At 39.5% G+C, this 124,085-nt stretch overlaps 2 protein-coding genes across 2 annotated transcripts in view; both read left to right on the forward strand.

Annotated features, from left to right (window-relative positions):
• The first annotated feature begins 6,779 nt into the window (after nt 1-6,779).
• On the forward strand, nt 6,780-70,745 carry LOC126272288 (eukaryotic translation initiation factor 3 subunit J). The gene is made up of 7 exons (XM_049975048.1): nt 6,780-7,124; nt 7,200-7,291; nt 31,256-31,378; nt 44,653-44,800; nt 48,872-49,036; nt 56,615-56,748; nt 69,644-70,745. Exons 1-7 carry the CDS (start codon nt 7,109-7,111, stop codon nt 69,698-69,700), a joined length of 735 nt encoding a protein of 244 aa, XP_049831005.1. The 5' UTR covers nt 6,780-7,108; the 3' UTR covers nt 69,701-70,745.
• A 38,559-nt stretch (nt 70,746-109,304) lies between these two features.
• The window catches only part of LOC126272289 (cyclin-dependent kinases regulatory subunit), a 26,653-nt gene continuing 11,872 nt past the window's right edge, over nt 109,305-124,085 (forward strand). The window contains exon 1 of the mRNA XM_049975049.1: nt 109,305-109,661. Coding sequence (XP_049831006.1) covers nt 109,603-109,661 — 59 coding nt within the window. The 5' untranslated portion in view covers nt 109,305-109,602. The remainder of the gene's footprint in view (nt 109,662-124,085) is intronic.

The raw sequence follows: 124,085 nt of genomic DNA on the forward strand, positions 1-124,085 counted from the left end.
CATCCCTTATTCTTCTTCAGGATGATGTGGGCTGAAGTTGCCCAATTACTACTCAACACAAGGCAGATGACTTGTATGAGATTAAAGAGGAACTTCTGCTTTGCTACATTCAGAGTTGCTGGTGTTAAATGACAAGGTCCAAATGTGGTCAGTATACAGGGATTTTATGTTGACCACCATAAATAACTGTTTCTCAAGATGCAAATTTGAAAACGTTTCAAACAAATGTTCTTTAGCTGTCAAGGGGACATTAATTATCATGATTGCCTTCGTTGTAGCTTTGTTTTTTACAAAGATATGAACAGCAGTATGACTTTTTTAAACGGCACCCTGTATTTTTTAATTTGGTAATTCATTTCCTCCCCTGAAGACTTATTCAAAAATGTATCACAGTGCACCATTCACTGAAACACAACGGTATTAATTAAATAACCCAACACAGACTTTGAGCCTGGGGTCATAAACTCGTCCACTTACTGGAGTTGTCAGAAAACAAATGAAATCCCAGTAAAAACATAACACAAAATTGACTTTGTCTCACCTCTACCATTGCCCAGGAGTAGACATTCAAAGGTACTCAAAGTGGTGACCCTGGACATCAATACATTGGTGCGCTCGTTGAATGAAAGAATTATTTACTGCTTCCAGTGTTGCCTGCTGAGGAGAATCACAAGCAAGCACAATATGTTCCTGCACGTCCTCTGGAGTTGGAATATCGCGATAGACAACGTCTTCAATGCAGTCCAGAGGATTTAAATCAGGAGACCTAGCAGGCCGAATGACACTTCTTCCTCGACCAATCCATCTGGCAGGATACCTTTGGTTCAGAATATGATGTGCAGGCAAGGCATTACGAGCTGGACATCCATTATGTTGATATCACATAAGCATTCTGGTTCTTAGCGACACTTCATCCAGAAGAGGAAGAAGCATTCATCTGAGGAAGTTGGCATACGCTGTGCCGTTTAGACTACCATTGATGAAATGAGGGCCAATAATTGTAGTCTCAAGCATCCCACACCAGATTTTAACTCTCCATTGACACTGATGTTCCACCTGTCTAAGCCATCGTGGGTTGTTGCTGGACCAACAATGCTTGTTCCTTGCATTTACGTGTCCTTTGTTTGAGAGGGAACATGTATTGGTAAATAGAACATTTGAGGAGAAGTTCAGGTTGGCAAGGATTTGCTGCAGAGCCCATTGACAGAACTGCACACGATTCTGGCAGTCATTCCCTTGCAATTCTTGATGTAGGTGTACATGGTAAGTATGGAACCGGTGACGTGTAAGAATACGATGTACACTGGTTTTAGGAATGCCAGTCTTGTATTCAAGCTGTCGTGTGTTCACATGTGGATTCATAGCAACGAGAGCGAGAACAGTAACTTTGGCAGCTTCGTCTGTGCGAATTCTACAACGATTGTGTTGTTGTGGGTTGAAACTCCCCGTTTCGTGAAGCGTCGCAACAAAACGAGAAAACATCCGTCGGGATATCGCTCTCTGTACAATTCCGCTGCCTGCATAGCATTTCGCCTATCTTCAACAACAACAACAATAAAAGAAACGTTATGTCGATGCAGTTTGTAGGAAGGATAGCCTTTATTGTATGGCTACTCTACACAGCAGTATTTAAAAGGACTAAACTATTTTACTAAATGTACCTGCACATAAGAAAACAGTATTGCAGTTACTGTTCTGTTAACTTACATTCCCCACAGATGAGTAGCATTTCTACCTCCTTTTCATTGGTATATCTTCTACTCACACAACTCTTCAATTGTCGAAGGTTGACAGAATGACAAGTGTGCATTCTTCTTATGTTTACATTTGTTATCTGTCAACGTCAGATATGTTCTATTACCTGCACTGAGCACTTGGAACATCAACGTCAATGTTGTGTTATGTAGTGAATAATGTGTTGTTTCACTGAACGGCACACTGTGATACATTTATGAATAGGTCTTCAGGAGAGGAAATGAATTACCAAATAAAAAATACAGTGGCCATTTAAAAAAAGTCATACTGCTGTTCATATCTCCTTAAAAACTAAGCTACAACGAAAGCAATGATGCTGATTTATGTCCCCCTGATGGCTAAAGAACATTTGCTTGAAACATTTTGTAATTTGTATCTGTACAGACAGATATTTAGAGTGGTCATGATAAATGGGACACCCTGTATAATACAACTTCCAATGCTGAAACATTGCTAGTAGAGGTGTAGTTGCTGAGTGGTTTTGGGGAACTGCTTCAGTAGTTCTACAAATAGAGAATCACCTGCAGTTGTCCACACTGAATATCACCTCCACAGTGTTGACATCCATAACTAATTAAGATGGTAGCAGTTTCAAGGAGGCAATTATGACAGGTTGGGTAGGAATTGATAGAATGACAAAAAGTCTCCCACAAGAATAGGTTGAACCAAATCTGCCGCAATAAATTGCCACTCGAACTTTCGACAGAGGCCTTCATTCAGTATCAATCTGGCATGACCATATGTCAGAATTATGGAACTACTGGTGGCCAAAAGGCAGCAGCCATCACTATAATTACTATATAACTGGGCAGATGGATATACTGACATATCAGCACCTGAGTCCACTAAGAATTGGAGCTTTGTGTAATGTTCTCTGATGAATAGTCAATAGCTACCAAATGGGGAGCCAACCGCCATCATCACTGACTGTCAGATGCATTTGCCATATCACTTGGGAGACTGCATTTCCATGCCTCTGAACCGAACCACCTGTGGTACCAACAGACTCTCACAGTGGAAGGCAAGTGGCTGCGCTTCTTGATAATTGGTGACGATATGACTGGCGACTGGAACAATATCTCCGCAAGCAGCAGCTTATGCAATAAGATTGGCAAGTTGTGCCTTGCTTCAGGCTGTGGGCAAATAGCTGAAACACATCTGGATGGGTACATTTCCGCAGTGTCATCTGCTGTTAGTGCGAGCATGTCGAGATCACCAGTGTACAACATCAGTATCTTCTGTAGACTGGGTGGAAGGCGCAACCACCAGATATTCCGTAAGCTGTGCTCATCAACGGCGTTACTCGCATTAGTCCACAGGCGGCACAATAACTTCGGAGGAGTGTGATCGCCAAGACCCTCAGTACAGAGTAACTTCTCTAACCAATTTGTCTCAGACTGCTATAGGTGGATGATCAAGACATTCCTTATGGTGCTGTAACGATCAGTGCTTGACAGCGAAAATATAGCTGGGCTTTGTGTCGTCAGTACAGGAAGCACAGAATGACTCTCTAGTTGTGCAAACCACAAAACCAGTTTCTGTTGCGAGAGTGGTGGTGGCTTAGCCATAACACGGTTGTTAACTGCACTCGTAGGCAGGTCAGCATTTCGTGATGATGTTGCATCGCGAAGTTATGGTGGTGATATTCGCAGAAGACACTTGGTATGGTTGATGCAGATGTTTTGCATGTAGCGTGCAACATGGTATTGTATGGGCTATTGGTTAACATTGGATATCACATTGGGGTCACCATAATGTTGTGGGTTTAAACAGATTAAGTTTATTTTCAACATAAAACACCATAACTACATCTTGACTTTTTCAGTCCAAGCAAATTACATATAAACAACAACAGAACAAATCTCCTTCACATTACGTCTATGGTCACAGTTTTTTTGTCATCAGACCATCGGTTTTGGTCTATAATGATGATATTCAGATTTGTTTTACAAAAAGATGTTCTAATATAATGGACTACAGTAGTGCTGCTGACAAGATGACTCTTGCATATGCTGTTATTTATACACTCCTGGAAATTGAAATAAGAACACCGTGAATTCACTGTCCCAGGAAGGGGAAACTTTATTGACACATTCCTGGGGTCAGATACATCACATGATCACACTGACAGAACCACAGGCACATAGACACAGGCAACAGAGAATGCACAATGTCGGCACTAGTACAGTGTATATCTATCTTTCGCAGCAATGCAGGCTGCTATTCTCCCATGGAGACGATCGTAGAGATGCTGGATGTAGTCCTGTGGAACGGCTTGCCATGCCATTTCCACCTGGCGCCTCAGTTGGACCAGCGTTCGTGCTGGACATGCAGACCGCGTGAGACGACGCTTCATCCAGTCCCAAACATGCTCAATGGGGGACAGATCCGGAGATCTTGCTGGCCAGGGTAGTTGACTTACACCTTCTAGAGCACGTTGGGTGGCACGGGATACATGCGGACGTGCATTGTCCTGTTGGAACAGCAAGTTCCCTTGCCGGTCTAGGAATGGTAGAACGATGGGTTCGATGACGGTTTGGATGTACCGTGCACTATTCAGTGTCCCCTCGACGATCACCAGAGGTGTACGGCCAGTGTAGGAGATAGCTCCCCACACCATGATGCCGGGTGTTGGCCCTGTGTGCCTCGATCGTATGCAGTCCTGATTGTGGCGCTCACCTGCACGGCGCCAAACACGCATACGACCATCATTGGCACCAAGGCAGAAGCGACTCTCATCGCTGAAGACGACACGTCTCCATTGGTCCCTCCATTTACGCGACACCACTGGAGGCGGGCTGCACGATGTTGGGGCGTGAGCGGAAGACGGCCTAACGTTGTGCGGGACTGTAGCCCAGCTTCATGGAGACGGTTGCGAATGGTCCTCGCCGATACCCCAGGAGCAACAGTGTCCCTAATTTGCTGGGAAGTGGCGGTGCGGTCCCCTACGGCACTGTGTAGGATCCTACGGTCTTGGCGTGCATCCGTGAGTCGCTGCGGTCCGGTCCCAGGTCGACGGGCACGTGCACCTTCCGCCGACCACTGGCGACAACATCGATGTACTGTGGAGACCTCACGTCCCACGTGTTGAGCAATTCGGCGGTACGTCCACCCGGCCTCCCGCATGCCCACAATACGCCCTCGCTCAAAGTCCGTCAACTGCACATACGGTTCACGTCCACGCTGTCGCGGCATGCTACCAGTGTTAAAGACTGCGATGGAGCTCCGTATGCCACGGCAAACTGACTGACACTGACGGCGGCGGTGCACAAATACTGCGCAGCTAGCGCCATTCGACGGCCAACACCGCGGTTCCTGGTGTGTCCGCTGTGCTGTGCGTGTGATCATTGCTTGTACAGCCCTCTCGCAGTATCCGGAGCAAGTATGGTGGGTCTGACACACCGGTGTCAATGTGTTCTTTTTTCCATTTCCAGGAGTGTATATATTTGACCATGCTGGTGCTGATTTTTTGTTTAACATTTGACGATGCCACTATGACTACAGTATATTAGGACATGTTTTTACAAAACAGATCTTAAGATTGTCATTATAGACCGAAACCAGTAGTCTGAAGACAAATGATTTGTGACCATATACGTAAAGTAAAGGAAATTTATTCTATGTCTATAACAGGATGACTGTTTTATTCGCGACCATGTGTCAGCTTGTAGAACAACAAAATACTTCTGAAAAGCAAGTAATAAATGTATGTCAGAGTTCATATGATGTGAAGTGTACACTTTGTGTACTAGGTGGTTACAGGTTTTTGTAAATAAAATGATCGTCTAAATGTACAGTTCAGCAATACTTTTTAGAGACTTCATAGGTGACTACATGAGTACCTATAAATATTAAGTAAAATATACTGATATGTGTATTCCTGACAACGCAAGGGGAGTAAAGTAGTTTATTTCTGCATTAGTACTCCAAATTCAATGTTTAAAGATATCATAGCTGAATATACATGCAGTGGTAGGTGTAAAGTTCAATTAAAATTGTAACTGAAATTCTTATCCTGATTATGCAAAATGGAGAAAAAAACATTGCCTAAACATTTATAGTACTAGGGAAAAAATTAAGCAAAAACAAAGAAAAAGGTTTTATGTGATATTGCTAAAAATTTATGTTAGAAAGAATCCTTCTAGGTATGGATGCTAAACCGATAAATTTCATACAATTTAGCCTTGTGTCTCCCCGAAAACGTCACCTCAGTGGCGAAATTCTTATTATATCTTGCAGTGAAATGATTAAATAGGTTTGTTTTACGTATACTGTTAGGTACTACTGTTGACTCTTCGATTTTAGCTAAAACACGATCAAAGCGGTCGGCTGTTTTGCCGTGATGCATACTATGCTCGATGAACGACAACTGGCGTTAATTTGTTTTAACTGTCTGAGGTGAGTATTCATACACGAATACACGAAAGTATACCATTCCAAAGCACATACTCAGAACTGTCAATTCAAATGCTTCTCCGTCTGGAGTCTGCACCAATAATTTTCATGCAATATTGCTCTGTTCCTCATAAAAACTGTGACCTCGGTGCCGAAATTCTTAATATAAGTAGTATATCTGGAAGTGAGGTGTTACATAGGTCTTATTGTGTGTGTACTCAGAGTTACTACTGCTGACACTACGATCTAATCTGAAACAGGAATAAAACAATCGGCTGTTTTGCCACGATGTACATCTGGCTTGAAGAGTGAGAACTGGCGATAAAAAAAATATGTATCAACTGTCTGATTATCGATGTACGATCGAAAAGGCTTACTGTTTCATAGCACATACTCAGAACTGTCACTTCAACGCAGTAACAATATGAGGGTTCGTTTAACACAGGGCCCTTTTGGAGAAATCGACTTCGAGGACTCCCGAGCTAGCGATCTAGTATGCCCACTGGCTTCAACTTACGCCACTTCCATGGAGATTACCTCCATGGCCGCTTCCCCCGTATTCTATCCTCCTTGATGAGTACCTTCGCTTGCGATACAAATTCTGTGTTGTTATTGTTAATGAATATAACATCTTTGACCGTTGGTAGTCGTCGGGTATCTGTGGTCGCCGTTCTCGTTTGTCAACATCTATGATGTGTATGGTCTCTTCTGCTGGAATTGTCGATGAGAAGATGGCGGATGAAATGCGGTGTGATTGTATTGCTAGCATATGCAGTAGATATTGTTTGTTTATTGTGACGAGTATGCGCTGTTTTAAATAACTGTTAGCATAGAAGCTTTCTTAAGAGTAAGGAGCTCTTATTGTATTCGCTTGGAGGAAATATATAAATTATACGTCGGCATTGCCATCTAGAATTTCCTGGATAGTGAGCATTGAAAGTTCACGTGAATTCTCAACATGGATGAAGAGTGGGGTACGTAACATTAGCTGTCGCTGTGTCTTTACTTAAGGAAAGAATTTTTTTTGAAAGATTTTATTTAAATTCTAGAAGCCGAGAACTTCGATGTGAAACAGATTAGGCCGACGACAACTGTGAAACTCAATAAGTGGGAAGGCGAGGATGAAGATGAAGATGTGAAGGTGCGTAATTAATTCACAGTGTGGCTTTTCTTGTCGTTATGCTTCCACATCCAAGTACTTGTACTCGTCCATATGGTAGCGGAGATCTGAATATTTCGTGCGCGCTCAAGAAAATGAAATGTGCCAGCTGTGTGGTTGACCCAGTTGGCAGCGCCGCATACATCTTCGTTTATTTTTCGGTGTAGATTTTTGAGATATGTAATGATAAATTCCCAGAAGAATTACTGGAGTTTAGTTAACCAAGTTCGTGTTGGAGAAATCCTCCTGGCTGCCGGTTTTTGTTTCCTATTCCGTATATAGTGGTTAGATGCTTTCATTGTGATGGTCATAATGCAGAGTTTGTTCGTGAACTTAATTTGCTATTATCTCTATTGTATCCTGTTCAGTTGAGTGGGGAACCCAATATTTTCACATTGAGTTAGTGAGTGTAACCTTGGATAGACTTTTTGTAGCCATGTGCAAATGCACTTCTTCTATTCATGTGATTAGAAATTTTAGTTACCGTATTTCATCACAAATTGCACACCCACACACTTATAAATTCAGTCAGCTCATCCTTTGAAGGAATTAATAAAGAGTGGAAGGATTTGTGAATAATTTAGTCTGCCTTTTGTAGTGAACCTGTTTGCAGTAAACTTGAATGTCGTGTTTGTGCCCAACCTGTTTGCAGTAAACTTGAATGTCGTGTTTGTGCCCATTATATCTTGTAGCCTTTTTGTGGTGAGGAGATAAATATATTTTTTCCATTCGATAAACTGGTGCTATTGCATTACAGACAACCCATTAATTTACATCAATTTTGAGTGATATCAGTTTGTCACTTTTTATTCAACTAGTCTACTGTGTTTCCACAATTAATGCTGCTAATATCTCTCCGTCTAATATGTTTCAGCTTGTTTCTCACAGACATTTTCTGTATGCTCAATGTTTTCATACAACAGGATGACAAGAAGAGAGTTTAGTTTGTACCTGTTGGCACATATGTGCTTTTAGGGTTTCTGATTCCTTGTAAGTTCTGATCTTCTGATTTTACATTTTGTATGTTTCTTTTCCAGAATTTGTGAATGAAATATAGCCTACTTTCCCTAGATATGTTTCTGCCAACTTTGTGCACACAATTGCCACACATTCTTGTCCTCCCACAGTAGGGGAATAAAAGCATTTAGTAGTGTTTAGAATGCAATCGTATGTAGAAATTAATTTGCGATGTGAGTGTAAAATGACTCGTTCCACATCATTAAGGTCTATTGTGCAAAAGTATCCATGGAACATGAAACCAACCAACCTAATTGGTTTCTGCCTTTTTTTGGGTGGGAACTCCTCTAAAAAAATACAGCAACAGATGCGCTAAGATTGAAAATGAGAAACACTGTTTGCATGCTAGTGCCAGAAGATAGGAAATCATTAGTCCCACTTTTTCTTGGAACTGCCAGCAGTTGGGTTTGTTCTGGTATTTTGGAAGTAATAATGATGACATGGAAATGGGCATGAACTCAGTTCTTTCATTGTTGACATTTCTCTATGGAAAAAGAATGTGTAGCCCCCTTTAATAGGCCTGGAACTGATTTTGGGTGATGGTAGATTGCTTGCAACTTGGTGGATTCAGCGATGTGGAGTTGCTGAGTGGGGGCTGACCTTTGTTACCTATATATTAAGATCTAGCTGTCCGCAGCCCATGGTCTTGCGGTAGCATTCTCGCTTCCTGCGCACGGGGTCCCGGGTTTGATTCCCGGCGGGGTCAGGGATTTTCTCTGCCTCATGGTGACGGTTTGTTGTGTGTTCATCATCATCGGTGCACACAAGTCGCCGAAGTGGCGTCAACTAAAAAGAACTTGCTGCCGAACTTCCCCGCATGGGGCCTCCCGGCCAACAATGCCGTACAATCATTTCACTTCTTTCAAGATCTAGCTCAGCCAAAAGAGTGTGTAACTTCATTTTCAATATCATCCTGATGATGTTAGACTGTCAACTCTGCACTCATTATAAAAAACCTTTGGCTTCCTGGCATGAATTAGTTGCACTGAGATTAAACAGGCTTGTGGTCTGTTCTGTGACTTATACATCCCTAATTGTACTCTTGGGCAAATGTTACTATTCCCACAGTTATTGTGTAGAGTAGCAGTTGCTTATTAATCCAGCTGACAATGGGTTTGAGTGGTGTTTCTGTAAGTGACAGAACACACAACTTTCCAAATATGGTCCCAATTGTGGCAAGGGAAGAGATAAGTGTATAAAGGTTTAAAAAGGAAGGTGAACGAATACTTGACAGACTGCAAACACCGAGGAGGTATATTGCTCCAGAAAACATTTAGTGCAGTCTGCGCAGTCATTTAGTAAGCACACTAATAGTTTACCAAGTATTGGATGAGATTTGTGATTGGATTTAAGATGCCCTTGTGGATAGGATACAATGTATTATTAGCAGAAGAAAATCAATGTTTATGGTAATTTTGTGACCGTTACGGGCCTGCCACTGTGTTCAATTTATCAAGAGGACAACATTGGAGGCTTTATGAAGTTGCTCAGACAATTTTTACGTTTGTAATGCCACAGGAGTAGCGAAATGTAGGGTGACTTGTAGACTATTGCTGTTTGGACAGGGGGCAGCAGTTAACCTTGAGGCAGATAGATCCACTTGTGTTCGATTACACTATTGGCGGCAGATCACTGGGAAATAGTGACTACCAGATAATACGTGGAAATAACCACCTGGAATGACCACATAAACAAATAATGGGAAAAGCATATACCAGGCTGAAATTTATTGGCTGAATAATAAGAAAATGGATAAAGAGCAATATTAGATACTGGTTTTTGGCTTTGACCTGTGCCAAAGGAAATGAGACAAATGTCATAAACATATGGCAACTGTAATGTGCTATCAGTGGCAGTTTTTTCAGATGGGCTTAGATACAGATCTGGATGGGTGACCATCCGGGCCACCATGAGCTGTTGCCGTTTTTCGGGGTGCACACAACCTCGTGATGCCAACTGAGGAACTACTCGACCGCATAGTTGTGGCTCCTGTCAAAGAAAAACACTCGTAATGGCCGGGAGAGTGGTGCGCTGACTACACGCTGGGGATGACACGGCAGTCGGATGGTCCCTATGGGCTACTTGTAGTCTTAAGACAGAGTGCTTTAGGTACAGATCACTCTCTGACCACTAATGGGTTTTTTGCTGGCTGACAACCAGACTCAGAAAATGTGCACCAGTTGATATCACAGCAGCCATTAACATCATGTTATTTGTAAAAACCGGCGACAATTATTGAATATTCCTTTGACTTGCAAAACACATGGTCAATTGGCTCTTGAGCCTTGCTCATTAGTCTGGAACGCTTACCAACTTGGAAGTGATAAGAAAGATCCAATGAAGAGCGGTTTGTTTTGCCACGGGATTTGTTCATCTGTCAGATAACAGTAGATGTTCAATGGACAGCACTAAAAGACACAAGAGACATTGTATACATCATGGGGATGTTTACTGTTGAAATTTCAAGAGCATATGTCCCAGGAAGATTTAGTTAATATATCACTTTCCCCCCTGTGTGTTTCATGAATGGCCAGAGAAATTACAGCACATATATAGGTTTATTGTCGATCATCCTTCCACCCTACTATTCACAAATGAAATGGGGAAGGGGTGACAAGATTGTTGTACCAGAAGTTCCTTCCACAAGAAGCTGTAAGGTGTTTGTTGACTGTAAAAGAAAGGAAAAAAGTGTATCAGGGTCTGTGCTGTGAGTGTAGGGATGACCATTAGGTGTATAGTGAGGGATTTCTTCTCGAAGTATCATATAATGTACATTTTTGTCAGATTGTGATCAGTGCAGTAAATAAAGTCGGAGTTTACCGAGTATTGGATGAGATTTGTGATTGGATTCAGTGACCATATCATGGTAGAATGTCAACCTTACAGATGTTGCAAATGAAGTTGTGACCTGTGCCAGTTATTCTTTGAAATTTTGTTGGATGTAGCTATAAATATTATTCTCACAAAATATCTCTGATGTGTGACAATGTATCACCAAGATGTCATATATCTTCCCTGAGATGAATTTTTGGAATGATCTATAATGTGTGCAATGACTGCAGTATCCTCTGTTTAATTTGAGGTTTGAAGGCCCAACAAAAAGTTCAGATAATGAGATTTCAGTTCAGTGTCTGATATTAAAGCTAGAACCATGAAAAAGTTGAACTAAAATTCTAAGTTAAAGAATGGTAGTTCTATTTCAGTAACACAAGTGTTTCTGTACAAGTGGAAGTATAAAGTAACCATTCAAAATAAACTTCAATTTTTGTACTGGTCTAATTTTTTAAAAATCTATTTTGACATTTCAAACGGAAGGCACACACAAATTTCTATGAACACATTTTTCCATGCTGAAGAATTAGTACATCAGTGCTTGCATTTTCACCACAGATCTCAAAAATGGAGGTATGTCTCTTTTTTAAGGTAAGTTCAACACCTAGGTTAATAGTGAATGGCTCAGGCTTTTTGGAGCACATAACCCCCAGTGGGTATGTTTTTGTCTTCTGTGTTGACTAAGTCATTTCAGTATACATCCTGCAAGGAGTGGAAACTCATGTTTCTGGGTCTGCTTCCTCTCTCCTTATGGTGCTTTTTCAGGGATCTATTCTTTTCCACTTTAGAGCGGTGGATAGTGCGGGTGACAGAATAGACCCCCCCTCCCCCCCCCCCCCCCCCCCACACACACACATTCACACTTAGTAGCCCACTTCTTTTTTGCAAAGACAGAATGCTTCTTTGCGGTCATTTTCCAATGTGCTGTGGTAAGTTATGTATTTGCTTACAAAACAAAGGTGTGTCAAGAGGAGATGAATGATGAAACAATTCAAACAACAAAGTATTACATAGCTGCTGCAATCAGATATGGAGTTTCATGCGGTGTGAACTTGAATTATCAAGTTTACCAAAACACCCAAGATTTCTTTGGTTTATTAAGGATTTTTCAAATTACTTTGCAAGTAGTTTGATGTATCATGATTCAAATTGCCAACAGTCGACTGTACATGTGATCATAACTATACACTGAGAAATGAAAATGTATAGTGCCAAGCAAGAGGAGAAGTGGACCACAGTCAAGATTTGAACACAAATACTGGTTTTTGTTGATAGCAGGGAAGTGTTGGATACTACTTACCATTGGAAGATGTTGGTTAATATGAAAGAATTTCAGCACCCTATGTGTGACATTTTCATTTTGTATGAGATGGTCACCCTTTCACATCTGCATCCATTCTTTAGCAAACCACTATGTAGTGCATGACAGAGGATACTGTGTGTTGTACCACCCAGTCATTCCACATCAAGTGGACTAGGGGTTCCCACTAAACTGTTTTTGAATTTAATAAATTTTATTGAGGGTTCCACAATGTCTAGGATGAATATGTTCCAAGTTTCAGGTCAATGTCTCCTTTTTGATTCCATTTCTACAGCCTTTCATAGATTGTCAGGGTTAGCAGTGCCGACATGGGTGCTGAAGTACCAACTTTGGGTAAATTTTACGAAACATACTCCTAACTTTCAAGCCAACGCTTTTGTGTACTTAAACAATGTTTCGTGCTGAATAAGAATGTATTAATGATTAGATTTTTAAATACGTCTGTTGATAGCTACATTTCAGGAATTGCAGAAAATTTGTTGTGTTACTTGGAGAACCTGTCTTTAACCAGCTGTAAATCATATTTTCATGGACAGATTCAGTGAAGAATTGGTAATAAGATAAATGACCATGCTGTCATTTTGTGCTTTTTGTTCAGCAATGTCTGTTCTTCTCTATCAAAATATAATATGTGAAAATTGAAGAAAATGTTTTTGGTGCCAAATTTAGGATATTTTGGAGGATGATAACTCAACAGTAAGTTCCATAGTGTCTCTTTATCTTGCTGTATGTGGAAAGAATGCTGTTTGTTTCAGAAACTTTATGGTTTACTTTTATACTTGTGCCTACTTATGGATGAGCAACTTCGCTCAAATGTTGTTACTTCTCATTCATAGTCTATACTAGAATGTTATGTTTAGTAAACAGGAAGTAAAAATCAGTGAAAGCTGTTTTTATGTCAATATACATGTAAGTGTAGTTATGTACATGTCAAATTAAAGCAATAAGAAGCAGTAAAATAAATGAAAATCCATGTCTACCTTTGATGAAATCCCAGCCCCCAAGAAAATGAGTTTTTGTAAATCCTTCCTTTAAAGAGATTTTATACAACTTTATTTGACACATTGAAAACATTGTTAAAATACCACCTGAACATTTTCTCTGGGTGTTGATCTTATGATCAGTTCTCTCTCTCTCTCTCTCTCTCTCTCTCTCTCCCTCTCTCCCTCCCTACCCCTACCCCTACCCCTCCCTCCTCTTCATTTTATGAAAGGCTTTTAAAACTTAGATCTGGACCTGACTAAGAAGATACCCAGATAGGTTCATATCATAACACACTGCTGATAACAGAATTTCGGATTCTACAAAATACCTGCTGTAATCCATTTTGGAAAAAGTAAAAAATTGGAGAAGGGTTTACAGCCAATAGGCATTTCTCATGATAACAAATTAAAACTGTTGACTACTAAAGCTTTCAAATTGGCCAGAACCTACGTACCATTTGGAGATAAGAATTTGCTCACAAGCCATTCTAGCCGGGGTGAGCAAGAATAAATGTCTGTTAATTATACAGCTGTAGTTGATGCTTGTTACACAGTGAATACTTCAGTAGCAACTATTAGAGATGTATGGACAAATGGATGTTTGGGTATAGCCCTGAGTCGTGCACGGATAGCCGTATGGTAAGTGGAAAATATGGATTCGAGTCCCGTTTCAGCACAGATTTTCGTTGTCATCATTCTACAGCTGATGATTGTCCTTATTCTCAATTGCGAATTTATTTACTGTGTTTCATAATGGCTGTAGTCGCCTCAGTGCCTGTTGCTTTGGACATGCATGCCTGTCCAAAGGATCTTTGCACTGTCATATTGTCGTACCAATTTGCCTTTAACACTTCAACAGAATAGCAGAAGGGAATCCATTGGTTACCTAAGGCAAAAAGTTCAAGAAGCAGAAGTTTCCATCACCAGGGCTATAGCAGAAGCAGCAGCTGCTGCTTGTGTGAGCTCCACTAATTTTTTGAAGCAAATGATGAAGCAGTGCCAGAAATGTAGGGATATTGACATTTTAATTAATGAACTAAAAACTAAAGTGCATCATTCAGGTAATTCCAACAAAGTTCAAACATTAACCCTGGCTTGTAGCAGCTGAACTACCAAACAGCAAAAAAATTTAGCGTTTGAGTGAGAATGGTGAAGCAGGCAAGGAAAGTAAAGATGGAGACTAGCTTTGCAGTACCTGTAAAACAGGAGGGAAAAACACTCAAGATCAGACATAAAGTCTTTGGGTTCCTTGAAGAGGATTGCTTTTCTCAGCTGTGCTCAGGTAAAAATAATTATACAGCATTCAGAATCGATGCTGAAAAAGTTCAAAAGCAGAAATGCTTCAAACTTTGTAACTTGAAAGAGATGTTCATAGCTTATTGTGAGAAACGTTGCAGTGAATCGGACTTCCCAGAATCTTGTAAACTCAGGTCAAAGTGATGTATTAGTTATTGCTGTATGTGTAATGCATCAAAATGCCGAAATGATGTTGGCTGCAACATCTATCGAAGACGATGACTACAAGGAGCTAATCAAGAAAACTGTGTGCTATTTAGAATCAAAAGACTATATGCTGCATTGCAGTGAACAGTGTCCTGGAAAACCTGAGCTCGAATCTTGTTTTGATAGATGTTTTCAAAGAATATGATCCAAACAGAAATGACAGGGATGTGCTAGAGACGCGTCATGCAACTATAGATGAGGAACTTAGTTCTAAAAATTCATGGCCTGACGAGCCACCATTTTGTTTCAAAGCAACGCCCAAATCTAAAGCACTTGAAAGAAAATCTTGAAGGTATTGAAATGATAATTTTGATAGATCTTACTGAGAATTCTTCATTTGCCATGATAGGTGCTGTTCAAAAGTTTCATTGGGAGAACAGCGAAGCCACATTACATTCCTTTTCAGTTTATGTTGGTGGTAAAGTACAGAAATATCAGTTGTCTGTCTGTATTGGTAGTGACTGTCATGATACCATTGTAAATCTTTTGTTCATAATGAGACTGGTTAAACATTAGAAGGTAATGTTAGGAGCAACTAAACACATTTACTACTTTATTGATGGAGCTGCTACCTGGTACAGGAATTTTAGCAATTTATTTCTATATGAAAAGAACTTTGATATTTCTGCTGAGTGGAATTGTTTTGGAACCAGTCATGGAAAATCTCCTTGTGATGAAATTGGAGGAACAGCAAAAAGACTGGCAGCTCATGCTAGTTTGCAGAGGTCTTTAGATAGTAAAAAATTGACATCATGTGGTTATTTCAAGTTCTGCAGTGACAACATTTCAGGCATCATTATTTATTCTTCGCAGAAAGAAATTGAACAGAGTTTGATTGGGAAAGTTTGCTAAAGAGCACACAGTTGCTTGGAAAAGATAATAATCACAAATTCAGTCCCATTAGCTTAAAAAAGAGCAGCATAAGAAAAGTTTCAAGTGGTGTCTGTAAATTAATGACTGTAGAAGATCAAGAAATTACAGCAGTTTCAATTACAACTTTACAACTTTGGTGGTATGGTGCTTGTATGTATGACAGTGCAAGGTGGGTGGGAAATGTATGTGAAGTTTCATTAAAACAAAAAGATGCCTTGTTCATCTTTATGCCTGTCATGTTCCTGAATGTTCCTCCCACTGGTCATCTACTAAGGATACTTGCTGGATTGCAGAGCAACACACATTCAAAATCATAAAAGTACTCTCAAAATCTTCTGGGCAGCAGTACAATTTCTCAGGATATGAACAAGACAGTGTTGGTAATATAATCAGTCTGTAGTGGGAATGAATTATTCAAGTTGTATAGTGGGCTTAAAGTTCTAACTTTGATTTTCATTTGTTTTCTTACTGCTTATTGCTTGAAGTTCATTTGTACATAACTGACTGCTTTTGTTGACATAAAATCAGTTTTCACTTATTTTACTTCATGTCTACTCTCACATTCTAGTATGTACATTGTGTATGACAAGTAATAACATTGAGGACCTGTAAGCAGGCATAGGACTAAAACCATACAGCATCTGAAACCTAAGAAATAATCTTTTTAGATACAGCAAGATAAAAATACTGAACATATAGCTGAGATATAGTCCCAAAATTTGGCACCCGAAGAGAGTTCATAAATTTTGCGCATAGTAACTTTCAATAGAGGAGGACAAAGGCTAATGTGCAAAAAGCACAAATTGATAGAATGGCCATGTGTTACTTTTCCAATTTGTGGCTCAATCTGTATGTAAAATAAAAGATTTATGTCTGGTTAAAGATAGTCTCTCCAAGTAACACAGTTGTGTATTCTTGAAGTAATGCAGCTGTCACCAGATATGTTTAAAATCTAATCAGTAATATACTCTTATTCAGCACAAAGAGTTGTTTAAATATACAAAAGCTGTGATTTGTAAGTTAAGGGTACCTTTTATAAAACTTACTGAAATTGCTACTTTAGCACGTCTGGAGGTAGTGCAAACATGAGACCATTTCAGAGAGATTGTAGAAATGGAGTCAAAGGAGGTACAGATCTAAAACTTTGTGCATATCCCTTCAAGACTTTGTTAAACCTACTCAGTTAATTTCATTGGATTCAGAAATGGTCAAGTGGGAACTATGTCTGAAATTGGTCCACTTATTGCAGAATGACCCCCACAGCATGTGGGTTTGATCCTGTTGCATTTGTGTATGGAATGTGACAAACTGCTTAAATGTGTCTGTGTCCACTGTAATTAGACTAATCTTATCTTCATGGTCCCTATGGGAATGAAATAAAGAGGTTGAAGGCTATTCCTACATTCCTCACTTAGTTATGGTTCTTGCCACCTTGCAAGAGTCTTTCGTGAGATTTTACATCTACCTTTATGTCTGCTGCTTTGGATCTCTCAGCATTTCTGTGATACTCTCCTGTGGGACAAACAGACCTGTGGCCATCCTTACCATTCTTTGTGTATGTTCGATATCCCTTTTGTTGGCATGACTCCCACGCACTTTAATTATATTTCAGGATGGGTTACGTGAGTGTTTTGTAAGAAATATTTTTTACAGGTGTGATTTATCACCACATAAATTCCATATGCTTGAGCTGTTGGAGTAGCTGTTACGAAAGCAACAGTTATATGATGACTGAGCAGTGCATCTGGATTTTGATAAGATAACCTCTAATGTGATGTAAAAAATAATTTTATGTAACAGAAAAAGAGAGATGTTAATGTCCCTTCCATAGATTCTAAGTTATATGAGATTCAAGGAAAAGAAGGTTAATATCAAACTATTCAAAAATGTTTATACATTGTAGTCAACAAGATAGTTGTATGACACTTCATTCAAAGCCAGCGTAACTGCAGTGAAGACGTGCAAATGTTCGATTTATGTGATACTGAAGTTATTTTATGTTGTTAATAATATAGACAAGTGGGGGTGGGAGTTGGCCATCGAGAAAAACTTTAGGTTCTGTTAAATTGTGTTTTATTAGTAGCTAATCTGGTCTATGGTTGCTGGCAACACTTGGAAGTTTGTGTCCCTGAGTAACTTTACTAACTATGTATGCAGATATTGTTATTTTAGTATCGTTTCCGAGTACTAAGCTTTTGGTATGAAAAAGATAAATCCTGTTAAGGAATAAATATATTGACAGCATTCAGTAGTTTCTACTTCCAGTTCCTTTAACAGTTCTCTGCAGGCCACCCTTGAATTCAGATCAAAAGTAGTGTGACATGCTTTTGTACTCGGAAAACTTAAGCTTGGCTGAATTAGAAAGTCAAAGCTCAAACTCTATGCATCTTTCATGTATGAAAGCTGTCTGTGTGCTGTCTGTTGTATAAAGGAGCTTCTAAAATTTTCTTGCAGTCAAAGAATTATACATTTTTAATTCTTGCATCTTGTTTCTATTATTTCTTCGTATGCTCAACCAAATGTCATTACTCAGTAAACACTCTACTTCTTTACAAACATGTGAATCGCCATGATGTCACCAAAACAAAGGAAAGTTATACAACATAGCTCCTGATTCTTTCAATAACTTTAATTTTTGCAAGAAGGATTTTATAACGTCTCTGATAAATTGTACAACGTAATCACATATGTCAATATGATTTGATTTTTTTAATAAAAATTTTGAAAATGTAATTGTAAGGGATTATTGTGTAATTCATCTTAAAATAATGCACATGTTATTTTTGTAAGTCTGCTTCTTCAGTAATACAGTCATTATTGAACACCAGTTAAGTACAAATAACTTGCAGAATGTTATATATCATGATTCTTCTTGAAACGAAACAAAGTCTTCTGAAGGCCGATACCTCTTAGCCATTAAAGTACTTAAGAGATTCACTAAAAACTCAAATGTTAGTGCTGGGAAACCCTGTACATTTGTCCTAGTGAAAGCACTCGAGTACGGTCCACACTCGGTGTACGCAGATGCTGTCTGTTTCCTCGCAGAAGGAACAACATGCAGTTGGAGCATGGCGACAGTGACACATTGGGGTAATAGAAATTTCCATGTGAAAATCCAAACATCGATGGCAGGGAGTAGCCAAGTATCATAAAAGCTGTAAATAAGTCCACTGGAGAGCGTGTTGTACGCATCAGTGAGCTGAGACAAATGAGGCAGAGGCGATGTGTAGCAGCCCCTAAACTTGCAGCTGCTGCTGTTCACCCATGTGTCTTTGGCACTGGCAAATGTATCACTCTGCAATACATGTAGATGTCATTGGATGTACGTGTAATTATATTGATTGATCCATCAATATGTCCGACAGGATTACAAGAGTTTTCTAACAAATATACCTCACTTATTCACCTGCTACCAAGAAATGAACGGTGACAGAACTGATTTAGATTGATAAAACCACTCTTGTCTGAGTTATGCTAAACCTTTCGCTCTGATAATTGTAGATAAACTACTTGACCCCAATTATTGTAGTTCAAAATACCTCAGAGTTCTGCACAAAACACATTATAAATGGCAGTCTGTCAGCACACTAACACAATCACAGAACATTGTTTTTTATTACAAACATAATCATTAGTGATGAAATATTCTAACAGAGAAGAAAAAAGGCCTTTTTCAGAAGTCATTATATAAGAAATAATGTGTATTGGAAATTATAATAGTTTCATACAGAAATTTCCAGTGAGCTGTTCATATTGTGTTCATTTGGTTTGGCAGTCCATCACGTCTGTTTCAAGTTTGAACCATAGGTTTCACCTCTTTGCAGTCTCTTAAATTTCCAATTTCGCCAGATTACCTACAACAATTGAACATCACATTAGAACCAGTACCACTTACACAAACAAATGTTCCAGACCTCGGAGATGTGTGTGGTCTGCAGGCAAGAGTGAATAAATTAAAGAAAAAGTCTTAATATGTGAGAAAACAGAAACATTTGCGATAGTATTATCATGTAAAATGTAATTGTAATGTATCAGCACCTTTTCTCTAATGTGGACACTATTAGTTTCATGATATTTTTATGTCAGTTGCATTCAAATGCTACTTAAGTAACATTGCCATACATTTATGCTAAGCAAGCCGTTCACCAATTGTATAATTTGGTCAGTCATGGTTTCCATCATTGATTTGTTTCTTGCATACAAGCCATAGATATGTATAATTTGCTGAATCATGTGGTACAGTAAATAAAAACAGTCAGAATTAATCATTTTCATTGACACAATCTTAATGTTCACACAGTTGATGTTAAGAAGATGCAGGTCTGGGCTTGACATCCACACTTTAACTTACAATGAAATGTTACTGTTTTAAGCTGTTAACTGTGAAAATTGTTATGTTCCCTTTTTTATTCAGGAAGTTGGTATACACAGACATACCTTAAACTTATGTATACTACTACATTGCACATCTTTATTTTTTTAAATGGCATACATAGTTACGGATTTATTAGGCAAGGACTTTTGAAGTCTCTTGTCAATTTGTTGCATCGCTAATGCTGGTTACAGCAGATCTAACATAAGTTAACATCTATAGGCTCGCATAATCTTTATACCATTATTTGTACTTTATGTTCCAAAACTTATCTCTGTGTAACATCTTTACATCATCAACAGAACCTGTTATAATGTATGTAAAACTAATATCTATAAACAGGGTGTATACGACCCGGGAGATCCGGGATAGACCTGGGAATTTTTTCACCCGGGAGAAAATCGGGATAAACCCCGGAATTTTTCGGAATTCCAGGAATTTTTCATTGTTTTAGTTTTCAGTTAAATTTGTGATTTTGACGGGTAAGAACCAATACTCTAACAAAGGATATTACTGTATCCCGTTTCTGCAGTATAATACTGCAGCAACAAAACATGAAAGGAAGAAAAAAAAAAGAAAATAAAACTTAAATCCCAAAAGAATAAGCCATATACAACAATAAAACACAGTGCTCATACAAGCGTTTGCCAACTGCAAAGTGTGTCAAAGGGTTTGGGACGACTATGCAATGCTTCCTAACAACAAATTGTCTCCGATGAGCGTGACGTCACAACTGTTTACTTTAGATTTGTTTAAACAGTTGTGGGCCGGCCCTTGTGCATGTGCAGTTGTCACGTATGAGAAGTACCTTTCCCCGCTTCTCGCTACAGACATGTGGTTGGGCGCTACTATCTAATATTGCCGCAGTTCTGAAATATCGGAGATCCGGGGCTGATTCACAGAGCAGTAAGAGGTCTAGTGTGGAGTCTCCACGTGACCCGTGTTAATGTTTAGTGATTTTGCTGTTTCCTCTTCATTTATTGCTTTCACATTAAATGAAAACAAAACTGATATCTATTGCCGTGAGCTATCAAATGAATTAAAATACGTTCTCATACTTATGGAAGGTTAAAATATGTTATTAGTTTCAGGTTTTATCTCCACCTTTCTGACAGTCAGGTATTAATTGCCTTGCATAACAATGAAGTTATTTTTGTTGGTTTGCTAAAGAAATTTGGCTTTTACTAATCTTTTCCCCTGGGGCAGTCAATTTATTTGAAACGAAGTGTTTAAATCCATACTATGGGCTAGTTTCAACCGTTCGCTGCATTTCAAAAGTGCATGTTTTCATCTTCTAGCTCGTATGGCATTATGCCATAATACAGAACCAAACATCAGATAATACAGTACCGGTACTCAATAAAATTTACGTCTGAATCTGGACATACGAATGTGCACTTTAAGCCGAATTACGCATTGTAGTATGATTAACAAAATTCCGATGTTCTTGGAGTATCCTCTGATGTCTTGTTTCTTTTATGACACAGTGTCATGTTTTACACTTACGGACATATGGACTTTGTGCATCATCGTAGATGTGCAATCGCGGTGACACCTGTTTCTGGCAACTACTGAAACGAACCTATTTCTAACAGGTCACGGGAAAATATTTCGAATAGTTGTTTCAAAAGCGTTACTTTCAAAGTAAATTTCCTTTTATACAAGATGAATTATGTGCGAGAATGTACGATGAATTTCTTAAATCACAGAGTGTTTGACTCTCATTTAAAAATCAAGTCTTTGAGGACATACATTTAGAAAAATTTCGAGCTCAGATCATACATTTATGTCTTTATTAAAAATTTTAGTGACGCATTTGTGTGTTGTACCTTAAAGTGTAACACGCGCAAAAAAATCAACATTATATGTGAAAGCTTAGCTTCTCTTGCAGCTTACTAATCTCAGAGACCAATATTGTATGTGAAAGTTTTGCTATTCTTGTAGTTACGCTGTGTATGTTAATTTAAACCATTAAGTTTTCCTGTTTGTGTGTATGCGCTACTTAACACTGATATTGCTATTGGCTGACTACATCACGTATCCTACGCTAGAAGACCTGCTGTCATTCCCTGGCGAGATCATTTGACGAGCTAGGACTGGCTACAAAACACATTGCAATCTTGATTTCAATGCTTCGGAAAGTAACATGCGGCGTGTGGTGGAATTTAAATGTACACTTTCATAATATGCAGCATACATGGTTGCTGCACATGGAGGAACTTTCCAAAACATGTTTTTTTACTGTAACCATTCAAAGGATTGATAAGTTTTACAGTTCCAAGGAAAAGTATACTGTCACTTGACAGGGAAAAGGTGTATTTTCACCTGGGAGAAAGTGTTAATTTTAACCGGGAAAAGGCCGGGAATTTTTTTTTTTTTTTTTTCCTTGTCCGCGTATACACCCTGATAAACCACCATCATCATTACATTAAATCTCCATCTTTACATCTTCTTCATGTCTTCACTATTATTATTTTCATACATCATTATGGAGAGCAAATACTTACAAATCTCATAAAGCGTCGATTTCAGCATTACTCTTAATTTAATTATTACTTCATGAATTACTAACAATATCGACTTATTCAGTTAAGTATCTTTGAAGTTACAAATCAGAGCACACACTGCCACAGAGAGAAAACTCTTTGTGTAAATGTCTTTTTATTCTGAATCTGTATTTATGCTGACAAAACTTCACAACAATAATGTGAGGAGGAAAGGTTGAGGAGGTGGGCAGTTGTTAATAAGCAAACAAGACTCAGAATGTTGATAGCTTTTGAATATATTATTGGCCAATAGTAAAGTATCATCATTACTAGTTACAGTACATTGAATAGCGTGATCATTGTAATGGATGAGGAAAATAAAGCAGAAAGGTATAATTTCCGTAAATCAGTCAGAAAGCACAACAATAATAAAATGAACAATTCCTTAGAGATGTTCCAGCTATGTCTTCAGCACACATTTGAATTGAATAAACTGACCTTGACATGGGGTAAAATCTGAGCAAAATCTAGCTAAACACAAATGCTGTTCCAGTGGAAATATAAACAAGTAGGTTAACAATTATTATTATTACAATTATCAGAAATATATTAAACAGTATTTTTGTTTCAATAATGAGTAACTTTATCAGAGTTGAAGCTGTATGTTTTAAATAGTCATTACCATTTGTTAGTGCAGAATATTCCATCCAAATTGAAAAGCAAGTGGTTATTATGATAGCCAGATATTAGCATAAAAGAAATACAACAGCTGCAGTCAGAGTAACATAACAACTGTATTAATAAAATCAAACCTTAACAACTTTGTACTACATAATTTGTACAATTCAGATATTTTTCATCACATCCTAGAACAGTGAGTATAGCATTTATAGAAAAAAAAAGATAAGTGACAGATGATTACATAATCAAACAATGGAAACTCCAGGTAGGAATGTCAACAATGTAGGAAAATTGCTACTCACCAGCTCTCTGAGACTGCAGGTGTGTGTGTGTGTGTGTGTGTGTGTGTGTGTGTGTGTGTGTGCTGCTGAAAAAGACCTTAATGGCCAAAAGCTTTAACTGTGTGAATCTTTTTGTTGTGCTTGTTGCGACTCAGCATCTCTGCTGTATGGTGGGTGGCAACTTTCCTTCTCTGGTATTGCTACTCACCATATAGCGGAGGTACTGAGTTGCAGATAGGCATAACAAAAAGACATGCATACATGACCGCCAACTCCAGCATCTCCAGCCTGAGATGCTTGGAGTTGGTGGGGGTGTGTGCATGAGGTGAATGGTGCTTGTGTGTGAATGGTGTATGTTTACCTTTTGCTGAAGAAGGCTGTGGCCAAAAGCTTTCTGCAAGCGTCTTTTAATTGTGCCTGTTTGCAACTTGATGTGTCTTCTCAATGGTAGGTAGCAATCTTATATTTTCCTACATAAGATGATTACAAAAGACAGAAATGTTGGTGCACAGAAGAATGAAAAATGGTGCTATATGGGTTGTGGAATCCTTTGCTCGCTCACCACATAATTTGCAAAGAGGGAGGGTCCCTCTTGGTGTTGACATCATTACTGATACACAATCACCTGTCCACATACGAATTCGTTGTGGAAACAATATATATATAATTGTTTTTATATATTGACTACAGGTCCACTTCTCAATATTTTACATATTAAGGCATGTACATTACAAAATTTCTTTTAGTTGTTCTATTTGTGTTTATATTCACCATATTGGTTTCATAAAGAAGGATACTTGTTCACTGTATCAAGCAAAGTTGACCTTCACAGTTGAATAATTCCACATTACCACACAATTGTACACTGCCAAAATAGTAGTGGTTAGGCGGCTGAAATAGTGGTGAGTACATTGTCATCTTAAAAGTAGTCAGTGAGCTAAAATCCACAGCAAGGTGCGGGCTGAAGTCTAGATCAGGGCCAATAGTAGTTATGGGAGTGCTTACCTACTGCTCATCAGTTGACAATGCATCAATATGCGTAACCAGTGAGATGATTGAAACTTCCTGGTTAAAACTGTATGCCAGACTGAGACTTGAAATTGGTGCCTTTGCCATCGCGGGCAAGTGCTGTACCATCTGACCCTACCCAAGCACTAGTCATGACCCATACTCACAGCTCCAATTCTGCAAGTACCTCGTCTCCTACCTTCCAAACTTCAGACGGTAGAGCACTTGCTGCAAAAGGCAAAGGCCCTGAGTTAGAGTCTCGGTCCGGCACACAGTTTCAATCTGCCAGGAAGTTGCATATCAGCACACACTTCGCAGCAGAGTGAAAATTTCGCTTTGGAGAGAGATTATTCTTGGACATAAACAATGTGAGGCAAGAAGGCAGGCAAGATTTGTAGTACCGAAATTGAAACCATGGTCTTGTTTGCTATTTTTGGGTGTATTTGTGAGTTTCGAGAGAAATATTTCATGATTGTGGCAGTGAGTGCTGTGAAGTGAAGTGGACTGATTTACGTGATTTAGTTCTGCATGGCGACGTCGTCCATTGGTGCGTCTCTAATGGATTAATTGCAGAGACATGAAAATGTATCTCATGTGGTGGTGAAATGGCTACACAATCGATCTACGCCAGCACACTGTGTGAGTAAAGGTTGTTTTAATTAAATCATGGAAGAAGATAGGTGGATCAGTGTTCGTTAATAATAGCAACATGTTCGATGTATTGATAAACATTGATTCAGCCACCTTCTTCCATGATTTAATTAAAACAATCTTTACTTACTTACTTACTCAGTGTGCTTGCGTGGATTGATCTGCTAACACAAACAGCTGACACACTTTCTTTTGTTCCCATCATACCCCACGGCAAATGCTGACAATATTCTTGCATGGAACACATAAGTATGCCACTGGCCCTGTGCTAAACTTTTACTCAGGGTGTGAGACGGTTGGATAGATCATAGTATCTAAGAGAATGGCATTACTCCATGTGCTCAATATAGAACTTGCTAATCATTTTCAAGTACGTAATTAAAATAGACATACAAAGTGTATTTAAATGACAGAGAAGAATGATAGTAGTGCATCTTTCAGCATGAATTTTTGAAATATGGGACATTTGCTCATGAAACATATGAAGAGAAGTTCAATACTTTGTTCCTGTATATGGATACAGAGATACACTGAGACACGTAAGGCTGAAGAAGGAGAGAACAGATGAAAATCAGAATTGTGTAATAGGGTAAAATGCAATAAATGTGCCGCCCCCTGTTGGATGTCCGTAGGCTTGTTTAAAGTGTCAGAGCATGGAGAAAATGTTTCAAACATTTGTTAATAGGTGGCACATGGTCTTGTGCCAAGCAGTACTTTCTTGCTGGAGTTCCAAATGCCATACATTGATGTCTCCTCCATTTAACCAGAGATGGTTTGAAGAGATAACATGTTTTTGGTGAGTGGGTACAGCTTTTTGACCTGTAATAAGTTTTGGAGCTATAAGGAACCAAAGAAGGGTAAGCAAGGCCTTGATTCTACAAGATGTAAACGAGATTGTTGTCAGCTAAAGCCGTGAACCCACTCCATGCAATTCCAACACGTAGAACTGCTACTTTGGTTGCAAACTTGCAGCTGAATCAGTGTTGTCAGTGCAGGCCTGTAAGATCTCCAGATGTAGTATGACGAGTGTCATAATCTTCCATTTGAAACCGATATTAAGAAATTCTTACTCTGATACAAATAAGGGATAATGTCAATGAATTCAAGAGACTGTGGCTGGTGTGCGACATATCGTACTTCATCTGAAAGACCTGTTGACAATGTTGCCATTTCTTTGTCAACAACACAGGGAGTTTTACAGTGACCTTTGCAAAATCTGATCCTGAGAATAGCGTTCTGCGAGAAACAGAAGTCAGTGGTGACCAATTTTTTCTTGATTTTAATTTTATTCTTCTCTCGTAAAAATTTTTGAAAGAAATGAGAAATGATTTTTGTTGATTTCAGTTCTACTAGTTAAAATATTACTGCTGTATTTCTGGATTTATGTTAGAAATGAAACATAGCACCTATAATATTAATCTGCTTGACACAAAAACTTAATTTATTTAATTTCTGATTTGTCTCATGGGAATAAGAATTCTGTGGTATTCAGAATACCTTTCAATTTTTTTGGATACAAATAAAGTTATGCACAAAACAGATACATTGCTTTTTGATTCCCCTAACAAGTGATTTGGTACTTAGCATTTTTTTCATTTCCACTCGACGTATGTTTACAGGAGGTTATATAAAGTGCTTTACAATGAAATGGCATAACAAGAGATTGGCATAAAAAGATACATAAAGACCTGGTGGTGATAATGTGTTGATATAATTTATAGGTTTGGGGTTAAAACAAAGGCTATTGATTATAAAGCCAGTGCTTGATTTGTGATGAGATGCACCAGAATACTGTACCAATACCTTTGGCAGAAAAAAAAATTGAATTGCTGGTTTCGAGATGGGGTGCATTTAAACTTACGGTGTGGCTGAAGCGATGTTTTACAAGCATTGGGTTATTCACACATTTAAAATGCTTGGAAAAGTGTTAAGTAGTGTTTTAAGATGTGGAAATTTCAAAAACACCCAGTGGAAGGGCAGAACTGGAATCTCATTTTTTTACGAGCTGAGTGCTGTGTAAAGCTAATGACATTGGATGAATAAATTGAAAAGGCATAAAACTGAAGCATTCAGGGTAATGTGTGTTTCAAGATTTCATTAAAAATTAAACTAATATGAAAAGACCTGCAGAATCAGTTACCTTCTTTACTACCATATAAAGACAAGTTGTTGTTTAGTGTTGTTACCAAAGACTACTTTGCCCTCTAATAAACATTTGGGCAGATGTAACCTGTATGTATTTTTTAAACTACAGTTACAATGAAATGGGGTAAAGAAAATGTGCTGTGTTGTGAAAATGTTTGTTTTAGTTTTATTTCTTGAAGTCTGTTTCAACAGAAATGTGGAAACTTCTATTTGTGGTTAGTCAGCTTGTGATTAGCCACTAATACATTTTCTATGCTGCTCATAAACTGTACATTAGTTTACGCAGTTACTGGGAAGTTATTTTAAATAAGTCTTACCCATTAGAACCAAAGTAAGTGACCTTGTGACTTTTATTCATTCCATGAATTGAGCTAATGGTTTTAAAGACAAGATATATTATGACAAATTTAATTACAGGTGCAGAGAAGCAGTGGCTTTTTGTGTTCCCAGTTCTTTGAGCAGGCTTCTGCATAATGTTCTTGGATGTGCACTACAGACAGTTCATATTATAAACTTTTGTGTATGCTTGATGAGTTATGCCAAAATATTACCCCGTATAACATCATGGAAAGGAATTTAGCAAATTATGTCATTGGGTTATATTGGCATTACACAAAGATTTGTGTAGTCATTTCACCAATTGTGTGCTGTGCTCCTTGCAATAGGTTTTATCATGAAATCACAGTACCAAGAATTTGTTGAGACAATTGAAAATTTGTGCCAGAATGGGCGTGAATGTTGATTTACTGTTTCCCCCTTCCTAATAAGTTATGTTAACCAAAATATCTCCAATGAATTGTGAGGGGATAGCTCCACTTGGAGAAAATAGTTGGTGGGGGATTGTGAATTATCAGACCACACGGAGTTGCTATATTGCACAAATTTTCAGTTATCACACCATGTTCTTTATACTGCAGGTTCAGCATTTCTGAACAGTCTTTGATGACATAATTTCATGTCATTGCATCTTTATTGATTTCATCGCTATTGACTCCTTCATCTCACGCCAGCAAAATATGAAATGTTTCTGTCTGCATGTCCTCATATTTTGTGTACATGCTGTGTAGAAACATCTTGTAGGTTCTGAACTACAGATAGTGAGATTTTGAAAAGTCGAATGGCAAAGAATTGGCTATAAACCAATATTGATGTATGTGAAAGCTTTTTTAACAGTTATTTCAAGAACTATGCTAGATTTGCTATTTATCACAATGTTTGTATCATCTGAGGACAAAGCAACTATGGCATCTGGCAATGTTGTTAGTGAAAGGTCATTTATCCCATTTATACCCTGGGTTCCCCATTTGAGAGAATGACTTATACCCGTGCACTGAATTTACTGTCTTATCAGAAAGAAATGACTTACATAACCTTTTGACACAGAATAAGCTGGTAATCTGTAACTGTAATGAATACGTGCAATCTTACTACAATATGTTTATTATATTTATATGACTAAGAGCTTCTGGTTCTTTCAGTTTCTTCCACTACTGTATTCGATATTGTCTCTTTCAACTGATGCCTCACAGGTGTTAAATTTTTCTCAAGACACAAACTGCTTACCGAATTGCTGCATAGGTTTAGGAAAGACCTAAGCACTCCTACTGCTGTTACCAGTTTCTTCCATTAAGTATATAGCAATATGGAACGGGCTATGCACACAGCCGGAATATTCCTTGACCTGAGCAAACCTTTTGACTCAGTAAACAAAGAGCTTCTTTTATAAAAAACTTTGGGCCTTCAGTATTAGTGATGCATCAATGAAACTTCTGTCCACCCCACCTACCTTTTGAATCGGAAACAGTGTACCAAACTTGCACATCCATCAAATTGACAATAAGGTTTTAACTTTTAAATCCACAAGTGAAACAGTGACACAGGGAATCCTTCAGTGCTCAATTCTTAGACCTTTCCTCTTTTTAGCATATATTAATGACATTGTACATCCCATTAACTTGCACATTAAATTATGCTGATGACACCTCAGTTTTATTTCATGGTAAAGATTGTGAGAAACTGAAATTTTCAGCAAGTAATGGGATGCTAGAATTAATTTCATATTTTCATGCACAAGGATTAAAGTTCAATGTAAATAAATCCCAGGCGCTAATATTTACAACTGGCAGTTCACACTACTCATGCATAAATGAGGAATGCGGCATAGTGCAGAGGAAGCAAACAAGTGTAAACTTCTAGGGATCCATCTGGACTCAAACCTCGGTTGGATTAGACACATTAACTCTGTAGAGAGAGAGAGAGAGAGAGAGAGAGAGAGAGAGAGAGAGAGAGTAATGGGCTGTATCTTCTTAACCAACTGTCCAAAATGGTGCCCTCGCACATGCTTAAAACTCTGTATTATGGGACAATCTATCCCCACCTTAGCTACTGTATAGAAATATGGGGGTGCTTGCAGACATTCACTTTAACAGAGTACTATGGCTACAAAAAAAGAGGGTCAAGAATTATAAATGGACTAGGCAATAAAGACTATTGCCATGATGTTTTCAGACAACACAAGTACTTCGTTATATATTCTTTGGTCTCTATAAATTAACTACTTTTTTGTCCCACAGAAAACTGAAGTAACTAAATGTAGTGATATACATGACCACAAAACTAGGTCCAGAGAGAATTATTACTTACAAAGAACAAGATTAAAAATGACTGACCAGAACCCATATGCTAATGGATTGATGTGGTATAATAAACTGCCAGTCCGTGAAAAATAGTAATAAAAGGCAATTTGAATCAAAACTAAAAGAATTCTTAATTTAAAAGCCTCCCTCTTCACATGACAAATTTTAAATGGTTAGGTTCAAATAAAGAATAAAAAAATATTGGCTGTCTTAATATGTGTAAGATATTACTTTTGACAAGCATCAATTTACTGTTTAATTACTACCGGTAAGGCTAAGATCTAAATATATTTTGGGTTTGTGACTGTAGTTGATGTTTGCAAAAGCCGTCCTATTGATGACTCCACACAAAAAATCTAAATAAATAAATCAATAAAAATAAATAAATATCGTTTAATGATCAGTTCTTTGAAATAGTTTGTAAGACTATTGCAGTTCGCTTAAGAGATTGAGACAGACTATTGAAAAAAGCAGTAGCTTATACACTCTAACCAGATAATTCCAGTATTAGTGTGCTGAAAAGCATGCATTTAGGCAGTTCAGTGTTAATTTTTAGATACAGATATTTGAGTGGTTTGTTAATGCTAAATAACAGCTGCATTTCATTTGAAACAATGCTTGTGTGGATCCATTAATGTATTACATGAAGTAAACTTCAATGTATGAAAATGTTGTTTTACAAAGTCTTCATCATGTTGTTCATAAAGATGTTTCTAAATGTATATTTCAGAACCCAAAATTCCTGAATTTCATGAGGAATACTAACTACAGCTTTAACATTCTGAACTATTTTTAACTTAATTTCCAATTAGACATGACCGTAAAGATTAGGAAAGCAATGATTCCAGTGGAAAAATTAACTCTTCTCTCTCTCTCTCTCTCTCTCTCTCTCTCTCTCTCTCTCTCTCTCACACACACACACACACACACACACACACACACACACACACACAGGGGGGGGGGGGGGGGGGGGGGGAGAGAATTGAAGTGACGAAGAACAAGTTTGTTTCAAAGACTAAATCCAGCTGCTAGGAAGAAAGCATAATAATTCCTCAGTCAGGAAAAATTTTATTTAAGAATTTTTCTTATAGACTCCACATAGTTACATTGTATTAATATGTTTGCAATGGTCCTAATGTTAGTTTTTCCTGTTCTAGGATAACTGGGAAGATGAGGAGGAGGAGGAAGAGAAGAAAGATGTTGAAAAACAGGAACCTGTCAAGCCAGTCCAGTCAAAGAAGCCTCAAAAGAACTTACAAGAAAAAATTGCTGAAAAAGAGGTATGTTTCTTTGTTTGAATATTCCATTGACAGAATATTGTATACCTATTTCATATGATGCACTAAGCTGCATGGAAAAAATTCAAGAATTTGCAGTTTCACCTTCTCAAATGTAAATTTCAATTGCTGCTGAAACGAGTTTCTCCTCGTTACTTGTTTCAGTAGTAATGGAAGGTTTGATTGAGGAAAGCAATAAATGTAATCAGTGCTTGAACTACACCCATCAAAAAAATTTTGCATCACCCCAAACACCGTCCCTTTGACTCTTCAGAGATGTCACTAAACCTGACCAAAGATGTAAACAACCATGCATGAGCAGCACCTATTAGAAAGAGGGGATAAGATACCCAATCAGTTCCAGTCATTCCACCAGGAAGGAGGTACACGGCTTGTGTTGTCTGTAGTTCAACCCTGCCTAGACGGTAAATACACGGTTCGATCATGTTCACATTGTTACTTTGTGCCAGGAAGGGCTCTCAACTAGGGAAGTATCCAGGCGTTTCGGAGTGAACCAAAGCGATGTTCAGACATGGAGGAGATATAGAGAGACAGGAACTGTCGGTGACATGCCTTGCTCAGGCTGCCCAAGGGCTACTACTGCAGTGGATGACCACTAGTAATGGATTATGGCTCAGAGGAACCCTGACAGCAATGCCGCAACGTTGAATAATGCTTTTCGTGCAGCTACGTGTTACGATGCAAACTGTGCGCAATAGGCTGCACGACATATGGCGCAACTTCATTCCTGACTTCCATGGCAAGGTCCATCTTTGCAACCATGACACCATGCAGGGCGGTACAGATGGGCCCAACAACATGCCAAATAGACCGCTCAGGATTGGCATCAACTTCTCCTCATGGACGAGTGTCACATATGCCTTCAAACAGACAATCATCGGAGACGTGTTGGGAGTCAACCTGGTCAAGCCTTAGACACTCTGTCCAGTGAGTGCAGCAAGGTAGAGGTACCCTGCAGTTTTGGAGTGGCATTATGTGGGGCTGATGTATGCTGCTGATGGTCATGGAAGGCACCATAACTGCTGTATGAAACATGAATGCCATCCTCCAACCGATAGTACAATATATCGGCAGCATAATTGCGAGGCATTCATCTACATGGGCAACACTTCATGCCGTCATCATGCACATCTTGTGAATGACCTCCTTCAGGAAAACATCGCTAAACTAGAGTGGCCAGCATGTTCTCCAGACGTGAACCCTATCGAACATGCCAGGGGTGGATTGGAAAGTGCTGTTTATGGACAACGTGTGACCTACCAACCACTCTGAGAGCTCTACACCGAATCACCATTGATGAGTTGGACAACCTGGACCAACAGTGCCTTGATGAACTTGTGGATAGTATGCCACGACGAATACAGCCATGCATCAATGCAAGAGGACGTGCTACTGGTATTAGTGGTAGCAGTGTGTACAGCAGTCTGGACCGCCACTTCTGAAGGTCTCTCTGTATTGTGGTACAACAGGCAATGTGTGATTTTCACGAGCAATAAAAAGGGTAGAAATGATGTTTATGTTGATCTCTATCCAAATTTTCTGTACAGGTTCCGGAACCCTCAGAACAGAGGTGATGCAAAACTTTTTTTTGTGTGTGTACTTATAAGTTACAATAATAAAATATTGGGTTGTTGCTTGGTGTCAGATTATTGAGAATTAAGTGGATATTATGTTGTAGCCATGTATTATTGTGATATTTGGTAGTACAATAATGGAAGACCTTTGCTGGGATTCAATGAAAGAATTAAAACAGTATCTTAGTGTGTAGTGCAGGTGCTGGTCGTTGCCCGTCCTCCAAAAAATGCTCCTGCTGTGTAGTTAGTAGATTCTATATTTTGTAAATTTGCTTAAATAGCTAGATCAGGGGCAGTGCTGTTACTTGTATGAGTACTGACGCAAAGTTGGCAGCACTCAGTGTGCTGTGGTGGAAACATAAGTCATTAGGTGGATTTCAGTAACCAGTGAATATATTCTGATTTCATATCTGCCATCGATATAAAGACAGAATTACAGATGATTAAAAAAATACACGTGTGGTGCATGTTACTTAGCCAAAATATCGCCTGAGTAATGTGACACATACATAACCTGTGATCCATGACTGTCCTGTAAATAATTGCTTGAATTGTTCAGTGAATGTACTTGAGCTTCTTACCATAATATGTTTGTTGGTTTTGCCAATTCTCAACCAAACTGGTACTTGTAAACCTAAGTGTGACCTCAGACTACACTATAAATCAATCTACGGTATACATTCCTAACGAGTAGCAAAAATATATGGGTCAATCCATATGAAGTGGTCCAGTGATGGTTGCTTGATCTTTTTTAAATATTTAAATTTTTTTATATGTGATTGTCCTGTATTTTAGAAGTTCAAAACAGTTTTTTTAAAATAATATATCTTGCACCTTTACTGGATGGTGGCCATTTTTATTTGTAGGCGCACGACAATTTTTCAGTATGGAGACGTTAGCAAAATTTTGAATATCTCTGCACTGGATTAAGTTACAACATTGCAATTGATATGATTGTTTTTAGAAAACTATCATCTATCTGTCTATTACACAAAATACCCTACATTCAAAAATAACCAGTCAAAATGACCTCCAAAGTTTGGTACCCAAATTTTTAAAAAATCCTCTTTTTAGGCCCAAAAATAACAAACAAGGAGCGATTTATGAGTGTCTATTTCTTTTCCTATAGTTAGATATCATACACTACTAGCCTCATATAGAGCAAGAATACTTACAAACCTCCTATTTTTTTATAAATTTTTGAAATTAGAAAATTTGCTCTTTTTTTGTAAAGTTAGTTACTTCAGGTGCGACTGTATATAAAAATATGATTTTTGCACTTTTTGTACACCTATACAATAGCAACGTACTGTAAAAATTTCAACATTGATACCTCACTGAACAAAGATACGCATTTTTGAAAATGAGGAAATAATTCGCATTACTCAACAATTGATCTTATCGCTGTTGCTTATTGTTTGTTTCATTGTAATAAAATTTAATTGTGACATATGTTTAGTTAACAGTCACCCTATATTCATTTAGTTTATTTATTTTCAATAATCTGATATTAAACAATTTTGCTTTTGTTATATGGTAATAAAAATGCCTATTTAGGTTTATTGTTAATAAAGACGTACATTATTGCTGGGTGTGGCATTGTTGTAGTCAGTCTGTTCTGAAACCTATGTTAGAGTGGATGTACATACTTCATGGAGAGAGTAGAATGTGTTATGTGCTTTGTCCTGTGTGTAATTTGTATATTATTTTTAGAGATTAACTAGACTGCAACAAAATGGATGAACAGTGCTCTGTTGGACAGATAGCAAGTGAATTGTGTCACAAAACAGTTTATGGTTCAGTTTCAAAAAACTTGAAAAATGTCAGTGACTTTGATGAAGTTAGACAAACTTTGTTTAAATTTTGAGTAAGTTCTTCTGTAACATCAGTGTGTGAGTATCATGAGAAGAAATATATTCTGAAGTACAACCACATTTTTGGAAGAAAGTACTGTGATCCACTTAAAAGTTCCCTGTTTGAGGGAAATAAAATTTGAACATTTGTCCTTGTTATGTGAGAGTGAAACATCTTCCCAAGTGAAACATGATTCCTGGATATACTTTTCAGATGGAAGTGGTAGTCAGTATAAGAACAAAAAGAATTTTTCAAATCAGTGCAACCACAAAGTAGACTTTGGATTGGAGGCTGAATGGCACTTTTTTGCATCTTGCCATGGTAAAATTGCATGTGATGGAATAGGAGGTTCAGCGAAACCTGAAATAAATAAAGCCAGCCTACAAAGACCAACCACAGACCAAATTCTCACAGTAGAGGACATGTATACCTTTTGCAAGGATAATATTAAAGGCATTACCAATTTTCTGATCGAGAAAGAAGAAGTGGTTCTGCATATGAAAACAACACTTCAAACCACATTTGAAAACTCTATAGCAATAAAAGGAACAATCATTGTGTCAGTAGAATTACATCTCTGACTTTAACATTTAATGTCATAGTGGCATGTGTGTATGATTGAGAGTGGTGGCTTGCAGAGGGTGAAAGAATAAGTTTGGGAAACAATGATGTTTTTGTGCATTTTTACCACCCTGTTGGCCCAAGAACATCATTCAAGAAAACTACTAGTGACACAATTTACTTACCACAGCCAATGGGTGGTCTGATTCTGTATCACAGAAGCTGTCTGAAGAAAAAGTGTTCTCATCTTTTACCATCAGGTTTAGGAACATTTGAATCTCAAAGGATTATAATTGAAAATAATAATTTTAAGTACGTCAAAATAATATAAATGTTATGAAATTAATAGAGGGAAACATTCCACTTGGGAAAAATTATCTAAAAACAAAGATGCTGTAACTTAACAAATGAAAGCACTGGTATGTTGATAGAGACAATAAAACACACACACACACACACACACAAATTTCAAGCTTTCGCAACACAAGGTTGCTTCACCAGGAAAGAGGGAAGGAGAGGGAAAGATGAAAGGATGTGGGTTTTAAGGGAGAGGGTAAGGAGTCATTCTAATCCTGGGAGCGGAAAGACTTACCTTGGGGGAAAAAAGGACAGGAATACACACACACATACAGACACAGGCAAACATATGTAAATGCACAGAGGTTCGGCAGAGATGTCAGTCGAGGCGGAAGTACAGAGGCGAAGATGTTGAATGACAGGTGAGGTATGAGCGGCGGCAACTTGAAATTAGCGGAGGTTGAGGCCTGGTGGGTAAAGGGAAGAGAGAATATATTGAAAGGCAAGTTTCCACCTCTGGAATTCTGATAGGTTGGTGTCAGTGGGAAGTATCCAGATAACCCGGACGGTGTAACACTGTGCCAAGATGTGCTGGCCGTGCACCAAGGCATGTTTAGCCACAGGGTGATCCTCATTACCAACAAACATTGTTTGCCTGTGACCGTTCATGCGAATGGACAGTTTGTTGCTGGTCATTCCCACATAGAAGGCTTCACAGTGTAGGCATCTCAGTTGGTAAATCACATGTGTGCTTTCACACGACTGGAGTAGGTGGTGGTGGGATGGTGCATGGGACAGGTCTTACAGTGGGGGCGGTTTCAAGGGTAGGAGCCAGAGGGTGGGGAAGGTGGTTTGGGTATTTCATAGGGATGAACCAAGAGGTTACGCACGTAGGTGGACGGCTGAAAGACACTCTTGGTGGAATGGGAAGGATTTCATGAAGGATGGATCTTATTTCAGGGCAGAATTTGAGGAAGTTTTATCCCTGCTGGAGAGCCACATTCAGAGTCTGATTCAGTCCCAGAAAGTATCCTGTCACAAGTGGGGCACTTTTGTGGTTCTTCTGTGGGAGGTTCAGGGTTTGAGCGGGTGAGGAAGTGGCTCTGGTTATTTGCTTCTGTACCAGGTCAGGAGGGTAGTTGCGGGATGCGAAAGCTGTTTTCAGGTTATTGGTGTAATGGTTCAGGGATTCCGGACTGGAGCAGATTCGTTTGCCACGAAAACCTAGGCTGTAGGGAAGTGACTGTTTGATGTGGAATGGGTGGCAGCTGTCATAATGGAGGTACTGTTACTTGTTGGTGGGTTTGATGTGGATGGACGTGTGAAGCTGGCCATTGGACAGTTGGAGGTCAACGTCAAGGAAAGTGGCATGGGATTTGGAGTAGGACCAGGTGAATCTGATGGAATCAAAGGAGTTGAGGTTGGAGAGGAACTACTGGAGTTGTTCTTCACTGTGAGTCCAGATCATGAAGATGTCATCAATAAATCTGTACCAAACTTTGGGTTGGCAGGCTTGGCTAACCAAGAAGGCTTCCTCTAAGCGAGGTGGTGTACGAGGGGCCATCCTGGTAGCCATGGCTGTTCTCTTTAATTGTTGGTATGTCTGGCCTTCAAAAGTGAAGAAGTTGTGGGTTAGGATGAAGCTGGCGAAGGTAATGAGGAAAGAGGTTTTAGATAGGGTAGCAGGTGATCGGCGTGAAAGGAAGTGCTCCATCGCAGTGAGGTCCTGGATGTGCGGGATATTTGTCTACAAGGAAATGGCATCAATGGTTACAAGGATGGTTTCCGGGGGTAACAGATTGGGTAAGGATTCCAGTCGTTCAAGAAAGTGGTTGGTGTCTTTGATGAAGGATGGGAGGCTGCATGTAATGGGTTGAAGTGTTGATCTACGTAGGCAGAGATATGTTCTGTGGGGGCTTGGTAACCAGCTACAATCGAGTGCCCAGGATGATTGGGTTTTCTGAATTTTAGGAAGTAGGTAGAAGGTAGGGGTGCGGGGTGTCGGTGGGGTCAGGAGGTTAATGGAGTCAGGTGAAGGTTTTGTAGGGGCCCTAAGGTTCCAGGCAGGGTTAAATTTGGATAGTGTATTGGGGAGATGGATCATTAGGAGTAGGATTAAGATTATTTTTCTTCATGGCAAAGTGATATTTCTAGCAAAGAGTACGAGTGTAGGACAGTAAATCTTTGACGAGGGCTCTTTAGTTGAATCTGGGAGTAGGACTAAAGGTGAGACCTTTGGATAGGGCAGAGGTTTCCGATTGGGGTGGTGTTGTTCCAGATTGTGTTTATTAGAATTTTGATGTTTTTGGGGGGAGTGGAGCTGGAACTGAGAGGTTGAGTAGATGGGAGAGACTGGGTCTGTGTGCAATGAGAGGAGGTTGAGGTTTGTTGGAAAGGTTGTGGAGGGTGAGTGAGTTGCCTTTCCAAAGGTGGGAAACCATGAGATTGGATAATTTTTTGAGGTTGTAATTTGCGGTTGGCCTGTAGGAAGGTGCTCTGAACAGCCGGTGTGGATGTGGGAGAGGAAAGATTGAGGGCTTTTATTGGGGATAGGAGTTGACGGGTGTGTTCATTGGCTGAGTTGACCTCCATCTGTCCAATGGCCAACTTCACACATCCGTCCACATCAAACCCACCAATAAGTAACAGTACCTCCATTTTGACAGCTGCCACCCATTCCATATCAAACGGTCGCTTCCCTGCAGCTTAGGTCTTCGTGGCAAATTAATCTGCTCGAGTCCGGAATCCCTGAACCATTACACCAACAACCTGAAAACAGCTTTCGCATCCTGCAACTACCCTCCCAACCTGGTGCAGAAGCAAATAACCAGAGCCTCTTCCTCATCCCCTCAAACTCGGAACCTCCCACAGAAGAACCCCAAAAGTGCCCCACTTGTGACAGGATACTTTCCGGGACTGGATCAGACTCTGAATATGGCTCTGCAACAGGGATACAACTTCCCCAAATCCTTCCCTGAAATAAGATCCATCCTTCATGAAATCCTCCCCACTCCACCTAGTGTCTTTCAGCCGTCCACCTACATGCGTAACCTCTTGGTTCATCCCTATGAAATACCCAAACCACCTTCCCTACCCTCTGGCTCCTACCCTTGTAACCACCCCCACTGTAAGACCTGTCCCATGCACCTCCCACAACCACCTACTCCAGTCGTGTGACCCAGAAGGTGTACACGATCAAAGGCATAGCCACGTGTGAAAGCACCCACGTGATTAACCAACTGAGATGCCTACACTGTGAAGCCTTCTATGTGGGAATGACCAGCAACAAACTGTCCATTCACATGAATGGACACAGGCAGACAGTGTTTGTTGGTAATGAGGATCACCCTGTGGCTAAACATTCCTTGGTGCACGGCCAGCACATCTTGGCACAGTGTTACACCGTCCGGGTTATCTGGATACTTCCCACTGACACCAACCTATCAGAACTCCAGAGGTGGGAACTTGCCCTTCAATATATTCTCTCTTCCCGTTACCCACCAGGCCTCAACCTCCGCTAATTTCAAGTTGCCACCGCTCATACCTCACCTGTCTTTCGACATCTTCGCCTCTGTACTTCCGCCTCGACTGACATCTCTGCCGAACCTCTTTGCATTTACACATGTTTGTCTGTGTCTGTATGTGTGTGTGTATTCCTGTCCTTTTTTCCCCCTAAGGTAAGTCTTTCTGCTCCCGGGATTGGAATGACTCCTTACCCTCTCCCTTAAAACCCACATCCTTTCGTCTTTCCCTCTCCTTCCCTCTTTTGTGATGAAGCAACCTTGGGTTGTGAAAGGTTGAAATTTGTGTGTGTGTTTGTGTGTTTTTTTATTGTCTCTATCAACATACCAATGCTTTCGTTTGGTAAGTTACAGCATCTTTGTTTTTAGATATAATATAAATGTTATATACATAAAAACAAAGAATATAAATGTTATTTATATAAACAAAGATGCTGTAACTTACCAAATGAGATAGCGTTGGTATGTTGATAGAGACAATAAAACAGACACACACACACACACACACACACACACACACACACACACACACACACACACACCTCCATCTGCTTTAATTTCAGTGATGTTTCCACTTTTGTATATAATTCAGTACCTTACTTCAATAATAATTGATTATATCCCACCAATATCACACATGAATAGGCAACAGCCATAAGATCAGTTGTAATATGAATTATCTCCTCATTTTCAAAAATTCATATCTTTGATACAGTCAGATATCAATGTTGAAATTTTTACAGTATGTTGCTATCATAGAAGTGTACAAAATGTGCAAAAATCATATTTTTATACTCAGTCCCACCTGAGATGATAACCCCAAACTTAATAAAAAATGAAAATTTTCAACTTTCAAAAATTCATAAAAAATTAAGAAAACATTTGAGTGTTCTTGCTCTATATGAGGGTAGTAGTGTATGAGAACTAACTATAAGAAAAAAACAGACTCTCATAAATCACTCCTTATCTGTTATTTTTGGGCTTAAAAAGTGGATTTTTGAAAATTTGGGTACTAAGCTTTGGAGGTCATTTTGACTTTTTTTAAGGGTATTTTGTGTAATAGACAATGTTGTAGAGGACACTTCTCTAAAAACAACCATGTCAATTGCAATGTTGTAACTTAACCCGTATATTTGCTACGTCTATAAACTGAAACATTGTCGCGCGCTTACAATCAATTTGGCCACCATTAAGGTGAGCGGTAAAATTTTTTTAAAAACTGTTTTGAACTTCGGAATTATAGGGTAATCACATATAAAAAATTAAAACATTTAAAAATGGTCAAGCAACCAACTTAATTTTTATCGGACCACTTCATTTGGACTGACCCTTATATGTAAGCTCTGGTGATGAAAATTTAAAGACACTACAAATAACCTACAAAGAACATTGAATAATGTCGGTTACAGTATTGGGAATAGGTTGTTTCTTTGTGTGCCTCTCATAGCTTATCCAAAACTGTCTCCTTTTGGCTAAGCAAAACTAACGTATTGCCAACATACAAGCCATAGAGGAAAAGTGTCCAGGCTGGCTTTGCACCTGTTCTAGGCTTAGGCACTATTTTCTGTTTCTAGACAATCTTTTAAGAGATACTACAACAAATGTAAGGTAAAGATATTTGCAACATTTTTAGTGCTCTCATTGTTGAATGTTGTTTATGATTCTGTAGTATTGTTTCTGGATTTTCTGAGGATCAGTGACTAGTGACACAGCTGCTCATCCATTGCATGTGTAAACTTAACTCCCCAGAGCAGAAAGCTCTCAGAAAGGGCATAATATAACAATAATTGTTGAAACTTGTGACATAAAGGCAATAGTTGATTTTCCATTAACTAGTCAGTAGAATGTGCTGCCACATGTATATTAAAAAGTATTAAAACTGTAAAGAACATATTTCTGCGCAATTTGTTGAGGCTAGCCAGTCAGAACCCTGGGCAGTAAAAAGAACTTCAATCACATCTGACTGTCCATTAAAATAATGATGTTATTAACATAAATTATCTTGAAGTACCTGATCAATGTAATAAAATACTTAAAAATGAAAGTATAATAATGCATAACTTGCAGAAAATCATGCTTGAACTCGTGACATAAGAAAACGGAAGGTAGGAGACTAGGTACTGGCAGAAGTAGAGCTGTGAGGACGGGGCAGGAGTTGTGCTTGGGTTGCTCAGTTGCCCGCGAAAGGCAAAGGTCCCGAGTTCGAGTCTCGGTCTGGCACACAGTTTTAATCTGCCAGGAAGTTTCGTGACATAAGATTAGGAAGTAGTGTAAACTGGCAAGCTTATTGTTAGTGGGTAAACATTGCACTCTGACAGTGTCATTTCCTTGTCCAGAGGAAATGTAGCAGAAGAGATACTGTAATCTTATGTAGAGACATGTTTCGATTAGACAGTAATCTCATTATTCTTAAATACTTTCAGAATGTTGGTGATTTAGTGCATGTTACTACTGCTCCAGAATAATTATTACTGTTTGCGGAAGGGTTTTATCTTAGAATATCAACTGAAGTTGTAGACAGATGGATTCACAACATTTTAAGGACTGATGTGAGGGCTGATTGTATAAATGTTGGTGACGGGAGGTCAGTTTTGACATTAGTTCAGAAAACTGAACTCTGTTTACGACTATGCTCTATTCTATAATACTAAACTTGGATCCACCAAAGGAGATTCCAGTTTGGTCTGAGTTAGCATGAAATATGCCTGGCAGCACTGCTAAAATTGGGTGTCGACACAATGATTGCAATTTGACTGCAGACATTATTTGTACATCATAGATACACAGCATTCCTATATTAATTGTATTTGTTATAAAAGATGTCTTATTGTAAAAATGGAAGGAAGTAAACAGAAAAAGAGGGATCTTCAAATTTCTCCCCATACACACAAGATTTGTTGCTGGAAATCGTATTGGGCCAATATGACAACACAATAGAATGGAAAAAATGATAAAGTCTCTGTGATCAACAAGGAAGTGGTGTAATTGTTTTTATGTAAATATATTGTGAATAGACACCACACTCTTGCCTTGTGACTACTGTTAGCTCCCCTTTCTCATGATACTGCAAGCTTGTAGACAGGTTTCCTTCCTGAAGTTATACGCGTTGCTTTGTGTACATTTTAATACAATCTGATTAAGCTTAGCATCTGAGATTGCTTTTATGTTTAACGATTCCTAAATCTCTCTGCACTTTTGCCAACAGGAGACTTGATGGGGATTTGGGTACAGTCAGTTGCACCTAAGATAATAGGAAAACATACAATTTGACAAAAATCACACTGGGTTTTCATGTCATTTTCTTCTACAGGCATTTTGACGAATATGTTTTTTAGTGAGGCAATGCAGCCCAATACCTTGTTGACAGCTCTGTAAGCTTTTGCTACATCTTTTTCAAATTGCATTGCTAATTGAAAGCTGCCCATAGCATAAAATCTTTATGGTAAAAGAAGCATCCACATTAGAGTCAGTAGCAGGTTTCTTTTGATGAATTTCAACTGATACTCTCTCAATTTCAACACTGTTTTTCTCCCAGCGAAAATTCAGCTTAAATGATTTATCATTTGATTGCAAGAAGGGGTTCATCCTTTGTTGTCCTCAGTAGACATGCTGGAATACAGAGATATCTTTAAAGGAAACAATATAATGGATATTGTTTAAGGTTCTTGCACAAAGAATACTGCTCTCCAGTGACCTAGAAGGATCAAAAGACAAAGCATGGTATGGTTTTAAAATTTAGTGTTGTTTCTTTATGACCAATACAGTAAAGAAAGTAGTACCAAGGGGAAAGAAAATCTGAGAACTGAATGGGTTTGAGCTTGAGATCCTCTGCACCATGTGCCAGAGTGCAGCCTCTTGAGCTATCGAAACAATCGCATGAACACTGCCTTGCACATATCACCTTAGTAAATAACTTTCATAGACTTGCTTTTAATTTATGCACCCATGCACATGCAGTTGTTATAACTGTTTAAACACATGTTTGGTAGTTAAAAAAATTAATGCACATTGTATAGTTACTGCTGGTCAAGGGAAGAGGGCACATTTATACAGGATGTTCAGTCATTATTGGCTGGTGTCCAAATCTAGATAAATATTTTTAATTTTCCTTACTCTGCTGCTTAGGTTCTATAAAATGCCCTTAAGCTAATCACACAAATTATGAGATGTCGCCAAGAATTGTTATGAGGTCAGTTGTTATCTGCATTCACTGCTTACATAGTAGTTTAGAATTTCCTTAACATAACCTTACAAATCGGGAGGGGGGGGGGGGATAATAATTCAAGCTTCAGCAGTGTGGGAGTGGCATAGTATCACATGTTTACTTGTTTATAGCAACTATTTCATTATTTCAGAACACAAAACAAAAGTGGTTTTTTTTTTACAATGTCACATCATTGTACATTGACAATTACATCCCCCCCCCCCCGAGTTTGATCTACAAATTTTTACCTGTCAAAGTTCATCCTACTTCACAGTGATATGATGTGGATTTAACATTTATACAGAACAGATTTCCGATTTAAGCTTTATCTGAGGTTATTTTCTTTGTTAACCTAAGGTCAAATGCTGTATACATTTGGCCCTGAAATAACTGTTGTCCTGAGTCTTACACCAATGTTCCATACGACTTCATAAAGGTAGACCCCATCACAATATGACACAACATTGACAATGGGATTTCCTCAGTCGGAATGTGATAGGATAGTGTATTTGCATTGATAAACTTACATAGGTAATACTGTGGCTACAGAGCAAGCTACAAAATCATCTGTTTCCCACCATGTAAGTATGACATGAAAGCTGTGGTATCAGTGTGTAAATATCCTGGAGCACAGTAGAACAGGTTTCTTGTCTGCAGGCAGCTGATATTGATTTATTGAGCCCGTTGGTCATAAGCCTGGGAGAGGCCCCTACAGTAAGGTACAGAAATTTGAAAAGGAGTACTGGAAGAGTCACCTCATCAAAACATTGTTGTTGAAATTATGATAAGTGTTTCTGCTTCTGGTCCAGGGAATCATCTCAGATGATGATAGTTGGAGGTTGAGAGTGATGAAATGTTCAGTTTCCTTGCCCTAATGTTTCGCCGTAAGATCACACATCGTTAGTTATGCCTCAATTGTACCAGTATGTTTATTTTTAATGATCATCTGAAAGTTATAAATATGTTATCATTTAGGTGTATGGTTCAGCTGCAGGTGTGTTTCTGAATGATAAGTGCTTTAAATGAATAAAAAAACACTATCATCATTTCATAGACTCAATTTTGCTTCAGTGAAACTTTACTTACCCTGCAGTTGTCTTTGTGAGCGGCCCTAAGTACCTCTTCTCCCCACACTCCTCTCTTAAATGGCTGAAGAAAACATAAACACAAAATAGTTTATTTTCTGGTGTGAAACAAAATAGTTCAAATACAAGTATACAGTCTTACTTTCAACTGTATTTTCAGCGACAACAACGTGAAGAAGCTTTGAGAAAAGCACAGGCCAAGGAGGCACTGAATAAACCAATGACACCTGAAGAACTTCAAGCAGAAAAAAAGAGACAACAGAAACTACAAGAAGAAGCTGACTTGCTAGTGGCAATGGAGACATTTGGTAAGCAATCCTACAGCATTACACTTCAATCCCACTTCCATATCATTCTCCTAATGTAGTGTTACTACAGTATATCAAAAACTACTATGAATATGCATTTAATGAACTGATAATATTTTAATCTAAGAAAATGAAGATGTGTAGTTGGTGTACTGCTTTGTTTTATGAATATGTTTATGTTAAAGTGGTGAAGCTGTAGAGCTTCCTATAATGTGGAATAGGGTGCAAATGTTCACAAGTAGCGGTTTGTCATTGGTGAACAGAAAATTTTTTCTGCAGCCAAGATTACTTCGTGTTTATATTTTATTTCGCAATGACCGGTTTTGTAAATATCTTCCTGTCATCATTGGACCCTCAATGTACCAAAAGTAAAGAATTGCAAAGAGAATTTATCTCAGTGTACAAGCCCATTGTTAATGATGGGAAGTATGTACCTACAGAAAATTCTTATTAACATTCATACATGGTACCCATACATAACACTTTCTATCGGAACACATAAAAAAGAATATTTAAAATATCTGGTGCGTGAACTGGATGTCCAGGAGTGGAGGTGAAAGAACTGGAAAGTGCAGTCATATCCCAACCACATCAGAGGAGAATCTGGATTTATGGTCTGTGAGATCACACTTTTTCACCCACACTGTGGTGTGTGAATTATGGTATACCAAAATAGCGCATGATTTGTGTTACGCCTATTCACACTAGAGCCAGCAGTATTTGCCTTAGGGGTGTACAGAATAAGTTTATCGGTTAAAAAATCAAATTTTGGGAAAATGCATTTTTTAAATATTTAGTCTCCCCTTCAAAATTATGTAGCGCACAGGAGAGGTATCTTTTCGTTTGGCTACAGACAGTTGACTATCGATTTTGTCCGATTTGTATTGTTTGCTTTGTGAATAAATCCATTGTGTGTTGTGAAAGTCACATATGGTGAAGTCATTAAATTGACATCCCTTCAGCATACCAAGATGTAGACTGAGGTATTTAAAAAGTGTGTAAATTGGCCAAGAATTAAAGGGTACTCATAAATCGTCTGATTCGTCATCTTCAGCAGTATTCGACATCTGAGTAGCGTTTAATCTCTACAGTGATGGTGATACATTGAGTGATGCTGCTGCCATTACAACTGAAAGTGCTTCAAAACTAGCTGGAATTGAAGAACGAGACAAGAAACTAAATGCTGGAACTACAAAATACAAGATAATAGATGTTTAGAGAGCAGTGTATGCTGCAAACAATGTGGAAAATGTAGTGTTTCACTGAAAACATACATGTAGGACTAGCTTGCGAATTAGAGTTAATGTGCAATTATTGCAAACATACGCTAGACTGGTTTATTGTTTACAGTCTACAGGTAATGGCTGGGCTGCAGGTGCCATGTTATGTGGCGTGCTGAACCTCCTTGCTCTACCCTCAAAATTTGATAAACACATCATTACAAGAGATTTTACTATTGAAGATGTAGCACAGGAAAATATGAAATATGCTGTTGAGGAAGCTATTCTTGAAAAAATAATAAAGGGGCTTGCTTGTCCATAGCTTTTGAAGTGAGCTAGCAGAAGAGAGGCTACACACATATGTGTGTACACTGCCAAGATAGTTAAAGTGGCAGTACTTTACCCACAGCTCGTGGTCTCGCAGTCGCGTTCTCGCTTTCTGAGCACAGGGTCCCAGGTTTGATTCCCAGCAGGGTCAGGGATTTTCGCCTGCCTCAAGATGACTGTGATTGTGTTGTCCTCATTATTTCATCATCATTCATGTAGGTGTCTAGATTGGGCTGAGAAAGGGTTCGGAATTTCTATGGGTGCTGATAACTGCGCAGTTGAACGGCCCACAAACCAAACATCATCAGTACTTTCCAAGCATTGCAGATGCAAGAATAGAAGGGAAAGTAAACATGAAAATCATTACATGACAAATTATTATGGTCCAACTGGTAGTATGGAATTTGCTGGAGTAAGATGTATTTGTCTACACTTAGAAAAATGGCACAACATTCAACACACAAATTTTCTTGGACTTAGTGACTCAAAAGCATTCAAAGAAATTGAGGAACTGAGTCCCTATGGGAACAGTGTCAGCATTTGCAAACTAATGTGTGTTAGTCCTACTCAGAAAAGGATGAGCTCAAGACTTCGAAGGCTCAATGTTAGCATGAAGGGCAAGAAATTTGGTGATGGAAAAACTTAAGATGGGAAAACAGGCTGTCAGCTGCTGCTATAAACTATATTCAGAAGCGCTATGGTCTAGCAGTTAGGCAGAATACAGCAGATGAAGAAATAATGAAAAGTGCTGGCTGGGTTGTGGGTTCGCCGCTGTCCCCCCCCTCCACACACACACACACACACACACACACACACACACACACACACACACACACACACAGAGAGAGAGAGAGAATCCCCAACGTGAACTGTGTCTTCATGAAGAAGGTAGTTGGTGCAAGTACTGTAGATGCAAGGTAATTTTATAATCACCCTCATTGTATTCCTCCTGCCATAATTTGCATAATAGAACCAATATTTTGAGACCTCACAGATATTAGTGGACTAAAAAAATGTCCTCATGACTGGACTCAAAATAAAATAAAAATGAGTGTGTGAACAATGTGTTACGGAAAAGACAACTATAACTATGTTTTTGGGTATAAACACTCTTCATTTTGGCATTTATGATGCTGTTTTATCATTCAATCAGAGCAATATAACAAAAGTACAAAATGTTGCAGAAGGTGGAGCTCTGCATAGGATTACGAACTGCAGATGCTATGCTTTGTTTAGACATAGAACGGCTCAGGTCTTCAGGTAATGCAGTAAAAATCTATTCAAAGATGGCTAGACAGCATAGGAGAGTCATCAGGTGGAAGCTGTTGGACAATTCTGATGACACTAACTATGAAGCAGGTATGCATTGAAGTAAAAACTTTGAAGCTCAGTTCCCATCACTTCAATTTTTCTTCTGCATATAATGTCCATTTTCTGTCTACTTATTGTAGAAAAATGAAATTCTCAGATGCTGTTCCCTAAGGCCTTCTGATATATCTGAATTCAGAGGTCTGTGAAATTATTTTGTATTAAGGGTTTTGTGTTTTATAGTAATTATTAAAATGTATAACTTTTTTAACATTTAGAAAAAATAAAATGTCTATCTTTTTCCAAAATGATTAATTCATAAAAGTAGCACATACGTTCGTGTTCTGTAAAAGATCGAGAATATAGGCTCAATGACTCATGAGAAAATGTTTCTAACTTTTGGCCAATTTAACATTTTAAGCTTAGGACATCCCATACATATCTATGTAGATATCAAGTACTCTGTCCATCGTTTGTATATTTGAGATCTCATGGTGTACTGATTGTCCAGTATAGTTTTTGTAAGAATGTCAGTAATTCTGTAAGAATTAATTACCCTGACTATAAGACTGTCAAGTATTGACATGGCACATACGCACCACCTGTTGACCATTTATGAAACAGCTTGCTCTACCATAGGCTGCTTGCCCACTCAGTTTCTCCTGTGATGTGCTATGGTGATGATTGCACTTTCTATTTTGTTGACCTCTGCTCCTGGGCACGTAGTTGGCACAATGGAATTTTTTATATTTTCTCTTTTGTGTTGGACAAGCCAATGTGGTGTCTTTTCATGTATATGGAAAGTGTTCTCATTGTAATCTTTGTGTGAATGCATGTTAATAAGAATTCTCTGAAGATATGTAGACAAGTGCTTATGTACTTCTTATCACTGATAATTTATTTGTACAAAGCGGTAAATTCTTTTTGTAATGGCTTGACTATCAGTATGTTGTAGATCTGACAATGACAGCAATATATTGCCGGAATCATTCATTGTGAAATAAAATATAAAATACCGACCTATCTTGGTTGCAGGAGATTTTTGTATTCATAGTGTGAAAGGTGTTAGTAGGTTTACACATAAGATACATTTTCTCTGTGAAAACGTGACTAGCTGGCAATATACGTAACTGTATTTTTCATGTTATAAGTTTGTGGGCTTTATGCCTTTGCAGTATTGTTAATAGTAGTCTTCTGATACTGTATTTACTTTCAGGTGTTAAAGAAACTGTATCAACTGGAATAGATGGAATGAATCCAGACAGCAAAGAGGAATTTGACCAATTCAGAGACGCTCTCTGCAAAAAGATTAATCATTATTCAAAGTCTCCTCATTTTCCTGAATTTGCTGAGGAACTAATTAGGAATATATGTGTGAATTGTAAGTGAAAGATTCAGTGATCTAACAAACATTTTCCAGTTTGAAAATGAATTTTATGTTTTTGATAAATTTTGTTTGTGCAGTATAAGTTACTGAACATGTTACCATGTGGCAGCAGGAGAGCTCACAAATACATGTTAAAGAAATGTGCAACCTTTTGTAACCTGTGGTTCCATCTTCTGGCAGAAGTGTTGAACGGGAAGGAAGAGGTATGAAGGAAAAGGACTTGCAAGGATTAGGAAATGGGGAGAGTTTGGAAAAGTCACCCAGAGTACCAAGTTAGGGGAGACTTACCAGACAGAATGAGGAACGTGTATCGCCTCCTCATCCTGTGTGGTAAGTCTTTTCAGACCCGGGGTTCTGAGTGACTCATCCAAACTCTACTGATTTCCTATACTTCAGTCCTTTCCCTTCATCTCTCTTCCACACCTTCCACCATTCTGACAGAAGAGGGAGCCACCGACTTCGAAAGCTTGGACATTTCTTTGACCTTTATATGTGTTTTCTCCCTTGATTATATCGATCCAGTTATATTTTCAAAAACGGATTTTTTTTTTATATATATGAACATGTTATCCGTTTATATCATTTATATGTAATGAATGCAGGATAACCACAAGATTGTAGAGCAAGTTGAATGCCCAGTAGTAGCCTGTTTGTGCCATGATTTCTTTTGCTAACTCAGATTGTTGATGGTAGTAATGTGTATGTTCATATTGTGTTCACAAGGTGTATCATGGGATGATCTTCAAGCAGAAAGTGTACAATTCAGTTCTACTAACAGAATTACGGAGTGAGAGAAGACCCCCCCCCCCTCCCCTCAATAACAAAAATGGCACGGTTTTAAGATGTGTTATGAATCATACAACTGCATAATTAATAAAAAGTTTTTTGGTGTGCTTATTCTCACATTGTTATCCATTGACATGAGATGCAACAGCTGTCCTGGGCCCACATGCAGTTTTCTCTAAGGGAGAATCATTGTCATTCTGTTCCACAGAAGAGAGAGCCTTGTTGTTTCTGCTTCTTGCACTAGTGTGCAGGTTCCAGGCTTGCTGACACTCTGTGGTTATGCCTGGGGGACATGAACAGCTGACAATGGATTACCGTAAATACCAGCAAAAAAATCAAAGTTCACCTGAATAGCAGGTGAAAAATTTTATTCTGGAATAGTTGTTTCGAAAAGAGAAAATAAAAAAAAACTACAGTAGAGTGATAGATTACAGACATGTAATTTCATGCAATGTTTTGCACCGATGTGGTAACATCGTGACATATTCTTTCACAAAAACAGTCCTCCATCTACATGTACTATGTGGCCTACCTGAGCAATGTTGAGATGCTTCGGTATCCCCAAAATAGCTGCTAACTCAGCATAATTTTTCGGCATACCAAGAACCATTTGGAATCAATGCAAATGACTTTGCAATGAAAACAAATTAGTATTAGTATTTATTCAACCATGAATAATTTTATCCTGATGTAGGGTTGTTAGGTTAATAAAAGAAAAAAATATATCTCATTGGTTAATTTAGTTACTTGGACATTAGTGTGTGTTCTGTGGCATATATAACGAAAATCAACAGGGGTCTAAATACTGGCCAAGGAAGTCTGCATTATATTTAACATATGACCAGTGCTGTAAATACATCATCTGCATCCCAGAGAGAATTCACGAAAAGCCTACAAAGTGACGGGTGGTACTGTCACAGGACTTGCAACAGTTTGTCTATTTCCTTCTTTCTCATCCCCTCCCCTCTGACAGGCACATTGCAGAAAGGCCATAACTTGTATTTTTTGGAAAGCAGGAGTTTGTAATACTGAGGGTATATGCCACAGGACAACTGGAAAATCTGGGGAAAACCCAGGATTTTTTTCAACCGGGAGAAAGTCGGGAATTTTTCGTTTCCTTACTTTTGAGTTAAATTTTTATAATTTTGACTGGTACTCTGACAAAGAATTTTACTTTAGCTTGCTACTGTAGAATAATATTGCAGCAATAAAACACAAATGAGAGAGAAACGCTAATGTAAAACTTACGAAAAAACACAGTGTACACATGTGTTCACCGACAGCAAAATATGTCAAAGGCTTTATGACGAATATTATGCAATACTTCACAACACCTGCTTTTGGTGAGGGTGATGTCACAAAAGTTAACGTTTCTAGTAGGTCGCGGGAAAATATTCCAAATGGTGGTTCGAGAAGCGTTACTTTCAAAGTAAATTTTGTGTTCCACTAGGTGAATATTGTTACATGTGAAAATGTGTGATGAATTTCTTAAGTTTCTGAGCGATTGACTCTCATTCAAAACTTAAGACTTTGAGGACCAGTGGTTTAGAAGAATTTTGGGCCCAGAAAACAAGAAATTTATGTCATAATTTAAAATTTTACTGGCTTATTTGTGTTTGATATATCTTACAGGGTAACACTTGCAAAAAGAAAGAAAGAAAGAAAAATTATTGTATGTGAAAGGTTAGCTGTTCTTTTAGCTATACTACATGTATATTAATTTAAAACATAAACTTTTCCTATTTGTTTATCCGCTCTACTTAACAGTGATGTAGCTATTGGCTGACTACATCAGATGTCTTATGTTCTGAATATGTGCTTTCATTTGGTGGGGAGATAATGTGACTTGAGCTGTGATTGGCTGACAAAAGCATGTAGCAATCTGTATTTCAGTGCTTCAGAAACTAATGCGCTGTGTTTGTTGGAATCCGTTTTAATACTTAAGTAATACGAAAATATGCAGTGTACATGTTGCTGCACATCGAAGATCTTCCCAATTGCTAGGAAATTGTGTATAAAACCATTACGACTTAAGGAATTGATAAGTTTTGCAGTTCCAAGGAATAATTTCTCCCAGGAAAAGTGTATTTTCACCCAGGTAAAAGTGTGTTTTCCCCAGGAAAATTCTGAGAATTCTTTTTCCTTGTCTGCATATACACATTGAAATATGAGAGAGTTAAAGGTTGGAGTAAGAGAGGCTGATAAGGCTTAGGATCTAAGAAGGGTTCCAAGAAAAGTCATCCAGGGCCTCGATTGATGGAGACTTGACAGACAGGATGAGACTTTATTTGTTGTTGTTGTTGTTGTTGTTGTTGTTGTTGTGGTCTTCAGTCCTGAGACTGGTTTGATACAGCTCTCCATGCTACTCTATCCTGTGCAAGCTTCCATCATCTCCCAGTACCTACTGCAACCTACATCCTTCTGTATCTGCTTAGTGTATTTATCTCTTGGTCTCCCTCTTATGGTTTTTACCCTCCACACTGTCCTCCAATACTAAATTGGTGACCCCTTGATGCCTCAATACATGTCCTACCAACCGACCCCTTCTTCTAGTCAAGTTGTGCCACAAACTCCTCTTCTCCCCTATTCTGTTCAATACCTTCTCATTAGTTACGTGATCTACTCATCTAATCTTCAGCATTCTTCTGTAGCACCAAATTTCAAAAGCTTCTATTCTCTTCTTGTCCAAACTATTTATCGTCCATGTTTCACTTCCATACATGGCTACACACCATACAAGTACTTTCAGAAATGTCTTCCTGACACTTAAATCTATACTCGATGTTAACAAATTTCTCTTCTTCAGAAACGCTTTCCTTGCCAGTCTACATTTTATATCCTCTCTACTTCGACCATCATCAGTTATTTTGTTCCCCAAATAGCAAAACTCCTTTACTACTTTAAGTGTCTCATTTCCTAATCTAATTCCCTCAGCAATACCCGACTTAATTCGACTACATTCCATTACCCTCGTTTTGCTTTTGTTGATGTTCATCTTATACCTTCGTTTCAAGACACTATCCATTCCATTCAACTGCTCTTCCAAGTCCTTTGCTGTCTCTGAGAGAATTACAATGTCATCGGCGAACCTCAAAGATTTTATTTCTTCTCCATGGATTTTAATACCTACTCCGAATTTTTCTTTTGTTTCATTCACTGCTTACTCAATATACAGATTGAATAACATTGGGGAGAGACTGCAACCCTGTCTCACTCCCTTCCCAACCACTGCTTCCCTTTCATGTCCCTCGACTCTTATAACTTCCATCTGGTTTCTGTACAAATTGTGAATAGCCTTTCGCTCCCTGTATTTTACCCCTGCCACCTTCAGAATTTGAAAGAGCTTATTCCAGTCAACATTGTCAAAAGCTTTCTCTAAGTCTACAAATGCTAGAAACGTAGGTTTGCCTTTCCTTAATCTAGCTTCTGAGATAAGTCGTAGGGTCAGTATTGCCTCACTTGTTCCAACATTTCTACGGAATCCAAACTAATCTTCCCTGAGGTCGGCTTCTACCAGTTTTTCCATTCGATTGTAAAGAATTGGAATTATTATATTCTTCTTGAAGTCTGAGTGTATTTCACCTGTCTCATTCATCTTGCTCACCAGATGGTAGAGTTTTCTCAGGTCTGGCTGTCCCAAGGCTGTCAGTAGTTCTGATGGAATGTTGTCTTCTCCTGGGGCCTTGTTTCGACTCAGGTCTTTCAGTGCTCTGTCAAACTCTTCACGCAGTATTATATCTCCCATTTCATCTTCTTCTACATCCTCTTTCATTTCCATAATATTGTCCTCAAGTACATCACCATTGTATAGACCCTCTGTATACTCTTTCCACCTTTCTACTTTCCCTTCTTTGCTTAGAACTGGGTTTCCATCTGAGGTCTTGATATTCATACAAGTGGTTCTCTTTTCTTCAAAGGTCTCTTTAATTTTCCTGTAGGCCGTACCTATCTTACCCCTAGTGAGATAAGCCTCTTCATCCTTACATTTGTCCTCTAGCCATGCCTGCTTAGCCATTTTGCACTTCCTGTTGGTCTCATTTTTGATACATTTGTATTCCTTTTTGCCTGCTTCATTTGCTGCATTGTTATATTTTCTCCTTTCATCAATTAAATTCAATATTTCTTCTGTTACCCAAGGATTTCTATTAGCCCTCGTCTTTTTACCTACTTGATCCTCTGCTGCCTTCACTACTTCATCCCTCAAAGCTACCCATCCTTCTTCTACTGTATTTCTTTCCCCAATTCCTGTCAATTGTTCCCTTATGCTCTCCCTGAAACTTTTTACTACCTCTGGTTTAGTCAGTTTATACAGGTCCCATCTCCTTAAATTCCCACCTTTTTGCAGTTTCTTCAGTTTTAATCTACAGTTCATAACCAATATTTTGTGGTCAGAGTCCACATCTGCCCCTGGAAATGTATTACAATTTAAAACCTGGTTCCTAAATCTCTGTCTTACCATTATATAATCTATCTGAAACATGTCAGTATCTCCAGGCTTCTTACAGGTATACAACCTTCTTTCATGATTCTTGAACCGAGTGTTAATATATATTAAAAACAAAGATTCCAAGACTTACCAAGCGGGAAAGCGCCGGCAGACAGGCACATGAACAAAACACACAAACACACACACACAGAATTGCTAGCTTTCGCAACCGATGGTTGCTTCTTCAGGAAGGAGAGGGAAAGACGAAAGGATGTGGGTTTTAAGGGAGAGGGTAAGGAGTCATTCCAATCCCGGGAGCGGAAAGACTTCCCTTAGGGGACAAAAAGGACAGATGTACACTCGCGCGCGCGCCCACACACACACACACACACACACACACACACATCCGCACATACCATGTGTGTGTGTGTGTGTGTGTGTGTGTGTGTGTGTGTGTGTGTGCGAGTGTACATCTGTCCTTTTTTTCCCCTAAGGGAAGTCTTTCCGGAGCCAAGAATTTGCATTTAATTTTGCTTGCAAAGTGGAATACACTGCAACACTGTATCGAAATGTTGACCGTGGCTTTTGGCTACTATGAGTAGGACAGGAGTTTGCGAATGGTATTAACATTTCAAAGAGTGTCCAGAGCACATTGGAGATGACTGCCACCCTGGGTGCTCTAGCACATTAGCTACTGACGACAATGTTGGTGAAATATAGAAAATGGTTCTGCAAAATTGTTGAATTGTCATCAGAGGGGTTGCTGGTGATGTGGACATATCCTTACACTCATGCCAAGCAATCTTTTAGGATGTTTTGGGCATGAAACGTTTAGTGACCAAGACTGTTTTGAAATTGCTGAATTTCAGCCAAAAACAGCAACACTTGGACATCACTCAGAAGTTGCTAAATGAAGTCAACAACCACCCAGAACTTCTTTAGAAGGTTATAACAGGTGACGAAACATAGGTATATGGGTATGACGTCCCAATGATACTGGCTGAGGAGCAAAGGCTGAAAAAGTTTTTTGACAAGTTAGATCACATGTGAAGGTTCTTCTCACTGTTTTTTAGATTGCAGTGGGATATTGCATCATGAGTTCCTGCCTTCTGGTTGTACGGTCAGTACTGTCTGGAAGCTATGTGCCATTTGTGTGAAGCAACCCAAAGAAAACGACCAGAATTATGGCAAAACCACTAATGGAAATTGCATCACAATAATGCTCTCACTTCAATGTTTATTCATGATTTTTTGGTGAAAAACAAAACCAGTATGTTGCCTCAGCCTTCATATTTGCCAGACATGACCCCTGTGACTCTTTTTTATTTCCGATGCCAAAGAAAACTATGAAAGGATGTCATTTTGCCACCGTTGATGAAATAAAGAGAGACTCACTGAAGGACCTGAACACCATGATGGAAAGTGAGTTGCAGAAGTGCTTACAAGATTGGTAAAAGTACTGGTACAAGCATTTTGTTTGCGTGGGGGGATTACTTTGAAGGGAACAAAATTGTCATTAGTGAATAAATAGATTCTTTAAGAAATATGAAAATTCCTATTACTCTTTGGTGGCATGGTGACACCTCAAAACCTATTTCTCCTCGGTGACACTTCACAAATGCTTCATTGGTTACACAGGCATAGTGTTGATAGTGCTGTGCAAAGTGCACAATATTTCCACGAGACAGTTGCTAGTCATCTCCAAGTGCTAAATGTTTTTTGATTCATTGATCATGTTTGTAAGTGAGTTCCTGTACTTAAAAATTTACTTGTTACTATGGCTTATGGTGTTTTTTACCCCTAGATGATATTATTTTGATATATATAATTGTGTTAACTAATTTTATTTATCTGTCTCATGACTAAATAACTTCTAGAAAATATGTAATGGAACTTTCTCAGCATTATAGCACATATTATGAGTAATTCAAAATAACGGATCAGAACAAACTGTAAATGAGCCAAAATACATACTGCAGTTAGAAATATGAATCCCACACCTATTAATACTTTGCATTTTTAAATTGTGGGTGACTTTTGCAGTTGCATAATTCATTGCCTATTTCCCTCAGAGCATAATTTAACAAGAGAGAGAACAGTTGCATGACAAACCAGAAATAAATTCTACATCTGATAGTTGTTCCAAGTAAACTTGATAATTGTTAGTGTAAGAAATATTGATAGTATTTCAGCTAAAACAGGTTCTGGGCTGGTGTCAATTATTGTTAAAATTTTGTTGGGCGTAAATTGTACTGTAAATCATAATGCAAAGTATGTAATTGCATCTTGGCATGAACTTAGCTTTATTGCTTAATCTTTTGTTTAGATATCACATGCATTTAATATTTTGTTTTTTACAGTGTCCAGCACAGATCTTAAGAAACTGAAAAACACTATAGAAAACATGTTCTTGGAAAAATCAAAGATAGAAAAAGGTGACAAAGCCAAAAAGAAGGGCAAAGGAAAGGCAAAACTCAGAGTTGAGGGTGACAATGTAAGTTTTGCATATGTTTATGCATTCTTTACAGCTTTTTGCTCCAATATGTGGTTTTGTGTTGTAAACATTTTGATACTTTACAGCTTTTTGCTCCAATATGTGGTATTGTGTTGTAAAATTTTGATAATGTAGCATTAAAAATGCAGGAGCTCTTACTCTGTATAATATTTTCATTTTATGAAAATGTATCTGCTGAAGCTAAATATAAATCCCTGTATCATCAAATCATCACATTCATAATTCTTTCATTTTATAATTGCATACATCCAGTAAATGAATAATGCAGTTTTTGTCACTGGATAATTTTAATATTTTCAGAGACGTGCAATTTCAGGTTGTTGGATTGATATAAGTAAAATTAGTGAAATTTTAGCTGTTCTAACTTCCACTCTATTTACAGGAATGCAGGTCAGATGAAAAAAGGTAATGAAATATTGAAAAAAAGTATGTTTTTATAGAGCATTAAGTACTTCAGGTTAGGAAATGGGCAATGGAAGTCCATTCTGCTTCTTTCATTAAGTCCTATGTTGCACCATGGATAGCCGCTTCATGGATTGCATTATCTACTTTTCCTTCCAGAATCTCTTCATTCTTTTTATTCTCCTCTTCCAACTTGCTTCTGAGAGCTTCTGTATCCTTTCTTCTTTCCTGCTCCACTGGTGGCGCACTGTTCTTCTCGTGTGTTTTTCTATCGTTGATCTTTGACACCTTGGTTGATGTGTACTTGCTTCTCCAGTTTTCCTTCCCTTCCACCTTGATCCTCAATTCTGATCAGTTCTTCCTTAAATAGAGTTTATACGACCCAGGAGATCCGGAAAAAATGCGGGGGTTCTTTCATCCAGGAGAAAACCTGGGAATTTTGTTGAATTCCATTGTTTTAGTGTTCAGTTAAATTTATGTAATTTGGGCTGGTAAGAACTGTTACTCTAACAAAGAATATGGCTGTATCCTGTTACCACAGCATAATACTGCAGCAATAAAACATGAACGAGAGAAATTACGAAAATAAAACTTCAGTTGCAAAGGAAATATGCCACATACAACAACAAAACACAATGCTCGTACAAGTGTCTGCCACCAACAAAATATGTCAAAGGCTGTAGGAAGACTGTGCAATGCTTCATAATTGCCTCTGATGAGCGTGACATCACAGCTGTTTACATCACATTTGTTTGAGCAGTTGTGAGTGGGCTCATGAGCATGAACATTTGTCGCGTATGAGTAGTACCTTCACGCGCTTCTGGCTACTGAAGTGTGGCTGGGCCATGTCCTATGTGAACGACAGAAGCGAGCGACAGCGAGCAACTTCAGGATACACAGCACTCCAGCGACAAGCAGCATCATGGGGCAAAAGCTTGGGTGTCCTGCGTGTGCGTGACCATGTCGTGCTACAAGATGGCTGCTTAGAGCCAACCATCTGTTTCTATAAAACAGCCTCCCTGTCCTGTAGAATACTGCAGCTGGAGAGTAAGGCTACAGAATTAGGTTTACTTAAGAAAATAAAGCGAAAAGGAAAGCTGTGCATGAAATTTACAAAGGGAGGTACCTCCATGGAGAATTTCATAAATATCATCAACTACGAAGATCACCAGACAAATTCTTAGAATACATGTGAATGAGCAGAGGAGCATTCGAGTATCTCATCAATAAATTAAATATGAATGTTTTTTTACATGATCAAGAACTTTTAACAGCCAATAAATGCGGAGGAATGACTACTACATGGCTAACTACACTAAATGCAAAGATAAGTACACAGATTGATACCAACAAATGAAAGCTAGCTGTGGTGTAGGGGTAGCGCTTACAGTTCGTGATTTCGTGGTAGGAAACGGTATGGGATTTGATTCCGAGACATTCTTGTATTGTTACTGACTCATTTACAATTCTGTGTACTAAGATTTATGCATACTGTTTACATTGCATCGATAAGTATATTTTTAAGGGCTTGCCAAAAACCTTGATCTTCACACCTATTCCAGTATATCACACACATTTAATTCCTAATAAATTACAGTGACCCATGAAATTTTAGAGATATTTGGTGTTGCGAACGTAATTCAACAGCAGTCATTGTTAAGGCCAAGTGTTTCAATTGCTCTAAATAGTCTGTAAAAGTAAAGCTTAAAAATTTTTTGAAAAGAAAGTCAAAAGTTTTATGTAATGATTTATCTAAAAGTATAAATAAAAAATATTAGGGAAACGTTTGGTGCAGCTCATTTTCTGTTCATGATTTCGAGCATCATTCAGAGGTGCGTAGAATGTTTCTCTGATGTACTTATTTCTTTTACGCAAATCACATCATAAAATATTTGACGGATTTCTTTCATTTCTTAATTTCAAGTTTTATTCAGAAAGCATGATCTTACTGTCTCCTCATTTGCCTTCCTCGCGTACTTTATTTGAAGGAAGCCTTTTTGACATTTAAATACCACACCAGTGTGTCTTTTTAAGTACAAAATAGCTAGGTCTTGAACAGATGAAATTTTTGACACTTCATTTACATAGCTTGGCAGTAGATTTTCATGAAATATTTCATTTTTTCCTCAGCTTATTAATTATATTTTCATTAATTACCCTGATTATTTTCAAGCATCAAACTAGACCTCATGTTGGTCACTTTCATACCCCATTTACCTGTTTCTTTCCCTTTGTTTGGCCATGTGAATATTTGGACAAAACCTCATGGTGTAATTTATAGAGTCTTGCTTTCGTTTTGCTCACACGTTTACAAAAACATATTGAGTGTTAAATCATATGATAAAATAGTCCTTTCTGCGTGCTGTCATTTCCAAAATTCATTGTTTCTATATCTTGCTGGATATAGACTGGGAGACTCAAACATTCATAACGGATGGCAGGGACAAAGAATCCAGTGAAATTTTTTTAAGTGCTTTATCTGAAAACTACCTTGAGCAGTTAAACAGAGAACCAACTTGTGGCGATAACATATTAGACCTTCCGGTGACAAACAGACGCGAACTATTTGAAACAGTTCATGCAGAACAGGGAATCAGCGATCATAAAGCGGTTACTGCATTGATGATTTCAGCCGTAAATAGAAATATTAAAAAAGGTAGGAAGATTTTTCTGTTTAGCAAAAGTGACAAAAAGCAGATTACAGAGTACCTGACGGCTCAACACAAAAATTTTGTCTCAAATACAGATAGTGTTGAGGATCAGTGGACAAAGTTCAAAACCATCGTACAATATGCGTTAGATGAGTATGTTCCAAGCAAGATCGTAAGAGATGGAAAAGAGCCACCGTGGTACAACAACCGAGTTATAAAACTGCTGCGGAAGCAAAGGGAACTTCACAGCAAACATAAACATAGCCAAAGCCTTGCAGACAAACAAAAATTACGCGAAGCGAAATGTAGTATGAGGAGGGCTATGCGAGAGGTGTTCAATGAATTCGAAAGTAAAGTTCTATGTACTGACTTGGCAGAAAATCCTAAGAAATTTTGGTTTACGTCAATGCGGTAGGTGGATCAAAACAAAATGTCCAGACACTCTGTGACCAAAATGGTACTGAAACAGAGGATGACAGACTAAAGGTCGAAATACTAAATGTCTTTTTCCAAAGCTGTTTCACAGAGGAAGACTGCACTGTAATTCCTTCTCTAGATTGTCGCACAGATGACAAAATGGTAGATATCAAAATAGACGGCAGAGGGATAGAGAAACAATTAAAATAGCTTTAAAGAGGAAAGGCCGCTGGACCTGATGGGATACCAGTTCGATTTTACAGAGTACGCGAAGGAACTTGCCCCCTTCTTGCAGCGGTGTACCGTAGGTCTCTAGAAGAGCATAGTGTTCCAAAGGATTGGAAAACGGCACAGGTCATCCCAGTTTTCAAGAAGGGACGTCGAACAGATGTGCAGAACTGTAGACCTATATCTCTAACGTCGATCAGTTGTAAAATTTTGGAGCACATATTATGTTCGAGTATAATGACTTTTCTGGAGACTAGAAATCTAGTCTGTAGGAATCAGCATGGATTTAGAAAAAGATGGTCGTGTGAAACCCAGCTCGCGCTATTCGTCCACAAGACTCAGAGGGCCATAGACACGGGTTCACAGGTAGATGCCGTGTTTCTTGACTTCCGCAGGGTGTTTGATACAGCTCCCGACAGTTGTTTAATGAACAAAGTAAGAGCATATGGACTATCAGACCAATTGTGTGATTGGATTGAGGAGTTCCTAGATAATAGAATGCAGCATGTCATTCTCAATGGAGAGAAGTCTTCCGAAGTGAGAGTGGTTTCAGGTGTGCCGCAGGGGAGTGTCATACGACTGTTGCTATTCACAGTATACATAAATGACCTGGTGGATGACATCAGAAGTTCACTTAGGCTTTTTGAAGATGATGATGTGGTGTATCGAGAGGTTATAACAATGGAAAATTGTACTGAAATGCAGGAGGATCTGAATAAAATTGACGCATGGTGCAGGGAATGGCAATTGAATCTCAATGTAGACAAGTGTAATGTGCTGTGAATACATAGAAAGATAGATCCCTTATCATTTAGCTACAAAATAGGTCAGTAACTGGAATCAGTTAGTTCCATAAATTATCTGGGAGTAGGCATTAGGAGTGATTTAAAATGGAATGATCATACAAAGTTGATTGTCGGTAAAGCAGATGCCAGACTGAGATTCATTGGAAGAATCCTAAGGAAATGCAATCTGAAAACAAAGGAAGTAGGTTACAGTTCGCTTGTTCGCCCACTGCTTGAATACTGCTCAGCAGTGTGGGATCTGTACCAGATAGGGTTGATAGAAGAGAGAGAGAGAGGATCCAACGGAGAGCAGCGCGCTTTGTTACAGGATCATTTACTAATCGCGAAAGCATTACAGAGATGACAGATAAACTCCAGTGGAAGACTCTGCAGGAGAGACGCTCGGTATGGGGTTTTGTTAAAGTTTCAAGAACATACCTTCACCGAAGAGTCAAGCAGCATATAGCTCCCTCCTACGTATATCTCGTGAAGAGACCATGAGGATAATATCAGCGAGATTAGAGCCCACACAGAATCATATCGACAATCCTTCTTCCCACGATCAATACGAGACTGAAATAGAAGGGAGAACTGATAGAGGTACTCAGGGTACCCTCCGCCACACACCGTCAGGTGGCTTGCGGAGTATGGATGTAGATGTAGGTGTAGGTGTAGATCTTGAACCTTTTATGAGATACGATGATTTGTACGACCACTTGATTCCTGAAGTGCAGGAAAGGTTCGAACGCACCGCAAGCGACCCGACTGCGGATATAACAACCAATATCTGAAGAATGAAAAGAGATATCATTCCAGTCTCAATTTAAATACAATTTAGATATACTGGTTACATTTAATGCTCAATAATGTATGGCCTTAAGTGAACATATGGAAAGTCTACACAATGTGATTTTTACCTCTGCAAATTCATTAAAAATTTTCGTCCAGCCACGTACTCAATTTCGTGCAGCACAGCAAGTATGATGAATAATGAAAATAAATTCAGACATTTATTGTTTAAAGATATCAAGCTATAGGCTGCGGAAGAATAAAATTTTTTCACCGAATAGTTTTCGTAAAATCAGATGTTAAGTATTTCACAGCTGCCATCACGTGCGCTCCACTGCTTTGCCTAGAAGACACGTAGCTGTTGTGCTTGCTGCAGTGACAAGATTCAAACATGTTTGAATTCAAACGTCAGCAAGATGCTACTCATTATAATTTTACTGGTGCGCCCAAGCTGACAGATTCATGCATGCGCACCAAGCCATGATCTAGAGGCCTTGGAGGGGGGTGGGGGGGCCGCAAACCTGGACGTCTGCTCCGAGCGACAAGGGGGTGGCGGCAAATTCATATTCTTGAGGGGAAAAGCCTTGTTTCACAAAGCGTCTAGCATCCAACGCATATTGGTCTATGGATTATTCCTATGATTTTGAAACACATCGCTGTTGATTTCTTAGCATTTTTTAACATATTGCAATTTGATTTCTGAATGAATAATAAGTTGATTTTGGAATGCATCCATAGTGTATGTGATGTCTCTGCCAGAGGAATCTCGGTCGCTTCTATAAATAAAATTTCTTGCATACAAAAGGGGACAGAGCTATATGAGCTGAGTGGAATAAAGCCAAACGGGTGAATGGGAATCGCTGTTTGTTATGTGATTGATGGGGTTTGCGAATGGTCAGCTTTGTTATAATTACTAGCAAAATCCATAGATTTAGACCACCAGAGTGCAAATAAACGACAAACAGGAATAACAGTTAAGAAAGATTAAATATTATCTATTAGGTGTATCCAAGAAAATGAAATTTTGACAGAAAAGTCCCCAGCTAACAGCTGCTAAGTTCAATTCTGAGATTAGTGCGGAAAACATGTTGTGCGGACACATAATAAAGCCTAACCAGAGAATAAACGGGTGATTGTGGCAGGGTTAGTGAAGCTAACCAGAGAATTAGTCTTAACATTGGCAGGAATAGTTACAGAATTAGTGATTTCAAGATTGTTCGTTGGAACGAGGAAGGAGAAGAAACGGGGACATCGCACAAATTATGGAAGAATATGAAAATTACAAATTTACACAAAAATTTCATACTACTACTTTTCTGTCTCATGCTTGAGTAGCTGGAGCATATAAACGAAATGTGAAACTATTTCCTAACATAAAGCTTTTTGCTATTAGTAGGCCTAATTGGCATGTGGTAGTGATACTTTTAGAATTACATTCTGTCGAGCTATAAAAATGACCGTTTGTGCCAAAACAGTCTTGTTTATTTAGTGTGTGTTAGAACTGCTGCAACATTAGACAGAACTATTTCATTTCATCTAGCAGACAGTGACAAAATAGATATAATCAGATCGAGGAATCACACCAGTCTTGCGTACTATTTGTATTTATTTATTTATTTATTTTAGAGGGCAGGGCGACTGGGAGCAGTAGAGACACCACAGGACATTTTAATTCCCACTGTTGTGAATATAGTTTGATGACGTCCATTACAAAATATACACATTTTTATTCCACAGAGGGAAATACAGTGCCATGCAGTAGAAGAATGCTATGTGAGGAGGAATGGTACTGCACTTTGGCACGCTGAAGACCAAATATCGTGTCTTACATTTCCTCAAACATGTGTGTTTTAAGCATCAGACTGTTCAGAAAGATATGCGCTACAATATGAACATTTTTTGAAAAGATGATTTTTTTGAAAAATTTTGGCAATTGCTTGGGGCAGGGGTTCGGAAATATCATAGATCTGAGGCAGATGCGCAGAGCAGTCTTAGTTGTATTGCGGAGGTGGGTTGTCTCCGCGTGACCCATGTTTACGTTTAGTGATTTTGCCATTTCCTCTTCGTTTACTGCTCTCACATCAAATGAAAACAAAACAGATTTCTGTGACCAGGAGCTACAAGTGAATTAAAATACATTCACATAATTACTAAGGGCTAGAATGTTGTTAGTTTCATGTCATATTTTATTTCCATGTTTCTGACAGTCGAGCTTTATCGCCTTGCAGAACAATGTAGTTATTATTGTTTGTTTGCTAAAGAGTTTTGGCTTTTATAAATCTTTTCTGCTGAGGCATTTGATTTATTTGAAACGAAGTGTTTAATTCCATGCTACTGACTAGTTTCAACTGTTTGCTGCATTTCATGTGCACATTTTCATGTTCTAGCACATATGGCATTATCCCACAATAAAAAACGAAACCTGAGATAATAGAGCACTGGTAGTCCAAGAAAACTTAATGTCAGGTCGAGGCCTACTTCATTGGGAATCTGGACATGCAAATGCGCACTAAAGCCGAATCACGCATTTTAATATGGTTCACGAAATTACGATGCTCTTGGAGTATCCTCTGATGTCTTGTTTCTTTTATGACACAATTTCTTACACGTACGAACATATGATCTTCCTACGTCATTGTAGCTGCACAAGAATAGTGACGCCTGTTATCTGGCGCTCTCTGGCAACTGTTGAAACTGATTTCTTAAACCACAGAGCGTTTGACTCTCATTTAAAAATCAACTCTTTGAGGAATAGCTATTTAGAAGAATTTTGAGCCCAGAAGATTACTTTTGTGTGATGTACCCTAAAAGTGTAACACGTGCAAAAGAGATAATCATTATATATGAAAGCTTAGCTTCTCTTGGAGCTTCTTAATCTATAGGCAGTGGAGAGCGCGTGTGATAATTATGATGATAAATAATCACTTGCACTGCCGTCACTTACTACGAATACTTTTATTCTCACAGCGTATACACAATGCATGTAGCATAGAGCTTGTACTACAGAGAACTGATCTGGTAAGGATAAAGTTGTTCTTGCTGCTGTAGGGCAGCAGTATTATTGTGGGGTGAGCCAGTGGTTCTACGTCTCCACAAATCTGAGAGACCAATATTATACGTGAAAACTATGCTTTTCTTGGAGCAACACTGTGTGTATTAATTTAAACCATTCTCTCTTTTCCTATTTGTATGTTTGCACCACTTAACAGCGATGTTCTTGTTGGCTGACTACATCACATTTCCTATGCTCTGAATATCCGCTGTCATTGAATGGCGATATCACGTGACATGAGCTGTGATTGCCTTACAAAAGCCCATTGCAATCTCGATTTCAATGCTTCGGAAAGTAACATGCAGTATTTGGTGTAATTCGCATTTATACTTTCATAATACGAAAATATGCAATGTACATGTTGGTACACATCAAAGATATTTCCAAAACGTGCCCCCTTCCCCCTTTCCCCCCATTTTTCTCATTTTTCTATACCACTGAGAAATTATACACCAGTGTATAAAACCATAGCCATTCAAAGGATTTATTTCTTTTACAGTTCCGAGGAAAAATATACTGCCACTTAACACAGAACAAGTGTATTTTCAAATGCGAGAAAATTAATTTTTACCTGGAAATCTGGGAATAATCCGGGAATTTTTTATCCTTGTCCGCTTATACACCCTATTAAATCAACAACCCTCCTTGTCTTTCCAATTGCCCACTGGTTGTTCCCCATACACAGCGATATTCTTTCTGATTCCATGTCCCACATTTCTTGGTCTTTTCTATCTGATCTCTCTTGATATTGGCCTCATGCTACTGAAGAGTTATCTTCTGCATGTGTGTGTCCATCTCTAACCATTCCACTTAGGATTCCTGTGTGATTTGCTAGAAAGTACTGTCTCCTAAATAATTTGTTTTGTTTTATTGTGTTTATGTTCACGTCTTTGAATTTAACCAAACATATAACATGGAATATCTCAAAAACTGTCTTGAGAGTTGGCTGTTTCTTCTGCCAGTCCCTTCAAATCTCTCTGTTCATGCTGAAGGCTGGACTCATCTTATTCGTATTTTCTATTATTCCCTCATTGCTACTATTTCTTGTTGTTACATATTTTTCAGCTTTTTAAAATTTGCAAGCTTTTGCATAGTGTCTTCTGATGCTCCTGATCACCTGTGGTATTCACTGTCATTGTCTTCTTGTCAGTCCCATCTTTCTGTCTATCTTTCTTAACCCTTTAGCTGCACACACGCCATTTGGTTTTCCTACAGTGCTTTGGACATCTGTAGACGTGGATAAGATAGTTCTGTACCTTGGTGAATGATGAGGTTTCAAGTATGTATTGTACAAATATGTGTCATTGTGTGTTGTCCTTTGCAAAACACTTCAATACCTTCAGTCATTCACGAAAAATTATGATTGTTATGACCACATGATTCATGATGCCCAAGGATGTAAATGGCTGCATCATTCACAACTGTCCATGGATATAAATTCCAATAACTCAAAATGAAATGAGCAATTGCTCTGTTCTCAGTTTTAAACTGCAATGTATGAACCAAAATCAATCATTAACAAAGTTTACCAATGCCACTGCAAAATCTTAAAAAATTTGTGCAATGTTTTACTTAATTTTAAGCAGCATAGTAAGTGTGGTGAATAACAGAAAGTAGTCAGTTCTTTGTTGAGTGAAGATATCAGACTGTAAGAAGTGCAAAAATCAAATTTTTTAACCTAATAATTTTTGAAAAATTGGATGATAAGTATTTCATATCAGCTGGGCTGCCCTTGCTTGGTGGTCCGGCCTGGTCCCTTCCCTCCCCACCTTTTTAATGTTTTTATTCTTTTACATCTGTTTACTGTCTCGTTTGTAGTTATCATTCCTGATATTTCATCAACTTGTCCGCGTTGCTAGTTTTTGTGTTGTAATTGAGGGGGGGGGGGGGCAGATTAAGAACACTGGTTGGATACAGAGGATGTCTCTTCATTGCATGACATGTCCTGGGTGCTTCCAGCTGCTTTCTGAGTGGAACAACTCACCCTCTGATCCTTCTCTCACTTCCACTTGTGCTTCTGTGTCATGGTTTTATTGATTTTATTCTCAGTTACAATAGAGTTCATTAAGGTTTGTCTTTTCTTTGTGAGGAATTTTCCCAGGGCTTGATATATATTGTATGAAGAGACTGATGACCTCGCAGGTTGGTCACTTTATAACCCCACCAGTCCAATCTGTTCCATCATATCTTGAACTAGTCCATTTGCTTTGGTGACAGGAGCATCTTGTTTTTAACAAAGAAGCATTCTGTATTGTAGCAGTTTAACTACAGGTTGTGAACTGTTTTCATATTGCAAAGGTTATTTATTTGATGACAAGTTTTATTGACCTTTTCAGTGTTATCTTTCCCCACTAGTATGTATTCTTGAGGCACTCCATTTCTAAAATATTGTGTTATGCATTCAAAAGTCATTAACAATGCCTAAGGATAGGAAAATTTTTTGTAAACAATAAAGCAAATAACAAAAAGAAATTTATGGTTTTTAGTGATGTAATTTGGAAATTGGCAGTTTCCTATATTCATATGTAAAAATATTGTAAACGTAAAGGTGACCGTTTGCTAATATTGGTAAGTGATAGTGATGTCAAATGAAAATATACTTCCAGTGATCTCCTTTCCAGTCACATTCCCAACACTTGCACAACTTATTATACAGCAAAGGAATGTATTTATTTGTTCTGTTTACTTATTTATTTTTTGAGATGTTTGATGTGGTTCATCAGCTAAACTACAAATTTTGTAATATGCTAGTTTAAATATGGAAAACTTAAAGCATGGTTCTTCAGTTGTGCAAATGAATAAATCATGGTTGTGCAATTTGACACGTTGCCTGATTACATCACAACCTAAAATAGGCCCCAGTCTTTGTAATAGGCTGTCTTGTCACCACAAACCTCATTCACGAAATGGCAATATTGAATAAATAGTCTCACTGTTCGGTTACGGTCATAAACTTGTTTGCATGATGCCACATGCCCTGTGCTCTGATTAGTGGAGAGAACGAAATTGAGCAGGCACCGTGTTGATTTACATATTTGTGCAGCTAAAGTGCCATATTTTGTGATTTTTCATATTTATTCTTGCGTACTACAAAACTGTGAAGCTCAATTGACATGCAATGGTAAAGATCTCCCCAAACCATGTTGTCTTTGGTACAGTTTGTTGCACAAAGATACTGAGAAATCTGCCATTGTTGGATAAAATCATTACTTGCATTCCACGTGAAAAGTAAAGATTGCTATTAGTTTTTGGTGATTAAACCAGCAAGCTTTTGAGAAATATAATGGGAAGAACACTGCAGGCAGAGGTGAAGGGATCTTTGAAAACTATTGAGTTGGACCTTGAGCCAAAGGCCGTTAGTCTTCCATTTCCAAGTTTAAACTTTGGCTAACTGTTTTCAAGCTGTACAAAGTGTTGACAGATCAGCGATAAAAGTCTTGGAAGAGAAGTTTGAAGTTATGACAGTGTGTTCCTTTGGAAATCATTCAACAGTACATGGTGACAAAGTTATTTTAATTTTATTTATTAAATTTGATGTGTTTAACGTAAATAATTTCTTTTCTAATAAATTTTATCTGTAATGTCTATGAATATTATGTAACTGACGAGTATATTTTCATTTTCAACACAGCATTTAAGGAAGGTGTGATACTTACAAAATGAGCCATAATGTAAAACAATTTTTTCCTGTCCCTGAAAATATCCTATCCTCTATCCCTTACATTGCTACCCTGCATTTCCTCACCCTTCAATTCTAACTCACCTACTTATGCACAAGGGTCAGTCTGTGATTCTGAACATGTATTTTTTTCATTGGTGTGAGTCATGGATTACCTCTGCCTTCGTCACAGCCTTTTTTAAATTATTTTTTATTTTGGCACTATTCTATCAGTTACCTCTAATAGTATATGATTGCTGACCATTGTCTACTGCAATAATAGCATAGTCTCTATTGTGGAGAGCTACATCTGTTTCTGCATCATCATCTCAGAGCGTTCTCCTTTAATGTCAGAAAATTGTTATTTTAGTTGTAATGGGGACTTTATTTTTTTGCATCAGTGCATACAAGGCCAGTGCATCCTACAAGCTACTATTAACTTTGTGATAGACATGAAGAACAAGTTTCACACTGGTGATCTGAATAAATATTTGCATGATCCAAAGGTTTCAGTTTAATATAATTGCTTAGCTTATAAACTTATTTTCAGCATAATCTCGCCCCCTCCCTCACTCTCTCCTCCATCCCCCTCCCTCACTCTCTCCTCCATCCCCCTCCCTCACTCTCTCCTCCATCCCCCTCCCTCACTCTCTCCTCCGTCCCCCTCCCTCACTCTCTCCTCCCTCCCCCCTCCCCCTCTCTTACCACTTCCTCTCTTCCCTCCCCCCCCCCCACCCCTTGCCTTCGCCTCCCTCCCCTATCCCCCTCTCTTCTTCTCCCCCCCCCCCTCCCCACAAGAGATAATTGAATTGAACTTAACAATTTCTGAATGATTTATAAACTTGTTTTGTCATGGCCATTGTGTAATTTGTATATACACTTTGTGTTTCAGACAATTGTGAATGAATATTCAGCCTATGCAGATTACGATTATGATGATTTCATATAATGTGAATGTCAGTTTGAAGTCATTGCCTATGAAGTGACTTTGACAATTGTGGGACAGTAAAGGAATAGGAATCATGAACAAATGTGTTTTCTACAGTTGGTGATACTGATATTGTGGGTGTAGGTTATTCCCTGCATGTTGATATTTATTATTCTAACAGGAGTCGCATTTTTCTGAGCTTTCTTTTTAACCTCTGAATGAAACTTGACAGAATAAACAATTTTGCATGACTAAGAATACAGGTGCTGTGCTCTGAAAGCAATGAAAATACAGAAATTATTTGTGATATGTAATTAGTCATTTAGAAAAAAAATTGTTAAATGAATAGAAGATAAGTTTTATTATCAGTTATTTCCAAAAGAATTGTGGACAATGTGATTACAATTTTTTACTTCCGTTACACTTGTTTATTGTGATCGGACGGTGTGACCATCTTTACCCTTGGTAACTTCGATTTCTCTAATTTAGTTTCTATATGTTGCTACTAAGAGTATGAAATTATAGACCATTGTTTTTGTTATTAAATATTTAACAATGATATAATGGACATTGATACAAAGCCACATCAAAAGTGTTATTTTGTAAATGTCATTGTCTCCTAACACTGTCTTCCTTCCACCAGCACCTGACATTGTCAGTTGAATATTGTGAATTATTATTTGTAAATTATTGCATTTGTGCAATAGAATGAACTTCTTGCGAGTGTGTCACATTTTTTAATGTACTGTGTAAGTGTGTGCTTTTTCAAGTTTAGACTTAAGTTTTGAGTTAGTAAAGTGTCGTCAATTGAAAGATCTCTTGTACTATAATTTCTTGCTAATGTTTTCGCAGCTGCTAGTTACTGAGACTTCTCATAGACAAAAAAATTATTGTGAAAGGCCTATTTCATTGCTTAAAGAGCACTCACTCCTTCTTGGGTGAACTTGTTAATTTCCATCTTTGTTTGCCATCTAAAGTTGTGAATGTGTTAAGTTTACAATAAACATATTTTGGTATTGTTAATAACAGAACATTATTAAATAACTGAACTAGGTTGCAAAGTGTACATATTTCTTTTGTTCCCAATACTAGTTCAACAACATTAAAATACAGTAGTGGTCCACATTCTGCGCCAGCTGACTCGCAAGCAAGCTACTTTTATTCAGGTATGGTTTAATCATCCTCCTCTGAAGTTTTACTACTTTATACTCTTGACTGAGTTGTGTACTGCGCTCTGTGTTAAGGTAATTTATCACCCAGAAAGAAATAGGAAAATACAAATACTATACTTTTTACTGCTGATATGTTCACAACATATAAATCATAGGTTGCTGACAAATACTTTGTGTCAGGAATTCTGTTGATGGGTTTCCCATGGAGGAGTGTGAATATTAGTAATCAGAAATTAACTGAAAATATTTCTCATGTTATTTGAGTGCAGTCACAGTATAAATATGCTGACTACTAGAATCATACACACTAGCTGTAACAAGTAAAAGACGTGGTGATTGAATCAGTAAAATATTGATAGTTTGCTGATGGTTTGGGAGACAACAAAAGTATGGAACATTTCTAATTATGAGATCATTACACAAATATTTTATTTAGCATAAGAAAATATTTAGGGGTAAATGAATATGTATTAAGTAGAAAACGAAATTATATACATTGATTATTTTATATGTTGACATTTGAATACCTTAGTATTAATAATAAGCTAGATGGCAAAGCAAATGTTTAATAATGCTTGTTAACTTTGCCTCTTCTGAATAAGCTCAACTGTATTAGTTGGACATATGTACCGAGAAGCAGGGGTTGAGGAGGGAGTGGGATAGGGTTGTAGCCTGTCCCCAATATTATTCAATCTGTGCATTGAACAAGCAGTAAAGGAAAGCAAATAAAAATTTGGAGTAGGAATTAATATTTAGGGAGAAGAAATAAAAATTTTGATGTTCGCCAATTACTTTGTAATTCTTTCAGTGACAGCAAAGGACTTGAAAGGGCAGGTTAATGGAATGGACAGTGTCTTGAAAGGAGGATATAAGATCAAAAAAAGCAAAATGAGGATAATGGAATGTAGTCGTATTAAATCAGGTGATGCGGTGGGAATTAAATTAGGAAACAAGACACTGAAAGTAATAGACAAGTTTCTCTATTTGGGCAGCAGGGGCTTTAGCTAGAAGTACGCGGGTGGCAACCGCGGGGACCCGAGCTGTGTCTGACATTGCTTCCACTTACTTGTGTCAGGCTCCTTCTTTCTCCTTCCCTGTCAGCCTCCCTTGGCCAACTCTTGCTTTTTTGACCCCAACAGTATTAGGTTTCGAGGCCCGAGGGTGTCTTTCCAATTTTCTTATTCCTACTTATAACCCAACTCCTGAGGGGAGCCCACTCCTTAAGAAAAGCCAGCAATCCTGTGAGCTGTGAGGGTAACACCACAGGTTGGACAGGAGGCCAGCACCCTCTCTCCGTAAAAAATTAAACATGCTTTCAAGACTACAAGTAAGCCTCGGAACATTAATGACAAAAATAGACGACGTCAATGGCAAAGAAACGGTATACGATTTGGAACGTGGAATGTAAGGAGTCTGTACAAGACAGGAGCTGCAATCAGTGTGGTCAAGGAAATTCAGAGGTATGAACTAGACCTAGTTGCACTGCAAGAAATCCAGTGGGATGATGCTGGGAGCATTGATGTTGAAAACTGTACAATTGTGTATGGCACCTGTGAACGAGGTCATCTGTTAGGCACTGGTTTCTGCGTCAGTAAGACGTTGGCCACTAATGTTTCAGAATTCGTTTCAGTCAACCCAAGAATATCTGTTCTAATACTGGAAGTAAAGCATATTAAGGCGACTTTTGTGAACTGTCATGCTCCCATGGAGGAGAGTGAATGTGAAGTAAAAGACAAGTTCTATGCACAGCTAGAGGCAGTGATGGACGCTATACCAAATGGACACCTGAGGATCCTCCTTGGTGATATGAATGCCAAGGTTGGGAAAGAGCAGATTTTCCAAGACACAACAGGTAGGCACAGTCTACACAACCTAAGCAATGACAATGGAGTTAGGTTTATCAGCTTTGCTACATCATTAGTGTTGTTCATCTCCAGCACAAACTTCGTGGAAAAACATACATAAAGGAACCTGGGTATCACCAGATGGGAGAACTGTTGCCGTTGATCTCAGAGCCAAGATATGGGTGTTAGACATTAAGACAGCGTGGGGTGCCGAAGGTGGGAGTGATCATTTCCTGGTCAGAGGCTGTTTAAACATACAGTGTAAAGGAAGAACAGGGCCTAAGTTAAAAAGAGTGGAAAGGTGCCATGTGGGGAAACTGAAAGATGAGGCAACGAAGACCAGATACCAGTTGCAACTTAGTAACCGCTTTGAAGCACTCAGTGAAGTGGACGCGAATCAGGATCTCGAGCTAATGTGGGGAAACATCCAGAGCTCAGTTAGGGATACAGCAAAGGAAACACTCATGGGAAACCCAGTGGGCAAGATAATCTGGTTTGGAAAGGAATGTGCAGATGCCCTGGAAAGGAGAAAGGAAGCCAGGAACAAATGGCTGAAGGGAACAAATCTGGCACAGGCCAAAGCACAATTTGAGGAGGTCCGAAAGACTACACAAGCAATTCTGAGAAGAGCAAAGAGGAAATACGTAAGAAATATCATCACTGAAGCAGAGACAGACTTCAGAGAACAAAAGACGAGGGAAATGTTTCTGAGGGTGAAGTACCTTTGCAAAGGTCACCAGGCCAAGCAGAAATTTGTCAAAGATTCCTGTGATAAGATCCTGATGGTGAACGATAAAGACATAGCTGAGAGATGGAAAGAGTACTTTCGAAAGCTGCTAATTTGTGATGAACCCGAACTGCAGTTTGATTTTCAGTACCCAATTACAGCCGATGCAGACTATCCCCCACCTACCCTGGATGAGATAAAAACCAGAATCAGACACCTTAAACAGAATAAGAGTCCAAGTGAAGATGGAATACAGGCTGAAATGATCCTGGCAGGAGGAGAGAAACTTCCAGAAAAAATACACCGACTGATACAGGCAATATGGACCAAAGAAGAACTACCAGGAGAATTGAAAACAGCTATGATTTGTCCAATACATAAGAAGGGCGACAAACTGAAATGTGACAACTATCGAGGAATCGCCCTGCTTAACGCCTGCTATAAGATCCTGTCCAATTGCCTCATACATAGAATTCACCCAGTGGCAGAATCGGTGATAGGGGAGTAACAGGGAGGTTTCCGCCCAGGACGGTCAACAGTAGATCACATCTTCGGTCTCTGGCAGTTCACTGAGAAACTGGGTGAATATGGTAAATATTTGCATATTTTATTCCTTGATTTTAAGAAGGCCTATGGTTGCATGCATCGCAAGAGCCTGCTCAACTGTTTAAGGGAGTTTGGCATAGCAGAGAAACTCATCAAGCTGATAAAGATCTGTCTGAACGAAACACATGCAAAGGTGAAGATGGGAAATGGCATAACTGAGGAATTTGAAATTGTGACAGTACTCAGACAAGAAGATGGGTTGTCCCCTGTTCTGTTCAACTTTGCCCTCGAGGAGATCGTACGTGAGACCTTCCTAGAGAACGAAGGGATTGAAATCGAAGGAAAGAGACTGGCATACTTAGACTATGCAGGCGATATCTGTTTACTCTCTAGGTCGGAAGAGGAGTTGGAGCAAATGACCAAAGCACTAAAGGAGGCTGCCAGCAAATTTGGGCTAAACATAAACGAAGCTAAGACAGAGTACCTCGTTATGACGCGTGGTCATTGTCAGACTGCTGATCATCTACAATCACTACAGGTTGGGGACCATTCCTACAAGAGAGTGCAATAATTCAAATACCTAGGGGCACTTTTCACTGAGAACTCGTCATGTGAAGCAGAGATCAATGCCAGAATACAAGCAGGAAACCAATCTTACCACAGCCTAGCACAACTGCTTCGGTCCAAATCTCTCTCCAGATGGTTCAAGATTCGACTGTACAAAACCCTGATACAGCCTGTTGTTCTATATGGCTGTGAGACATGGAGTATCCGGAAACAGGACTTCCATAAGCTCCTTGTCTTTGAGAGAAAAGTGCTTCGGAAGATCTTCGGTCCGGTTCTGGATGCAGATACAGGTAATGGAGAATCAGATACAACCAAGAACTTGAGGAACTATACCAGCAGCCCAACATAGCAGGAGCTGTGAAAGCCAAACGAATGCAGTGGGCCGGCCATGTAGCCCGGATGGAGGATCACAGATGGCCATGGAAGCTCCTGGATTTCACACCTACAGGAAAGAGACTGCCAGGGAGACCCAAGAAGCATTGGAAGGATGGACAGAATACAGTGGAGGAGGAAACTTGTAGATGCGTGTGGTCCACTGGGCCTGATCACATAGTAGTAGTAGTAGTAGTAGTAGTAGTAGTAGTAGTAGTAGTGGGCAGCAAAATAACTGTTGATGGCCGAAGTAGAGAGGATATAAAGTGTAGACTGGCAGTAGCAAGGAAAGTGTGTCTGAAGGAGAGACAGTTGTCAACATTGAATATAGATTTAAGTGTCAGAAAGTCTTTTCGGGAGGTATTTGTCTGGAGTGTAGCCATGATGGAAGTCAAATAATGACAATAAACAGTTTAGACAAAAAGAGAATATAAGTTTTTGAAATGTGGTGCTACAGAAGAATTTTAAGATCGGTTGAGATCAGGTAATTAATGAAGAGGTACTGAATAGAATTGGCAAGAAAAGGAATTTGTGGCACAACATGACTAGAAGAAGGGTTCAGTTGATACGACACATTCTGAAACATGAAGTGATCATGAGTTTAGTATTGGAGGGAAGTGTGGGGGCTAAAAATCATAGATGGGGACCAAGAAATGAATACAGAAAGCAGATTCAAGAGGAGGTAGGTTGTAGTAGTTATTTGGAGATGAAAGGCCTTGCACAGGATAGAGTAGCATGGAGAGTTGCATCAAACCAGTCTTTGGACTGAAGGTGACAAAAAGAACAACAACATGTACTTTTATGGCACAGATATTCAGCTGCCATCACACTGCAGCAGTTTTCATCATTTCTTGTCATTGCACCTTCATTGATGTCAGCCCCATTGATCAGTTCGTTTTATTTAACAATATCATGTTCTTAGTAAGAAGGCCACTGTAATGCTTTTTACAGGAACTCAACAATGGCTCACAGTTGTGAGGACTAGGCTGAAAAGACAGCTTTTACATGTGTGTGTGTGTTAGTGCATGCACAAGCACACATGCAAAGCTTTTGTCCACCTGAGCTAATAGTAAAAAATGTTGATACTTTGTGCCGTTTCCATTTTAATTATCATAGAAATTAGCCAATCAGGCCGTTGTACATGCAGATTCAAGTGGCTACCAGAGACAGTGTTGCCAAACGTGTTCTTTATTATTAGATTTCCCAAAACTGGAAAAGAGCAATACAAAAATTGGATGTAGGGTGGTAGTAAGGATTGAACCCAAGCTGAAGGCTGTGCAGTCTCGTATGCTATGATCTAAGTTATGAGAACTGAAACCAATTTGGCAGGCCACTTGAATTTGCATGAACAGTGGCCTTGTTGGCTAATTTACATTACATCCTAATTAATTCTGAAACTACATAGCATATTTAGTTGTTTTCGTAACTATTATTTCTCAGCATTACCTACTCTGCAACACCCTTATGAGATTATCTGACTATTTTTGACTACCCCCCCCCCCCCCCCTCTCTCTCTCTCTCTCTCTCTCTCTCTCTCTCTCTCTCTCTCTCTCTCTCTCTCTGTGTGTGTGTGTGTGTGTGTGTGTGTGTGTGTGTGTGTGTGTGTGTGTGTGTGTGTGTGTGGGCGCGCGGGTGCGTGCGCGCATTTCTTAGCTACTTATCTTCAGAATACCTGTATGGAGATTGTGTACTGCAGGTTGATACAGGTCCAGCCCCATTTCTAGCCTCTAGTGTTGAATCTGGGGAACTGCCACTTGCCTTACATTAGCACCTTGTAAGAACAGGGTGTATATACCCCGGGACAACCAGGAAAACAACAGGATTTTTTTTAATTTCTGGAATTTTTCATGTTTTAGTTTTCAGTTAATAAATTTGTGTAATTTTGACTGGTAAGAACTGCCACTGTAACAAAGAATTTTACTACTGCAGCAATAAAACGTAAATGAGGGAAAAAAGTGAAAAGAAAACTTCAGTAGCAAAGGAAATGTGTTATTTACAATAGCTAAACACAGTGCACACACAAGTGTCTGCCAACAACAAAATGTGTCAAATGCTTTAGGACGAAGGGGCTAAGTAATACTTCATTACAACATATTGCTTCCAATGAGCATGGCATCACAACTATTTACATTAGTTTCATTTGGGCAGCTGCTAGTGGGCTTATGCGCGTGCTCAGTTAGTCACGAATGAGCAGTACCTCCTCCTACTTCTGGCTGTTAGCTGTGTCAGTAGGAGCAGCAAGCAGTCAGATGCTACCACAAAAATATTTTCTGGTGCGCCCAAGCTGTCAGATTCGCACATGTGCAGAGCATTCTGAGTTGTAGTTGGGAGAGGGTAGTGTCCGTGTGACCTATGTTTACTTTGTTATTTTACTGTTTCATCTTCATTTACAGTTCTCGTGTCAAATGAAAACAAAACAGATTTCTATGGTGGGGAGCTATCAAGTGAATTAAAATACATTCACATAATTACGGAAAGCTAAAATATGCCATTAGTTTGTTTTCTGATTTTATTTTATTTCCACATTTTGACAGTCAAGCATTAATCACCTTGTAGAACAATCAAGTTATTTTTGTTGGTCTGCTAAATAAATTTGGCTTTTATTAATCTGCTGTGCAGAAGTAGTAAATTTATTTCAAACGATGTGTTTCGTTACACGCTATTGACCAGTTTCGCTGAGTTTCAAGTGCACATCTTTGTCTTCAGGTACATATGGCATTATGCCATAACAAAAAACGAGACATGAGATAATAAAGTATTGAACCCTGGAAACCACACAGAAAAGCTTAATATCAGGTAGGGGCGTACTTCATTGTGAAACTGGACATACGAATCTATACTTCAACGTGAACTAAGCATTTTGATATGGTTTACGAAATTCCGATGCTCATGGAGTATCCTCCGATGTCCTGTTTCTTTTATCAAATAATGTCAGCTCTCTTAATGCTCTATACATACATATGGGCTCCTACGTAGTCATAGCTGCACACAACTGTTTCCTGGTGCTCTCCGGCAACTGCTGAAGAGAACCTACTTTTAACAGGTTGCAGGAAAATATCGCAAATGATAGTGCCAACTGGCTGTGTGTAAGTAATGAAGGTAAGCAAATGACTGTACAAGCTGTGCTGAAAATTCAAAAAATCACTGTCATAAAAGTGAATGTTATGCACATCAAGGATTTCACCAGAACAACTTTAGAAGAAGAAAAATCAAGAAACTTACCTCCAAAACTGTAAGTAAAGAAATGACCAGTCACCAAGTAATAGCTCTGACATTTAGTGAAAATTTCAATGTTATGCCATGTGGTGGCACAACCTCAAGTGTAATAATGTTGTTGAAGGCAAGGACAGGAACAGCATGAAGAATCTCACTGTTACCAGAACCTGTGGTTCAAAGTTCACTTATACAGCAAGTGTATGTGGAACCAGTCCCTTACTTGTCTGAGGAACTTCTAGCTTCCTACCAATCACCTCCGAACTTAGAAGTGTCGTGGACTGTGATCTAAACTGCTTAAACTGTCATGAAGATATCAGTATGGTACAGGGAAACATGAAAAGCCTGTTGGACAATATGAAGAATTAGTATACAGATATGATGTAGCAATATCAATACTCCCATTTCATCTACATCCTCTTCCATTTCCATAATATTGTCCTCAAGTACATCACCCTTGTATAGATCCTCTATATACTCCTTCCACCTTCCTGGTTTCCCTTCTTTGCTTAGGACTTGTTTTCCATCTGAGCTCTTGATATTCAAACATGTTCTCTTTTCTCCAAAGGTCTCTCTTACTTTTCCCGTAGGTGGTATCTATCTTTCCCCTAGCTTCTACATCTTTACATTTGTTCTCTAGCCGTTCCTCCTTAACAATTTTGCACTTCTGGTCAATCTAATTTTCATGTCCATGAAACTTTGAGATGATTCTGCCTGTGAACATCGTACGTAAAGTTGCCACTGTCTCTCACGAGGAACATGCATCACACTGGAAATAAAACAAAGTCGTGTCAGTGTCGTGTCTCTGTAATTCTGGAATCAGGAAAATCATCAGTGGGCCTCTGTAATGTTCTGAATTGACTGTGACTGTGTTTGGTGTGATTCTAAAAAACCTTGACTCCAATAATCCTGGAGGTTGAAACACCACACCAAAACATATCCTCCTCACTGTGGAGGATTTTTTTTTTTTTTTTTTTTTTTCTTCCTTCTCTCACTGAGCATATTTTGCCTGTTGATATGGTTTGTCAGTTCAGAATGTGCCAGATCTGACATAATGAGGTTGAGAAGAATGTCCATTTTGTCCAGTAGGGCGATGTCTGAACTGAATTGTCTCGAGAGGCACATCCACACCCAGATAGTTTGAGTCACCTGCATTTTGCACAGATGATAAGTCAAATTACTCTGGAGAATGCAACACACACTTCTGTATGAAAAAATATGAAACTGCAGTATGTTTGTTTACTGATTGCCTAGGACTCCTGTCAATAGGATTACGCATCCACTCAGTGTTTTCTGGTGTCCACACTGTCTTCACCCTTCCCGCTGGCTCCTTATCGTAACACTTGTGGCAGCATAAAACTGATCAATCGACTTCCAAACTGTGTTCCATCCTGGTACTCTTCCATGTTTCTCAATGTTGAATTGCTATCGAAACTTCCACAGCGTAGCTATGATATTCGTCTGATAAACTTCTGGAGAGTAATTAATTTCTGAAAAGAAACTAAATCCTCCATGATTCACAGTGTGGCTTCAGGGAGAATAAAATGACAATGGCTGTTATATACAAATACATACACTCTGCCCAAGATGCTCTAGACAAAAAGCAATTGGGATTTTCCTAGATCTGTCAAGGGTGTTTGATGTCAGAGACCATAAAATTCTACTTGACAAACTGCAGTCCTGTCACATCAGAGGCATCTCTCTGAAATGGTTCAGCTCACATTTGACAAACAGGAAACTGAAAGTAGTAATAAAATACAAAGATCTCGGACATATCAGAACTTACTACTCTGATTATGGAGACATTGCACAGTGTGTGTCCCCAAGGTTCAAAATACTTGTGCCTATTTTGTTTCTTCTCTACATAAAAGACTTACTGTTGAACTAGTGCTTCAGTACTGGTACACTCTTTACAGAGGATACCATTATCCTTCTGAGCAGCAGAAGTAACCATAACTTGATAGTCAATACAAATAAGATCATCTTCCTCAACTTTCACCTGAGAACAAAAACCTTTATGCCAGATAAATGGGTCTGAAATATCCTCTGCATCAGAAACAAAACTTTTAGGCCTGTGGACAACTTGAAACAACAAATGAACACCAGAAAAACTAGCAGCAAGCTGAATAGTGTGTGCTTTACTGTATGTGACCATGCATACTGCAAAAGTCCAGAGCCTGTTCACACTCTTTACTATACACAGTTTCATAGTTTAATACAATATGGTATCATATTCCAGGAAGACTCCCCACATAACTCATTCAGTAGAGAACTTTGGGTATAATGAACAATGAAAAGCCAACTGACAGCTGCAGACCTCTCTTCCAAAAGCCACTCATTTTACCTCTTGCCAGTCTGTAAATGTTAGTAATGTGCAAGTTTGTAAAAAATAATGTTGCAAAATTCAGCAAAAACGTGAATGTCCATTAGCATGGCACAAGAAAGAAAATGAAAGTACATGTTAATTGTACCTCCGACATTACGAATTCACTGTCTAATAAAGTCATTCATCATTACAACAGACTGGCAGCAGAAATAAAAAAAAGTCATGAAGTCTCTGTCTTTGCTTCATAGGGATCTAAAAACCTTTTTGCTTGATCTTTTCTTTTACACTGTATCTGAATTTTTGGTCCATATGCATGTGAAGAAATATGAAACTAATTGCAGGAATGATTTTTGTGAGAGAGATAAACACTTCTGCAAAATATGTGTAATTTTTTTGTTTATACTATCTGCAACTACGCCAATTGCATGCTTTACTTTGTGTGTGTGTGTGTCAAACTAAAATATCATTGTAATAAATAATACCTTCATAAAATTATGTAATTTTTCATCACATAACCTAATGTCATCAACTATCACATTATACCACGACTTCTCCGACTTCATAATGTATGTGTGTGCATCACCATGTATACCTTTGTACAAGAATAATTCAGAGGACAAAATAAAATAAGTAAACGCCTTGAATAAACTGATGGGAGGCCAGTATATTTCGCAGAAGAGGCTAACTCAAAATCAAATTTATTTACAATTGTGGTAGAAACAACCTATAAAGTATTATTAAAAATTGTGGTTTATGGAGGTCATAAGAATATCCTGTGAGACAGAAAGATGACTATAACTTTATTCAGCATCAAATAATCAATACAGCCCTTAAAATAATACATAATTCAGATTATTCTTTAAAATATGTCTTCAGCAATAAATATGACTTCAGCAATAAATTTTACATTTGTTAATATACAAAGACAGTGTTACAATTGATGTGGTTTATTTGTCACTATCAGATTCTTTGCTAACACTGAACACTGTGAACATGAAATACATAAAAAAGTATTTATTTTGCATGTAGACAAGGAAATCTTCTAGAAAATAAAAAATATTATTTCTCAGAATTTTTTCAGGTTAGTCTTTTAATTTGGTAATATGAAGGATGTGAGATTTCCAGGCAGGGTATTAGCTAGCTTCAGCCTAGCACGAAGCACATTTTATATGTATAGCATTGTGCTATGGCTATGTTATATGGCAGTTCTATTTGATTCTACTATATTGGTGCATAAGTTTAATAAAAAACAACAGATACACATAACACAAACTTTATCCATCTATAACTTGTTCTCCTTCACTATTTACAACAGTCTCCCAATACTGGGGTAACTTTTTGATTCTGCGACTGTAGAAATCATTTGGTTTCGAGGTGAAGAACTTGTCGAGTCATGTTCAGAGTACATTTTCTCCTAAAAAGGAAGGCCCTTGATGTTTTTTGATAGAGAGCACAAAAGGTGAAAATCTGAGGGTGCAAGATCAGGTGAATAAGTTGGGTGTGGAATGACTTTCCAACCCAATTGTGTCCAGCTGAATGCGGACATGCATTATTGTGGAGTAGCATCACTTCAGCTAGTCTTCCTGGTTGTTGTTCTTGAATTCCATCTGCAAGACATCTCAGTTGTTGGCAGCAAATGTCAGTAGTGATGATTACACATTGGGGAAGCAATTCATAGTACACAGCACTGTCTCTGTTCCACCAGATGCACAACATTATATTTTGTGGATGTATGCAGGTCTTTGTCCTGGGAGTTGCTGCTTTGTTTGGGCTCAACTATCCCTTTCATTTTCTTATGTTAGCATAAAGGCCATTTCTTGTCACCAGGTACGAATGGTTGGTGTTGTTCACAAGCCAATTGATGACGAGTAAGCAGAGATGTATTTATGGCCGTCTGCTGATTTAACAGAAGAAAATGTCAGAAATGTTTTTATTTCTCCATTCAGCACTAAATATTATAGCATCCACTGCTTCACTCAGTATTTCAAAATGACAATATGTAAACTCAAATAGCAACAGTGAACTACAAAATAAACCCATAGCAAACGGAATATCAACATACCTTACGCACCAATCTGATATTATTATGCTAGTGCTCGTCACTGACGAAGGTGGTTTCACTCTTTTTGCAAGAGTTATTTTTTTGACATGCTTACAATGGTAAGCACAAGTAAATCTGGAAATGGGTTATGACATGATTCTCTGGGTTTGGCATCACAAATTATTGTGATTGCTGTTTTTCTGCAGTGTTGGTAATGTGTTTAGACTTGCTTATGTTGCTGCACCCTATATTTCTACTGTTTAGTTCAGATTTGATGAAAACAATAACTAACATGCAGTTTTTAGCACTTACATACGTTTGCTAATTGTGTTAATGTCAAATATGTTTTGTTCTCAACAACTTATAGACTAAGGAATCTACAAGCACATACCATTTAAAACTATTCTGGACTGCAATTCCCAGTAATTTTGTCCAGTTTTCCTCTTTTTTAAATGTAGTTTTCCCATGGATAATTGCATACCAAACTCCATTTGTTTCTTGGTGTTAAGGTATGGGTCCTAAGATAGAACCTTGATGCACTCCATATATGATATACCATCATAAGGAACATCAAATGAAATTTATGACCAGATTGAGGATTTCTTGGCAGGAGCTGATTCACAGCAATTGCAGTTTTTTCCAACAATGAGCACATTTATACAGTTCTGGGAATGGGATACAAGTATCGGTATACAGAGTAAACTGTCCCCATTAACATCTGCACATACATATATTTCGACGATGATCATACATGTGCACACAGTACAAGGTACAAGAACAGACTGGCTTGGCAGGGCAGCTCGGGTGAGCTATCTGAGTCCCAAAGATTATGTTGTCTGTTGGAGGTCGTGCGAGATGGTAGACTCATGACCACGACTTCCACCTTGACTGGGGCGGGGTGTGGAGGCAGAGCGATGGGAGGCAGGTCCACCTCAAAGTCATTGAGCCAGCGAGGACGGACAATGCGGCGGCCAGCCCGAGAGCAGGCAGGCGGAACGGTGGATGGCAGGGTGTAGGTGTGGCAAGGCCGGATACTAATCTAGCCATCCAGCAAGATGAAGGCACGAATTGTCGTTGGGTCACACTCACGAGGGAGGGTGAGGCTATGCACAACACTGACACTTAACTGGTCGCTGGGTGGCGAGGCAGCGGTGCCTGTGAGTAGGATGAGAACTCAGTTGTCGAGAGTGACGATTGAAATGTCATCCATGTAGTTGCAGAGCAGGGGGACTACGGAAGAGGGTGTGTCCGTAGTCGATAAGGTAGCAGTGAAACCCACACATGTGGTGGAGGTTGATATGTCTGAGAAACCTGCGAAAGGTGATGGGGACGTGTCTGGTGAGCAAAACTGTCGGAGACGAGTCATGTAGTGGCATGGATGCCAGGGTGAACAAGGTTATGCAGAGCGTTGAAGGCCTGCCGACGCAGGGGGGAGAGTAATGGGCGTAAGGTACCATTAGAAGAGTCGTACCACACCTCGTCCACAATGCCGGGGAATTCAGCTTTAGTAAACACAAAAGATGTTTGAGGGTCCATGAGGAGAGCTCGAGATTTCTTGTCGGAGGTTTGTAGGGTGGCCAGGGTGGATGTCAATGATGTGTGAAATAGTATTGAACTGCGAGAAAAAATCTGCAGCAACGTTGTCTGTGCCTTTGATGTAGCGAACATCGGTTGTGAATTGGGAGACTAAATCAAAGTGGCAGAAACGCCGACGGGGTGGGGGGTTCCAGAAAGCATCTACTAGTGGTTTGTGATCCGGGAGGATGAAGAACGAATGACCCTCCATGTCGGGGCAGAAGTGTTTGATGGCCTCATAGTCCGCAAGGAGTTCTCTACGGAAAGCGGAGTATTTCTTTTGAGCTGTTTATGGTTTCTTAGAGAAGAAATGAAGAGGGGGAACCATGTCTGCCTTGCGTTGCTGTAGTACCACTCCAACTGCGATGTCACTGGCATCCTTAGTAATGAACAATTCGGTCGAGGGGTCAGGGTGGCCGAGTGTCATGGTGTGAGCTAAAGTACTCTTTAGTGCATTGAAAGCCTCCAGCATGAGTGCAATACAGCGAACGGGTTTGAGTCCTGTAGTCTGTTTACCTGACAGTGAGTCTGTCAGTGGGGCCTGTACAGAAGCGGCAGAAGGTAGGTGATGACAGTAGTAATTTATTGTGCCCAGGAAACTTCGGGATTCTTTGTAAGTAGTGAAGTGACGGCCTGCACATAAGATTTGGAAGACTGTATTCTGTCGGTGGAGACGGTGTAACCCAAGAAAGTGACAGAAGGCTGGCACAACTGGAATTTGTCTTTGTTGACCTTAAAGTACTATGAATTCAAGGTCTGCAGGACCATGGATAAATGATATTCATGTTCCTCAGCTGACTTGCTGAAAATGAGTATGTCATCCAGATATGCGAAGCAAAACTCAAACTGTCTTAAGATGGAGTCAATGAAACACTGCCATGTTCGCGCCGCATTTTTTAGGCTGAATGGCATGAAGCTGTATTGGAACAAACCAAGAGGCATGATTATAGTTGTTTTAGGGATGTCGTCCAACACTACGGGAACCTGGTGGTAGACACGTTTACAGTCAATAACATTAAATATTGTAGCACCCGATAACATATGAGTGAAATCATTTGTGTTAGGCATGGGGTAATTGTCCATGATGGTACAAGTGTTCAAACGTCTGTAATTGCCACACATTTGGAAAGAACCGTCATGTTTGAGGACGAGGTGAATCGGTGAAGACCAATTACTGTCTGACGGTTGCAGGATAGCTGCCTCCAAAAGTTTGTTAATTTGCTGCCGAGCCGCAGGCAACTTAATAGGTTTGAGGTGCCTAACCTTGTGCCTAATAGGAGGGCCGGCAGTGGTAACTAACTGCGCACCAGACTTATCATTGCCCTGACACGAAGTTTTTGGACGAGTAGGGTGTGACGGGGCATAGCTGTTAGAAGTCTGAAAGTCACATGCCTAGTACATGAGCGCGGCGTGCACTTGTTTGGAGAGGGTGGCTGCGCATGCAGTGCGGAGTGAGTTGGAATGCGCGGCGACTGTCTGTTGTCAACCTTGCACTTGGTAACCGGCGCAGATGAAAGCGACGTTGGCATCGCACGTGGAACAGCGATGGCCGCTGAGTCACGTGTCTGGCGCGCGAGAGAGGTGGAAAGGGGGAATGATTATCAATAAGCAAGGTGGCTGCCTGCACGGTGGACTTGGTCGTATCGTGAGCACAACTGTCATTATAGGCACTGTTTAAAACGCATGGCACTGAACGTGGCGAATGCGTCGGTGTGCGGAGTCTTAACAGATGCGAATCACCACACTCAATTAATGTGTTTGGACAAACCGGATGAGTGTCCAAGGTTGTGTCTGCTGGAGAAGCACAATTAGGAGGTGGAACTGTGGACTGCAGTTTCAGCAGCGAGGTACGAGCCGCAACAAGTGTGTGTTATACGTTATTTCAGCTCTTCATTTTCCTGATAAAGTTGTGCCACCGAGTCATATTCTGACAGTAGGTTAGTGACACAGGTCACAATATTGCCTGCGTGGGCGGAGCACTCGCATACTAACTCACATGTCACGAGAGTAACAGAATGTGGAACATCAGTGTGGGAGCACCGTATCTGAGTGTTAATGGGACGCTGTAGCGCTGAGCCCTCAACTATGTTTGGAGAGAGTTTGTAATGGGACAAAAAGTCTCTACCGAGAATTGGTTTACAGATGTCGGCAATGTAGAAATGTCACGGAAAACTTAAGAGAATGAGATAGGTGCACTGCAACTTTAACGGAGCCTAAGGTTTGTAATGTTGACACGTTGACAGTTCGTAGAAGTGACCTCATTGGTGAAAAGACGGGGGGCCGCCATTGATGTATGTATGATGGACACGTCAGTACCAGTGTAGACTAGAAAAATGAGCCGTGACAAAATGTCAGTCAAGTACAAACGACCGCTCGGCAGGGCAGACAAGTGGGCAGAGTGCAATGTATGAGGACGCCCGCGAGGATTTCCGCAGGACTCGGCGTCGTTTAGGTCCTGCGGTCGGCTTGGGTGCTGCTAAGGTAAGCAGCACTTCTTAGCATTATTGCCAAAAACCTTATGGTACCAGCAGTACGGATGAGCTGGATGTGGTGTCGGTGGTGACTGCGGCAGCAGAGGAGGCTTGCCCTCATCGATTTGCTCTGGTGTGTATACCGGCACATGTGGTGTGTGGGCGATCCTGGAGTGCTCGGATGGTAGAGAGAGTGAGCGGCCCGATGGGAAACATTGTCAGACTGCACGGAGGGAGGAAGTCTGGTGGGAGAGTCGTTAGGACAATCGGACTGAGCCAGCAGAGGGGTGTCGGGGTCCATAGATGGTGGTTTTAGTCACAGTAACGAAACAGTTTGCGGACTGTCTTTGACGATGATGTTGAAAGTTGTACCGCCCTGCCGGAAGACTTTAAAGGGGCCTTGATAAGGTGGTTGCAGAGGCTGTCGGGACCGAATTTACATGGGAGCAAGTGTTAAGAGCAGTTGGCACATAAGAGTCCGGTGGGGAGTGGCTGATAGGTGGATGCAGCCGTGCCTGTTTGAAGTGAGTGCGCACTTGACTTATGAAATCTGGGAAGTTGGGGAAATCTTCGAGTACCTGAAGCTGAATGAGTTTCCATGAAAATGAATTCTGAGATAGTTCCCTCTAAGTCGGGCTTGAAAGTTGAATGGAGGCCAAGCAGCACCCATGGAAGTGCTTTGGATCAGAGGCAGTTGTGGCACCCCAAGCAAATTTTCAGAGTGCGGTGCCACCGTTCCACTAACCCGTTGCCTTGTGGGTGGTAGGCTGCAGTGTGAATTTTCTTTATGCTGCAGACATTACATAAAATAGTGAACAGGGAAGACTCAAACTGCTGAACCTCGTTGGTGGTGATGGTAGTCGGACAACTGAACCTAGCAATCCATGAGGAGATAAAACCATTGGCCACGGTCTCGGCAGTGATTTTAGGTAAGTGAACTGCCTCTGCCCAGTGGGACATGTGGTCAATTGTGGGTAGACTGTGTCTATGGCTCTTCAATGGTGGAAGAGGACCGATAAGATCGATATGTACATGCTGATATCGTCCTGGTGGGATGCTGAACTAGCCCAGTGGTGGGTGGTGTGGCGGCCGATTTTGTTGCGTAGGCAGGGGCACAGCTGCGTGCCCAGGTCTGACGGTCCCGTTTTATATTTTTCCAAACAAAACGGTCGGAGACGAGCCGTGGAGTGGCATGGATGCCAGGGTGAGGAAGGTTATGCAGAGCGTTGAAAGCCTGCTGGCACAGGGGGGAGAGTAATGGGCGTAAGGTACCGGCAGATGGCCGGAAATTGGAGCAGTTGTGCCAACTAATGGTGAGTGGTGGGCTGGCTGGCATTGTCCTAGCAATGAATACAGTTGGCCTGCAATGCAGAGACGAGAGCGATTGACTCGGAGTGCGGTAGCAGGTGGATCTGTAGGTCAGTAGGAAGCTTGGCAGACCACACATCCTACAGTGTGATGTCCGGCGTGGTATGCTCATTCACAAGTAACTGTAGGCGGCATCAGAGTTGTGATGGGGTTTGGTCCTTGTACAAGATCTTGATTATTAATTCTTGTGGTGAGCAGGCAAGGCATTCTATGATCTTCTTCTTCGCGAACTCATATTTTGGTGGAGGTGATGGCGACAGGAGTAGAACGCAAACTAAGTCCGAATGATTATTGAGGTGCATGACGAGGCACAGGAATTTAGAGTTGCCATTGGACCCGTTACGCAACTTGAAAAAATGCTCGACAAGCCCAAACCATGACACTGGGTTGTCCTTGTATAAAGGTGTCACGTTTGGCAGACGACCTGGGGGAGGGGACAAAGGCCGGCTTTGGTGTCTCTTGGAAAACCGGCTGGTCTGTGTCGGGAGAGACTATACAACAGGCCGGCACAGTAGGCGCAGGTGTGTTTCTGGCGAAAAGGTCCATAGCAACGGCAGGTTGCATTGTCCTTGATGTGTCGCAAAAACGCGACGCGGTTGACACTGTCAGTACTGAGGGAACGAGCGGTTGCGTGGTAGGCATTGGGGTCCCATAAACTGCACCGTAGGCTATAGGCGCTGATTTGAATTGACCCACCCCGGAAATAATGCGAAAGGCCGGTGTGGCAGACTCAGGCGATGCTGTGGGTAAGGCGAGTGACGGAGCGTCCGCAACCGGAGCCCCCTGTGAGTAGCCAGGTGCGTTTTGCAATAATGGTGCTGCTGCACACGGCATGACAGTAACTGTTGTTTCGGCCCATTGGGATTGAAAGTATGTGTGTGAATGTAGATTGCTTTGAGCATTGTATGATCGATCGGTAGGGACACAGTTCTGACTATTATTCACTTCACACTTCACATGTTGGCGAGCACAGTCCGGCGACATGAAACCCGAGTCCATTGTTTGTGTTAGCATTGGAGCACTCGACCGTTGTAGAGTGACAGAGTTTGAAGTTTACATGGCTGGAGATCATGAATCACTGTGAATTAATGTAGATCCCGCCGTTGGCAAAGGAATGAAGATGTCTGGCGATTGTTGTTGGGCTTCCAAATCTTTGAACAAAGCATTCGGTGAGGTGGCCATGACGGCGTGGGCATAACCTGTTGGTTTACAACACCCGGTGCGGAAGTAGTACAAACTTCGGGGCCACCAGTATGGGAACGGGATACGAGTATTGGTACATGGAATACACTGTCCCCATTAATATCTGCACATACATATATTTCGACAATGATCATACACGTGCACACAGTACAAGGTACAAGAACAGACTGACTTAACATAGTGGCTCGGATTAGTGATCTGAGTCCCAAAGATTATGGTTTTCATGGTCAATATGACCTATTGATGCCACACAGTGTTTCTAGAATGTCTCCATGACCAAGTATTAGATTTCTATCGCCAAGGAAATGAGTGATTGGTGGGATGTTCTGACTGTTGCTTTCAGTGATTTGATGACTATGTTGAAAAATGCTATCATATATCTTGTCAGTTTGGAGTGTTGTGCGGTATTCAATAGAAGTTACTTAGTGTAATTTTCCTAATTAAGTCCACTAATACAAGTCCCTAAGTGTCACTCCTATAAGGACCATGAGGGTGAGATTAGACAAAATCACAGCTTGCACAAATATATTTAAGCAATTATTCTTCCCACATAACATGCAAATGGAAGAGGAAGAAACCCTAATACATGGTAAAAAGGAAGTATGTTTTTCATGCACTTCACTGTGGTTTGCACAGTACCTATGTAAAGGGTGACAATTATTGAACTATATGAAATAAAATTGGCATACCTTCTGAAGAGTTTGTGTTGGAACATTCAAACTGCACAGTTGGCATTGGGGCAAGATGGGATCTAGTATGCATGGTTTGGCAACGAAGCCCTTTTTTGTTTTGATGGGTTCACCAACAAGCAAAATTGGTGCATCTGGGGCACTAAGAATCCGCATTTCACGAACAAGAAGTCTCTTCACTCTCAACGGGTGCCTGTGTGATGCGCAATGTCCAATCACAGAATAATTGATGTGATATTCCTTGATGGCACAGTGACTACTGAACAGTATGTGAAGGTTTCGGAAGATGATTTCATCCTCATTATCCAAAATGACCCTGATTTTGATAAGATGTAGTTCATGCAAGATGGAGCTTGACCCCATTAAAACAGAAGAGTGTTTGATGTCCTGGAGGAGCAATTGGGGACCACATTCTGGGTCTGGGGTACCCAGAGGCCACTGACATGGGTCTCGGTTGGCTGCTATATTCTCAAGATCTCAACACATGCAATTGCTTTTAGTGGGGCTATATTAAAGACAAGATGTACAGCAATAACCCCAAAACCATTGCTGAGCTGAAAACAGTCATTCAGGAGGTCATTGACAGCACCGATGTTCTGAGGCTTCAGTGGGTCACACAGAATATTGCACATGCCATAACCTAAATCTGAGTATCTGTAGGGACATTTACATGTTGAATAAAGTGTGAGCACACTATAGTGTGTAACTAATTTACGTTTTTTCATATAGTTCAATAATTTTCACTCTGTACATGCAGATTAAAATTGTGTCAAATCTGGCTGTAAACTAGATTGGGGTTGTTTGGGAGAAGGAGACCAGACAGTTAGGTAATTGGTCTTATCGGATTAGGGAAGGACAGGGAGGGAAGTTGACTGTGACCTTTGAAAGGGACTATTGTGGCATTTGCCTGGAGCGATTTAGGGAAATCATGGAAAACTTAAATCAGGATGGCCGGACATGGGATTGAACCGTCGTCTTCCTGAATGTGAGTCCAGTATGCTAACCACTGCACCACCTTGCTCGATAGTAAACTTGGAACCTTGCCTTTCATGTGCAGCACTATTACTGACAGCTGCTCAGACAGAACTCACAACCCACCCAAACAGCTCCTGCTTCCCATTTTTGAGTCCTGGTCCAGCACACAGTTTTAATCTTTCAGGAAGTTTCATAACTGTACGTCTTGCACTAAAGAGAGCCATTCTAGAAACAATACCCTAGGATTTGGGTAAGTCATTTGTCCACAGTATTTTTTCTTTCAGGGGTGCTAGTCTCAAAGGGTATGCAGATCAACTGTGAGGTTTGCAAAGTAGGAGAGAAAGAGAGGCATGGGCAGAAGTGGAGCTGTAAAGGCAGTCATGAGTTGCGCTTGGATAGCTGTCAATAAGAACAGTGCCCATAAAAGGCAAGGTTCCTGGTTTGGTGCCTGGCCTGCGTACATTTTCAGTTTTCTATGAACTTCCATAACAACACACACTGCTGCACAATGAAGAATTCATTCTGTAGGCTCACTATATGTTTGGTGTCAAGGGCCTTTTGGTCACAACCTTTAATTGTTAAATTAGTTCATTCCTCAATAATCGTTCCTGTTCCTCTTCTAACTATGCAGTATGTTGTTTATACTATATTTTCAGATGATGTAAATAAAATAGAAAGAAACTTCCACATGGGAAAAATATATTAAAAACAAAGATTCCAAGACTTACCAAGCGGGAAAGCGCCGGCAGACAGGCACATGAACAAAACACACAAACACACACACAGAATTACTAGCTTTCGCAACCGATGGTTGCTTCTTCAGGAAGGAGAGGGAAAGACGAAAGGATGTGGGTTTTAAGGGAGAGGGTAAGGAGTCATTCCAATCCCGGGAGCGGAAAGACTTCCCTTAGGGGAAAAAAAGACAGATGTACACTCGCACACACACACACACACATATCCATATGTGTGTGTGTGTTGCTTCTTCAGGAAGGAGAGGGAAAGACGAAAGGATGTGGGTTTTAAGGGAGAGGGTAAGGAGTCATTCCAATCCCGGGAGCGGAAAGACTTCCCTTAGGGGAAAAAAAGACAGATGTACACTCGCACACACACACACACATATCCATATGTGTGTGTGTGTGCGAGTGTACATCTGTCTTTTTTTCCCCTAAGGGAAGTCTTTCCGCTCCAGGGATTGGAATGACTCCTTACCCTCTCCCTTAAAACCCACATCCTTTCGTCTTTCCCTCTCCTTCCTGAAGAAGCAACCATCGGTTGCGAAAGCTAGTAATTCTGTGTGTGTGTTTGTGTGTTATGTTCATGTGCCTGTCTGCCGGCGCTTTCCCGCTTGGTAAGTCTTGGAATCTTTGTTTTTAATATACTATATTTTCAGAATTATTAATCTTTGATGTGCTTTGCAAGCTATTTTAATTTATATTACTCTTCTAAAAAAAGAACAGAACCTTTTATAAGATGAAAGCAGTTTGCATGCCTCTCTTTATGCCGGCCATTTTGTATTGCCATCTCTTTCTGCTACATGATGTTTTAGTGTCTGCTGTTCTCCAACTTTTCTCTGATGCATCATTGGTACCCCACACTTCACAGTTTTTGTTAGTAAAGAGCTGTTACAAGCAGAGAGATATCTACTTACAAATGCAATGAATTTAAAATTTATATTCATTATCTCATACAGCTATCTGTTGTGAGCTCATCAAATAGTTTATACTTGACATGGAGTACTTATGTGGTTTATTATTGTTAACTGTCTATTGTAACCTACATCTACATTCATACTTTGCAAACCACTGTGAAGTTCGTGGCAGAGAGTACTTCCCATTGTACTAGTTGTTTTCCATTTACAACTGTATGAAAATTAAATTTGTGCATCTATTGTTGACAAAGGACAATGGCCGAAAGCTATACTTGTGAAAGTCTTTTTGTTGTGTCTATCAGTGACTCAGCATCTCCACTACATGGTGAGTAGCAACTTTTTTTCTCATAATATTGTTGAAAATTAAATTTGTTGATTTCATCCTCACATACAAAGATGTTGCCTATTAAGGTGCTACTTTCCTGCACAATTCTGGTGAGAAAGCTTGTAACTGGGTTTAAATTGTAAGTATTAATTAAAATTGGTACGTAATGTTTCACTTAGGCTACTTCAAAAAATTAAACTGAAATTACCACAAGTTATTATTTTTCTCTAAGACAGGCAGGTTACATAATACTGTTTCAGAATTTTATAAGAACTTCTGACAGCTTCCAAGTGGGGCTCTGTAATAGACAATAACTATAATTGTGCCATTTGGAAGTATGACTTCACATGCCCATGCTTCTGTGTGGTGTTCCACACAAAAACTAGTTGTAGGGTGTAGAAAAATTTCTGCTACCAAGATTATTTATTCATCACATGACTGGTTTTGGGCTTGTTCCCATCCTCAGGTGTTTATACATTTATGTACACGTTTATATTTCTGGAAATCAATACGGATGAAGTACCTTTATTATAATTATGCTGTGGTGACAGTTTTTCTACTCGGTTGCACATTTGTTACCATTTTCACATACATGTTTCAATTTTCTAAAATTTAGCTGCATATTTCTCTACTGTGTCATGAACTTGTGATATACACTGTGTTTGCATTCAAACATGTAGGTTATAGTCAAAGAAGAGGAAATTATTAACGAATCAAAAAATATGATCCGATCAGCCAGAAAAACTTACCCCACTTCCGGGATAATGATCAGCGGAATGATAAACAGGAGGTTGGTGAGTGACAGTTACATCAATCGAATCAACTACAGAATTAATGAGTGTTGTGACAGACTAGGTGCTATACTTACAAACTCAAATAAGTTTTTGGGCAAGGAATGTCTAGCCAAGGATAGACTGTATCGAAACAGACTATATTCGATGACCTTAAGCAAAATGTTTATGGATGCTTGTAGATGGGAGAAGTCCTGGGCTCCAGATTGATAAATCAATGGCCGAGTAACTAGTTTGAGCCACACGAAAATGGGTGGTGGTCCCAGTATTTAAAGGGCAGAGGTCAAACTGAGACAGGAAAGTTTCGACATATCTGCCTCGGCCAGCAAGCACTGTGTCACCCCACAAGGGGTTATGGGTGTTAAAATCTCCCAAAAGTAGGAAAGGTTGCAGCTAATACATTCAGGGGTGCTGCACCATCTAGAGGAAGATAGACATTGCAGAGAGATATTTCCTATGTCATCCGTATTCTAACAGCCACAGCTTCAAGAGTGTTTTGAAGGGGCACAGGTTCACTACAGACTGAATTTAGGACATAAAACACAAACTCCACCTGACACTTGAATATAGTCACTATGGTTCTTGTAATATCCCTTATAGGCGCGGAGGGCAGGGGTCCGCATTGCCGGGAACCAGGCCTCATGGAGGGCAATGCAGAAAGCAGGTGTAGAGCTTAACAGTTGCTGTAGCTTAGCCAGGCAGTGGGAAAAAACTGCCGCAATTCTACTTGGTGCTATCATTGTGAGACTGGGAAGGCATGGAACATTCAGTGAAGCAGTTTACACCTCATAGTCACCTGTTGCCACCAACTTTTTGCCTGAGCAGTCTATGTCCATTGTGTCTGAGGGTCTGGCGAGATCCGGGTCCTCAGCAGACGCCAGAATCTCTATCCCATCCTCAGACGCAGAGCTTGTACATAGCAGTGGTGTGGCTGCCACCGGAAGTTCCTTGTTCTTGCAATCTTCTTTTTCGATTTCTCGCACTGTTCCTTGGGTTTTCCTGGCTGGGAAGACTTCACTGAGTCAGTCTCTGTGGGGCTGTTGCTCCCAAAGTAGGTGGTGCAGGAGCAACAGGGAGAGAAGTGGTCTCCACCATCAAGGGGGCAGGTGTAGTCTCCCATTTCGGAGAGGTGACAGGAATTCGAGGAACTGATGGCGGCAACAACTGTTCTCATAGTGCTGGCGTATGAGGTCATAGCCACAGGATGCAGGCGCTCAAATGTTGTCTTAGCCTCAGTGTAGGTCAGTTGGTCCAGTGTCTTATATTCCATGATTTTCCTCTCTTTCTGTAAAATACTACAGTCTGGCAAGCAAGGTGAGTGGTGTTCTCGGCTGCTGCGCAGATGGGAGACAGGGCACATGAAATACTGGGATGCAATGGACGTCCACAATCTCGAAGGTGGGGCTGGAAGTACAGTGGGAAGACATATGGCCGAACTTCCAGCACTTAAAGTACTGGATCAGGGGAGGGATATACGGCTTGACGTCACAGTGTTAGACCATCACCTTGGCCTTCTCAGGTAATGTGTCACCCCCGAAGGCCAAGATGAAGGCGCCGGTGGCAACTTGGTTATCCCTCGGACCCCGATGGACACTCAGGACTAAATGAACATCTCTCTGACAACGTATTCATAACTGTCTCTGCTGGTATGGGTGCCCTCCTCAGCAGTTAGGGTTCAAAGCGGGACCCAGCTCCTGTGCTGTCACACATATGCCTCTGCCACTGTCACCTCCATCACAGCCAGCATTACCTTTTCAGCCATCTTTGCTGCAGCCTCCTTCATGTGGAAATAGAAGCCATGCCACCATCACCTGTCCTGCCATATGATGACTCACAGGAGGGCAGGTACCGCACCTGTCAGCACTCATGCCACTTCTGACCCTACGTACAAGAGACAGCACATTGTGGCAGCAAAGAGCTCACTTCTTTGCAAAGGAAGAGGAGTTAAAAGGAAGAGGAGTGCTGTAACTACTAGATTTGTGTGTGTGCTGCTTCGTAGTTCATGCTTGAAGTTTGTGCTTGATTTGGCCACTACAAGCCACTCAGCCTGCTAGTAGAATAGCAGTTGCAAGCGCAACCTGCTGGCTGCACCCCCTATTAGAATACAGTCCAGAGCACACGGCTCCTCTGGCCACTTGTGTGTTGTCTGTTGTATGAACTGTGCCTCTAACGTTTTTATGTTTTTCCGTGTAATAAAGTTACAGTGTTCTTGAGTTAGGACAAAAATGTTCAAGGAAAGACAGGATACAGCAGCTTAGGAAACAAATAAACAGGGGGTGCAAGAAAGCCAATGTGAAATGGCTGCAGGTAAAATGTGAAGAAATCAAAAAAGAAATAGTCGTCAGGATGACTGAATCAAGGTACATTAAAGTCAAAACAACGTTCTGTGAAATTAAGAGTAAAAATATCAACATTAAGATTTAAGCAGGAATTCCACAGTTAAACCCAGAGGAGATTATGTATAGGTGGAAAGAATACACTGAAGGCCTCTATGAGGGGAAGGAACCAACTAATGATATGACAGAAGAAGAAATGGGAGTTGATATGGCTAACAAGGGATCCAATATTAGAGTCAAAGTCTGACAGAGCTTTGGAAGACTTGTGATCAAATAGGGTGTAAGGCATAGACAAAATTCCATTGAAATTCCAAAAATCATTGGAGGCAAGTCTCAACCAAATTACTTTTCAAATTGGGTTGTAAAATCAATAAGCCTGGAGACATATCATCAGATTTTCAGAACAATATCATCCACACAATCCCGAAGACAGCAAGGCAGATAACTGTAAAAATTATCGGGGTAACTGATGATAAAAATACACAGAAGAATCAAAAAGAAAACTGACAGTCTGTTAGTTGATGATTAGTTTGGCTTTAGGAAAGGTACAGGCACCAGAGAGGCAGTTCTGGCTTTGCGGCTGATAATGGAAGCAAAACTTATGAAAAGTTAGCACACACGCATAGGATTTGTTGACTTAGAAATAGCATTTGACAGTGTAAAATGGTGCAAAATTCTGAGAAAACTTGGAGTAACCTATATTACCATAGCTATGTCATTTGCTTCAAGTGATCATGGAAAGGCTACAGCTGTTATTCTGATTACATGTTTTTGTGCAATGAATACTATCTCCTTAATGATGAATTACACCAAAATATGATGCCATATGAAAGGAATGAATGAAAATAACCACAGTAAGCTAATTTACTGACACATTTATCACCAAGATACGCAATAATCCTAATAGTGTAAGTAGATGAACTCAAACATTTCAGTTGATCATCAATGAGTTTCTTCCAATTCAATCTTTCATAAATGCATGCATCCAAAATTTTAGAATACTCTGCTTTAGCCACACATTTCTGTTCAAACTATATATTTATTAAAGGTGTTACACCATTTACTGTACAGAACAGTATATGTTGTGTTTTTATTACAATTTAGCGAGACACTATTTGTAAAGAACCAGTTAGTAATTTTCTGAAAGACATTATTTACAATTTACTCAGCTAATTCTTGCCTGTTGTATGTGATTATTGTACCCTACTGGCCATTAAAATTGCTACACCAAGAAGAAATGCAGATGATAAATGGGTATTCATTGGACAAATATATTATACTAACACTGACATGTGATTACATTTTCACGCATTCTGGGTGCATAGATCCTGAGAAATCAGTGCCCAGAACGACCACCTCTGGCTGTAATAATGGCCTTGATATGCCTGGGCATTGAGTCAAACAGAGCTTTGATGGTGTGTACAGGTACAGCTGCCCATGCTACTTCAACACGATACCACAGTTCATCAAGAGTAGTGACCGGCGTATAGTGACGAGCCAGTTGCATGGCCATTGACCAGACGTTTTCAATTGGTGAGAGATCTGGAGAATGTGCTGGCCAGGGCAGCAGTCGAACATTTTCTGTATCCAGAAAGGCCCTTACAGGACCTGCAACATGCGGTCATGCATTATCCTGCTGAAATGTAGGGTTTCGCAGGGATCGAATAAAGGGTAGAACCACAGGCCATAATGCATCTTAAATGTAACGTCTACTGTTCAAAGTGCCGTCAATGCAAACAAGAGGTGACCGAGACGTGTAACCAATGGAACCCCATACCACCATGCCGGGTGATACGCCAGTATGACGATGACGAATACACGCTTCCAATGCGTGTTCACCCAAATGTCGCCAAACACGAATGCGACCATCATGATGCTGTAAACAGAACCTGGATTCAACCGAAAAAATGACGTTTTGCCATTCGTGTACCCAAGTTCGTCGTTGAGTACACCATCGCAGGCGCTCCTGTCTGTGACGCAGTGTCAAGGGTAACTGCAGCCATGGTCTTCGAGCTGATAGTCCATGCTGCTGCAAACGTCGTCAAACTGTTCGTGCAGATGGTTGATGTCTTGCATACGTCCCCATCTGTTGACTCAGGGATTGAGACGTGTCTGCAGGATCCGATACAGCCATATGGATAAGATGCCTGTCATCTTGACTGCTAGCGATACGAGGCCGTTGGGATCCAGCACAGCGTTCCGTATTACCCTCCTGAACCCACCGATTCCATATTCTGCTAACAGTCATTGGATCTCGATCAGCACGAGCAGAAATGCCGCGATACGATAAACTACAATCGCGATAGGCTACAATCCAACCTTTATCAAAGTCAGAAATGTGATGGTACACATTTCTCCTCCTTACACGAGGCATGACAACAGTGTTTCACCAGGCAACGCCGATCAACTGCTGTTTGTGTATGAGAAATCAGTTGGAAACTTTCCTCATGTCAGCACATTGTAGGTGTGGTCACTGGTGCCAACCTTGTGTGAATGCTCTGAAAAGCTAATCATTAGCATCTTCTTCCTGTTGGTTAAATTTCGCATCTGCAGCACGTCATCTTCGTGGTGCAGCAATTTTAATGGCCAGTAGTGTACTTTGATCATCAGCAAGAAAACTAGCTCTGAACTGTTTCTTTCAGTGTTCTGCACTCTTCCAGTAAAATATTTATACACTGTCCCACTCATACAGTAATACTTACATTTAAGTAGAAGAATTCCACCATTTACACAATCAAAAGCCTCTGAGAGATGAAAAAAAAAGTCCAAATGGATGATGCTTGGTTATTCAAAGCATTTAACGCTTGATCAGTGAAAGAATATGTAGCATTTTCTATTGAAATGTCTTACTGAAAACCCAACTGATAGTTAGCATTTTACAATTATGTGATATAACACAAAAGCCTAAGAATAGTAAAATATTTAATAGCATATACTTCACAACAAAAAAGAACACCTACAAGCCATTGGCAGTTATGCAAATGATTAGAGTTGCAATTCTCTCACACTGGTAGAATGAACAGCAGAGTGCATTAGTGTTATTCGTGTTTCGTGTTGTTACCAAGCCTGGAAGGGTATATTAGTGAACAGAGTCAGATGTTGAGAGACCACTGTGAAGGATACAGAGATGTTGCATATTTGTGTGAAACACTGTAATTAGAATATGACAGGGACCTCACAGTGGGTCTCTTTTGCTAATATGGACAAGACATGAAATGGGGTATTCAGATGTGACAGCAGCCTGTTGTGAACTGCAAGGGAACCCGAGGGCAAGCATACTCCATGTCATGGTTCCAGTCAGCTACACCTGACCACCACAGTGGAGCGTTATTGTACTGTGCAACAAGCTCATTGTAACTCCTACACGAGACTTTCCAACCAAATCAATGTGTGAGAGCAAGCCAGGAGGTGCAACATCATACTGATACATACAAGAGCAAGTAATGGACTCTTTGCAACATTTTGTGCTATCCCACACCACTGATTGGAGACTAGCAGCAGCAGCAGGACTAGGGAATAATCACACCTTGCACAGCCTGTCAGTAACACAATACAAGCAGCTGCATTTGGAGTGGTGCCATGACTGGAAAACATGGACTGCTAATGAATTTTGTTGCACTGTGTTCAGTGATGAATTTTGATTCTGCACTATACTGGGTGACCATCGTCATGGGGTATGGTGTGACCTGGGGAGAGGTCCAATTCAAATCTTTTGGAGAGGCACAGCAGGCACCATGGTGTGGGGAGCCATTTTGTATGATTTCGGGTTACAGCTGGTAGCGATTGAGGGAATTCTGATGACACAATGGTACATCAAGAACATCCTGTATCCTCAGGCGTTACCTGTCATGAGACACTATGCGGTTTTTCAACAGAACAATGCTTATTTACACATGGCATGTTTGTATATGAACTGTCTGTGTGATGTTGAGGTACCCTTGCGGCCAACGAGATCCCCAGACCTGTTCCCAATAGAACACATGTGAATAGTTCAGGCAACTGCTCCATTCCAGTACCAGTATCTGGAATACCAAGGAGCATTTACAACAGCTGTGGCAGACCGTGGCTCAAAAGAGGCTATGGCTTTATGAGACTTTCCAACCAAATCAATTCGTGAGTGCAAGCCAGGAGGTGCAACATCATACTGATAAAAGGGCGGCTCATACTGCCAAGTTCTTTGTAAAATTTATTTGATTTTGTAATCACTACAGTAACATTAATATGCTCTCAACTCATTAAGTTTCATGTTGTTTCCTCCTCACATTCTGGGTGCTTCACTTTTATTGTCAGATGGTGTATAAAGTGACTTTTCCAAGGACTGTGTTTCAATTTGTAGATGACTGAACATTTTAATAGCCAATTCTGGAAAACTGCCCCACGTCTTGGACAGTCAACAGCTCGGCAAGTCTCTGTTTGCCTTATTGTATGTCTTATAATCATCAATAACATTTATGTTGCTGAATGTTTCATGGTTTTCCTTCATCTACATTATACAGTTGAAGACATACTGATAGAAAATCACCACCACCCTCATGTGAGGATGAGTTTACAGAGGTCGTGTTTCCTGCTTGATGTTATAAGACTTCCTGCCCCCCCCCCCTCCCCATTTTTCTTAGTAAGTCCTTTCTTGCAGTCTGCAGAGCGATCCCATATAGGGAAAGACAAGTAATACAGAATACATAATGTACAGAACCAAGAGGATTTGATAAGAACTTAAGAGCAAGAAAAAGTGCTCAGATTAAAAAGGATGTAAGACTTCATTCACATTGACGGGTGAAAGATACTGCACATGGGATTAAAACAGAAGTAAAACCACAGAAGAGCTAAAAGAAAGGGAAATGTGACTGGCTGACCGCTTACAACAAACATGGGTGAGGCAGTCACCCTGTCAACACTCTAAAATTTGTGGAAACAAGTTGTTCAGATCACAAAACCACATTCTTTTCAAGGTCACTTAAAATAGAGGGCAGATCTGACGGCAAATTTGTCACTGCCCTCTGATCCGAAAATAAAACATGGTCTAGTAAATTTGGCACACAGTGATTTGTATGCCACAACATCACACACTGGAGGGTCATCGCGCCGGAACAAGAAATCGTATATCAGAGGACTGTGACCTATGTGAAGGCAAATAAGGAGGGCCTCACCTTGTCTTTGTGGCTGGAAGGAGGTATGCCATGGCCACACAGTGGGGTTTACTATACACAGCTTATTATCAATTACTTCCAGCCACTCAGCTTTACATTGACAAACAACTTTGTAGCTCAACAGCAAGGAGATAGCATGCAGAGGGATAGCATACTGAAATAACTGAGAATTGATACATGCTTCCTTGGCTGCTACACCTGTCCTTTTGTTCTCCGCAATATCCATGTGTCCTCGTACCGAGTACAAAGACAATTCCCCTGCCACCCACTGTAGTTGAAGGAGGGTGTTCTAGATATTCTAGACTACTTTATCTGCTGGGTAAAAGCATTGTAGAGAGTGAAGGGCACTCATAGAATTGGAACAAACAAGGAATTCATTACTCAAAGTATGACTCATCTGATTCAGTGCCCACAGTAAAGTCTTGAGGCAGCTGGATCTTGAGGACACGACCAAGGAAAACAACAAAGCAACCACAGAGACCCCACCTCATTTCGACTCATCCGTAAAGGCAGCTGAAGAGGTTAAAATGTCAGAAAATAAAGTATTAAAATCATATGCAGGAGTGCAATCTCTCCTGTAGGGTACCAAATCTAAAATTAGTCTGGGCCTCTAAAGTAACCACATCGGCAGGTAGTTAAAACCCTGGATTTGTGGTTGTACATGCTCCATAACAAGTGACTCCAGCACATGCTGCATGCGGATCCCAAACGGGCTTGTCGTTTGTGGATGATTGGAGAAAAGGCATTCCAGAGGCAGACAAGCAACAATATGGTATGCAGGTGATGTTGGAGCTGCAAGGAACTTACATGTCTGACGCATCATGAGGAGCTGGCACCAGATGGTGAGTAGCATTTCCTGCAAACACAAGCACAAGGGCAGTCCCGTGCTAGGAGTTTCAATTCCTCCACATTTGTCCTGAACCCTTAATGTTCCACTGCAGGATTGGAGCCATTTATCACAGGGGTAGCACTTTCATCCCGAATTACTGCTCTGGAGTGGAGCCTACAATGAATGTAGGCTGTCTTTGGGCGAGATGATTGTCCCAGTCTGACATCAAGGTCCATTGCCGCTGAAGAAGATTAGAGTGAGACGTCAGATAGGATGACATCGACATCGTCAGACTGTGTGCTTCCTGTCACTGTCAATGAGCATTTCTTCATCGACTTTTTTGTCTGAGGCAGCTGTGGAGCCACAACTCGAGATGTGTTAGTGGCAGTGTTGGATAAGATGCCATTGACATCATTGGGACTGTGTACTTTCCATCTCCATTAGTGAGCAATTCTTCATCTTCAACTTCAATTTTTTTGTGTGGGGCGGCTGCAGAGCCACAGCAGCGGAAGTGGTAGAGGCAGTGGTGGACAGTGGACAAGACTTGAATGATCTTTGGAGGGGCAGAAAGTTCCATAGTGTCAGCAACCATGGCCTTTTCCGAAATACTGGGGGGTATGAGGTTATGGGCGAGTTGTGGTGCCCTGAAAGTATTCTATGTTCAGAGTTGGCATGGCCGTGCGGGGGCCTCTCGGTGGGCCGCGGTTCGTCGGTGGCTGGTGGTGTAGAGCATCGGCCAGAGCTGGAAGGGTAGTACCAGCACGTGGTCCAGCCGAACCGCGTGGCTGGAAATTCCATGTTAACACTGTGACGGGGACTGTGCTTTGTGCCGATGAAGGAGATTTGTATGCTGGGAGTGCCAAAGATGGCGGACTTTGTGAAAACATAATGCCAAACATTTCACAGTTCATGTAGAAATTAATAATAGCCAGAAGAATCATGATATCTTCAAAAAGAAAAATTTACATTACCATTACTTGCATGACGATTCTGATAATGTAATCACATGTTCAATATCTTTATTAGTTTATAGTTTAGTATCTGAGTGTAAATTATACAAGTAACACCCAGCAATGAATTTCCAAAATCTAAACGGTTCATCCAATTTTGTCGATCGACGTGTCTTTAGAAAGCTATTAGGTAAACCTAAATTGGTATGAACTACAGGCATATAACTTGAATAGGACATTAGTTATTGGAGGTCAAAGTCGAAAATTACTATTGATTGCATCAGGCCATAAGTACTCCACAGTTACATGAAAAAACTTTTGTTTATATCCGATATGTAGTATTCATGAAGAAATTGGTTAAATATTTACTGTGTTATAGAAAGCACAGAGACATTAGGCTACTGGCCTACCTTTTGTTTCTATTCCTTCAATATATGTTTATTTGATTTGTTTATGTATTTAATAATGCGTGTTAGAGCGTGTTTATGGTCCAGCCGTAGAAATATTTATTTAATTTTAAGGTATTTAAATGAAAATTCAGTATTTTGTATGTGTTTCGATATGTTTGTGAATGTGCATCGGCTTGAAGAAATGGTGGGAGCACTCTAGCCAATCACAGCACTCGTTAATGAGAAGACTGGATGGAAGTGGAGTAAGAGTGCTGGGTAGGACAAGGGATGCTGGACGAATAGAAGGATGGTCGGTCGCAGGAACTATGGTGGAGAGTGGGGCAGTTTGTGTGTGGTCGCGGGAGATAGAAATATTTCTTAGTGCCAACTTGTGCACTTGAGATATTTCCGTGGCTTCTGCAGTGAAGACGTAGTATGCGTTTAGAAGTGAATAGCTTGCAAGCTATGTTGTTCATAACTAACTGCATGAAGTAGGAATCTATTTTTTCCCTGTTATTCAAATTATATTTTATTTAATTGCTGCACCATCGACACTAATAAGTGTTTTGTAGTAAACAGCATTCTTAACGGTACTTCTGCTGTTGTTGTTGTTGTTGTCTTCAGTCCTAAGACTGGTTTGATGCAACTCTCCATGCTACTCTATCCTGTGCAAGCTTCTTCATCTCCCAGTACTTACTGCAGCCTACATCCTTCTGAGTCTGCTTAGTTTATTCATCTCTTGGTCTCCCTCTATGATTTTTACCCTCCACGTTGCCCTCCAATGCTAAATTTGTGATCCCTTGATGCCTCAGAACATGTGCTACCAACCGGTCCCTTCTTCTTATCAAGTTGTGCCACAAACTCCTCTTCTCCCCAATTCTATTCAATACCTCCTCATTAGTTATGTGATCTACCCATCTAATCTTCAGCATTGTTCTGTAGCACCACATTTCGAAAGCTTCTATTCTCTTCTTGTCCAAGTTTCACTTCCATACATGGCTACACTCCATACAAATACTTTCAGAAACGACTTCCTCACACTTAAATCTATACTCGATGTTAACAAATTTCTCTTCTTCAGAAACACTTTCCTTGCCAGGCTACATTTTATATACTCTCTACTTCGACCAGCATCAGTTATTTTGCTCCCCAAATAGCAAAACTCCTTTACTACTTTAAGTGTCTCATTTCCTAATCTAATTCCCTCAGCATCACCCGACTTGATTCGACTACATTAGATTATCCTCGTTTTGCTTTTGTTGATGTTCATCTTACATCCTCCTTTCAAGACACTGTCCATTGCGTTCAACTGCTCTTCCAAGTCATTCGCTGTCTCTAACAGAATTACAGTGTCATCGGGGAACCTTAACATTTTTATTTCTTCTCCATGGACTTTAATACCTACTCCGAATTTTTCTTTAGTTTCCTTTACTGCTTGCTCAATATACAGATTGAATAACATTGGGGATAGTCTATAACCCTGTCTCACTCCCTTCACAACCATTGCTTTCTTTTCATGCCCCCTGACTCATAACTGCTATCTGGTTTCTGAACAAATTGTAAATAGCCTTTCGCTCCCTGTATTTTACCCCTGCCACCTTTAGAATTTGAGAGTATTCCAGTCAACATTGTCAAAAGCTTTCTCTAAGTCTACAAATGCTAGAAATGTAGGTTTGCCTTTCCTTAATCTATTGTCTAAGATAAGTCGTAGGGTCAGTATTGCCTCACGTGTTCCAACATTTCTGCGGAATCCAAACTGATCTTCGCCGATGTCGGCTTCTACCAATATTTACATCTGTCTGTAAAGAATTCGCGTTAGTATTTTGCAACTGTGACTTATTAAACTGATAGTTCTGTCAACACCTGCTCTCTTTGGTATTGAAATTATTATATTCTTCTTGAAGTGTGAGGGTATTTCGCCTGTCTCATACATCTTGCTCACCAGATGGTAAAGTTTTGTCAGGACTGCCTCTCCCATGGCTGTCAGTAGTTCCAATGGAATGTTGTCTACTCCCGGAGCCTTGTTTCGACCCAGGTCTTTCAGTGCTCTGTCAAACTCTTCACACAGTATCGTATCTCCCATTTCATCTTCATCAAGTACATTGCCCTTGTATAGACCCTCTATATACTCCTTCCACCTTTCTGCTTTCCCTTCTTTGCTTAGAACTGAGCTCTTGATACTCATACAAGTGGCTCTCTTTCTCCAAAGGTCTCTTTAATTTTCCTGTAGGCAGTATCTATCTTACCCTTAGTGAGATAAGCCTCTAAATCCTTACATTTGTCCTCTAGCCATCCCTGCTTAGCCATTTTGCACTTCCTGTTGATCTCATTTTTGAGACATTTGTATTCCCTTTTGACTGCTTCATTTAATGCTTTTTTATATTTTCTCCTTTCATCAATTGAATTCAATATTTCTTCTGTTACCCAAGGATTTCTACTAGCCCTCGTCTTTCTACCTACTTGATCCTCTGCTGTCTTCACTACTTCATCCCTCAGAGCTACCCATTCTTCTTCTACTGTATTTCTTTAACCCATTCCTGTCAATTGTTCCCTTATGCTCTCCCTGAAACTCTGTACAACCTCTGGTTTAGTCAGTTTATCCAGATCCCATCTCCTTAAATTCCCACCTTTTTGCAGTTTCTTCAGTTTTAATCTACAGTTCATAACCAATAGATTGTGGTCAGAGTCCACATCTGCACCTGGAAATGTCTTACAATTTAAAACTTGGTTCCTAAATCTCTGTCTTACCATTATATAATCTATCTGATACCTTTTAGTATCTCCAGGATTCTTCCATGTATACAACCTTCTTTTATGATTCTTGAACCAAGTGTTAGCTATGATTAAGTTATGTCCTGTGCAAAATTCTACCAGACGGCTTCCTCTTTCAATTCTCCCCCCCAATCCATATCCACCCACAATGTTTCCTTCTCTCCGTTTTCCTACTCTCGAATCCCAGTCACCCATGACTTAAATTTTCGTCTCCCTTCACTACCTGAATTATTTCTTTTATCTCATCACACATTTCATCAATTTCCTCATCATCTGCAGAGCTTGTTCACATATAAACTTGTACTACTGCAGTAGGCATGGGCTTCGTGTCTATCTTGGCCAGCATTCACTATGCTGTTGGTAGTAACTTACCCGCAGTCCTATTTTTTTTATTCATTATTAACCTACTCCGGCATTACCCCTATTCGATTTTTTATTTATAACCTTGTATTCATCAGACCAAAAGTCTTGTTCCTCCTGCCACTGAACTTAACTAATTCTCACTATATCTAACTTTAACCTATCCATTTCCCTTTTAAAATTTTCTAACCTACCTGACCGATTAAGGGATCTGACATTCCACGCTCCGATCCATAGAACGCCAGATTTCTTTCTCCTGATAACGTCCTCTTGACTTCTGCTATCATACTCGATATTTAAAGTCATCAAAAATAGTACCTGCAGGTTTTATTTAATTGCAATCTTTCATTTATAAATTTCTATGTCATATTCAAAATTCGCAATTGCCAAGTGATAGGAACCTTCGACCATTAGGTTCATGTGTATATTCATATTGTATAGTGTAGACTCAGCGGTAGTTGGCTTGTACTGTGGCAACTACATATCCCAGCCCTTAGACGATGAAACCAGCCAAAACTTTCAATATTTTGACTCTGAGTCAGAGGGTACGTAGTTGAGGGCCACCCATCACATTTTCTATTTGAAAGTCTGCAGTGGTAGGACAAGCTTCGAAGTAACTGCAGCAACACAAGTGCACTAACAAACACGGGTACTAGTGCTGACACTAGCAAGCTCCACTTGTGTAGCGGCATTGGTTTTCTGCACTGATTGAGAACGAAAGCAAAGGAAGCAGTGAATGTGGGCTGCTGTATGATCTTGCATATCTTTTTGGCTTCGCCATACGGGGTGTGCTTTGTTATCATCTCCTGGACCTTCCAGTCTCCGGGGAACACAGTGCAGTCACTACTCCAGACAGGGCGATCCCCAGAACAGTTGACACACTTCGGAGGAGAATAACCACCAACTCTGTAGTAGGCATATTTATCACATTTGCAAAAAGTTGCTTCTCCTTTACAACCAAGAGTGTGTGCCCAAAGTGCTGGCATTTGAAACAACACATTGGGTTCAGGAAATAAGGCCGTACACTTGTGACGGAAACGTCTCTTGACATGCTCTGGAAGTTTGGTGTTCTGAAATGTACGGATAAAAGAGTCTGATTTGACAAGATCGCCATCCACCCTTTTCATAATGTTTTGCAAATCGACAATGCTTTCCCAGAACCACTCAACTTTCAGTTCTTGAGGAAAGTCAACTGGATCCCTGGAAGTCACAACACCTTTGCTGTAGTTCAAGGCGGTGCACTGTTTAGTTTCAATTGCAAACTCCCCGAGACATTCTGGAGGTTCTTGTTTCGACCAACAGGAGCCCATTGCACAAGAGTTAAACAGATTTTAAGAATCCAGCAATGCTCTAAACTTTTCTGTATGTAATGTGGTGAAACCTTATCAAAACTGCCCTTTTTCTTTTAACTATAATAAACACATTCTGACAAACAGGATGTATTCTTTTATCACTGACTGAGCCCTCTTGTTAGAATGAGTGTCAATACTTTCCAGTGGTTCACTATTCCTGCTGAGAGGAGGAAGGGAAAATTTTGAAGGATTGATCCTGGTGTCACCAGCAGCTATGGGAAAAAAAAGTGCACCTGGAGCCCCGTGTGTCTAGACAAGCCTTATACAAGTGAGCTGCGACAGTTTCCCCAAAGGTTGCCTGCTAATGACTGTTCCCAACAGCCACACATCTCGTTAGCATGCAACACACCTTGTGGCTGAGAGGCTTTTACCATCCTCATGAACTGGGCAGTCAAGCCAAGATCCAGGTTAATTGTGACACCCAATGTTCCACTTCCACACTGCCTGTGCTCACTGTAGCGTGCCCAGAGCTTATAGTGACATAGGACTGTCAATGCTTACTAGTCCCTCTGCTCATGAACCCCAGAGTCACCAAGCCCGTAACCATATCCAGCAAACAAATGCTGAGTCCCTGAGTACAAACATGTAAGACAGGGTTGCAGTTTTATGCCCCTACTGTTATATTTATACATCAAAGACACAATGACAAAAACAAAATACACACACACACACACACACACACACACACACACACACACAGTGAATCACGTCTGTGTAATCCTATGTCAGTCCAAGAGCTTCACCCATTAGGTGCCTGTAACATTAAATATGCAGCTGTTGGTTGTGTAACATTTGTAAGCCTGTCACAAATAAATAAGTTAAATTCTTTTCCTTTATCAATATACTCCTGTCACCAGCAATGTTTGGACCCTTTATTAACACATGTGTTTTATCTGCATTTGTCGTCAATATTCTTTACACAAGTGGCTGTTTTTAACTGCTATGTATACCTTGACCCGCTCCACATCCCAGAAAGACCTGCTTGGATTTACGAACTAAAATGCGTGAATTACTGATTTTTTGGGTACGATTACCAAGAACAAATACATCGTCAAAACAGGTCAGAGAAGGCTATTATTTTAAAACACGTACGTAAGAATACAAAAATACCGTTGGCATTTTATGGCAGTTTGCAGACAGTAATGACAGTTAATTGAAGACAAATTTAAGAGCGCCATCAGCTGCTGATAGTGTCTTTCATTAAACACATTTCAGCTATGGTGCACTATCTTATATATTTAATTAAGAAACTCGATGCGATGATTTCAGTCCTTGATTATATTTGCGTAGCAGTTACAACAAACAAAAAGTTTCAAACTGTACTTTTAAAGTCTTTCGCGTCATGTTATTAAGGCTAGCTCGCTGATTTAAATTCTTCGGATGGTTTCTTCAAGTGCCGCAACATAAGAAAGCTTCCTCGGCACCAACTCATCACAAACAATCTTAGCTGCATTTTAGACGGAGAAAACTGCAGTTATTGACATAGCGATATTTTTATCCATGCTTGCAGTCCAAGACGGTCATATAAAAATTTCATATCACCCTCTCTTCGCAGTGCATATAGACACACATAAACATTCGTTATAGAAAGCACCCTGGTGTTCGTTACGATTTTGGCGCTTAGCATTGCAACCAACATTAACCCAAATTTAATCTCCCATATTTCGGTAATTTTGTATTTTTGTCGTATTTATAATGCGTGAAACATTGTAGTTAAGTTCATAAAATATTTTTATCATTTTTAAAAGAAGTATTCTCGTTAGAAGAAAGTAATAGTGATGCAACAAATGGTATATTCAAACTTCCCGAAGATATGGTGGTATTTCTGAACGAGTTCCAAGTTTGAAGTTGATTTAAACGTACTGCCGTGCTGGTCATTCTGTCGTGAAGAATTGTGCAAATTTTTGAGAGCAGTTCGACGTTTATTTTGTTAAAATGTCTAGCAAGCATATTTATTACTCGGAAAAATATTACGATGATGAATACGAGTATAGGTGAGTGAAGTGAAATGTGTATATTATATTTCGTCAAGAGTGTTTGAAAGCGCGGTCGTGTAAGTTTTCGTAATATTGTTTATAAAGTTTTAAAAGTATTAATTAACTTCAGAGAAATTCGATAGAGAGAGAGAGCCTATACCGTGTTATTGTATCTTTTTATCAGCCGTCTTCGAACAAAGGGAAACTAATGGTTAATTTTTGAAGTTGCTTAGAGAGTATAGGCATCTTTCCAGGTAAAGACAATTTTGTATTTGATATCGTGTCCGTCGTTCTGAAGCAGTTATACGGTTAATTTGATGTTATCAGTTGCATACGAATATCATTTATCCAGCTAAAGATAGTATGTCGAGATGTTTTGGTGTGCTGTTACTTCACTTATTGAATCTCGGATTTCGGTAGATAATAATCTTCTATTTATTGTAGATTCTGCGTATAAGTGAAATACGTATTAGATTTACTTTATACTCAGTATGGTAGATCGCCTTAGTGTGTGTTGTACTTAATAATAATAATAATAATAATAATAATAATAATAATAATTTTATGAGGTACCAGTAATATATTACAAGCTACGACATTGTTGCGGATAATTAGTTTCAGACATTGTTAGACTCCATTATATTGCAAATCGCACTTAAAAACTACGCATTTTGTAACTCATATGCATGTATTGAATAGTGACTAGCTACAATAGTCATAGCTATATGCCAACGGCAGGTTTTTATTTGCATAGCAGGATAGAATGTAATCTGAAACTTCGACTTTTTTTCCCTAGTCTCGTATAATGTACGATGAGAAGTTAAGTCAACTCTTGTTTTAGGATTACATAAATGCAAAGAAATTAAATAGCACGCCAGTGTTACTTAATTAGTTATCTACAGCATTTACTGTTTACTAGTGTATTGTAGTAAGGTCCTACTGTGCAGCAAATATCTCGTGATTAGTCGAAATTGATGTTAGAAGTGAGGCATTTTGTTTAATGTACAAACTTCATTTCTTCTTATTCACCAAGTTTAGGTCTGGTACACCTTGTTTGTTTTGTTACATCTTGCTTTATTGTCTTTCTCAGAACATGTCTTATTTAGTGAGCATTGATATTGGGTCCACAGCTGTGACGAATTGTTTAAATGGTTTAATGCATGTGGCAGCTGGTGTTTAATTGTTTACTCTATTACTATTAGTTTGCTGCATTTTCCCCCCCTGCTGCTGTTGGTATAACTAGTCCTGCCATTAGTGATATATTCTCTGTTGCACTCTTTAATTGATGAAATGAATTTTCATTTCAGATTGTTCTTGTTTCACGAAGGTCTTTCTTGGGATCATGTGTTCCTAGCCATATGATTCAGGAACTTATTCACCTTATATGATTCATTTAGCTCTCTTCTCATTACTAATTTCAGAGTTCATTCAACAATGTTAATATTAAATGAGTTGATATGAGTGGACCAGCTCTAAACATTAAGGAAAGATAAAGGGGGGCGGAGGATGCATCGCTCATTTTGTAGTGTTAGAAACTCTCAACTCTCTCTTGGTGATGACAGCAACAAAATATAAACTGGATACAGAATTGATGAAAATTTAACCTAAAAGAGCCATGTAGTAGACCCATGAAAACATTTAGGTTTGGTTAATTTTTGCTTTATTTAGAATAGCCATATTTGGTGACACACAAATCTGTAAATTATGTAATTTACATATTTGCATTCACTGATGGCCTATAACTGAAATGTTGGGTTCACTCCTTAGGCAAAAACTATTTGTTGCAGAAAAGAAAGTAGCCACTAATTAGTATAAATATTAGAGACCACACATGCACATCTTGCCGATATCTCTTTAAGCTATTGGGAAATTCAACAATTCTCATAGCTCATTTATTGAGTAAATATGTATCATATCAGTGCTTTTATTTGGTAGCAGAATTTTTGGACCATATAAAATATTACACACTTAAAACAGTGCAAATGACATGGGATAATATTTTGACAAAATTTCTATCTATATTCTAACCTTCGATTATATTATGCTAGTGTTGTGCAGGGGATCATTGTACTCCAATAAAAGCAGGTCTGCATGAAATTGGGAAAGAAAGTAAAAATGTCTCTCTCTCTCTCTCTCTCTCTCTCTCTCTCTCTCTCTCTGCCTCAGTCAGTCCATCTTGTCCTCCCACCGCAATCTATCTTGTTCTTCCCCTTTTCTCTCTCTTCATCCTCCTCTGTCCATTTCTTCCTCCACACTGAGCGAGGTGGCACAGTGGCTAGCATAGTGGACTCGCATTCGGGAGGACGACGGTTCAATCCCATGTCCGGCCATCCTGATTTAGGTTTTCCATGATTCCCTAAATTCCTCCAGGCAAATGCAGGGATGGTTCCTTTCCAAAGGCACAGCCGACTTCCTTCCCTTCCTTTCCTAATCTGATGAGACCATGACCTCACTGTCTGGTCTGCTCCCCAAAAACAACATTAACAAGAAGGTTGCCACAGGTCCTGGAAATCAGGAATATTTGAAAAAAAGTGGAAAATCTTGTTTTTGTTTCAGTAGCTGAAATGGTTCATTTATTGAGATCTCGTGCATTGCTGGTGGCTGGGTGCAACAGAGTACATGTGCTGCTTCCCTATTCACTCATTACTACTGCTTCAACCATTCCCTTCAGCTTGCGTTCAGTGCTGCCACCACTTCTTGGCGCTAGCCTAGGAGTTGCTGACGAGAGGCAGGGAGGCATGAACAGTAATTTGCTTGGATGCGAGTCTGACTATAGACACAGTGGCCAGAGACACGGTTGCATGAGTTGTCTGAGTATTGTCAATCTGTGTGTGTTCTCATTTTATGACAAAAGCTATGGCTGAAAATTTAGTTGTGGGAGTGAGATTGCCTTTCGTACATGCCTGCTTGCCGCAGTGGTAAAACTGGTTCCCATCATATCACCGAAGTTAAGTGCTGTCAGGCTGGGCTAGTACTTGGATGGGTGACCATCTGGTCTACTGAGCACTGTTGGCAAGTGGGGTGCACTCAGCTCTTGTGAGGCAAACTGAGGAGCTACTTGATTGAGAATTAGCGGCTCCCGTCTCGTAAACTGACATATGGCCGGGAATACTGTTGGGCCTTCATGGCCTGTTTGGGAGGAGGAGAATGTCTGCTACTCTGCAGTTATCTTTACAGTGAGTTGCTACCTATGCTCATTGTTATATTCTCAGAGTATTTGAACAAGTTATATGTGGAATGGATTGATCAAAATGATCTCTTTTCGTCAACATGTCTGCGGCTTGTGAATAGCTGGCCACACAAGTGGATTTCCACGATGGGCCAAAACCACAGGCCATTTCTGTGGGTATCTGTAATGGATTGGGCCTGCTGATCTGAAGCACATTAAGTTCCAACTAAAGTGCAGACCTGCACAGTGGCTCTAGTCTCATAGACATTTTCTTTGTTCTACTATATGTTGGCATTTAAAAAGTAGTTTATATGTTAGAGTATGGTCAATAAGTAGTAATTTTCTGTAAATTTCATTGAAAGAATGGAACAATAGTGTATCTAAGTGAAACCACATAGTAACTGTTGTAGTTTGTAGACTTACGAAATAGGGATGCCTTTCAAATTGATAGAGGAATACGCCAATATGGTGTTTATTTATGGAAATATGATGTTAATGCTACGGCTGCAGTATACGAATATCACGTGTGTTATTCATAATCAGTAAGAGCACACAATACATGACGACAAGATAAGTTATTATGGATGCTGTTCAAGGTAGCCCGGTTACCAGTACATGATGTATCTCTCAACAGTAAGCCATTTCACAGCCTGTGGTAAGCCATACACAGAAGTACTATAATCTTATCCTTACCGTAAACAAAAAGTGCATAATTTACATGCAGGAGATCCTGCCCTTTGCTTGGAGCTGTGCAGCTGGTTAAATACCAATAGGCAGTTGCACAAATACAGTTAATTTACTGATGAGGCACAGTTTACAGGAGATGGTACAAACAAGCACATATGGTCTGAAGCAAACCCACATACAACAGTGCAATTCAATTTCCAGCAGTGATTTAACATAAATGTGTGGTGTGGTATAATCAACACACTCTTTATTGGACCATTCATTTTCTCAAGTGTCTAACTGGCGAGACGTACTTAACAATTCTTTCACGAAGAAATGCCCTGCGTGCTCAAAGGTGTTGCGCTTGCTACATGATTGCCAGTGTAATGTCATCATGATGGCAAAGCTGTTACTACACATTTAAATAAACATTTTCCCCAGAAACGGATTGGTCATTGTGCTACGCGTCTGTGGCCACACAGATTGCCTGATTTAACACCAGTGTATTTTTGTGTATGGGGATGGATGAGAGACATGATTTATGTGGACAGTCAATACACATGAGGCATTACTTGCTTCTATTATGAATTCAATAGACAAAATTAAGAACAACCCTGTGAAACTGAAATAATCGACAAAATCTGTTCGTATAGGTGCGGCCAAATGCATTGAAATCGATGGAGACTGTTTTGAACATTAATTGTGAATGTATTGCGAAATTGTACGCACACTGTACAATATCCTTAACACTGAGTTTTGTTTTTTCTGGTTTAATATGAATTCATGTGTCATATGGTATTAATAAAAACAGATTATCTCGCACATTCATACAGTTTCAGTTAATGTTACTACCATCATTTTTTACAAAATTAAATTTTCTATAACTTCTGTTGAAAACTTTGTGCAGTTGTCTGGAATTTAAAAACAAATTGGGTGAAATTGTTATAAATTAAAAATACACGAAATTACATCTTTGCTTCTCTGGGTGTTCTGGGAAACTATGCAGACACATGTGGGACACATTTTTTTAGATTCACTAGATCAGTAACAACAAAGTAAATGAAAATTGTGCTTAACCTTAACCCCGTACAGTTTTGTGATGGCTTAATATTAGTGAAGTTTCTAAATTTCAGACAAAATCTTTTATTAGCTAGGCAACAATGCAAATCTATATAGAAGGCTTTTTTGTAAGTCAAGCAATGCAGTGTCAACCTGAGTGTAACAGTGTTCCCTTCCTCTGATTGAACATAGCACACTGAGATTGACATGATCAGTGGTCATGAAAAACATGTTGCTTTCAAAATAAAAGAGTAGCTTGGTTTGTGGAAAAGTTCTCATATCTGGGCAAAATATTGTTTTTCTGGTCTTGAGTCTGAAGATTGGTTTGATGCACTTCTCCGCACAATACTATCCAGTGCAAGCCCCTTCATCTCCAAATTAGTGAAACTTACGTTCATGGGAACCTACTTGCTCTATCCATTCCTTGGTCTCCTAAAAATTTTTACCTACTAAACTTCCAACTGATACAAAACTGATGGTTCCGTCATGCCTCGGAATGTGCACTGTCAACCAATCTGTTCACAAAGTCAAGTTGTACCGTAAACTTTTCTCCCCAATTCAGTTACCAATCTCCTTATTGGTTATGCAATGAACCCATCTAATCTTCAACTTTCTTATGTAGCACCACATTTCAAAAGCTTGTATGCTCTTCTTGTCTATACTTCTTATTGTCCACGTTTCATGTCCCTGCAAGGTTAGACTCCAAATAAATATCTTCAGAAAGAAATTTATATTTGATGTTAACTAGTGAATGTGGAATTGCTTTGCAATTTCTAAGTGTGATGTTGTCTTGTTTACTGTTGCAAACAAAACCTTCATTGTGAATCGAAGTCACTTAAAAGGGAAAAAAGTTGATAGCTTAAATGTTTGCTGCTCATGCAGTGAAACTTATCATCAGGCACGACATTTTAATTTTAGTTCCTTACTAGTAACTCTATCGGCAGTGCATTCTGCGGATAGTCTCCATATATACCTCGAAATGTATGTTCAAAATTATATCATTGTATGTGTTTCAGGAGATATGTCATAAACATTGAGATGCATGGAAAAACTAGTTTTGCTTGTAATGGAGAACAAATTACTCAGACTATATCAGATATTTAACACATTTTCTCATCTGTAGAAAGAGACATTTGAAGCCTATTTTACATGCAAGCCTGATTCTTTAAAGAATAGGGTGTGGTTTTTGTGGTCTGTATCTAATAGGCTACTTCAGATGGAAAGATCTTTTTTCATTATAACACAAATTTTATAATAGTAGTTTCTGATATATTACACTTAAATCTAAGACATAAAATTGCTTCAAAATATCCAACTATTTAACAAGTCTTTTTTGTAATATCTACTATATCACCCCTCTTTATGATCAAAGTTTTTGTTTTTGGATTCATGTTCAAGAATTTATCATCAATTTCTAACATTTATTGGAAGTTCCAACTGCCTGTTGTGGATAATGCTATAGTAGAGTTTATGGGGTGTAGATTCTATTAGGCTAGCTAACTCCATGAGACCTGATAAATGACAGTGCTGCTCAGTATGCTTTTGGACAATTTTTGTTAAAACATATGGAGCACTTCAGTCAACCGTTGTTGACACAGGTAAAAATACATAAATACAGATAAATTGTTTCACCTAGTAAAAATGTAATTTTTTTATGTAGAAGCACATGGGACAAAAAATTAGACCTCCTAGGAGATAGCATGCAAACACTGTATCACACCACCTCTAGCCTTGATAAAAGCTACTGTCGGACAAGGAAGATAGTTTGCAAGTTCATTCAGGTTTGACATATCCAGTTATCATCAGATCTTGTAGAGCTACCAGAAAGTGGGGATGTTGATTGCAGAGTTTAATCTGCTGATCCAAATAGTCCTAAATATTTTCTATGAGATTAATATAGGATGATTTAGTAGGCCAGTTAAGAAGCGGATAGGGTGCCAGTGTTCAGCAAACTAGGAATGTATGAATGCAACCCTGAACATGGCTGTCGTCACAGAAGTGACCACATCATACTCGCCATAAAGTGTGAAAGAAGGGCCAGTACATCATCACCAAGAATTTCCTGTTTCTTGTTCCCAGTAAATGGAACGAGTGGGTGCAGGTTATGGTATGAATAGCACCCTCTACATGTCACAGAACCATCTCTGGTCCAAACTAAACCCTTGACACACCAGATTAAACATCTCATTGGGCCTTCAGTGCCCTTGATGCCTTGTATCATTTCTAGAGAGGTAAAACTGTGGCCCATGGAACCACACTACAATCCCAGTCACCTACTGTCCAGTTTCTGTATTTGGCCGGCATGCAGCTTTGTGCTGCAGTGAGCAGTGGCCTGTTGCAAGTAATCAGATTCCATTGCATGCAATTCCTTTCTCAACATTTACTCGGGAAATGGTTTGGATGGACCAGCATTCACTGCCAGCCGCAATTCTTGTCTAGTTTGAAGCTGGTTATTCAGAACAAGGTGCGACACTCGTCTGGTCTCCCTTTTGGTTAGGATATATGTGCAGCCACTGTTCCTAACGCTGTGTTGCATATTTCCAAGTGGTACACTATTTTCTGTACACAGATTGGACAGTTGACAGTGACACGTAAACAAATCTAGCAATGGGGTAATTCCATGCCAAATGGCCTAGAGTTTCCCGCATGACCATCATGGGTTTTGGTGAAATTTTGTGTGAACAGTCACATGTTTCCAATGAACATTGGTTGTTTCACAATCATTAATTCACTACTTCTGGAGATACAATCTTTAGTTTGACCCTATAGTGCAGCTATTGACAGTGCACCTGTGAGCTTACTTGTGGTAATAGTCTCTTGAAAGAGACAAAACTAAATTGTGTCATACAGTTTTTGCACTCTTATGTGAAATAATGGAAAAAAAAAGATTTTTCTGAGTGATTTGTGTATGGTAATTTAAAGTAAAGCTGGCCAAAGAAAACTTGAAATTTTTTCCCCCCCACAAGTAATTACAGGACACACCTGAAACTTTGCATGTAAGAACTTACCAGTATTAGGCCGTAAAATATAAAATTTCATTCTCGTACTGCTATTCAATAGTTTACAAGTTAAGGGCAAAGTTGAAGACTTAAAATATAAAAATAATAAATAGCTATTTTGGCACAATTTTACAAGTCTTTTGCAAACTCTTCTTTAATCGTTTTCATTTGAAAGACCTGTTCTAAATCCCCAAAAAAACTGTTTAGTTTTTCAACACGAGCTTGTTGTTGTTGTGGTCTTCAGTCCTGAGACTGGTTTGATGCAGCTCTCCATGCTACTATCTTGTGCAAGCCTCTTCATCTCCCAGTACCCACTGCAACCTACATCCTTCTGAATCTGCGTAGTGTAGTCATCTCTTGGTCTCCCTCTACGATTTTTACCCTCCACGCTGCCCTCCAATACTAAATTGGTGATCCCTTGATGTCTCAGAACATGTCCTACCAACTGATCCCTTCTTCTGGTCAAGTTGTGCCACAAACTTCTCTTCTCCCCAATCCTATTCAACACTTCCTCATTAGTTATGTGATCTACCCACCTAATCTTCAGCATTCTTCTGTAGCACCACATTTCGAAAGCTTCTATTCTCTTCTTGTCCAAACTAGTTATCGTCCATGTTTCACTTCCATACATGGCTACACTCCATACAAATACTTTCAGAATTGTCTTCCTGACACTTAAATCTATACTCAATGTTAACAAATTTCTCTTCTTCAGAAACGCTTTCCTTACCATTGCCAGTCTACATTTTATATCATCTTTACTTTGACCATCATCAGTTATTTTGCTCCCCAAATAGCAAAACTCCTTTACTACTTTAGGTGTGTCATTTCCTAATCAAATACCCTCAACATCACCCGACTTAATTCGACTACATTCCGTTATTCTAACACGAGCTTATAAGACCCTAAAAACAATAGGTGGAGGTGTATTAGACCTATATTCTGTTAGTACTTGGATTAAATCTGACATCTTTCATGTTCTACGATTGTGTGTTCCTCTCTGGGGAAGGAGACATCAAAAGCCTTGACGACCAGAAAATGCGATAGAGGATGAGTAACTCCAAAAACTTGAGGAAAAAGGTATCTTTTGTTATGACTACTCATGACCTATTTCAGTCCGTGTTTCTGCTGTAACTACAGAATCAAACTGGTTATAAACTTCACAACGTAATTGTACATTACCAAGGCAGCAGATATCGTGGTAGTAAAATGGTTGCATAACAGCTGCAGCTCACATCATAAAAATAGCCTGCGGGTTTTACACCACTGTCACGTTGTGTAAATTTTAGTGAAGTTCACAACAATCTTCCTGTCATTCTATGGAATGGATTTATGTTATAGAGAATAATTATACCTTTTTATTATGTAATGCTCTGTTGATATGCTAGTGTAATTCTATTTTGAGGTACGCCGTAGACCTGGAAAAATTGTAAAAATGTTTTGGTATGGTTTATAGTGGCTTAGCCACAGCTGGTTCCATTTGAAGTGAGAAAACCAGCATCCCCTTCGCCGTGGGGCCACTCCCGATAGTGCAACAACAGCTATGTGAGAGTTTATTACAGGTTCCCAAAACCTGACAAAGGTTTTTAATACAGGATTTCAAGCACATATGTTTCTATAAGTATCAGAGGCCAGAGCTGAAAGAAGTCTCTTTTAGGATCTTAAACTTATTCAATTTTTTGTAAGTTTCATTTATTTACTGTAGAAGGTAATGAGGAAAGCTGTACTGCTGGTCAGATGATGTCACTGATGGTATTGCTTGGGAAGAAATTTTGGTAAGCTAGAACCCAAAAAATTACTTTTCAAATAAGATTACTGCAAATTATTAGAACCACAAAAAAAGATAAAACCATTTTTGTTAGATTCCTTATTCCATTTCATTTTTTATAAATTGTATTGTAGAGATTAAAAAGCTGGAAAAAACTATTTACTTACAGTTTTTTCACGATTGCAGAATTTAAGACATCAGATTTAATTTCTATGCCAGTGACATATGGGCACATCTCAATGCATCTTCACCTTGTTCTTTTTTAGGGCCTTATATGCTTGCATTGCAAAACCAAGTCTAGTTCTTTAGGTGGTTTACAGTTTCATCTTTCTGAAGAAAACAACTTAAAAAGTTTGCAGAAGACTGTTTGTAAAAATGGGCCAAAATAACCATTTTTGGCTTTCTCCTGAGCTAGTTTTTGGCAGACTTTGCTGCAAATTATTCATATACAAATCACTCGGGAAGTCTTTATTATTCAACTTAAGTGAGCACAAAATGTACACAGTAATAAAGTTATGTTGCTTTCGAGAAAATATTACTTGAGATATTATGTCTCAAAGTTGCTGAAAACTCAGTTACAGTATGGATAGCTGTGCTAGGGGTCAAACAGATGACTATATCTTTAAGTATTGAATTAATTATTGATGAAGTTTCACAATGTTCATTGGGAACATGTGTGAATATTCACACAATTTCAGCAAAAAACTGTGATGCTCATGTGGGAACTTTGCAAAATTAGACCAATTGGTGTGGAATGGCCCAGCTTCATTCAAGTTGTGATGAAGGTATGTTCAAATATGATAGATTCTTTCCATCACGTATCAATGTTGGCCCACGTTACTGCGCAAATCGTAGGCAACTGTCTGTCACAAGCTCTCCGCTTCACTGCCATGACTTTCATCAGTGGTCGAGGGGACATGTCTGTCTCATTCCAGTTTTACGTCATCTACTTGGCTCCACGTTGGACAGTGTGCTGTTTTAAGAGGGTAGCAATTTCATCGAGTGAACTGACATTAACTACGCTTCAATTCTTACTCTGTCATTTTTGTAGTTATTTTCATTTTTGTGTATTTCAAGCCTTATATCTCATCCTGGTTCAGTAAACATACATATTTCCATGTGAACAGAACTGGCAGTCTTCGGGGATTATTGAATTCTAATTTAATCCACTGGATCTTGCTGAAAATTGGCATTCAGCGACATTTGAAATTGTAGAAATGGTCGTCGTCTTCTTCTTCAGTCCTGAGACTGGTTTGATGCAGCTCTCGATGCTACCCTATGCAAGCTTCTTCACCTCCCAGTACTTACTGCAGCCCACATCCTTCTGAATCTGCTTAGTGCATTCATCTCTTGGTTTCCCTCGATGAGTTTTACCCTCCACACTGCCCTCCAATGTTAAATTTGTGATCCCTTGATGCCTCAGAATGTGTCCTACCAACTGGTCCCCTCTTTTTGTCAAGTTGTGCCACAAACTGAAGTGATATCAGGTGTTCCCCAGGGAAGCGTCCTGGGACCTCTGCTGTTCCTGATCTATATAAATGACCTGGGTGACAATCTGAGCAGTTCTTTTAGGTTGTTCGTAGATGATGCTGTAATTTACCGTCTAGTAAGGTCATCTGAAGATCAGTATCATTGCAAAGAGATTTAGAAAAGATTGCTGTATGGTGTGGCAGGTGGCAGTTGACACTAAATAACGAAAAGTGTGAGGTGATCCACATGAGTTCCAAAAGAAATACGTTGGAATTCGATTACTCGATAAATAGTACAATTCTCAAGGCTGTCAATTCAACTTAGTACCTGGGTGTTAAAATTACGAACAACTTCAGTTGGAAAGACCACATTGATAATATTGTGGGGAAGGCGAGCAAAAGGTCGCGTTACATTGGCAGGACACTTAGAAGATGCAACAAGTCCACTAAAGAGACAGCTTACACTACACTCGTTCGTCCTCTGTTAGAATATTGCTGCACGGTGTGGGACCCTTACCAGGTGGGATTGATGGAGAACATTGAAAGGGTGCAAAAAAAGGGCAGCTCGTTTTGTATCACATAATAGAGGAGAGAGTGTGGCAGATATGATACGCGAATTGGGATGGAAGTCATTAAAGCAAAGACGTTTTTCGTCGTGGCGAGATCTATTTATGAAATTTCAGTCACTAACTTTCTCTTCCGAATGCGAAAATATTTTGTTGAGCCCAATCTACATAGGTAGGAATGATCATCAAAATAAAATAAGAGAAATCAGAGATCGAACAGAAAGGTTTAGGTGTTCATTTTTCCCGCGCGCTGTTTGGGAGTGGAATGCACTTAAATGTGAATTGCAGAGTAGTCATGTAGATGTAGAAACTCCTCCTCTCCCCAATTCTATTCAGTACCTCCTCATTAGTTATGTGATCTACCGATCTAATGTTCAGCATTATTCTGTAGCACCACATTTCGAAAGCTTCTATTCTCTTCTTGTCCAAACCATTTATCGTCCATGTTTCACTTCCATACAAGGCTACACTCCATACAAACACTTTCAGAAACTACTTCCTGACACTTAAATCTATAGTCAATGTTAAAAAATTTCTCATCTTAAGTGTCTCACTTCCTAATCTAATTCCCTCAGCATCACCCGACTTAATTCAACTACATTCCATTATCCTTGTTTTGCTTTTGTTGATGTTCATTTTATATCCTCCTTTCAAGAGTGTCCATTCCGTTCAACTGTTATTCCAAGTCCTTTGCTGTCTGTGACAGAATTACAATGTCATCGGCGAACCTCAAAGTTTTTATTTCTTCTCCATGGGTTTTAGTACCTGCTCAGAATTTTTCTTTTGTTTCCTTTACTGCTTACTCAACATACAGAATATCATCGCGTCGGGCAGAGGCTGCAACCCTGTTTCACTCCCTTCACAACCAGTGCTTCCTTTTCATGCCCCTCGACTCATAACTGCTATCTGGTTTCTGTACAAATTGTAAATAGTCTTTCACTCACTGTATTTTACCCCTACCACCTTTAGAATTTGAGAGTATTCCAGTTAACATTGTTAAATGCTTTCTCTGGGCCTACAAATGCTAGAAACGTACGTTTACCTTTCCTTAATCTTTCTTCGTAGATAAGTTGTAAGGTCAGTATTGCCTCACGTGTTCCAACATTTCTGCGGAATCCAAACTGATCTTCGCCGATGTCGGCTTCTACCAATATTTACATCTGTCTGTAAAGAATTTGCGTTAGTATTTTGCAACTGTGACTTATTAAACTGATAGTTCTGTCAACACCTGCTCTCTTTGGTATTGAAATTATTATATTCTTCTTGAAGTGTGAGGGTATTTCGCCTGTCTCATACATCTTGCTCACCAGATGGTAGAGTTTTGTCAGGACTGGCTCTCCCATGGCTGTCAGTAGTTCCAATGGAATGTTGTCTACTCCCGGAGCCTTGTTTCGACCCAGGTCTTTCAGTGCTCTGTCAAACTCTTCACACAGTATCGTATCTCCCATTTCATCTTCATCAAGTACATTGCCCTTGTATAGACCCTGTATATACCCCTTCCACCTTTCTGCTTTCCCTTCTTTGCTTAGAACTGAGCTCTTGGTACTCATACAAGTGGCTCTCTTTCTCCAAAGGTCTCTTTAATTTTCCTGTAGGCAGTATCTATCTTACCCTTAGTGAGATAAGCCTCTAAATCCTTACATTTGTCCTCTAGCCATCCCTGCTTAGCCATTTTGCACTTCCTGTTGATCTCATTTTTGAGACGTTTGTATTCCCTTTTGACTGCTTCATTTAATGCGTTTTTATATTTTCTCCTTTCATCAATTGAATTCAATATTTCTTCTGTTACCCAAGGATTTCTACTAGCCCTCGTCTTTCTACCTACTTGATCCTCTGCTGTCTTCACTACTTCATCCCTCAGAGCTACCCATTCTTCTTCTACTGTATTTCTTTAACCCATTCCTGTCAATTGTTCCCTTATGCTCTCCCTGAAACTCTGTACAACCTCTGGTTTAGTCAGTTTATCCAGATCCCATCTCCTTAAAATACCCGCCTCTTTGCAGTTTCTTCTGTTTTTATCTACAGTTCATAACCAATAGATTGTGGTCAGAGTCCACATCTGCCCCTGAAAATGTCTTACAATTTAAAACTTGGTTCCTAAATCTCTGTCTTATCATTATATATTCTGATACCTGTCAGTATCTCCAGGCTTCTGCCATGTATACAACCTTCTTTCATGATTCCTAAACCAAGTGTTAGCTACGATTAAGTTATGTCCTGTGCAAAATTCTACCAGGCGGCTTCCTCTTTCATTTCTCACCCCCAATCCATATTCACCTACTATGTTTCTGTCTCTCCCTTTTCCTACTCTCGAATTCCAGTCACCCATGACTACTAAATATTCATCTCCCTTCACTACCTGAATAATTTCTTTTATGGCGTCATACATTGCATCAATTTCTTAATCATCTGCAGAGCTAGTTGGTATATAAACTTGTACTACTGTAGTAGGCATGGGCTTCATTTCTGTATTGGCCACAATAATGCGTTACCTATGCTGTTTGTAATAGTTGCTTACCCACACTCCTTTTTTTTATTCATTATTAACCTACTCCTGCATTACCCCTATTTGATTTTGTATTTATAACCCTGTATTCACCTGACCAAAAGTCTTGTTCCTCCTGCCACCGAACTTCACTAATTCCCACTATATCTGACTTTAATCTATCCATTTCCCTTTTTAAATTTTCTAACCTACCTGCCTGATTAAGGGATCTGACATTCTACACTCCGATCTCTAGAACGC

This window comes from Schistocerca gregaria, chromosome 5, assembly GCF_023897955.1.
Source record: "Schistocerca gregaria isolate iqSchGreg1 chromosome 5, iqSchGreg1.2, whole genome shotgun sequence".
In the NCBI taxonomy this organism is placed as follows: domain Eukaryota; kingdom Metazoa; phylum Arthropoda; class Insecta; order Orthoptera; family Acrididae; genus Schistocerca; species Schistocerca gregaria.

Excerpts from the sequence above, each read along its gene's own strand:
- LOC126272288 (XM_049975048.1), top strand. Across the intron at positions 31,379-44,652 it reads AAAAAATTGCTGAAAAAGAG|CGACAACAACGTGAAGAAGC; the intron begins GTATGTTTCTTT and ends CTGTATTTTCAG. Across the intron at positions 49,037-56,614 it reads TAGGAATATATGTGTGAATT|TGTCCAGCACAGATCTTAAG; the intron begins GTAAGTGAAAGA and ends TGTTTTTTACAG.